Source organism: Schistocerca piceifrons, chromosome 3 (genome assembly GCF_021461385.2).
Source record: "Schistocerca piceifrons isolate TAMUIC-IGC-003096 chromosome 3, iqSchPice1.1, whole genome shotgun sequence".
NCBI lineage: Eukaryota > Metazoa > Arthropoda > Insecta > Orthoptera > Acrididae > Schistocerca > Schistocerca piceifrons.
Window position 1 is genome coordinate 894531874 of NC_060140.1, and position 144179 is coordinate 894676052.

General features: G+C 39.9%; 1 protein-coding gene across 1 annotated transcript; it reads left to right on the top strand.

The window, feature by feature from the left end:
* Nucleotides 1-54434: 54434 nt before the first annotated feature.
* LOC124789386 (ubiquitin domain-containing protein UBFD1-like) lies at nucleotides 54435-113635 on the top strand. The gene is made up of 6 exons (XM_047256718.1): nucleotides 54435-54734; nucleotides 55121-55333; nucleotides 78032-78183; nucleotides 95185-95307; nucleotides 105902-106090; nucleotides 110013-113635. Exons 1-6 carry the CDS (start codon nucleotides 54722-54724, stop codon nucleotides 110121-110123), a joined length of 801 nt encoding a protein of 266 aa, XP_047112674.1. The 5' UTR covers nucleotides 54435-54721; the 3' UTR covers nucleotides 110124-113635.
* The last annotated feature ends 30544 nt before the right edge of the window (nucleotides 113636-144179 follow it).

Here is a 144179-nt window from a genome sequence, read left to right on the forward strand (position 1 = left end):
TAAATATATATATACAAACAGTAAAACAATTACAATATATAAAGAGACAGAAATGTCATATCTTGAGGTAACAAAACAAGGAAAAAAAATAGTACAATAGATGGAAATATGAGGATATGCATTTCCGGCGTTACAAGTTCCCTAATTTCATTATATATTTACGAGAAAAAAGTATATTTTTGGGTTTTTTCGGACATTCGCAAAGGTTTTCGCAAGTTACAAGTTTTTTCATAACTTATTTCGTAGTAATTTGGCGTTTGTGATTTACATGTACTACACATAAATAACATCATATCACAATACTTTTCTCTCCTGACACGAGTATGTATTGTCTGTACTTGTCACAAGTTAATGCTTTTGTCGAACTTGTTAGTTTCAGAGAAACAGTAAAATTTGTACCATGTTTTCGGCTGTCATAATATACACCTGGTTTTTGGCTGTAATTCGCTTTAATTGTAAAAGGCTTCTGGTAATAAACTTGTAACATATCAGATTTATAGATTAAAAGATCTGCATACTTAGTTTCAAGCTATTTGTTTACTGTTTTGTAAAATATTCCACCCGACATAAGTTACCTGTTTACTGTTCAGTAAAATAGTGCACCATGCATAATTCAGCCCCATTGTGTTTGCTTTTCTTGGGCAAGATATGAAATCTTTGCTATTCATAAGAAGCTGATAATCGCCCTGACAACCAATACCGACAAGCGATTCCAAGCTGCTGCGGGTGGTTGTGCTAGGAAGGCTACTGAGGGTAATATACCAGAGATACCAAAAGTACCTTACGTACTATCCTCTACTGTGGATACTCAACTGAATGATGCAGTGGTAGTTGGCAATGTATAGAATCTGATGCTCACTGCACTCAGTATTTTCCTGCCTTGTCAAACTAGTTTCCAACTTCTAAAGCTAGCTGCAGTGCACAGTGGTATTTTTTGTGGTGTTTTACACCCTTGAGTGAACATTGACATTATGGACAGTGGACAGTACGATGGAGGCAGCCATTCAAAATTACGGCCGAACAGGGTCGAACTGTGAACACAGGAGCTGTGGTACACAGATGTACATGAAGCTGTGCATCTAATTAACCAGAATGAAAACAACTAGGCCTTGAACATGGATGTCGACGCCACAAACTGTGAGCTGAAAAGTAAACGTTTATCTGATGAGATAATTGGAAATAAAGATAGTCGGCAGGCAAAAACAAAGAAATTACTGAATAAAACAGGCGAAGTGACTCCACAAGAACAGCATTACAATAGCTTGGAACAGTCTGTAGAACCAGATACCGGTTATTATGCTTTGTGTAATGAAAATACTTCTAAAACCGAAGCACAAAAAACCTTAATACATTCTGTACTCAATAATGGTGATTCAGTTAGAATGACAGACGTAGAATCTGTGTACATGATATCAAAGAACAATTGATACAAAGTCAATTCATCCACTTGCTTTTGCATACACGTAGAGGGAAAGGTCGGAAATGTTGGTTACATACACCCAGTGGCATTGGGCCAAACCAAACTACCGAAGGAACATAACAAAAATCAGATCTGCAGGGAGAAACAGAATTAGAACAGACCTGTAAACAATTTAGTAGAATCGTCGCTATTTCATAGTAAACAGTTATTAGCCTATATACTAGCTCACAGATAAACCTGGCAGGGAGTAATCCATAATGTTGATCTGAATATTACTGATGAAGAATTACTCAAACCAAAGAAACAATAACAAAAGTTTTCAGCATCAGAAGGACGACTAAGCGTGACGTAAATGGAATTCTTTGCCATCTTTATCACACAAAACCTGTGTTTTGATCTTTGATTCCCAACCCTTATCAGAATACCTGTGCATGGGATGAGATGTAAAGTCCAACCACATGTAGCAACAGTCAGACAATGTTTCAATTGTCAAATATTCACCAATATTAATAGTCAGTGTCGTTCTCAGAAACATCATAAAATTGTGGTGATAATCATTCAGCAGATGGGTGCTCAAATGCAAATCACACATGTGTTCATTGTAAAGCCAATCATAGCTCACTGGATAAGAGATGTCCAGAGTATGAGAAGCAGAAACAAATAAACAGAACTTCTATGCTCAACATTCCATAATTTGAAGCTAAGACTCTAGTAACTCGCAGACCTTACACAGAAGTTGCAACAGCTCTCTGGCTGAGAGAAGATGAGCAAGCTTACCCTAGTTTACCTAACACACAATACAGGTTCACAACATGCAGGCAGCCCCAGAAACAAACAAAAAATTCAGTAACTTCTACTGTACTGAAATTCCCGGTAACTCATCGTCAAAGTGAACTACCGTTATTGAAAAACTTGTGAACCTTGTTCCTGAACTTATGAGACAAGTGCAACCACCGAACATGAAATCGACAAACTCATTAACTATACAACAGGTAATTGCTAACATTTTACCTTAAAAAAATTAAGAAAATTTTACAGTGTAATGCCCACTCAGCCATCTTAACCAAGAGCCCTTTGGGGCATGAATGTATTCTGAAAAATTTCAATATCGTGACGATTTGTGTAACGTGGTTGAAGCTGGAGTTACATACTAAGTTTAAACGGTACTATGTTCCCAAAGAAGACAGAAATGATGGGAAAGGAGGCATAGCTCTGTTAATAAAATATTCTGTTGCTTTTGCTATACAGAGATACATAGATACACAGAGTGTTACAAAAAGGTACAACCAAACTTTCAGGAAACATTCCTCACACACAAAGAAAGAAAATATGTTATGTGGACATGTATCCGGAAACGCTTACTTTCCAAATCACATTTATCATGGAATGGAAACACACAGCAACAGAACGTACCAGCGTGACTTCAAACACTTTGTTACAGGAAATGTTCAAACTGTCCTCCGTTTGCGAGGATACATGCATCCACCCTCCGTCCCATGGAATCCCTGATGCGCTGATGTAGCCCTGGAGAATGGTGTATTGTGTCATAGCCGTCCACAATATGAGCACGAAGAGTCTCTACATTTGGTACCGGGGTTGCGTAGACAAGAGCAATCAAATGCCCCCATAAATGAAAGACAAGAGGGTTGAGGTCAGGAGAGCGTGGAGGCCGTGGAATTGGTCCACCTCCACCAATCCATTGGTCACCGAATCTGTTGTTGAGAAGCGTATGAATACTTCGACTGAAATGTGCAGGAGCTCCATCGCGCATAAACCACATGTTGTGTCATATTTGTAAAGGCACATGTTCTGGCAGCACAGGTAGAGTATCCCGTATGAAATCGTGATAACATGCTCCATTGAGTGTAGGTGGATGAAACTAAAATGAGCTCTAACATGGAAATTAAGTGTTTCCGGACACATGTCCACATAACATCTTTTCTTTATTTGTGTGTGAGGAATGTTTCCTGAAAGTTTGGCCATACCTTTTTGTAACACCCTGTATATAGATTTCACCAATATACAAAATTTCCAAGTGGTAGTAGCAGAAGTACATATATCATCACAAATTTTAACTGTAGTCTTAGTGTATTGTCCGCCGAGGTCTAAATTAACAATAAGAGAATGGTACTCATTATTTAATCAGTTAAATCAGCCTCTTCTAATTAGCAGAGAATTTAATGCTCATAATTCGTCATGGGGCTGCGAGATCAGTGACATCAGCAGAGAAGCCATTCTGGAAGCAACTGATGAGTTTAATTTATTTATAGGTCTCTGACACTGCATACTAAGCCACCCTGGAGAAAATCGGCTGTTGATTTATCGGTTTGTTCAACATTGCTACCAGACACATTTGATTTCAAAGTTAACTCGTATCCAATAGGCTCCAATCACTTTCCAATAAGTGAAAATATCAGTATATAATTCCCCAACTATGAATCAAAATTGATATGAAATGTAAGGAAAGCTAACTTGACTAGATACAAAGTACATTTGATCTGTCAGAATGATGCCATAACATGTACAGTAAATTTTCAAATATGATTGATGCAACAGAGTCAGCATTACTCAGAACCAGGCGACAAGAAATCCTAAATTTCGAACAGTACCATGGTGGAATGATGGGTTTTCATGCATAATTGCTCAATGTAAATTACCAAATTTACAGTACAAGTGCAACAACACATGGGAAAATTTTTGCACTACAAGAAAAAGGATGCCAAAGCTAAATGTTTCCTTAAAGTCCAAAAAAACTTCCTGGAAAAAACACTGTGAAAGAATTGGGAGAAATACCCCTCTCTCTGATGTCTGGGCAATGATAAGGAGAATCAACAATAAACCTCTACTGCTAAAATCTGTAAACAGTTGGCTTGAAGATTTCACAGATATTATTGCACCGCCATCAGTAGAAAGAGAAACATAATAGTTTGAAAAAAGCATTCACAAAAAAGTACAGGCATCTAGAGAATTATTACAAAATACTTTACAATCCAAGAATCAGAAATAGTACTTAAATGTGCTACATCTTCAGCACTGAGAAATGATCAAATAAATTACCATATGATGTCAAACTTACCAACAGTTGCAAAAATATACTGTCACAGATCTGCAATGCAGTATGGGCAGAAACCTAAATTCCTTAAAAATGGACCACACAAATTATTGTAGCTACACTAAAGCCGATTAAAGATCCTTCAACAGCAGTTTCATTTTACCCAGCTGCACTGTCATCATTCTTATCAAAGGTTTTGAACACTTCCTCAAATTATGTTTCGAGTTGTGGTTATAACATCATAAAATTTTGCCAATGTATGGCTTTGGGAATAGGAAGAGCGCAATTGACTATTTAAGTACTCTCACGATGGACATTGATATAAGTGTTCAACGAGAAAGATTATCTTAGAACTTTATACTTGAGTCTATCAGGAGAATACGGTTTTGTTGGCTTTTATTTACTCTTGTGGAAGCTAGACCCAAACTTGTCTTGATTTTCTCCAAATTTATTTACACCATAGGTCTGTTTACATTACAAATTAAAAAAAAACAGTTTATATGGACCCTTCTCACTGTGGAAAGGCTTATCTCAAGGTGCTATTCTAAGTGACCTCTTATATGCCTTATTTGTATCAGATTTGGAAAACATATTTAGCCCCACAATTCATCTGCTACAATACGTGCATGGTGTCTGCATATATGCAGCATCCATCAGGCTGGAACTATGTTGCTCATGGATGAATAATGCTAATGATCTACTGTCTGAATGGTTGTTGAGGAATGGTCTCAATTTGTCACTATCAAAATCTTCTGTAGTTTTCTTTACATCAAACATAGACAATGAATACGATAAGTCTGGACCTTTCAGATTTAATGTAAGAACATCAGCAAAGGTAATGGGGCTTCTTCTGGAGAGCAGGGTAATCTCGATCGAACATGTTAATCATATTGCTACAAAAACAGAGAAGGCGCTGAAAGTCTTATGTGCTGTAAGCCATTTGTGGTGGGGAGCCCAACTAGACATACACTGTATCCTACATCGTGGACTAATAAGCGCTGTAATGGAATATGGAAGTTTACTATTTGGAAATGCCCCACCAAATGTCTAGACAAACTAAATACTTAAATACCAAGCTATTAGGCAGTGCCTAGGAGCACTGAAGTCATCACCAACTAATGTTCTTCTAATAGAAGCAAAAGAAATGCCTCTTGACATCCATAGAGAACTATGTGCTGAAATATTACTGAATCAAAGATCAACAGTAATTGATAATCCTGTCATAGTTACAGCTAAGCTGTTGGCAGAAAGAAGATACTCAGATAAACACAAAGGAATACCACTGTAAGTAACAGGCTTCTGATGTTCCCTTTGACGTGGAAGGACCGAATATTACCAGCATTCGGTACAGAATATGAAACAACAGTCTACCAACCTGAAGTTGTCTGTCTACCAGTCAGAATGCGTCAAGGGCTTACAGCTAATATGGAACTAATAAATCACCTGGAAAGCGGATGGTCATATTTTTTACATACGTTTGCCAACGGATCCAAAAATCATGAGGAAGTTGGCTCCACATATTATTGCCTAGGGTCCAGATAGCTAAGAAGTTTTTATTAGTTCCATTAAGTAGTATTTACACCGCAGATAAACAGCTGTTAAAGAAGCAATTAAGGTTTAGAACTGAAAAAGGGAAGAAAACACTAATTCTGTTTGACTTTAGAACTGCTTTGGAGCAATTACAGCATCGAAAGTGGAAAGCTGATAACAGTTGCATCTATGATATTGTGGAACTAATAACAAAATCTAACAATGAAAATAAATCTATATGTCTAATGTGGGTGAAGGAGCACTCAGATATTCAACATAACGAAGTAGTAAATGTTCTTACAAAAGGAAGCATTAAAGTTGGGGACCCGTTATTTACACGATTTCCATATTCTGACTTTCTCCATGTTAAAAAAAGGCCTACAATCAATGAGAAGAACAGTCGCAAACATCACAGCAGAGAAAAGGCTTTTCATTCGTTTGAATCCGTTGCAATATTTCAAAACACCATGGTACAGCCTGCAAAATCTACCAGATAGGTATGTAATATCAGTTATTAGAATGAGATAAGAACGTAACATTTTTCCCAGCATACCTCTACAGGATAGGAGTGACAGACTCTTCTACATGCAATGAGCATCCAGTAGACAAAAGAGATCATGACCATATCATTTCAGGATGTTCCAATTAAGCTTCATGACAAAATAAACTATTTAAAAACCTTGTAAAAATGAAGATTCCCTTACCAATAAATATTAAAACATAAATGAGTGAAAAGAATCTGAAAAATCAATAGTTTAATACACTCCTGGAAATTGAAATAAGAACACCGTGAATTCATTGTCCCAGGAAGGGGAAACTTTATTGACACATTCCTGGGGTCAGATACATCACATTATCACACTGACAGAACCACAGGCACATAGACACAGGCAACAGAGCATGCACAATGTCAGCACTAGTACAGTGTATATCCACCTTTCGCAGCAATGCAGGCTCCTATTCTCCCATGGAGACGATCGTAGAGATGCTGGATGTAGTCCTGCGGAACGGCTTGCCATGCCATTTCCACCTGGCGCCTCAGTTGGACCAGCGTTCGTGCTGGACGTGCAGACCGCGTGAGACGACGCTTCATCCAGTCCCAAACATGCTCAATGGGGGACAGATCCGGAGATCTTGCTGGCCAGGGTAGTTGACTTACACCTTCTAGAGCACGTTGGGTGGCACGGGATACATGCGGACGTGCGTTGTCCTGTTGGAACAGCAAGTTCCCTTGCCGGTCTAGGAATGGTAGAACGATGGGTTCGATGACGGTTTGGATGTACCGTGCACTATTCAGTGTCCCCTCGACGATCACCAGCGGTGTACGGCCAGTGTAGGAGATCGCTCCCCACACCATGATGCCGGGTGTTGGCCCTGTGTGCCTCGGTCGTATGCAGTCCTGATTGTGGCGCTCACCTGCACGGCGCCAAACACGCATACGACCATCATTGGCGCCAAGGCAGAAGCGACTCTCATCGCTGAAGACGACACGTCTCCATTCGTCCCTCCATTCACGCCTGTCGCGACACCACTGGAGGCGGGCTGCACGATGTTGGGGCGTGAGCGGAAGACGGCCTAACGGTGTGCGGGACCGTAGCCCAGCTTCATGGAGACGGTTGCGAATGGTCCTCGCCGATACCCCAGGAGCAACAGTGTCTCTAATTTGCTGGGAAGTGGCGGTGCGGTCCCCTACGGCACTGCGTAGGATCCTACGGTCTTGGCGTGCATCCGTGCGTCGCTGCGGTCCGGTCCCAGGTCGACGGGCACGTGCACCTTCCGCCGACCACTGGTGACAACATCGATGTACTGTGGAGACCTCACGCCCCACGTGTTGAGCAATTCGGCGGTACGTCCACCCGGCCTCCCGCATGCCCACTATACGCCCTCGCTCAAAGTCCGTCAGCTGCACATATGGTTCACGTCCACGCTGTCGCGGCATGCTACCAGTGTTAAAGACTGCGATGGAGCTCCGTATGCCACGGCAAACTGGCTGACACTGACGGCGGCGGTGCACAAATGCTGCGCAGCTAGCGCCATTCGACGGCTAACACCGCGGTTCCTGGTGTGTCCGCTGTGCCGTGCGTGTGATCATTGCTTGTACAGCCCTCTCGCAGTGTCCGGAGCAAGTATGGTGGGTCTGACACACCGGTGTCAATGTGTTCTTTTTTCAATTTCCAGGAGTGTAGTTCGTTACCTACAAAAGGCGGCACTGAAGCAGCAACCACATACCCACTCACAGGGTGAATGAGCAAGGCCACCTTCCATTGAGCCTCCGCCTTAAGCAATGCGAATGCGGTGGTACGGGATGAGGTGAATATAGAAGGAGATGCTAAGGTCAAATTCAATTTGCTTCAATATAAATGTGTTTCAGTATTTCAGAAATGCTTTCCTAAAAAATTATCTAAACTAAATGACAATGTTGTGACTGACGTTTCACAAGTTACAAGAACTTTTAACAATCACTTCCTAATTGCAGCGCCAAATACAGGTTTAAATACTTCAGTTGAAGAAGCAAGACGCTATATTAAAAAATTCATTCCACAAAACCTTAAGCACCTAGGAGTAACAGCAACGTCCTTCACTGAAATTAACACAGTTCTAAAAATTGTGAAAAACAAAAGCTCTTATGGGACTGATGGAAATTCAGATTGAATTTTGAAAAGTCATTCCAACTTAATAAGTAATGTCCTTAGTGATATATGCGATGCATCACTGGCACAGGAAATTTTTCCAGACAGCTTAAAATATGCAGTTATTAAACCACTGCATAAGAAAGGCGACAAGTCAGACTCAAGCAAATATCATCCAATCTCCTTACTGATATCTTTTTCCAGAATATTAAATAAAGTTGCATCGTTAATTTGGAACAATGCACTTAGCATGTCACAGTTCGGATTCCAGGAGGGTCGCTTGACTGAGAATGCTATTTACACATTCATTCATCAAACTGTACCAGCCTAAATAATAATTATCAGCAGTTGGTTAATTTTTTAATCTTTCCAAGTTGTTTGATTGTGAAGATCATGATACCCTCCCAGAAAAACTGAAGTTTTATGGAACTGATAGCTTCATGCACAGCTGGCCTGAATCAAACTTCACAAACGGAATGCAAAAGGTTGTGTTGAATAATTCAATATCACAGAAGCAAAAATTTGTGACTAGGAAGAAGATCACAAGGGGAGAAAGGGAGTCCCACAGGATTCAATTTTGGGTCCACTTCTGTTCCTTATATATGTGAATGACCTTCCATGTAACATTCAACAAGCAAAACTGGTACTGTACTTACTGCAGACAATGCTAGTGTTATAATAAACCCTATTAGAGATAAAGCAACAGAAGAGTTGGTAAATGAAAGTTTCCAAATAATTTTTAAGTGGTTACTTTGAAAATGGACTCCTTAATTTTGAAAACAAACACACTACAATCAGTTCTGTACAAAAAATAGAGTAATACCAACAATTGATGTGGCATATGAGTAGGAATCAGTAAGTAGCGAAGAATGTTCCAAATTTTTAGATGTACATATTGATGAAAATGTGAAATGGAAGAAGCAATATTACTAAGCTCTCAAACAATTAAGTTCAGCTACTATTGCTCTTCGTATAATGGCTAATCTTTGGAAGAAGTGTATCATCCTTCTGACATATTTTGCATATTTCCACTGAGTGATGTACGGCATAATTTTTGGGGTAACTCATCATTTAGAAAGAAAGTATTGATTGCCCAAAAGTGAGGAGATAGAATAATAAGCGGTGTTCACCTATGACATCATCTACATCTACATTTAGATTTATACTCCGCAAGCCACCCAACGGTGTGTGGTGGAGGGCACTTTACGTGCCACTGTCATTACCTGCCTTTTCTGTTCCAGTCGCGTATGGTTCGCGCGAAAAACGATTGCCGGGAAGCCTTTGTGCGCGATCGAATCTCTCTAATTTTACATTCGTGATCTCCTCGGTAGGTATAAGTAGGGGAAAGCAATATATTCGATACCTCAACCAGAAACGCACCCTCTCAAAACCTGGACAGCAAGCTATACCGCAATGCAGAGCGCCTCTCTTGCAGAGTCTGCCACTTGAGTTTGCTAAACATCTCCGTAACGCTATCACGCTTACCAAATAACCCTGTGACGAAACGCGCCGCTCTTCTTTGGATCTTCTCTATCTCCTCTGTCAAGCCAATCTGCTATGGATCCCACACTCATGAGCAATACTCAAGTATAGGTCGAACGAGTGTTTTGTAAGCCACCACCTTTGTTGATGGACTACATTTTATAAGGACTCTCCCAATGAATCTCAACCTGGCACCCGCCTTACCAACAATTAATTTTATATGATCATTCCATGTCAAACTGTTCCGTATGCATACTCCCAGATATTTTACAGAAGTAACTGCTACCAGTGTTTGTTCCGCTATCATATAATCATGCAATTAAGGATCCTTCTTTCTATGTATTCGCAATACATTACATTTGTCTATGTTAAGGGTCAGTTGCCACTCCCTGCACCAAGTGCCTATCTGCTGCAGATCATGTAGGTTCCTCTTCAAGGATCTAGGTATTTTAACTGCTCCATCACAATACATACATTCGATAATGAAATTCGTCATAAATAATCCGTCACAATTTGAGAAGAGCAGTGGTGTACATACCTAGAAAACTAGAGAGAAAAATGACCTATATTACCCACTATCAAGCCATCTGTGGCTAAGAGAGGAGTTCATTAGGCACCAAAAAGGTTTTTGATGATTTTCCCAATAACATAAAATGTATGAAAGGTAGCAAAACAAGTTTCAAATCTAATTTAAAGTCGTTTCTCCTGAACAACTCCTTCTATTGCACTGACGAATTTTCACTAAAAAACTGGTAGAAAAAAAGTTACATGAGTAGGACTAAATAACATGTTCATTAACACTGGCCCTGTATACCCATCATTTCGACAAAAGAATCGTTCAAATGATCTATGGAAGATGTAATTAACTAACTAACTAACTCGAGGTATTCCCCTCCTCTCGGGCTGAGTGCCTGGTATGCATGTGAATTTGTCCATGATATGCGATTTACTGACAGAGTTATGTGCTGAAACATTACCTTTTAAAAAGGAGTTAGTGGAAGTTTCATCTACATTACCCAGGATTCAACTTCCTTGTCTTTTCAGTAACCAAAAACCCATACTGTGTGTGATTCCAGCAGTCTCCACATATTCTTATAGATTGACTGAACATCAAGTCAGTTCCTGCTTATGTTTGGTATATGTGTTTTAATTTCAATTTTCATGTTTGAAAGTGATAATAAGTTTTAAGTCGACATAAAAGTTTTCTGAATATGGTACCGAGTCATATTGCAAAAACTACTGCTGGAGAAAGCCAACGTTTCGGGCACAGCTGCAGCGACCGTCTTCTGGGTCTACTGATGATCCAGACCCAGAAGACTCAGTAGACCCAGAAGAAGGCCCCTACAACTGTGGCCGAAACGTTGAGTTTCTCCAGCAGTAGTTTTATGCAGTATGACTCGGTACCATACCCAGAAAACTTTTATGTCGACTGACTCTGGCTGCAGAAGCCTACGCAATTATATACGTTTTGAGTTATTCCTTACCTACTACTTCAGATTCCCAGAATATCTTTCACTAAAATAAAAGACGCCAATCCACATATGATGATTCAAACATAAATTTTTCTGCATTTCATTGTGGGAGACTGCTTTTTTTTTCAGCCAATGTCAATAGATATTTTCAGTAGTATATTCAACTTTAAGGTATAAAAGAAACATACGCTGGGCTCTACAGCCAATTCACTGCTATTGCTCACGTCATCACAATCATATGTACAGTTGAAAATGAATAAGGTGATGAAATTTGTCGCTAAATCCGATAAACACAAAGCTGTGGTATCAATTGTTAATTTAAATGATGGTAACGATTTTACTCGTATGCTGCAAGATTTTAACACTGAAGCATCTTTCAGTACTTTGAACTCATCATTAAGTCGCTGCTAAAAGAGACTAATGAATGCAAGCTGCTGGTGTTTTCAAGAAATCTACTAAGCCTTATCGTCCTAAGTATTCTGGAGCAAATTATTCCTGAATATGTCATGAAGTAAAATTTAAGAGACCTTTGGAGATAAGAGAACGACTGGTATGAATATCAAGAGCTCAGATGGAAACCCAGTTCTAAACAAAGAAGGGAAAGCAGAAAGGTGGAGGGAGTATATAGAGGATCTATACAAGGGCGATGTAGTTGAGGACAATATTATGGAAATGGAAGAGGATGAAGATGAAATGGGAGATACGATACTGCGTGAAGAGTTTGACAGAGCACTGGAAGACCTGAGTCGAAACAAGGCCCCCGGAGTAGACAATATTCCTTGGAACTACTGACGGCCGTGGGAGAGCCAGTCCTGACAAAACTCCACCATCTGGTGAGCAAGATGTATGAAACAGGCGAAATACCCTCAGACTTCAAGAAGAATATAATAATTCCAATCCCAAAGAAAGCAGGTGTTGACAGATGTGAAAATTACCGAACTATCAGCTTAATAAGTCACAGCTGCAAAATACTAACACGAATTCTTTACAGACGAATGGAAAAACTAGTAGAAGCCAACCTCGGGGAAGATCAGTTTGGATTCCGTAGAAACACTGGAACACGTGAGGCAATACTGACCTTACGACTTATCTTAGAAGAAAGATTAAGGAAAGGCAAACCTACGTTTCTAGCATTTGTAGACTTAGAGAAAGCTTTTGACAATGTTGACTGGCATACTCTCTTTCAAATTCTGAAGGTGGCAGGGGTAAAATACAGGGAGCGAAAGGCTATTTACAATTTGTACAGAAAGCAGATGGCAGTTATAAGAGTCGAGGGACATGAAAGGGAAGCAGTGGTTGGGAAGGGAGTAAGACAGGGTTGTAGCCTCTCCCCGATGTTGTTCAATCTGTATATTGAGCAAGCAGTAAAGGAAACAAAAGAAAAATTCGGAGTAGGTATTAAAATTCATGGAGAAGAAATAAAAACTTTGAGGTTCGCCGATGACATTGTAATTCTGTCAGAGACAGCAAAGGACTTGGAAGAGCAGTTGAATGAAATGGACAGTGTCTTGAAAGGAGGATATAAGATGAACATCAACAAAAGCAAAACAAGGATAATGGAATGTAGTCTAATTAAGTCGGGTGATGCTGAGGTAATTAGATTAGGAAATGAGGCACTTAAAGTAGTAAAGGAGTTTTGCTATTTGGGGAGCAAAATAACTGATGATGGTCGAAGTAGAGAGGATATAAAATGTAGGCTGGCAATGGCAAGGGAAGCGTTTCTGAAGAAGAGAAATTTGTTAACATCCAGTATTGATTTAAGTGTCAGGAAATCATTTCTGAAAGTATTTGTATGGAGTGTAGCCATGTATGGAAGTGAAACATGCACGATGAATAGTTTGGACAAGAAGAGAATAGCTTTCAAACTGTGGTGCTACAGACGAATGCTGAAGATTAGATGGGTAGATCACATAACTAATGAGGAGGTATTGAATAGGATTGGGGAGAAGAGAAGTTTGTGGCACAACTTGACTAGAAGAAGGAATCAGTTGGTAGGACATGTTCTGAGGCATCAAGGGATCACCAATTTAGTATTGGAGGGCAGTGTGGAGGGTAAAAATCGTAGAGGGAGACCAAGAGATGAATACACTAAGCAGATTCAGAAGGATGTAGGTTGCAGTAGGTACTGGGAGATGAAGAGGCTTGCACAGGATAGAGTAGCATGGAGAGCTGCATCAAACCAGTCTCAGGACTGAAGACCACAACAACAACAACATGTCATGATGCTGTAACTGGAAGACTATGGATTTGACGTGAAGAAAGAGAGTGTTACAGCTTATATTAAATGTTTGTGTGGTTTAAAGCTAAAATCTTGTATAAGCTGGGCGTTTAGAAATTTGTAAAGAAATTACGGGAGAGTACAGTAAATTAAACGCAATTGCCCATCATTTGTTTCCTAAACAACTTATGCTCTTTTTTATGTGATACTTCATTCAGATTTCACGAGATACCTCAAGTGTTTCAGAATGATGCATTTACCTCTAAGTGTGATTATTGTAATAAGCATTTTAATTTGGACAGAGACTGTCAGACTCATTCAACCTCCTGCTACTAAACTACACCATGAGATTTGTAAATGCATTTTTTCACAGTGGATCATATATGTTTTTATTAAAGATATCCTTACCAAAAAATATATTGTCATTGTACCTTAGACAGTTTTGGGGGACAGTAACGAAACTAGCCTGTTTTTTTGTATAAATCTTTTCAATTTCATTACTAAGCTACTATGATGTGCATCTTTATAAACTCTTCAACCACATTAAATAATAGGATGGAAAGGGAAAATAAACAGTTTTGTTAAAAAGTATTATCATTTTCTTGTGTACAAAAGTCATGGGATAGCGATACGCACATATACAGATGGCGGTAGTATAACGTACACAAAATATAAAAGGGCAGTGCATTAGCAGAGTTGTCATTTGTAGCCAAGTGACTCGTGAAAAGTTTTTCGACTGATTATGACCAACGGCATAAATTAACAGACTTCGAACTCAAAGTGGTAGTTGGAGTGAGATGCATGGGACATTCCGTTTCGAAATTCAACTTTCTGAAAACCACAGTGTCAAGAGTGAGCCAAGAATACCAAATTTCAGGCATTACCTCTCACCGCAGACAAGGGAGTGGCCAAGGGCCTTCACTTAATGACCGTGAGCACTGGCGTTCGCGTAGAATTGTCAGTGCTAACAGACAAGCAAGACTACATGAAGTAACTGCAGAAATCAATTTAGGACGTACGACGAACGTATCCATTAGAAAAATGCGGCGAAGTTTGGCGCTAATGGGCTATTCCAGTAAACGACTGACATGAGTGCCTTTGCTAACAGCATGATGTCGTCTGCAGTGCCTCTCTGTGCTCATGACCATATTGGTTGGACCCTAGACGACTGAAAAAACATAGCCTTGTCAGATGAGTTCTGATTTCAGCTGGTAGAAGGTTAATGGTAGTGTTCGAGTGGCACGCAGACCCCACAAAGCCATGGACCCAAGTTGTCAACAAGACACTGTGCAAGCTGATGGTGACTCCTTTATGGTGTGGGCTGTATGTTGATGAAATGGACTGGGTTCGCTGACCCAACTGAACTACTTGGACACCATTCGCAGCCATTAATGTACTTTATGTTCCCAAAGAACAATGTCATGTCACCAGGCCACAATAGTTTGCCATGGATTTGAAGAGCATTACGGACAAGTTGAGCAAATGATTGGCCGTCAAGATCGCCCAACGTGAATTCCATCGAACTTTTATTGGACAGAATCGAGGAATCGAGAGGGCAGTTCATGTACAAAATCGTGCACTGGCCAGACGTTTTTAGTTATGAGTGGCTATAGATGCAGCATGGCTGAATATTTGCTCGAGAGGACTTCCAAGGACTTGTTGGGTCCATGCCACATCGAGTTGCTCCACTACACTGGGCAACAGGTGGTCGTACGTGATACTAGGTGGTATCCCATTGTACATTTCTATAGATTTTTGCCACACAAGTTCATAATGCTCGAATGATGTAAATAAATACAAGAGTCTGCAGGCGTTATCTTCACTGTTATATCTGTGTACAACTCGATGGTGGACACTTTCATGCCAAAGAAGCAGATGTCTTGAGGAGGATGAGATGGTTAAAACTCTCTTGTCATCTGAACATCAAAAAAATTCCATCACAATTCGTGCCACATCACACTCAGTCTATGTAAATTGTACTTACACCATCAGATTTAACATTCTTGATTTCAATTATTACACCACAATCACTATAATGTTCTATACCTATATTTACATGTTTTGATTTGATGACAGTCATATAATAAGTAGTGGTGAACGTTACCAAACTGGAACCACGTAGCTGAGGCTTGATGAGTAGTGGTGATGCTGCAGATGCTGGAAACTCAAACAGCTGTGTGTTGATTTATGCTTGATAAGAGATGGAGTAGACAACAGAAACGCAAACAATTGTGCCTCCTGATCCTATACATCAGACAGCATTGATTTCAGTTGCAATGCTGCGGGGAAAAAAACAGTTGTGTGTGTTTTAAAATACATATACACAGTGAACAGAAACAGTAAATAATGAGGAACAGGTTACTATTTACATTCAACTGTTTTGTATTTTGTCTGGAGGTAGAGTTGAAAGATCTCTGATGTCACTTAATGATGATCCTTCAACTATGACATACAGACTGAGTGACGAGCCCATCTCATGATGGGATTAAGTGGTGGGATTAAGCGACTACAGCGTCATGGAAATTAGAACAGCTATTTTGGGGTGAAAGGCAACTATTTTTGGGTCATAAATCACAGAGAGTGCATGACAGATCATAAACTAAAAAAATTATCGAATTATTTATAAAGGGGTTATGGCTGAAAGTGGCTTGTACTAACTTCCAGACAAATAGGATAACGCTCCTTTGAAATAATTGCCATTTATACATCACCCAACTGGCCTGACAGAGATGGAGGGAAGGGAGAGGGGTGAAGGGGAGGAGGGAGGTCGAGGGTATCTGTCACAATGGAGCTGTGCCAGCTCCCTTCCAATTCCATTACGTTACTGATGGATACTTCAACTTTTGGTATCGGTGGTAGTGATGGAACAATCGACTAGTCTTAACAACAAATTGGCCAGTCGAATGTTTTTTCGTTCAAGTGATTTTTTCAATAAAATGCAAATATCAGGAAGACATTAACAGTGACAAAAGATGATAACAGAGAGTAGTCACAATAATGATTTTACAACATCAAAAGAATCGAATATTTCTGCCCAGAAATGACTGATAGATGGAAAAATGATAAGAGACTATTACTAGCGTTCATTTCCTTTTTCTATTCACATCAGTTGTCAAACCACCCTCTCCAAAGCCAAATGACAGGGCACTCAAAAATTACATTGCAGTAAACCACCAAAAAATATACGATGACAATAAACAACGAACTTTTAGCCCCACTATTCAACGCAATCAGCACAGACATGAACTTTAGCAGTGACAAAATAGAAAAAGTTCTACAACTAGTCATAGATGAAGCAATCCCCATAAAACCAATATAAAACTGGAATCTGAAACTAATCTGCAACAGCCTCAATACCCTCATAAGACAAGTGGCATCAGAGTACCAACAGGACAAATGAGACAATACATGCTGACAACTAAATTACTAGTGAACCCTGACATTTTCAGGAACGAGTCTTCGTGTAATTTATGAAAGAATAAGTTTTTAATTTTAAAAAATTAATACCTAGATCGCAATTTTCCTTATACAATTAAAACATGATAACTAATTTTGGTTGCTTTCTACATTCATTTTCAGAGCTGTAAAGAAAAGGAGGAAAAGTAGCTTAAGAAAATTTTGTACATTGAAGAAGGATATAAAACAAAGTATAAAGTTGAGCAAAATATAAAGGGTGTACCACCTCACTCCACCACCTCATATATTTCCAAAACGAAACAAAAAGAGAAAAATGTAGCTAGCCAATGATGCACCTAAGTCAGGGGCTCACACACTGGGAAAGAATGCATAATCCATAAAGGTCAACGAACACCACTTTCAACACAAAGTTACATTGTTTTAAATGGCACTTGTATGTTTTTTCTACAGACATGAAAACTAGAGGTACAATCAGCGCTGACAGAATTAGTTTCACTGTTATAAACCTCATACATTCTGGTATATTAGACTTTAAAGGATGGCAACGACGCCGCGGTTTCTGCCATAATGTGAAGGACAAGGGTTGCCTGCACTGTCCTGCAGCCTGCTAGCGGGGGCTCACACAATGGGCACAAATAAACGAACCATAAACATAAACAAACATCACTTTGAACACAAAGTTATGTTTCTTCAATGGCACATGTATGATTTTTCTTCAGAAATGATTGCTAGAAGAACGATTTAATGATAAGACATGCTTTAAGTGACCACAGAAACGTCACGTTTGTGCATGACATCCAACAAGGAAAATGCACTCACAAATAGCCAGTAAAGTCATGTCTGAAGAACCTACATGACCTCAACAGATCTTTGAAGTGCCCACCATTTGCATCAATACACTTGTAGAGCCAGTGAACAAGTGGGCGTTGCACAGATTGTTGTATTGCTACAGATGTTGCCACACATGCTGTGGTAAGATGTTGTTGCATATCCTCTGGAGTCGTTGGGCGTTCGTGGTACACACATCCCAGAGAAAGAAGTCTCACAACGTCACACTGTGGGGCTGGTCTGGCCAGTTTACAAGACCTGTCTGTGCTATCAACCTATTTGGATAAGTTACATCCACAGCTTCCCTGGGAACTGGTGGTGGAGTGCAGGCTATACATCATGCTGGAACCACACTGATAGACCCATTTGCAATTCCACATCCCCCATGAGAAGGGACAGAATGTCTTGCAGAAATGACACACATTGCCATTGGGTTAGTGTTCCCTGATAAAAACAGGAACTTACAATATAGGTGTCAATGATGCTGCAGTAAACATTGACACCCCTTTGTTAATAAGCAACCCCATGGAGCCAGTGGGCTTTTGTGGGGACCAATAGTTCATGTTGTGCAGATTCACATGAACACGATTTGTGAATTAAGCTTCAGCCATAAATAACGTATAACATAGGATGTCCAGATGACGTTGTTGTCGCTGAAGTGCAAAATGACAGAGTTCAATGCATGATTCAAAGTCATCTTTGTAAAGGTCTTGGTGGAGTGAGAGATGAAACATACGCCTATGCGGAATTCTCCAGACACTGCTATGGCTTATTCCAGAAATGAAATGTGTCACATCGTATTTTCCTGTTTGACACTGACAGCAGTATAGCAGGAACAAGAGACACTAGTAGACTGAACAGTGTAGGAAGAACATGCATACTGATAGTAGTCTGTTTACAGCAGGCTGCAGGACAGTGCAGGTCATGCTTGCTCTGCATGTTGCAGCAGAGCTTGCTGAACTGTTGGCATCTTTTAAAGTCTAATATTTCAGAATGTGTGCAGTTTAGAAGAGTGAAACCATATCTGTCATCAGTAATTGTACCTCTGATTTTATTTTCTATAGAAAAAAAATTCATTTGACATTTGAAGTAACAAAACTTTGTATTGAGAGTGTAGTTCATTGACCTTTATGGATTATCAATTCATACCACTGTATGAGTCCCTAACACAGGTTGCGACCGAACCGCCGAATCTTTCCATCAGTAAATGGGGTATGTTCTCAACTGACTCGGTTGTTTTAACCCCTCCACTGACGGAATGACCCGCTTCCTACTTCCGTATGTATAAAGGCAATACGGACTTGTAGCTGTCACGCCTTTGCGCTTACTGCTACGTATTTTAACCGTAAATAGCTCAGCCCTAATGGTAAGAGGTAGTAGTGAATTCACGTTATTAATCTTTGAAGACAGCACAGCTGCCACAAGCGCAGCTCACTTTTACTCCACTCCTACCCTCGCCATTGCACCACATTAACTAGGTGCTACATGGACCTTGCTAATTTCACTTGCGTATACATTTTTGACCGTTACTCGCCAGTATTTACCTAATGATTAGTACACTCCTAACCGGACTATTTCCCAAAGAGCTGTGATGATTGAACGAGTTCGATCCACGGCCTACAGTGCCCTACAGTTCACACGGTAACACTGCCTACCTGACCCACTTAACTTGGTAGTGAGCTTATGTATCCAATCACCACTGCTAGCAGCAGTGGGTAATCCTATCAGCACGACGAGAGCAGCAGACTTACCGTCGAATCCTCCTGAAAATACTTATAACTACGGTCGCCAGCTCTGAAGGAGCAAAAGAATAAATCAGTTTTTTGGCTCGTTTCAAAGTGAAACGGCTTGAGTTGAATTTAAACTTAATTCTGAATATTACTATTTCTGATCATTCTAGGTGATTCTACAAAGCAAATACTCTCTCAATTTCTGTGAGTTGGCTTGGTAATTACCACCAAGACAACTTATGCAACTTAGGTTAACAAAATTCTATCCTTCAACTTATTTAATGATTTTGGATATTACTCTTTGGACAATTGATATAGAATTAGTTAAGTGACTTTGCTTGAAAGGTTACTCAGAAAAATTTAAGTAACTATAAATAGGCGACTCATTCTGGTGTGACCATTGCTCTTTTCAACATTCTTATACGCTAAAGTATTCTACACCCAAAAGAATTGTAAATGAAAGATGCGATGGTGGCCTCAGTCTGATTTCACTACACTATGTTTCAGGTTACTACACTTTACAATGAACAACATGCGTCTTAATTTTACTCATTACTATATTCTGTCTTCTGCACTTGCACAAAAGAAACTGGTATTCTCCTTTTACATGTATACAAAGTTCGACTTAACAAGTGCAAGCAGTCTTGCCTTGGGTAGACGTGTCGGTGCTGGTGGTGAGATGCATGTGGCTAACGCAGCTCTTCACGCCTCATGCCCTTAATGGCGGCTGGAACTACGAGCTGCAGCACTCGTATAAGCTACTGCACGTCCGCCATAAAATCTGGGCGCAGGAACTCTTACAATCAGCCCCAGTGGCATAGAGACGGCTTCGACAACCATTCGTCGAGTTCTACTCCACAAACGGCGACGATATTCTCCTCTTCGCTGCTGCACAATCACTTTTGCGTGAGCACAGTTACGCACGTCCGGTCACGTCAACACTCCCCAGGCCATCCCATTGTTCAGTCCCTGTGTCTCCAGCTACCTCTAGCTACGCTCGTATCACCAAGAGTGGGGGCGTTCCCCTACCACCTTTTCACCGAAATCATTTAGTATTTAAGAATATTTATATTTATTACCCTGGAGTTCATACCAGTCATAATAATTTACTACTAGCGCTTTATAACATTAAATCATACAGTAATAACTTATAATTACCAAGAAAAAGAATACATTTGACTCCAAGAGCTTAGTGCATTGTCTGAGAGGCAGCGCTAATTCCCAGTTTCGCCAATAGATGGCATCAGGGTGCACTCCCTGGCAGTCTCACACCAGCGCGCCCATTTCCGACTCGCGGGCTCCAAATTACTGTCAGCCCACCATCATTTCAGTTCCGTTACAAGGTGCATAGTATTTTTCACATTTTAATTCTTTTAGGGAATATATAAGGCAGTAGATTTAGGTACGACACCCTGTGTAAGGAGAGACAACGCCAATAGTAAAAGTGAACATGTAATGAGTCCACTTAACATTACTGTATAAGTCATATGTTACTGCTTTTAAGATGGCATACCATCCAAACCGTAAAAAATGGTGAAGATGCAAAAAAAACTATCATCATTAACTGTAGTCATACAGTTACTTGCATTAGTACTGTGGGCCAACAAGACTAAGACATTACATAGTTAGAAACTTCGTTATAAGAGAGGCAGCTAGCAAACATGCTGAAAGAATTTAAGACAAAAACCTTTTAAAAAGCTTATATTTAAATCCAAGTAAATTTTGAATTATCACAAGAGGATGACTTTAAAACTACAAGGTTGGGTAGCTATGTTACCTAACTCACTGGCAATATGCCATATGTAAGAGAACTTTCTACATAACTGTTAATGATTAAATAATATGAATAAACAGAAAGTCTTCAACCAGAATTATTTCTTCAGTATTTCCTATGAAATGTTATAGAGGAATCAGTTTTTACCAACCTACCGACACACATCCTCTGGTCTGGGCTATGGGTATGTCACGTGCCACTTAGATGTGCCTGCTGGTAATTTTATCTTTAATCGTAAAATTGCATGACAAATAACTTTATAATTCTTAGCATTTGTAGTCTTGACTATTGACAATTTATTTTTTAAATATATATCTCTATCTTATTAATGATGAATTGATCCCATGTAGTTTTCTTATAATTACTTCCTTGTAGTCTTGCATTGTGTATAAATTAAACATACTATATTTTTATTCTTCATTACTATGTTCTGTTGTACAATAAAATTTATTTTGTTAATCTTTATAAATGCAACTGCTCCCATGCCACCTATCAGTCTTGTTGGCTACTTCAGTTGGCCAGCAGGAGCCCTTACATGACTCAGTGCTGACTGGTTGTGCCACACTGCTTGTGCTTTGGGCATTTCACTTTTAGTCTTCAACATGTACAAATTTTGTAAATATGACTATTCTATATGCCAATCTAGGTCGTTTCTTTATAAGCCAGAGTGTGGTATTTCTCATTTTATGATCACTGACCATGTAAATTCATTTATAAAATTACTATGTACCATCTGGTTTGTATGCTTACAACTATGGGCCAGCTAACAATTCTTACAACAGTTACATATACTGTTCTCACTATAATAGGCCTATCTGCTGTACAATACAAATAATGGGCTTTTGATGCACTTTTTAATAATGCAGCTGACCATTCATCTTCTTTATTGCCACCATCTTGTAAGATTATGATATGTTATTCATATTTTTAGCGCAATGCTGCACTTTCAATGTTTTTTACTGTCATTGTACGATTTGTGTAACGTTTCTCAATAAAATAGTTAAATAAAAATAAAATAATTAATATTATTATTGATTAGATAGATATGAAGTAATTAATTGAAATGGAATGTTAATAGATTTTATCTCTGCTAGTAAACATGACTTTCTAAAAAGCATTGAATAATTGTTAAGTACTAGTTGAGAATGGTACATGAATGTTTCTTGCTTTTCTGGAGGCAATACTAACGAAATGATAAAACACAGCACAGAAAAATTTGACACCCTTTCCTAATTAAGCTGAACTCCATCTTCCAGCATAATCATTACATCAGTGTGGCTACTGCATTGATAGACGACATTGTCTGGAGGCCAATGACCTATCTAAATATTATGCAGTTAACATAATAACATTGCCCGGATTTCGAGAGAAAAAGATGGGTAGAAAAGATCTCACGATGTATGAATTGTAATATGATGGATTAAAAGGCGACTGACCACTAACAGTGTTTGGCTGTGACCAATAACCAATGTGCCAGCAACCTCTCTTCGATGCAGCCTAAAACTGAGCTAAAAATTGCGTAATAAAATCACATATAACATGAACAGCAAGGAAAGTGATTTTCAAATAAAAGTAGCTACTTAAAATCAACTTAACACAATTATTCAACAAGAACATACAAGCTACACAAGTGTACACCTACATAGCTTGTCTGGATAGTGGAGGACAAAAGAGAGAGTGAACAAGTCATGTTCCACATTTTTATATCTTTAGACAAATGACTGTACCTACTACATTTTGTTTCACAGTGTTCTCTTTACACGTTTTAACTCATAGATACTTCTTTGCAAAAGAATTCATGAATAATTAAAAATATATCATCTCATTAGTATAGACATCTTTCAATTAATACACAGATTTATATATATAAGATTGTTTATAATATTTTCGAGCGTTAACTAAAATTGGTGCTACTTTTTTATGCATTTATAAAGTAACATTTCATTTGTCTTTTATATATGGCATGTTGCCAAATACGTATATAAGTCAGCTTCCCTGGCTTTCAATTTTATCTTCATTACCCTGTTATTTTTATGGATTTGAAAATAAATTTCGCCTAGTTACAATTTTTTATCTTTAACTTGAATTATTAGCCGTTACATAGAAAACATCTCTTACATGCAGCATATCGCCACTCAACTATATAACACAATCTCTCAGCCTTGTAATTTTAACTTCATCCTGTTGTTCTTTAAATAATTTAAAATTTACGTGGATTTAGGTATAAGCTTTTAAAAATGTTTTTTGTATTAAAGACTTTCAGCATGTTCACAATCTGGCTCTCTCATAATGAAGTTTGTAACTACATAATGGCATAGAGTTGTTGACCCACAATACATGTAATTGTATGACTACAGCTAATGATGATAGTTTTTACAGTATAGTCTGTGCTTTTTATTTTTTAGATGATATGTCATCTTAACAGCAGTAACATAATAATGTTATGTGGACTTGTTACAAGTTCACTTTTACTATTGGAGTTGGCCCTTTTTCTATGTTTTGTTCTTCTGTTATACATAGTTTTACATCTTACTTTATTGTACAAAACTTTCTTAGGCTACCTTTTCTCTATTTCTTTACAGTTCTGAAGATGGTTATAGGAAGCAACCGAAATTAGTTATAATGCATTACTTTATAAGGAAAAAACTTACAGTATAGTCATTAAAAATTTTTGAAATTAAAAAAAATATCTTTCATAAACTAGATTACTGACAGAAGAAAATTGCAGACCAAATTTAATTTTCTGATGACAAAATACAAAACTAAACAACAAGCTAACCATTAACCACTCACCAACTACAAACTGCAATGGGATAGCTGAAGTACTTGTAGAAACCTGCAGCTTACCTCAAAACGATAAAGTCGATGAAAAGTTCTGAGAAACATTAAAAAAAGAACTGTTTCTCAGCATCCATTCAGCTTGCACAAATATGAACACAAACTGACTGTGGACATCCAAAGACAAAGAACAAGAAGCAATTGTATCAGACAAAAACTCTTCCTCCGGACAAAATGCTATCAAAAGACTCCATTTCCGAAAGACACCTGCCACTGCTGATCAACTACTGCCTTGAAAAATACACCATCTGATCGATGTGGAACCGAACGAAGACCATTACGATCCACAATGCAAACAAACCAAGGACAGGCTCAAACTACTTCTCACATATATCATTAACGGACATAACAGGAAATAGATTTGAAAGAATATTGACGGATAAACAAAATTCGTCAACCAGTGACATTTACTCCCAAACAACTAACCTAGATTCAGAAAACACCATTAAAAATGACTGACTAGCATGTTACGACTAACATCTGACATCACCAAAGCGATCAACACAAGGCACTGCATGCAGACTGCCGAACGATCATTTGGCAAAATATGGCGTGATGAACTCTTCCTCAAACTGAGGGCCATCGAACATCGGACTAGGCCTCCCTCCCCCCTCCCCTCCCTTCCGATGCAATAAAACTATTTTGAATCCTACAAGGTAAAAAAATAAGCAGATTACGTCGATGACCCAATACCCCAATTCTTCCCCCTTAAATTTGTGTGTAAGGAGGAACAATTTCACAATTTTTCTGTTAACTGTATATCATTGACGTCCCCAAAGCAAGCTGTAAAAACGAAAATATACAACTTTACACTGACAACACAGCCTACTGGAGCTCAGGAGCTACAACCAACACAATCACCTGACAGATGGAGAGATATTCAAATAGACCACAAACATGAATTAAGAAATGGGGTATTATACTAAATCCTGACAAAACACAAGCGGTCCTACACTGGCACCAAAACAAATTGCAAAACATAAACAAAGCCTTATTGACATCACACTTTTCTTTTGGAATGCACCATCCATTACCACACACAGACTAAATAAAATAACTTTGGGTGTGCCTCGACAAATGTCTAAACTACAGCACCCATGTTACAGCCAATTCACACTGCCTGTTATGGCACTATCATGTCATGACACTGTCAAGTGTGTTAGTCTGTTGGTCGGTTTTGGAATAACCGTTCTGGGAGGCAGCCCAGCAGCTAACGCAAAGAGTATGAATTCACATGAAATTTATGTAATGGGAGATAATTAATACTTGCATTACTGGAATTAAAGCATGGCTTCTTGTTGAAAATAAACTGGTGTCATGAACAGTCTTTCTCATAGCCTAAGAAAAATACAATGCAATGTAGAAATACTGAAATCACAAAAATGAATAATGTGTACAGGATAGTTTTTCATACTCTGTCCAACGGAAGATTTTTAGAAAGTCTGATTTTACAACAGACCTGGTGTTTAACAAAAAGTCAATTGTACGATTATTACATATATATATTTAATAGAACTCTCTGTTAGGTTAAACTGATATCATTAATTTACCTCTGATTTTCTGTGGTTACCAATCATACAGTCCATCCAATAAATCTTGATTACCACATATATATTTTAAGTTGTCTTGCAGGATGGAAGAACTTACTGCCTCTTCTTATGACTGCAGGCAAAAGTCACTTTGACATGACGAATAATACATATACATATATTGTAAAGAGAAAAATGGGTGTTGGGAGTTTCTGAAGAAGTGACTGTACCCTTTGTGAAAGTTGGCCACTTACTTGCTCTGTAACAACAAACCTATATCATTACGATGTCATTTACCAGACTGCTACTGTGTATACTTTGAATCATTATATACACACACACACACACACTCACACTCACTCACTCACACACACACACTATTTCTTACAACTAAATTTTATTCACTTGAGGTGCGGCCCATTAAACGTGTATGGTACCATGCCACTCTCGAAGCTTATCATTTCTTCTTTCACCCAAAGTCGATGCACTAGTCGCTGAAAAGGAAAAAACTTAAAACTAAATGTGTAGCAGCTCACTGGCCACTGATTAAGTCATTCTTTTACGTCTGTATATAGCCATTATATTCACCTGTTCTGCCCAGTACATCACCAGCTTAATTTACCTTTACCCTATAAAGAGAGGTATCTAGAAAATTCTATAAACTGTGAGATAATTATGCCCCTCATCTCTGTATCCTGCTTTCAACTTAGCCATCGTCGTACATATCCTTGAATGTATCTTACACGTCCTGTGGTTCACTTCCTATAAACACCTGCACATATCTGTTTATAGAAGGTTAACATTATTATTTTATGTAGATATTACCTATAGTCTCTTGTACGTTTCCTTAATTCAACAATGCATATATACATATTAAATGTAGTCAACCTTACGTTTATAATTATAAAATAGTTATTCCCCCTTTCTTCCTGAATGTATATAAATCTTATAAATGTGTGCATGGACGAGTTGCGTTTAATTGCGTTAGCTGGCGGTCGTTTATCATGTCAGCTGTCTAATAACTAAACCTCCTGCGGCCGTGTTTACATGTGCATGCTCGCGAATCGTTGCTTTCACCTCGTCTGCTGACGTAGCTCTCCACTGCGATTAAACCACAATTTGTGTTGCAAGTTCTGCTCTGCTTCGTCGCTCCTCGCATCACGCAAAGTGCTGTATCATTTAATATCTCTCCCAATTTTACTTAACCTACTACTTTATTTCTCAAAATACAAGTATACTCTCTTATATCTAAGCATGTTTCCTTAACAGTAGCATTCAGAAGAAAACAGAATTTAAATTACTATTATGTACTCTATGTACAGTAATTTTTAGTAATAATACTTGTGTCAAAAATGTTTATTCCACAATGCCTTTAAGTCCTTGTGGCAGCAGAGACCTTTGTCTTGACCTGTCCTCTTGTAGATCAATAGCTCAAGGGTATGAGATTTTGGAAACTATATGCAGTCTTGTGCACTTATAAAAAAAAGACTTGCATCACCTCGGTTCCGAGAGTTCCGGAACCTGTACAGAAAATTGGAATGGAGATCAACATAAACATCATTTCTGTCCTTTTTATTGCTCATGGAAACCAAACATTGCATGTTGTACCACCATACAGTGAGACCTTCATAGGTGGTGGTCCAGATTGCTGTGCACACCGGTACCTCTAATACCCAGTAGCACGTCCTCTTGCATTGATGAATGCCTGTATTGGTCGTGGTATACTATTCACAAGTTCATCAAGGTACTGTTGGTCCAGGTTGTCCCAGTCTTCACTGAATATCGTTGGAATTCTCTGTAAATGAGAAGCATATCGACTTGTTCTTCCAAGGAATACATCATTAACATTGAAACGTCCCCTTTTGAACAATTATACAGGACTGTGCTTAAACTGACACACAATGTTTTTAGCGCAACGCAATCTGACTTTCAAAAATCCCTACCAAAAAAAATGGCCGTGACTAACATTAACCTATGCGTTTCACAAATCGCTTACCTCACAAAAATCTTGGTTACTCGAACTACTGCAATACAGCAAGCGCCACTACTGCCAGCTAAATAAAAGATTCAAACTACGGAAGGCACTAACTACTGATAGGCATAGTTAGCAAATGAAAGATTTTGATAGAGAACAAATGATGTATTTACCTTAATAGTAATAATATATATAGCAGTTCATGACATCCAGTCTTACAAATTTCAAAACTCCGCCATCTCTCTCCCCACATCCACCACTGCTGGCGGCTCACCTCCAACTGCGCAACGCTATGCGCTGTTCACATCCAGCTGCCCAACACTACAATGGCAGACAACAATGCAAACTAGCCACAGACTGCACACAGCACAGACAGTGATTTTCATACAGAGCGCTACGTAGCGTTGCCAATAAGAAAACATAAACAGCCTACTTACAACATTCGCTTGATTCTGCGATACTAGGCTTACCATTCTTATTAGTGTTGTATTGCAAAACCATTGAATGGTGTTTACATGTCAATGGCACGTTCGATGGATACGCCGTATTCGGCGAATATTTACTATTTGTACGATATACGAGAGAAAATTGTCAGAGCATGTGCTTCAGTAAGTGCCAAAGTGATAAAGACTACCACTCAATCCATGATAAGAAGATTGCAGCACTGTATTGGTACCAATGGTCATCACTTAGAAAACCTTCTGTAAATGAACGTTCAAGAGACCTTTGTTGTTCTTCAAAGAGCTTACTGTTACACATCATTGGATTCGTCTCGATACCCGCTATCAGAAAATAAGTACCAAACTACAGCAACCCATTTAAGAAAACAAAGTTGACCTTCATATCCCTGACATGACTCCACCTAACAGCAAAAACCCAACGTCATATTATGGCCCCCATTGTTCCATAAATTTTTCAGCTACTATCATACTTTTGGAGTTATTTCAGGTGACTCGTCCTATATATATATATATATTTGAGTGCTGAATCCAAACTTCGTGTTTGCTGCTGCCTTGCAAGAGATGGGCTTTGCAACGAAAAAACTTCAATATTTTCCAATTTTTTGTCCTTAATTTTCGCTTATATCTCTAAAACTCTGCGGTTTTCTATGATTACCACTCTATGCAAAATTAAAGAAGAAACAATTTCCGGTTAAGCTCCCTGATCAGGTTTGATTTTATGATGAGCATTGTCGGCACTACAACACGCTGAAGAGCAGCTATCTTTTGACCCTTCTGCGAAAATGTCAGAAATACCCACGTCCACCCCCTACATCTAGTGAAATACATAATGTTATCAATTAAAATACCTATACCATCCGAAAGTACATTAAATTTTCTACAAGTAAAATGCCTTTTGTACCCAACACCAAAACGAACATTCCACCTGCCTGTTTCACATCGGTGCTATACCTTCGATGTATTACATTTAAAAGAGATTTTTTTGGATGAATGGAGGGGAATGCATGTTTGATGAAAACATTAACAAATTTCATTTACAACATATTGGCTACATGAGACTGAACAGATTAGGAATATGAATTCTCTATGTAGTGATGCTAAAGTTTAGATGGTTAGATCGTGTAATTAGCGATCAGGTACTGAATATAATTGGGGAGACATGGAATTTGTAGCACAAATTGAGTAAAAGAATGGATCAGTTGATAGGACACATTCTGAAACGTCAAGGGATCATCAATTTAGTACTGGAGGTAAGTGAGGGAGGCTATAATCGTAGATGGAGGCAAATCGATAAGTAAAATAAGCAGATACAGAAAGACATAGGTTGCAGCAGTTATTCGGAGATGAAGAACCTTGCAGAGGATAGAGTGACGTGAAGGCCTGCATTAAACCAATCTTAGTATTGAAGACCACAGGAATAATGCGTGGTAATGTACATGGGCCACAGAATGAGTGAATGTCAAGCCCAGAATTGGGTCATCACTTTGAAGGTTAACTACCTGGAAAAGAAAGAAGGTATTCACTGATTGAACATGGATACGAAAGACTGAGAAAAGGTGTAAGGAAATCAAGAAATACGTATATTAGAGAAGAAATTAACAACTCCAGCAATAATATCAAATCAATATGGAATGTTGTTTGGAGGGAGACAGGAAAAGTAACCACTGGGATAGGTACTATTACTATTAAAGGGAACAAGACCATCCTAACCAACAGTACACAAGTAGCTAATGTATTTAACAACTATTTCTTAAGTTTAGGAAAAAAATTGGTGAGAACAGTTCACAAGAAAAAGCCAGGCAGTACACAGAAGAGTCTGTTTTGAAAAAAATTAGTCACATTAACTTTTACCAAACAACCTCTTGTTAAATAAGTAAAATTATTAAATTTTTGAAAAATAAATGTTCTGTTGGAGTAGATGACATCTCTAATAAGATATTAAAACAATGTGGAGCAATTACAGCTGATGTTCTGAGTCACATATGTAATGCATCACTAACTCAAGGTCTTTTCCCAGGCAGCTTGAAATATGTCATTGTCAGGCCTCTCTATAAAAAGGGGGGGACACCACAGATGTCAATAATTATGGGCCAGTATCCTTGCTTACAGTATTTTTAAAAATCTTCGAGAAAGTAACGTACTCAAGAGTGGTTAGCCATCTCAACAGTAATTGGAAGCTTAGTAAATCACAGTTTGGATTTCAAAAATGCTGTTGCACTGAGACAGCAATATACAATTTCACTATCCACATAGAGACCATAAATAGAAAAATGTCACCAATAGGAATTTTCTGCGACTTGTCCAAATCATTTGATTGTGTGAACTGTGCCATTATGTTACAGAAATTACAATTCTATAGTATAAATGGAATAGCATATTAGTGGTTTAAGTCATACCTACAGAACAGGAAGCAAAAGTTTCCTTATATGGGTCAAGTTATTTAAATAAGTTTGCAACATCATCTAATTGGGGTGACATTAGGTGTTCCACAGGGTTCAATCATGAATCGCCTTCCGTTCTTCATAAATGTGATTGACTTCCCTTCCTATCTGAAATAGGAAACTGAACTGACACTATTTGGTGATGATAAAGAATCATTATTAATCTGGTAAAAGAAATCCAATTGAAAACGATACAAATAAGATCTTTGGAAAAGTCATTGATTGGTTTTCTGTAAATGGGTTTGCTCTAAACTTTGAAAACACACAGTACATCCAATTTTCTGCTGCAGGAAGTACAGTTCCTTCAATAAATATAACACATCAACAGAAGTCAGTAGACAGGGTAGAGCATACTAAGTTTTTGGGTGTACATATAGATGAGAATCTTAATTGGAAAATTCATATTTTGGATCTTCTAAAGCGACTAGGTTCAGCAACTTTTGCAATCAGAATAATTGCCAATTTTGAGGATATAGAAATTAATAAGCTAACATACTTTGCATACTTTCACTCTATGATGTCATATCCAATAATATTTTGGGGTAACTCAACATTTAGACAAAAAGTATTCACTGCTCAAAAGAAAGTGGTCAGAATAATGTGTGGGGTCATAGTCACACATCTTGCACGCATGTTTCTAAAAGATTGGGAATTCTTACAACCTCACAGTACATTTACTCAATAATGTAATTTGTTCTCAACAACATGGACCAGTTTAAAAACATGACTATAATAACAGCAAAAAAGAAAGACTTACACTATCCTTTACTTTATCTTTGGCACAGAAAGGGGTAAAATATGCTGCTATAAAAAATTTTCGTCAAATTACCAGATGAAGTAAAATGTCTGACAGACAGCAGTAATTGTTTAAAAAAATAAATTGAAATCATATCTCCTTGACAAATCCTTCTATACCATAGATGAATTCTTGCATAGGAAAAAAAATCTGTAAATATAGTATATGCATTTTGGGCCATTTAAGGAATGGGGTAAATAACAGAAATATTTATCTTTACTTCTATATTGTTATATATATATATATATATATATATATATATATATATATATATATATATTTTGAAAATCTTGTTTCATATGTGCATTGCTTGTGCACTTGACATGTCCCACATCATCGTACCGTGTGACTAATCAGTGGAACAACCAACCAACCAACAGATAAGTTTTATAGTGGACTATCTATGTATGAAGGAATATCTACACTGAGGCATGTGTGCAGTTTTCTGTTTATCTCCGTTTGGCTGCTGGTGGCCAAGTCCCCGTTTCTTGGCCACTAGAGGGTCCATGTGAAGGGTCTTGCACAATGGAAGGTCTTGACTGAGCAGTGACTTGTTGCTGCCATTCTACTGAAAAAGCGTAACCAAATGATTAATGCTGGAACAGAGAAAAAGTAAATAGCAAACATACATACTGCTGCAAACTGCTCATCCAGGTCGCCTTCGTCTTCTATAGCAAACTTGTTATCAATGTTGGAGCACTGTACTGCGTCAGAATGTTAGACCTGTGTTTTGGTTTACTTGGCACCTCCACATTTTCGCAAAGTTATGTAAATAATCGTAAATTACAAAGGACACTAATTCATAATTGTTTGCAGATAATTGTTTAAACATTTGTACAAAAATCTGTTATAAAAATCCAGGACGAGGATGGCTGCTTCTAAAGAAGAGATACAGGGAAGCGGAGAGGCGTGTGAGACACACCCAACGTGGAATTCAAAGATCATCTACTGACACTGCGAACTGACTGCTACAATATTTACTGATAATCATCCAGTACAATGAAGTGATTATTGTAAAATTACAATATCGACAATGTCCATCTGGATGTATCGCTTCTAACGTAATCAACATTTTTCTTGGGGACAATGTCCATCTGGATGTATCGTTTCTAACGTAATCAACATTTTTCTTGGGGACAATGTCCATCTGGATGTATCGTTTCTAACGTAATCAACATTTTTCTTGGGGAAAGGACTTGGGTCAAGAACTCCTAAGTTCAGGAGTGGTATAGAGGTTGCGGTTAGCATGCTGGACACGAGTTTACCTATAGCCATTTTTCTTTGATTTCAAGAGAACATGTTCCTTTTATTTACAATCAGGAATGTTCCTGTGTGATAGTTCATGCTATAACTAGGAAACTTTCTTTAAGCACTAATGCAAACAAGCAGATTAAGACAGAATGTTTAGTTTCTGCAGTTCTTACTAACTCCAAACTCTTTCAGGTAGTCTGACTACGGACAAATAAAGTAGATTCATCTTAAACTGGTGATTGTTACCATGATTTTTTCTTTGATTAATCACTCGTCAAATAGACATCATTCTTTAGGACTGACAATCATTCATGTAACTACGATACGTTTGATTCTGTAGTGACAATAGAGAAGCACAACAAATTCTGAATGTGCAATCCTAACAAAAGGAATAGCGAGAAACAATGGATTAAGAATCATCAACTAAATTCTTATCAGGAACTACAAATTGTTCTACTACGTACTGGAACCTGTGAAGTACGTCGGGTGCGCTTGCAAACATTATTTATGAATCTTTTTTTTCCGGTGTATGTGCTTTGTCTTGTTACAATTATCAGTGGAGTGTAGTTATTGTTCGATAATACCGTCACATCAAAGTACGATACAAAATTACATCATATTAAAAGAAAATCGAACTTATAAATTTCACTCTGTAGATAGGACAGATGGGCCCAGCACAGCATGAACCTTCACATTGCTGGCATAGTTTCGTGCGAACAGTTTTGCTCACCTACACCCACACTGACCTGGCAGCCTTTCTTGCAACTGCAAAATATAAGCCTCAAGACGCCTCTTTGGAGCTAAGTGATTCAATGAAGTATTCGGAGCCAGCCCAACTTCTACCCCCACAGCTTTGGATCCAAGTAGTATAGTTTATGTGATTGAAAGGATTCATATGGTCATGACAAAGATTCACATAGACTTACTTTCAAACAAGTTTGTGACTAGTATGTCTATTAAGTACACAGTAAGTACATAGAAAGTGCAGTAGTTGTGTTTGATGGGTGCTTGGACAAACGGAAGACTATCAAGTCCACGGTGCGCTAGGTGAGGTCGCCCAAAAAAGCCGTCTGTGGAGTTATAATTTAATAGCACCATGACACCAACAGTTTCACAAGTAGAATTTCTACCGAATGCGAAAAATAGGTATAGAATCATCATCATGCTGGTAACAAAATGCATTGAAAGCGGTTCCTCCAAGATGGTGCAGTGTTACGTGACTTTATGCTTAATTACAGACTTACTATTTTATCAGTTGATTTGTTTGCACCACGTAACGCCCGTTGTTTACGTCCTTCTTCGTTGCTGAGCGATGCATCACTTTTCATTCTGACGCCGCAACTCTTCCTTTCCTATATCTTTACTACTTTTTATCTATATAAATGATGAACTATTGGTTTTGCCGTTTAACAGCTTTTTAATAACTGTGGAAGTATTACAGGCATCAGGTCCCACCTAATGTGTCACCCGCCTATACGTTTTACATGAACCTTTCAAGACTCGATCGATCTGTTTACAAAGAGAAAGCAGCATATCTCTTCCTTTGATGCTGTCCGACAACGACCTAGGAAGCTCGACGCCCTCGTGGCTCTTCCATGGCTCGCGGTAGTTTGCAACATTCGTTTTATTCCTTGCCCACTTGCCGCTACGTCGAACTTTCGTGGTGATCGTTGGGCAACGTCTTCCACGTTATCTGAAACATAAATAATCTTTCTTCCCACAGTATTTCTGTAAACCCAAAAACAAACTTAAAGAACATAATAACAATAACTGTTCTTACAATTATTCGTATAAGTCTTGGTCGATTTAATGAGTGGTGGGACAGGCCTAAGCCTTGTGACACCACAATGGCAACTGATGATGCAGACCCACATAATTCAGGCGGCAGTTTGCCTGGCTTCAGCTCACTATGTCGCGTTTGTGGGCAAAGATGTTGAAGTCCTAGTCGTGATGATAGGTCTCCAAACTCCCCAGGGACATACATACTTCCTCAAGCAGAAGATAGGTACAGCTCCTTAGCTTGTCTACCATCTGGAAAGTGTAGTGGAGAAAAGTGTTGCCAACCATTTGCTCTTCCTCCATGCAGTGAATGGAGGAGACTTTACTTCCCCATTATTCAACCAAGGCAAGGTTAAATTTCTCAACACCCTTTCCAAAAGAATAAGGATTTCGAGTCATACACTAGCAAAGTCACCAATCGTTAAGCATATCCAATGGAAATAACAGCTGCTGGTGTGTACTTTCAGACTGCCATTTTTGGTGGTAATCACCCAACCACAAATCTCGCAAGGTTAGGCATAAGCAGTACATGACATTAGCCTAAAGGACATCAGCAAACACGGCTTTTTTATATGTCTTACTGAAGCTGCAGCTCAAGAACACATCTTCAGAGTTTTCCATTAGGTGGAGCAGAGGATCGGAAACTACTTGGATCGAGAGCAGTGGGGTGGAAGTTGACAAAAATGGGTACTCCCATTATTACACTGAATTCCTCTACTCTCAAGAGGCTTCTTCAGCTTATATCTTGCAAATGTATGACAGACTGCAAAGATCAATGTGGGTGTAGGACAGCAGGACTATTTTGCACGAAACTGTGAAACTGTACCAGCAATGTGAAGGGTCATGCTCCAACATCGACGACAATTGTAATGCAGGAGATGGAGACGAGGTGGATGAGCCCCTTGCAGTACCCATGTCTGAAGCAGCTGAGGCGACAGAAGGTGTTAATACACGTAATATTTTGCAGCGTTATGCATTCTTAACCATGGATATAACGTATTTTTCATTTATCGGACTTCTTCCTCAGGTACAGGCAGCACTCGTGACATGACGTTTGCGTATTGCGGGGAAGATAACTGAATAGCTTCTTGGTTTTGTTCCAATAATAATAATTATTATTCAGACAACACAAATGGCTGCCACACACATCTTACAAAAATACGTCTTCTCCACTCGAGAACTAAAGACAGAGTCTCTCTATTAATTGACAAAACACTTGAATGAGGTTTCCCTCATTGGTTACCGCTTTGCGTCACAGTAAAATACACTTTTGTTGACGCTTACAGCGATCGCACTAATGTTTTTTTAAGTGCTTTTTTTAAGTGGCAATACACTAGAATAACATTAATCACTAAATTACAATTTTTTCAGTTGAAAAACAGCGACAGCTCTGTTCTGGCTGAACCTTCCACAGCCCCTGACCCTTTTCCAGGATCTTGAAAACCCGAGACCCTTCACCTGGACCTTCTAGTTCCCAAGAAACATTGCCTTGGCCACTAACATCCAAACAAAAACGAGTAAAAAAACTACACACATGATGTATTGTCCAATTTCCTTACTGACGTCTTTTTCATAAATATTTGGAAAAGTAACTTATTCGGGAGTAGTCACACACTTGAGAGGAAACAGTTTACTTAGCATATCACACTTTGATTCCAGAAATGCTGCTCGACTGAGAATGCTGTTTATACAGTCACTCATCAAATAGTACATGCATTAAATAATAACATATCGCCAGTTCATGATACTCTCTTAGAAAAATTCAAGTTTTGTAGAATTGAGGGCTTCACACACAGATGGTCTGATTTATACTTAACAAACAGAATGTAAAGTTGTGCTGAATAATTCAGACAATATTAGAAAGGTAGAAAATTTTAATGACTGGGGTAAAAACCACAAAGGGAATCCCACAGAGTTTAATTTTGGTTCTATTCCTATTTCCTATAGATGTGAATGACCGTCCACTTAACATTCAAAAAACAAAATTGGTATTTTTTGTGAACAGTACTAGTGCCCCAATATAGACAGTAAATGATATTTTCCAAAGACTTATTAAGTGGTTTTCTGAAAATGGACTCTCCCAAAATTTCGAAGAAACACACTACATTCAGTTCTGCACAACAAATAGGATCATGAAAACAGCTGTTGTAGTACGTCAGTGCCCAACAACAAAACGGCTGCCATGTGGAGAAATAAGTCTTAAATCTAATTTAAAATCATTTCTCCTGGATAGCTCCCATTCCATTGACAAATTTCTACTTATAAACAGCAATTTAGAAAAAGCTAGTTTTAATTGTAGCGACACGAGTAGGAATAAAATGATAAGGTGTTGGTGTAATCTACATGTACATGTACATGTACATAAACTTGTACATGTACATGTATACTCTGCAAATAACACTTAAGTGCTTGCAGGGGTTTATCGAAACACCTCCACAATAATTCTCTATTATTCCACTCTCTAACAATTCGCAGGAAATACGAACAGCTACATCCATCTGTACGAGCTCTGATTACTCTCATTTTATTACGATAATCGTTTCTCCCCTGTAGGTTTGCGCTAGCAAAATATTTTTGCATTCGGAGGATAATGTTGGCGACTGAAATTTCGTGAGAAGTTCCCCACAATGAGAAACACCTTTTTTTTTTTTAAAAAAAAAAGGGTATGCAACCCAAATCCTGTGTTATGTCCATGACATACTCTCCTCTATTTCTCGATAATAGAAAACGCACTACCCTTCTTTGAACTTCCTCAATGTACTCTGTTAACCCTACCTGGTAAGAATCCCACACCTCGCAGCAGTACCCCAAAAGAAGATGTACAAGCATAGTGTAGGCAGTCTTCTAAGTTATCTGTCAATAAATCGCAGTCTTTATTTCGGCTTCTCCACATTGTTCTCTATGTGTTCTTACCAATATAAGTTGTTCATAATTGTAATTCCTACGATGAATTTGCGGCCTTTAGATTTGATGGATTTATCGTGCAACCGATGTTTTTTTACGGATTCTTCTTAGCGCTCACGTGGGTGACCTCACACTTCTTTATTTGGGGTCAATTACCAACATTCGCACCATCAAATATCTTTCTTAAATCGTTTCGCAATTTGATTTGATCTTCTGATGACTTTACTACACAATAAACTACAGCATCACCTGAAAACAACCGTAAGACGGCTGCTTATACTGTCTCCTAAATCGTTTATATAGATAAGACACTGCAGAGGGCCTATGATACAACCTTGGGGAATGTCAGAAATCACTTCTGTTTAACGCGATGACGTTCTGTCAATCATTACGAATTGTGACCTCTCTGATAGGAATTCACAAACCCATTTGCATAACAGACGTTATCTGTAAACACCCAATTTGATTACAAGCCACTTGTGAGGTACAAGTGTCAAAGCCTTCTGGAAATCGATAAATATGGGATTCATTAGAAATCCTTTGTCAATAGCACTCAACACTTTGTGTGAGTAAAAAGGCAGTTGTGTTTCACAAGAACAATGCTTTCTAATCCATATTGACTGTGTGTCAATAGACTGTTCTCTTCGAGGTAATTCAGTGTTCGAACATAATATATGTTCTAAAATCCTGCTGCATATCGACGTTAATGATTTGGGCCTGTCATTTAGTGGATTACTCCTGTTGCCTTTCTTGAATATTCGTGTGAACTGTGCACTTCCCAGTCTTTGGGCACGACTATCGTCGAGCGAGCGGTTGTATATAATTGTTAAGTACAGAGCTATTGCATCAGCATACTCTGAAAGCAACTCTTTGGACTTTCTGCCAGGTTTCAAGACAAATTTTAGATATGGAAACTATTATAATCATCTTGCTTTGAAGCCCACACTAAATTTCGAGCTTCTGTAAGAGATCGCCAATCTTGAGGATTTTGTGATCGTTTAAATCTGGCATGCCTGTTTCGATGTTTCTGCTACAGCGTTCTGACCTGTTTTGTGTACCATGGTGGATAAGCTCCGTCGTTTGTTAATTTATTTTGCATAAATCTCTCAGTTGTTGTCGATACTATTTCTTTGAATTAAAGCCACATCTGGTCTACACTAACGTTGTTAATTTGGAATGAGTGGAGATTGTCTCTCATGACGCCGTAAGGGACTTTTTGTCCGCTGTTCTAAATAGGTATATTTCTCCCCATCCCTCCCTTCCCAAATGTAAAATCTTGCAGGGGGGAGGGGGGAGTGTACAGTAGAGCGAATGAAGAACCTTGCCAGGGAGAAGGAGGAGATATGAATACACAGGGATTGCAGGAGCTAGATGAGAAGTGGGTAGAAGAATTATTGATGTCAGTAAATAGGGATTTAGAGGAAGCTATGGAAGCATTTCATGATGGTGATGACCAGAATGGGGGTCAGCCGAGTAAAAATAATGTAGAAGGAGAAGATGAGGTAGAAGAATTAATGGAGGAACTAATTACTGTAGAAAAGGGAGCTGCAGATTTGCAGAAGTGTTTTAATCTATCCATAGTGGATAGGCTAAAGAATGTAGGAAAGGAGAGTAGTGAAAGCAATCCTGTAGATATTTGTATAATCTCTGGGCCCAAGGAAGGTTTCGAAAGGCATAAAATTGTACACGACTTGCTTGAGGAGGATGAAGTCACTGTTAAGGAAGAAAAGAAAGTTCGACCAGTAATCAATCTGTTAGTGCAAGGGGAAGTAGTACAGTGCCTAGATGATAGTGGCAGTGATTTGTGTGCTGTTAGTCAGCAATGGTTAGATGCTTTGCCTAATAAAAGAGAGCTAGTAATTATGCCTGTCATGGGACTCCAGATAATTGTAGCCACAGGAAAATGAAGAAGAATGTAAAGTATGAAGTGATGTTGCCTATCAGTATAAATGGTAACCAGTTGTATCATAACTTTCTAGTTATTGAGGGCTTAAGAATAGATATGTTAGTAGGAATTGATTTCTTAATGAAGTACAAGGGGAGGCTGGACTTTGAAAATGACAGTATAAGCCTGGAAGTGAGTGGGAAAAACATTATAGTGCCTTTCTCTAAGAAAAAAGCTTAGAAAGAGAGAAGGAGTAGCAGGGGGTGTTGTTGTGATGAATAGTGGTAACAGTGTGAGTGAAGTATGTGTGGAAAAAAGGAGTTGAGAAAGTTAGAGTAATGAGACAGGCGGATATAATTTGAAAAATAAAATGATGCATTGTGGTGATTTTGCAGTAGTGAGGTGTTGTCATGTTGTATATGAAGGTATACGTTTTGAAGTAGTAGTGAGAGAAGTAACATAGATGACTAATTATAGAGTATAATAAAAGGGCTCAGAGTAATGAGGAGGAAGGGCACAACTTGTTGTAGAAGTGAGTGTTATCCTGTTGGAAAATGGTAAAGGAATTGTAGAGTGTTGTTACAAAAGTTGATGTTTGAAAAAAAGGGTGTTAGTTAGCATTTGATTACTAATGGAAAGCGAGTAAGATGATTTGCATGAAGATGCATGATCATAGTGGAAAATGAATCTATCCCAAAAATTACATGAAATTTACCGGAGGTGACTAGTAAAATAAACTGATAGAGATGACAACAAAAATATTACCAATACTAATGCTACCAGGTGGAAAGGTGAGAGTGAACTGGTGTAAATAGCTATATGAATTTGAATTTAATGTCTTATGTGATTTTGAAGTCATGCTCAAGTTTTGAATTTTGTGAATTATTTGCTATTGTAAAAGACTTCTTAAAAATTTTTGAAGAAGAAATCATAAAGTTAAGCGTATTTATGGAACATGGTAAAACCTGTCATAAAGACTTTGCCACAGTTGTCAATATTTGAGAAAAGATATAGTGGACAGGGAATAATCAGAATTTAGCTTAATTAAGTGATTTCAGTGTATGCCTTCAATAGCAATGCATAATTTTGCTGAAGTAGCTCTTAAACACTTAAAAAAAATGCAAATTTCCTTGCAGTTTAAGAGTTAAATGTTCTGTTAATTTGCTTTTAATAGTTAAAATATAATTAATTAAATATTATAGCATACGGAGAACAATTTTTTACTATGTGTTGAGACGGTTATGTATATTAGTAGTCTTAGACGAAATATGTTTTGTAGGTAAAAACCACTGTACAATAAGGACTGGCCTGAGAGTGGACCAATGTGCAATGTTATGGACGCCAACCAACTAAGGTGTTGTGACATGCTAAGAGAAAAATCGTGAGGTAGAGGACACTTATGCAGTGCAATGTGATTTCAAAACTACACCAGGACACCAATCAAAGTGTGGGGGGAGATTCAATGAAATATTGAGTCCATGTAAATAAGAGGAGGTAAAAGGCGAAAAAATTTAATTGTAATGGACAAGAACTATTTTATGTAAAGTCGCAATTTGTGGAAAGTTTGGTTTTGAAGGAAAAAATTAATTAGTTCAATTATAAAGTTTTGTAAAAAATTCCTAAAAAATTCCAGTATTGGCTAGTATGCCAAGTCCGAAGTAAGAATTCTGTAACTTAGATTAGTAATTTTCAAATTTCACATTTGTTTTGAGAGTAATGAGACAGTCGCGATTAGTAAAATTATAAAAAGTTGTTTTCAACAATTTTAATAATTACAGGGGGTGTGAGGCGTAGTGCCTTCGCATCGCTCCTGTCACTTGTTAGGACGATATCGTTATAGGCATGAGTCATCGACAGATGTCACCAGCTGACATGGACCTGAGTTACAGAGCTGTACATAGTTGTACTAGTAGGTGGCAGAGGTCAGCAGTTGACAGACAGTGCTATCAGTCATAGTCAAAACAATGTTGTAAAGTTATGTTTGATTAATATTTAATGTATTTGCTTAATTATAATTGTTTATATGTGTAGTAATTAGCAGTGTGAGTGTTGTATGAGTGAAGAAGAACAGAAGTAAATGAAGATTGTTTTATTTATTCACGAAGTACCAGTTAAACTATACAGGGCATTTACTATAATTAAATGTGCAGTCAGTTTATGGTACTAATAAATCGCGAGTAGAACACAAATTAATCGGTAATTGCAGAGTAATTTTATATTTGATACTTTTCCAAATTTATTTATTTAGCAATTGCCATAGAAAGAAATGTTTTACTATGATTGGTCATTGAAGTAAAGCGCGGGTTAGCGCGGGATAATACTGCAACCTGATTTGCTATTTGTGATATCAGCCAATAAGAAAAATGCAGGCTCGCGCCAATCTATGCTGGGAACAAAGCCTTTGGTGTGATCTAGGGGGGTCGGGGCTAAGGGTTCGAACTAGTAACATCTGATTGAAAGCAGCTCCGACGAAAGTACCGTAAAATCGCGGAAAAATGCTAATTACGAGTCCGCGAAGTAGTACAAAGTGTATTTAAGTGAACGGTATAGTGGAAGTACGTGTGAATTTCGGACGGAATATCAAAATTATTGCTTTTGACTGTTAGTTAAAACCACGTGGCGTGTTGTGCAATCTAAGACTGGAACAGGTATTAGTGTAGAGCAGAGTGCACAACATTTGAGCGTGCATTTTCATAACTAAACGATCCGGTGAACGCTGTTAACTTCAGTAACGGGTGTAAATACCATAAACTGGCTACGGGTGTGATTGTGGTGTGTGTGTGAACTTTACATTGTGTTACCACTTAGTGCGGACTTGGCAGTATTAACTGTGACCTTCATCAGGAAAATACACCTGAAAATTTACATTGCCAAGATAAAACTTTTATTTCAGTAGCTAGCCACATCCCGTTTACCGGAAAATTCTATGATGTTGCGACCTGCAATAGACAGTAGTGGTCTAGTATTTTCTGTTACAGATTTTAGCTAGACAAATGAACATTGCTGGACACTGGCAGGGCGGTAAAAATTAGCGTGCCGCGCCACAATCCTACCCCAAACAACTCCTCCCAATGGACTTCTTTCAATACCTCCACGTATTCCGGAAGGTAATCATAATGATGAACGCCAACGTTAGGCAAAGGAATTTAGGAGACACCAAGGAAAATAACAACGGGCAACTCCTTTTTGATCTGCTGACAACAGATCCGTGGAGCAGACTCCCAATCAATCAATCGACATATATAGGACATGCAGGCCACTCCACACAAGACCACATCATTTACAGTCCATGCTTACAAGAAGCCATGACACAACAAACAATAGACCCAACGATAACAAGCGACCACCTACTAAGACTGTTCACAACCACAGCAATCCCCCCTCCCCACCTCCCAGATCAGAAACATGGGCGATTAGAAACTGCAAAGCAGCAGAATGGGAGGGATACCAGCCAAAAATATGGGACGAATTAGCTGACCCAGTAACGACCTCAAACAACCAGGATCTAGTAATGGTCACCAACAAAATAGAATCGACAATTCAAACCGCAATCGAAGAAAATATCCCCAAAAAAGTAATACAAAACCGGAAACCCACCATTCCACAGGCAGCACTAGCGCTTATAAGAGAAAAAAGGGTGTACACGGAAATCAAAAGAACAAATGACCCCACACTAAAAGGAACAGGCTAAACGCGAGGATAAACCGAATATTCTCCGAATACAGACAAAACAAATGGACTGAAACATGCAAAGAACTAGACTACAGGGATGGAGGCAAATTTTGGAACAAGTTTAAAACACTCACAGGCCAAAAACAGTCCAACGTGCCATTCCTGTTAATCGACAACGAGCCGACCACTGATGCCAGGAAAATATTACAGGAATTCAAATGTGTGTGTGAATTCCTAAGGGACCAAACTGCTGAGGTCATCGGTCCCTAGACTTGCACACTACTTAAACTAACTTAACGCTAAGGACAACACTCACACCCATGCCCGAGGTTGGAATCGAATCTCCGGCAGGAGGGGCATGGCGCCTCTAACCGTGCGGCCACTCCGCAGGGCCAAAGGGGTTCAAAAACAGTCTAAAAGTAATATATTCATACCCACAAGACGCGAGATTCGACTTAAACCACAGACAAACGACAGAACAGGCCATAGACGAAATGCTAAACACATCCACTGTAGACAGGAAGGAAGAAGAAACGCTAACACCACAAATTGCCGAAAACGAAGTGACGGAAGCCATAATGACAGGCAGGGACTCGGCACCTGGAGAAGACGAAATTCGCAGATTACACCTCAGGAAAGCCCCCCTAGAAACAGTAGCGCCAATGCTAACGACACTATTTAACTACTGTTTAACCAGGGAAACGACACCAGAGACATGGAAAAAAGGAAAACTCATTATGCTACCAAAACCGAATAAACCAAAAACAAACCCCAGCTCGTACAGATCTGTCACACTGCTAAACGTAATAGGAGAGACATATGAGAGAATTATAACAGATCGGATCAGAAAATACGTGGAAAACAAGTTCATAATACCCACCACCATCCAGGTGGGATTCCGCTAAAACCACTCCACAAATGACCCGCTCATGAGATTATCCAATTATGTCATACACGGATTTAACAATAGTCAATGCACCCTGGCGATATTTTTAGATATTGAGCGAGCCTTCGATAAAATATCGCACAGCGGTCTGCTAACACAGCTAATCAATATAGGAATCCCCAAAAACTGGTGAGGATAATAACAGGACAAAGATACCGAGCGAGGTGGCGCAGTGGTTAGCACACTGGACTCGCATTCGGGAGGACGACGGTTCAATCCCGCGTCCGGCCATCCTAATTTAAGTTTTCCGTGATTTCCCTGAATCGCTATAGGCAAATGCCGGGATAGTTCCTTTGAAAGGGCGCTGCCGACCTCCTTCCCCGTCCTATCCTAATCCGATGACACCGATGACCTCGCTGTTTGATCTCTCCACCAAACAACCCAACCCAACAGGACAAATAAGGGAAGGCAATGCCGGGTACACGTAAGAAACGAAACATCAGACTACTTCACGCCACAGGCTGGCGTACTGCAGGGAGAAATCATCTCCCCATTGTTATATACACTTAACACGGAAAACTTTCTGACCACGGACGGCAATAAAGAAACATTAGCCTTGTATGCAGGTCATAAGGCATACTGGGTCACAGGCAGCCAATCACACACAATACAAAGAAAAGCAACTGCATATTTAATAAACTAGAAAAATGGATGGCAAAAAATAGGATCAAACCCATCCCCAACAAGACTCAAATGGTACTTTTTCGAGGGCATCGAGACTTAACCAAGAAAAGAAACGAAATTAAAGAGACGTAAGACTCACACTATGGGGTACGCCACTCCAACTATGGAACACAGCTGAATATATAGGGATCCAATACGACAAACTTAACACCTGAGTCCCCTAGACTTAGAACTACTTAAACCTAACTAACCTAAAGACATCACACACATCCATGCCCAAGGCAGGATTCGAACCTGCGACTGTAGCATCCACGTGGTTCCGGATTTAAGCGCCTAGGAATTGGCACACCCACCAACAAGAATTACTAAATAGAATCAGGAAAAGACAAAACTTCGTCAGAGAAGTACAAGGAAGGTTTGAAGGATGTAGCACAGCAGAACAGCAGCATACACATATAAAACCTTTATAAGACCAATGCAGCACTAGGAGGAATGGCATCCATAATAGCAAATAAAATGTACACAACAGAAAAACGACTCCTACGGAGTTTCCTTAAACTGCACAACACTACATCAAGCAATGAGGTATACAGGATCATCAAAATCACACCACTACAAACATGTCTAGCCAACCTAAGAGTCACCCTGACTTAGAGCACATAATAACTACCAGAATCAACAAAACAAGGAACCGAAATTCAAATACATTCACCCAAATAGGACAGTGACTCAAAACACAACCAAAGCATTCCCAGAACTAGCGCCAACGATGGCGCCCCACACTGAGGATGAAGAAACACCACCACATCTGGATGAAAAATAACAAGAGCAAGATTAGAAGAACCACAGACACAACCAACAACAAGATCACAGCAACCAACCACAGCAAACAGCAAGGGGAACTTCGCCCCACAAAAAAGAATAATAAAAATAAAAATAAAAGTAAATAAACAAGTAAAAAAGCCCGGTATCCATTCTCAGCGGTATTCATCAGCAGAAACAGCGTTCTTCTAAAGATGGAGAACAGTTCGATCGCCAAAATATTGAATTGAGTGATTTTAGGATCCAGCAGCAAACCTGAAGAGAGTTTCAAGACTTATTACTAGAGGAAAGTCTACGAAGTCAGATAAATGGGGTATGTTCTCTGATGATGCCAAGGTCTTGACTTGTTTCATAACAAAATACTGGGTGGTCATAGTGAAAGTGCAGCTACTCACGAAGGTCCAATGTGGGCTGTAATTATTGTATGGTAACAGAACTTGGAAGATATGGTAATGCGTTAATACAGAACCGATTTACGCTGAAAAACAAATTAGTTTCAGCTGTGGCCACCCGGTGCAAATCTGAAGCTATACATAATCTGTATGATGATATGATATTGACGTTGCCATTTGGCAAGCTATAATGTGAGTGGACAGCATGGCTATCGAGAAGAGAGATTGGGCACTCTTAATGAATGAGTTTTATGTGAATGGCAGCAATTACAATGCTGCATTGAGAGAGTTCACCAACTGAAGTGTCATTATATGATGTAAGGAAGATGATAATGAAATCCGAAAACATGGGTGAGTTTGGTGTGACATCTGGAAGGGGAAGACGTTCTATCCCAGTCAAAGTTATTGACAAGGTTGCTGTTCCTGTAACTGATCATGCAGTACATGCCCCGACTAGCGCTGGTGCTCATGCAGTGAAACGAGAATTGTCTATCCCATAGTCAATGATACAGAAAGTTTTGTGGTCTGTTTTATTCCAGTATTGGTAAAATATTCGCGGCGACGTTCTGAATTTGCTCTTCTGTTTCTGGCGTGGATCGAAGTTGATGACTTGTGGCCAGGCAATATTTTATAAAGAGACCAGACACATTTTACAATATACAGTGCAGTGAATAAACAGAAGTAGCGAATTTGATGTACTGCTAAACCGCATGTTGTGCATGAAGAGTCATTACACTCACCATATGTGACTGCTCGGTGTGGATTCACAAGCACCTTTATTCTCAGTCCATTCTTCTTTGAAGAGAATACACACAAAGGGCCTGTCAGGTGTATTGTGACATCTGCAGGTTAGGGAGTCAAGAAGAAACGTAATCGACGGAAACGAGAGAACACATGATAATTAATGGGAATAAGTGCGCGATGATCACCGCTCACTGACTTGCAAACAGATGCCGTGAAGGAGGTAGAATGACAGAAGAGTACATGGCCGAAATCACCATACACACACAGAATTGAATGAGACAGGATAGGCATGACCAAGGGGGCGCATCGTTGCCTGGCCGTTTTCAAAAACAGAAGTATTATGAAGTGGAAGAGGAGATGAAAGGAGAAGGTGATGAGGTCGACAATGATATTTGTACAGTGTGTGCTAGTATTATATATGTGTAGTGCTGGAAACAACATATACTGTCGTTTTAGTGAACAGAGGAATTTTCCTTCTTTTGGCATCTTGCAATTGCGAGACTTACAAGTGTAGGAACTGATAATATTAGAGCTTAAACTATTTCGGTTTTTTGTAGTAATTGTAAAAGCTGAGAGGCGCTATGTTTTTCATGTTTGCTTCATGATGGAGAGCTGCAGATTGGGGGTTCTGGTGACGCACGTCAGCACCACACTGCACCTTGTTCGTCGCTGATGAAAGCTGAGAAAGAGAGGTGGTGATTGCACAAAAAGTGCTGCATGCTTGTTCTGTTAACTCTTCGCTCGAGCAGCCAGAGGACATAGACCTTCATCCATACAGCTCGCAACACCCACTACCTACTTGCAACAGTTGGCACTCTGATGTGCTCACACAATGTTCCTAACGGAGGAAAACTGTCGAAATCAGCTGCTAACCACTACCTGTCAGTGAATGTGTGCATTGCTTAAGATGTTGTGTGGGAAAATAAAACGTCATTTATCTGTGTGTTTGCAAATTGTCTGTTCCAGGAAATTGATCTTCGACTTGTAGTAATTGTATTTCTGGTATTTGTAAGCCAAAAGTGCTAAATCTTCTTTACATTATGTGTTACATTACTGACACAAAAACAAAGAATGAACTTGTATGTGTAATATAGTTTAACTGATATACACAATATATTTACTGGTGTCATGTTATTGTTTACTCTTGAGGTATAACTATTTTCCATTTTGCTTGTGTTTCTACAGATATGGCAATGTACAGTAAATACTTCTTGTCGATTAGAAGTACTGAAGTGGACAGTAAATATTGCTGTACTTTGCTTTTTCTGTTTGCCCCATTGACTTAACCAGAGTAAATTAACCTGATTTTCATGTCAGTAATTACACTCTACTTCATGTAAAGTCCTGGGATGTTTTACCACATAAGGTGAATAGATGTTAAACAATTAGCTTCCATTTTAATGAATATTTAGATTTCATTTAATGGTTTCTATATATTAAGGTACATTCATATATAACTTGTTATAAAAGTGTAGATACGTTTTACTTAACCTGATCAATGTCTGGCTACACAGCTCACTTAAGGTATCATAATTCCTGGATTTATGGAGATATGTTTGGATGAAGTAGTAAGTTATACCTTGTTACAGTATCAGGCAATATTTTCAATGATGTTTAGCTGTGTAGAAAGAGAAGTATGCAATGTTTAGAGTTGTGTAAGAGGTCATCATTTTTTAATTTTTTGTGCAATCTGTGAACATTACAGCAGCTGATTATGTGAACTTGCCTCTAAAACTGCAACATATAGTCTTACTTATTGGAAAAATCAATAATTAGGATGAGCTGTGTGGTCTAGAGCTTTAACTGGAACACATTAAGTAGTTTTGGAATAGTATCCATGGTAACTGATTTCACATTGTGTTGTTGTATAATCTAATCACATAACAAATTGGATTTCCATGTATATTCTATGTCTTTTCAGGACATATATAGACCAAAATGTAAATATATTGTAAATTTTCATTGTAGGAACGAGAGAATGTGAAGCATGTTTGATATTTTTATTGTATTACGATATGATGACTCATTGTTCATTACTCTGAAGTTATTTCTTTCTCTGGGAATCTTGCTGGGTCAAAATTTCTTTGATATTTCTATATTCATTTTGGGTTTATGGAGAACTTTTTGTCGCATCTTTTGAAAAAATTCCTGTGGGGGCAGGGGTGTGTAAAGAGTACTGCTGTCTTTGATGTTATGACATAGTGATATCATGCTCCATATTCAACGCTGTATTCTGGTACCTTAGAAGTTGTGTGCACTTTTTCTTTGACTACAATATTTACCTGCTACTTTATCTCAATAATGCCCAAGCACTACTAGTCACACACAGAGATTGGAGTGTCAAATAATCAACACATTTAAGACCAAGCAATCAGCTGGCTGGGATGAGATATCTAGTGGCCTGGTTAAGAAGTGTCACAAAAAATTAGTTAAACCTATTATCTATCACATTAACTGCTGTATGAGGGAAACGCCTACTCATTAAAAATTTGCTTGGGTTAAGCTAATATATAATAAAGAATCCAGAAAACAGGTTGAAAACTTTAGGCCAATATCGTTAGTACCCATATTTAGTAAAATCTTTGAATAAGTTTTGCTTTCACAACTCAGTGAATATTTCACAAAAAATAATCTACTCACTGAAACACAATATGGTATCAGAAAAAACACAGCACTGCCACAGCAATCTCTGAATTTTTACATAGTGTATATAGTGTACTAGGTATACGAAATTTGTCAGCAGATATATTCCTTGATTTTACCAAAGCATTGGATTCAGTTAAACATGACCTATTAATAAAGAAACTTAAGTCACATAACTTTAAAGATTCAGCAATACACCTAGTAACCAGCTACCTGTCAAACCGGCAGCAGTGCACAAGGCTAAGCTATTAAATTAATGACTGAGTTGTAACCTGTCAGTCTTTTAGTGAAACAGTGAAATGAGGAGTCCCCCAGGGGTCAATTTTCAGCCCCTTTCCCTTCTTAGTAGACGTGCATGATGTCACCCAGCCACAAAACTCGAAAATAGTGAATTATGAGGATGACACATCTCTGCTGTTTTTTGGCAAAAATACCTGTGAACTTACATCTTCTACAACAGATGGAGTAATAAATATAATTTTTGCATGAACAAGTAAATGTATATGTTAATAAATCGCGATTATTATCATTTAAGACTGTTAACTCGACTCATACATCTATAAATCGTATATGTGAAGCAACAGATGCTAATAGCTGCAGATTCTTAGGACCATACATAGATGTAAACTTGTGGTGGTCAAATCATATTGACTTTGTATGTGGGAGGATTAGTAGTGGATGATATCCACTCAGTCACCTACCATAAATAGTTACAAACACTACTATCAAAACTTCTTTACTATGGAACAATATATCCCTTGCTAATGTATGATGTTAAATTATGGGGCTGTGTTGCAGATACACACCTCAATAGATTCATGTTGCTGCAAAAGAAGGCAGTTAGAATAATGAATGGTTTAGGTTTTCATGACTCTTATAGATTGGTTTTTGTACAATATAAATACCTACAGTATATTCCTTGTATTTATATAAGGTATATTATTTTTTGTAGATCATCAGAAAGATTCTAGAAAGTGCAATAATATATATGACCACAATACTTGAAATAAAAATAATTACTTTAGACAAAGAAGTAAACTAAAAATAACAGACCACAGCCCATACATCAGTGGTCTGTTTATAATCACTTTTTGAATTTTCAGTTGAAAACATGTGATCTAACAGTTTTCATTAGAAATTAGACATATTTTAATTATACACCTACTTTTGTGGCTTTAAATTCTCTTTTGTGGGCTTGTATTGTACGTAGTTTTGTTAATTTATGTCACCTATCTGTTTGCAAAAGTCATCTTCTTTGTTGACTCTATTCAAATAAATAAATAAAGAAATAAATAAATACGTTGTTGTAGGAGTTACATGTCAGATGGTTAGATGCAGTCATAACTCAGATAAAGTCGCAGAAGAATTTGGTAGAAAGTATGAGCATAAGTCGAAAACATTGTGTTGGTTCATGTGGTAAACATATTTAAGTGTTTTACTTTAGTCGCAGAAGGCGCACGAAATTATGTATGAAAATTGTGGTTGTTACAACATTGTGTTTCTTAATCAGTAGCTCCTGTGGTGGAACACATTACTACTATACATAATTGAAAAAGGCTTTTGTGATCAGTGATTACCTGTTAAATTAATGTGGAAATGCAATACAGCTATGCTTGTTTCTGCATGAATGTGAAATGAACTTAAATGTTGATACAGGAGTGGTGAGGTTAGGTAGTGTTAGGAAGTCTGTTACATGTCAAAAGGATAATAAAGTAAAGAGTCATTTCACAATGACATTTTGCAACTTTTAAGCGAGTGAGTTTCACATATGAATTGTGCAAGAGAAATGCCTTCACATTAGGCATATGGTAAACTTTAATTAGTAAGAAGGTGTATTCTCTTTGCAATGCTCCCATTGTCGAACTCCAATAGCTGCAAAATAAATAAATTATAAAGGGAGAGCTTTACAACCCTTCATGTCAATTTGCTGTGGAATTACTCTACATGTCTTATGCTCATATATTATGACGTGTTTGCAGAATAATACATTCTCTATAAAAATTATCATGGATTTTACAAACAGAGCTCTTGTGAAACTCTGCTCAATTTATTCCTTCATGAGATTCACAGCATTGTAGATAATGGCTTTCAGGTTGATGCTGTGTTCTTTGACTTCAGGAAAACATTAAACACCATGCTCCACTGTTGTTTACTGAATAAATACGAACTTACTAAATATCAGATCAGATTTGCAGCTGGATTCAAGATTTCTGTGAAGCTGGAACTCAATATGTCACTTTTAATGGAACACAATCGACAAATACAAAGATAATTTCAAGAGTTCCCCTAGGAAATGTAATAGGACTATAGCTGGTTGCAAATATATATAAACGATCTAGTAGAAAAGATCGAAACCTCCATAGGGCTGTTTGCACATGATGCAGCTGTCTATAAAAAGGTAGCAATGCCAGTATACTGTAGCGATTTTCAGGTGGAACTGAAGAGGATTGATTAATGGTTCAAGGACTGGCAGTTGGTTCTTAATGTAAATAAATATAACATATTGAGCATGTGTGGGAGAACAAATCTACTGCTGTAAAACTGCTCAAATGATGCCAAATTACTGGAACCAACATCTACCATACAATATCTGGGAGGAATTATCCAGAGCGACCTTAAGTGGTGTGTCCACATAAAACAAATAATAAGAAAAACAGATGCCAGACTGAGATTCATAGGAAGACTCTCAAAGAAATTTAATCTGTGTGTGAAAGAAGTTGTTTACAGAACACTTGTTCGACCCATTGTTGTGTACATTTCATCAGTATGAGACCCTTACCAGGTAGGATTAATGGGAGACGCAGATATGTTCTAATGAAGAGCGGCACGTTTCGTCATGGGAGCATTTAGTCAGTGAGCGAGTGTTAACAGAGATTTTCCATAAACTCCCGTGTAAGACACTACAAGAGATGCATTGTGCATCACAGAGACGTTCTTTGCTGAAATTCTGAGAGAGTAGTTCCGGGAAGAGTGGGAAAGCATATTACTTTCTCTCATATACGTCTTAAAAACTCTCCACAGAGGAAATTCGAGAAATTAGAGCTAATACGCAGCTTTAACGACAGTAGTTCTTAACATGTGCGATTCATGAATGGAACCGGGAAGGGGGGCAGGGGGAACCAGTTAGTGGTATTGGAAGTACACTCTGCCTCACACTGTCAAGTGTTTTGTGGAGTACTGATGTTTATGTAAATCTAATCCACCTGACCAGCGAAAACATACTTCAAAATCCGCAAAAGTCACAAGTTTGGATTGCATAGGAGTTACGTAACTGATAATACTATATACACATTCACCCATCAAATTTTACAAGCATTGAATAACGATACAGCACCGTTTGATATTTTCTGTTAACTGTGTGAATCACAATATTCTCCCAGATGAGCTGAAGATTTATGAAATTGATGCTGTAGGCAACCGAGGAATAATGCTATCTCCAACCAAAAGAATACAGAAAGTTGTACTTAATAAATAATTCAACCAGTGTAAGCAAGGGAGAATTTTCTGACTGAGGAAAAAAAAAAAAAATGTTTTGAGGTTCCACAAGGCTCTATCCTGGGTCCACCACTATTTCTCATAGATGTAAATGACCTTTTGTCTAATATACTATACAACAAACAGAATTAGTTCTTTTTGTGGATGACACTAGCATTGTAATCGATGGAAACATTTACACAGCAACTGAAGAAATGGTAAATAATGTTCTGAAAATTATTATTGAGTGGTTTTCTGCAAGTGGCGACTCCCTCAATTTCAAAATGACTCAGCATATTAAGTTCTGCACGCATAGAGGTTACTACACTAGAGATAAGTGTAACCCAGTAGTATGTTGTATCTTGCAATTACTCATTGAACAGTGTCACATGTAATAATATTCTAGGGTAACTCATCTTTAACGAAAAAATTCGTCATTGCTCAAAAAGATGCTGTAAGAATAATGAGTGGTGATTACACACAAACATTTGTTTAAGGGTGTAGGTATTTTGACTTCTGATTCAAAGTGTATTTATTCCCTCATGAAGTTTGTTGTAAATAATCCACTGCATTTTAAACGGAACAGTGATGTACAAAATTTTCAAAGCCAGAAGAGGAAATGATGTCATTACTCCACATTAAGGCTGTCTGCAGGACAGAAAGGTATGTACAGTGTTGCAATCAAATGTTTTGATCACTTTCCCAATGATATAAAATGTCTGACAGACAAGTTAAATCTGGAACAGACTGCAAAAGTTTCTCCTTGACAATTCCTTCTGTTCTGTACAATAATTTCTACTTTTGTAAGGTGTAAAAGCTGGTACATATAAATCAACTAGCTCACAACTACATCTAAAAAAATCTTAAATGGTCAGCATGTAGCCATATTAACACTGAATATCGTATGTAATGTGAATGTAAATGACTTTTTCCCTATCATTACGATTAATCTTACAAATAATCCATAGAAGATGAAACTAACCAACTAACTAACTAACTCTGCTCTCATAATTTGTATAGAGGCCTTTCATTATTCAGTGCCACAGCAGATAGTTTGGGTTTACTCTTTATAATTACTTCTTTTTGTTTTGGAAACAAGGAAAATAAACACATTTGGATCAGACTGAGAATAAAAATGTCCTTTGTTACAATGAGAAGCACATGCAGCGTTAACTGATATTACTTTCAGTTATTGCGCTGAAGAGGACTATCCGATTACGGAGAGGAAGATCGACGTTGTGCCATTGCTGCCTGCCCGACCAAACGTTTCACACTCCATTCCTCTTAATCTCAGAATGTTGTGATTACCGTTGAAGTTCTACTGTCTTTCTTTTTCTTCTATAGATAAAAATTTATTTTTGAACATGTGAACTGGATCAGGAGCACGCATTGGCTTGAGGTACGTGTTAAACATTATACCTCAAAATCCAGACTCTGTGATGACGATTTCGCTGAAGTTCAATGAACGTCTCTCTTTTGGGATGTTGTGCATCGAGGGGCTGAAGCGTTCAAGGCTTTAATGAGAATTATACTTGCAGCGAAAATAATTCCCAGCTGGTCTTATCTTTTTATAAGTGATTCATACTCCTCACGGTATGAATATTTACGGTATGGACTTCCATTGTCGTTTGAATTTTGCCGCCTAGTCAGACAAAGATGGAAATTTAATAGTCATTCATTTTTCTTACAGTCCAGCCAACGTGTCAATTGTCAGAATTTGACTATTTCTGCCGTAAAAGTGCATGTGTGTGTTGTGCATTAATGAAGTTGTAAATTCTAACTAATTTCTGCAGTAGCGAAAACATCTTCTGGGACTGTTAACCAGTAAGCGTCCAGGCACAATAGTTCAAATTTATGTTTAGTTTCCGGCACTAATCATCTGTTTCGGCATCTAGAAGAACTGCATCTCGGAAGAATAAACAACGAAGATACTGCATTTCGAAATTCAAGTTAATGATTGGTTGAGCTTCGTCAAACTATAAGTTAACCAATATGGAGTGTGTTGGTATGAATATATTTATTTGCATAGTGATCTATTGTAGCGTTTTCTCATACGATTGCTCGTCTGTTCGGCAGCGTAGTTTTAAAATGTAAACAAATTAGACCAATAGTTAATTCTTTTTATCTGCTGTTTCAATCCTTTGTCAGTCATGCAGCTTTTCAAATAGTGCATGTCATTTTAGAGTAATATCAGGACAAAAGCTAGACGATTTTTATTGTAAAATTAAAATTAATTTTAAGTTGTATCCGATTATAATTTCGTATTTACACGTTAAGGACGCTACGGCTGAAATATTACGCCATAGTTGATGGGCAGTTTTTTCCCAGTGTTTGTACGTTATAACGTATAGTAGGACTGAAGGGTTACTTTCATTTTATTTGCATTTTTAGGGGCAGAAAAGGGTGATTGTAGTAGTGAAAACTGTAGGCCTAATGCAGAATGTTTGCAAGAGACAGAAAAGGAAAGTGGTACTGTTCCTGATGGTGATGTGAATGTTGAAAAAGTGGACTTCAAAGTAATATACAACAAGACGAAATACGATATTAGTTTTGGTTTAGATAGCACTGTCGGGCAGCTGAAGGAACACCTGCAGGATGTCATAGGTAGGTTCTGTGTGTTTTATTACGCTTAAATCTTAGTACTATTTTTTGGCATGATACATGTAGTTTATTTTTCCCTGTTTAGTGTTTAGCACTATTTCCTCTCATATTCATAATATTTATAAGATCAATTTGTTTAGCCCATTGTGTTGCTGGCGAATGTTTAGAAACTTTCTCATTTGTGCCACCTGTAGTTTCTAACCCTTGATTTATCAATTTTGCAGAGTCATTGATCATACAATTAGTAGTTTTATAAGAATGTGATCCTTGCTTCACCACTCAAATATTTTGTCAATTGTAGCAGGAAAACTGACTGTAAAAATGAGGTTGGGTAGAGGCATAGATCTACTGTGGCACAATCTTGTGTGATTCGCGAAAAAATGACACATATTACATAAGTATGAAATTAGTATCTGTTTAAACCAACAAACTTGTGGGAACAAAATGTCAGCATCTGTATTTTTCTGACATTTAGCCTATTTGTGTACGCTTTCCACAGTGATATTTTGAACATTATTGTTGAAACAAGAACCATTTGTTTCATTTATATTGATTGCTCTTTCAAACAGAACACTTTTATTATCCACTTGTTGATATTTAGGCTAGAGTATGGCATGCTGTGTTTTTACTGAAATATTTGTAGATTGGCCATGATTTGATATTTTGTGTTAAAGGCCTATGCAATTAGCGCACATACCCTACTATTTTGAAAACTACATCATCATGTTGTGGTTTCAGTTATTAGAGAAATAATAAGTAACTGAACAAGTTTTGCAAATTTTTTTTTGTTATAATCAAATAAATAGAAATCATTGCTTGGTCATTTCAAGAAAGCCTTGTAGTGCACTACAAGCACAATTAATAATTAGTGTTAGGCCTTCCTCACATTTGACTGACTGTAAGCAGAGAGATACGTTAGACTGCTTTACCAGTTTTCTGTAATGAAATGATTTTGATCAGCTGATAAATTGCCGCACTTAATATTTAGTAATTTCTATTTTTGTTATGTTTAAATTATGTGTTTTCTTCTATTGATAAAATGGAAATAATTCTGTGTTGAAATGAGCATCTGATAAATTCTGATACATCGGGGCCGAAGCAATCGTGTAATATCAACACAGTTAATGGTGCAGAAAAGGTAATAATTGGGTTATGAATTTTCGAAGCCAGTGAATGTAAATGCCAAATACGTGTTGTGGTAATAATGAACTGAAGTGCTCTGGTATGTTTATGTTCTCTGTACACTTTTCATCATTAAAACAAAAACTGCAGAGTACTTTTCGAAAACATATGTTAGATAATGGACGAGTCTCGGTGTATTTCAGTGCTTGTTATGTGCATATATCGTACATAAACTACGACAAATACAAGGGCAGTACACTACCTAACTGTTTCCTAGTTCGGGCTTATAAGTTAATTGGAATGTTGTGGAGTTCAGTGTGTCTTTAAATAGGGTACAACTTGTTGTGGACTGTTTCAGTTTTGTTAACTTCTACTCTGTATTTTATTTCTGAACATGCAGTGAAGACATTTGAAAGGTAGGTAACTTTGGGTCGGGTTGAGTAATTCGTAAATGCCATATGAAATAATGCCACCAATTTAAACAGTAAGCCATGCTGGTATAAGTTCAAATAACACTTATGTGATATTGTTCAATTACAGTTAATGTTATGGGTAAGTCAAAACTACCATCTTAAAACTAACAACAGTATTGAGCATATATATCGATCAGTTGGATGGAATTCAACTTGTCATTCTGTGTGTATTTTCCACAGTAAAAACAAAGATTTAAAGATCAGCAAATACCAGACTTTAACATTTCTATGGAAGCATTTGTCGAAATTTTTGACATAAACGCCATACGAAGTGACAAGCCAAAAAATGTAATACCATATGGTAAATAATACAACAAATATTATATGAAAGTGATAAGGTTTAAAAATTACCATTTGTAGTGTCTTTGTTTATACTCTGTGGGGCCACTGGGGTGATTTTTAAATAATTTTTGAAAGGTTGCAATATTATTCAAATATTTTTTGACGTAGTCCCACTTTTTTATTCACAGCTTCAAATGCATAACAGAAAGCAGGGAAGCTTTTTGAGGGTCCCTTGTGTTCTGAATCACACCGAAATTCCATCTATTTGTCCACCTGCTCAACTGAGTGGTAATGTGCTTCCCTTTCCCTACCATGCAGCGGGCCCAGGTTAGATTCCCAGCCAAATTGGATATTTTCTCCAATCGTGGACTGGGTGTTGTGTTGTCCTCATCATTTCATCATCACTGGCACACATGTATTTATTGGTTGAAAGTATAACTTTGGGTTGGGCACCAACAACTTTTCTGTGTTTCCATGGCTGATAGACTTTTCTTTTAATGAGTTTTTGATAATTTCTTCATCCTCTTGTGACCGTGTTTCTTAAGTTTTATCTTTGTTGTTCGAAAATCTAAAGTCTTGATCATTGGTAAGAAGCAGATCGAGAAAATAATGTGTTATCTTGTTGAAATGCCAAAAGTCTGAGAGAGGGAAAATTGAATCATTGTGGTTACATTTGTGTCCAGAGCAGCCATCAGAAAAAAATATGTACTTAATGAACATGTTTCGAACTTCTGTTTCCTTTCTTTGCTTCAGTTTCACCAAACAGAAAGAACATATTTTTTATTTGTTGAATTTTTAAAATTATTGTTTTCCATTGTTTATATAAGTAGGTGACGTCTAGAGGGAGTATTTTTGGTCATGATAGATTCTACATGAAGTCAAAATTGTGCAGTGTCACCATGTTGTAAGCACAATTTAGTTCTGGGCTTCAGTTTCAGATGACAGTTCATATCAGTTCAAGGAGGAAAAAGGGAAAAAAATCTTTCTTTGAAGTGTCAGGTGTTACTGCGTTTAAGATGTATTAAATGAAGTACTAAACATATATTTTTACGTTCGACCCAGAAACATTCCTGTCCTGGGAGGCAGGCTGCAAACAGTGGCACCTCACCAAATTCAAAGAGATTTTTTCCCGATAAACTGCTTTTATTTTCCTTTTTCTCTTAATCAGTATTGTGCAGTATTACTTTCCATATAACGGTGAACTTCAGTTTTTCAGTGAAACGGATTTTATAAAAATGGAAAATAATTCCACACATTAAACCAGTTCCATTAACATATCTTCACATATTGAGAGTGTGAATAAAACTAGTTTTATTTGACATAGCATTTTAATTCTTGTTGCATACTGATAGACATGGTTGTCAAACATACAAAAACTTCAAAAACAGGTGTGCAAATTGTAACACATGCTGGTTCCAAACAATAGCACTTTTATGATTCCCACTTAGAACTGAAATTATCAGTTAAGTGAATTAAATGTAGGTTTGTCAGTTTCTTCCTTTGATAGTGTGTGATGCATAATCAGTCTTCAAAAAGTCTTACCAATCTGGCTATTTCCTCAGTTTCTCACATTAATTATATCCTTTACTTTTATCTGTTATCCTTTTTGCAATTTAAAGTCTACTGCTCACTTTCGTGTTTTTTGCTCACCTTTCTTTCTTTTGTCAAAATTTTCGATAGTAGAGCAGTTTGTTTGGGAAGGATTGCACCTTTTTCATGATGTGGTCACCTACACATTCTCAATACACGGAAAACTCCTCTGGCCCAGAAGCCAACACAGTAGCCAATGGACTCTGAGCAATGGACAGCACAGTGACTGGGTGATGCCCATGAGGAGAGCCCTCAATCAAAGTAGATGACATTGTGGTTCACACCTCACAAATTAAAAAATTAAACTTACACCAGATAATAGCTGTCGAGATGTGGCTGTCGCAGTGGCTGGAAGAAGAAAATTTATTGCCTTCAGTTCTATGGCCATGTCTTATATATACAGATTGCAGCTACACAGGGTGTTACTGTGGTTTGCACACTGTGGTAAAATGCAGGTGGAATGGGAATCAAATCCCTATTCATTTGCCCTGTTGTAAATTTTCAGTATTTTGACTAAATCACTGACACAAATGTCAGAATGGTTCCTTAGACAAAACTGCTAATTTTTTTTCCCCCTGGGCCAATTGTAGAGACACCATAGGGCCAGTCCATGCCAAGTGATGTAATTTTGGAAAAAGTTACTGCATGACCATCACAGATGTTGCTGAAGTTTTGTGTGAACATTCACACATATTCCCAATGAACATAGGTAAGATTTTACATTTGCCAATTTAATAGTTACAGAGATATAATCATTTGTTTGTCCCTGTAGCACAGTATTTAATAGTGCAGCCCCTGAGTTTTTTTTAACTTTGAGACATAATGTCTCTGGTAGTATTTTTGTGAAAGAAACAAAACTTGGCAAACTTTTACAGCCTTTTGCACTCTCGGAAAATAATAAAAACAAAATTCTTGAGCAATTTTTGTATAACTTACCAGTACAAGATCTTAGAATATAAAATTTCATTCTCCTGCTGCATTCTCATAGTTTACAAATTGAGGAGGGCAAAATTGGCTTTTTTTTTAAACACCAAAATGGTTATTGTTAAATAGTTTAAAAAATAATAATAAGATGGAGATGTATTGAAAATGTGTCCATATTTTGCTGAAACTCAAATTAAATCTGACATCTTTGATTATGTTCTAAAATTGTTTAGTAATCTCCGGGGAAGGCAATATAAAAATAAAAAAAAAAAATGTTGATGACTCGGAAGTGAGATAAAGCATGATTAACTAGAAAAGCTTCAAAGAAAGATGTCTTTTGTCATGACTCATCATGACATATTTCAGTCTGTTATTCTGCTATGATTACTGCGGCTTCAAGCTGATTATAAACTTCAAAATTTAACTGTGCATTACCAAGGTATTGGAGATCGTACCAGTAAAATTCTTGCGTAACAGTTGCAACATACATATTCCAAAGTGCTGAAAAGTTTCACATCATCATTACAGTATGTAAATTTATTTGAAGTTCTCACAGTGAAATGCGGTTCCAAGTTTGAGTCTTGGTCTGGCACACAGTTTTAATCTGCCAGGAAGTTTCTTATTTGAAGTCCATAACAAAGTGAGAAAAGCAGTATTCCCACTGCCATAGGGGCCATGCCCAACAGCTGCCAGTGGGTTTCTGTATCAAAGGTTCCCAAGCCCGACAAGGGTTTTGTTACACAGGATCACAAGCATGATGGTATATTTAAATGTTGGAGGCCAAAGTTAGAAAAAGTCTATTTTTGGATCCTAAGCTTAAGTTTACTTCAAGCCACTTTAATTTTTTTACAGGTTTCACTAACATGCCGTTGAATTTCGTGACGAAAACCATATTGCCAGCCAGATTATGTCACTGATGATGTTGGAATAAGTGTGATAATGTGCTGATGTGATGTGCTGTGCTGTTCCAGAACCCAGCACTTTTCACTCCTTGGTGGCCAATGAAATGAATTTGCTGGGCCATGTGGGTGTATAAAGCTTTTTAAAGCATACTTCTACTCAGTGGAAGCTCCACAGATATTTCCAATTCACCACTCTTCTTGTTAAATGCATGCAGCACCCCAATGGTAGGCCATGAAAAGCTGATAACTCCATTTTGTTAAATTTTACAGATGAAGCGAAAATTGTTCCTTAAAAAATAGTTTAAAGTGACCCAGAGAGTTGCTACATGTGTAATGGTATAGTAGAAGCCTAGCTATTGACAGATTAGACTAATCCACCCACTTTCAAATCTCTTTGTGGTTATGGAGTTACTGGGCACTGGACTTGCAAGTTTTCACAGGCAGATGAGTTAGGTTTTCGTTGCCTACCATCAATATTGCTGTGGCTAGAGGTCTGAGGTCACCTTCATCACTGTCACTAATTTTGGCCAGAAAAGATAATGAATTATTTGGAAACTTGCTGACCTGATTTGTTTTATCAGTTGGCAAAATGGCATTAAATTTGCTTTCATCAGCACAGCAGAAATTGAATGAAATCAAGGAGTGAAAATCTGTGACATGTGGCTTGCAGTGCGGTTTTCATCTTAACGTTCGACAGCAAATTAATGAAACCTGTAAAAAAAAAAAAGAGAGAGAGAGAGAGAGAGAGATATAGAGAGAATAGTGGTGTGAAGTAAACATAAGTGTAGGATTGTAAAAGAGACCTCTTCTAGCTTTAGACTCTTAACACTTAAATATATCATCAAGATCAGGATCCTGTATAAAGAAGCCCTTATTGGGCTTGGAACCCTTTTGGTAAATTAACCCACTGGCAGCTGCTGTTGCACAGCTGTTGAGTGTGGCCTCTATTGCAGTGAGAAAGCTGGTTTTCTCACTTTAAAAGAAACCTGCAGTGATTAAGCATCCATAGACCGCTGTAACTCATTTATACAATATTTTATCAGTACAGTAATGTTTCACATGAACTACAACCACGCAAACACAAATATGCTATATTTTAAACCAGTAGCAAATCAGTAGCATTGTACAATAAAAAAGATATATCCAGAATTCTTTACAGCATAAGCTTTATCAAAAAGAAAAAAAACTGGCAGACTGCTGTGAATTTTATCAAAATCACACAATGTGACAGTAGTGTAAAACATGAAGGCAGTTTATAGGGTGTATGTTGCAGCTGTTATGCAATAATTTTTCTGGTATTATCTGCAGTGCCTTGGTAATGTACAGAAGTTTTGAAATTATAACCAGTTTGTTTCTGTAGTTGTCGTAGCAGAAAAACAGGCTGAAGTATGTTGTGAGGAGTTATGACAAAAGACACACTTTCCTCCTCCCCCTCCTGAGTTGTTCTGACTCAATCTCACTTCGTAATCAACATCTTTTGATATTACCTTTCCTTGAGGGTACTAAACAATTATAGAACATAACAAAAGACATCAGATTTGAGTATCTGTGGAATATGGGCACACTTCTAATTCACATCCACCTTGTTATTGCTTTTTAGGGCCTTTATGCTTGCATTGCAAAACCAAATCTAATTTTTTGGTGGTTTAGAAATTGGCTTTCTAATGAAATTGGTTTAAAAGAGTTTTCGGAATACTCTTCTTGTAAAAGTGGGGCATTTTTTGCAAAAAATAAGAAATGTAAAGTTTTCCCTTACTTTGTAAACTGCTGGAAAGCAGTGGGAGAATGAAATTTTATTTTCTATGACCTTGTATTGGTAAGCTATTACACGCAAAGTTTCAGATTTATGTCACAATTGCTTCCAGAGATACTTTGCATTTTTTTCCAAGCTTCTGTTTTTTTGGCTGACTTTGCTTCAAATCATCTATATGAAAATTGCTAAAGAAATCTGTTATTATTTTGCTTAATAGTGCAAAAAGTTTTACAAGATGGCCAAGTTTTGTTTCTTTCAAGAAAACATTGCCAGATATATTGTGTCACAAAGTTGCCAAAAAAACTCAGGAATACATTTTGGGATCAAACAAATGAGTATGTTGCTGCAAGTATTACATTGGCAAAAGTAAAACTGTACCTATGTTCATTGGGAACATGTCTAAATGTTCACACAACATTTCAGCAAAATCTGTGATTGTCCTGCGGGGAGCTCTATACCACTTGGCATGGTATGACTGGTAAAGGTTGAATGAATCACATTTTCCAACAGTGGAAAATATCATAAAATAATTAATGTAACATGATCGCCACTTGGTAAGTTTCATGCGTCCATGTTTAATTCCAACAAATTTACTTTTGTGGAGAGGAACATCAACAGTATTTAAGAGGGTGTGGCAGGTACCCTTTAGAGGCTCATTGCTGAAGTATAGATCAAAATTTCTGTCATAGTTACTGCGAATAGCAATTGGTATACAGATTTCAGTGGTGCCACATTGAAAATTAGCTCAGGTAATTGTGACAGCAGTTTGATCAAAAGTGGTGCCTATAATTGCACTTTCCTGTTCAGTGTTTCTCGATTCAAATTCTTCCAAACTTGTGATCTGTCTCCAGGTCACAGTATGATCATTTACAGTATGGTGTGACACTTGATTTATAACTATGAAATAATGTTAAAAATGTCAGACAACAGTTTATGAAGTTGTGGTAATTTGACCGGAAACTCATGTTAGGTAATACCTGCTAGTGCTGTAATTGTAGTGTATTGAAGTGCTTTGTTGCAGATTGTCAGGTGCTACCTGTCTACTTTTAGACTTCAGGAAGCTCTTCAGTTGCTGTGAGTTTAGGATATATTCTTGCATCTGTGATAGCCAGGTCCACATGGATCCAGCAGTAATAATGATTGCATGTGGCTCAATGTGACTTGGGTGTCCCTAACATCCCCCAATTATCTGCCCCCTTGTGCAGCACCTACTTCCTTTCTGGTGCTGGAATCCCCCATCTCAGACTGTCCTTGTTTCTCCTGTATCCCTTCCCATGGTGACAGTGTTTGATGTTAACCCAGCTGTGTCTCTAGCTTCTGTTGTTTTACATCTTTATGCATTTCCTCTGCATCAGTTTTTCAGCAGAAGTAATTTCTGGTCCCTTTTTGCCTTTGACCTCCATTTTCAAAATTTTTCTATAGTGTTTATTGGATGGGAAAGAATAGCTTAAATAGCACAAACTTTTTACGCCGCTAAAGATCCCCTGCCCACAGTGACTACCTAGGCTCATTTATGCACTTAAATGCCAATGCAGTAGCCAGTCTAATTTGATAGGGATCATTAATGTACCACTTCGATAGGCTTGTGACAACACAGGGATCACACTTCTGATGCCTGAGCTGCTAGCTCCCCATGCATGTGTAGAAATACATACCCAATTTCTTGGGGCATTGGGACTCCTGTCAACAACCTTTAAGCTAGATGACCTTTGCTGTGGCTAGGTGGCATCTGTGTGGAGAGCCCTTTATCAGAATATGTGGAATCAGTGTTCATGTTTCACACATGAAACATTTCAAACTACATCAATGTAATAGCTCTATTGATATGGCTGTCTCAACTAATAGGTATTGCCATTTCATTGAGGACAGTTATGTAGGATATAACAAACATGGTAAAGCAGAACAAACACAGAACAAGCAGCCAGAGGTGTTCACACACTTCTCAGATTAAACACCTTCTATGAACAAATTCCTATAAACACTACACTCGAAACAATAGGTCATTCCATTTCAAATCAACCAATAAAAAAATTTTAACCTTTATGTTTGACAGTTTTGTGATTTTTTTTTTTTTTTTTGTCATACCATTCAACTTATCAAACTAACATCAAATAAAAAATTAGAGGATAATGAATAACAATCTGTTATCTGACAGTGGCTTAAGAAAGCTGAAAGCCGGTTCATAACGAACTAATAAATAGTGTGCACTACCAACATATGGTACAGTATTTTTTTGATTTACACAAGGTGTTTGATACAACATGGCATTTTCACATTTTGTCATATTTGCATGAATAGGGTTTACAAGGAAATTTACCAGTCATCATCTGTGTGTGTTTTTTTCCCCCCGACTATTTAGATACATGCAGGGCAGTAGAGTCGCATAAGGGTCAGTGCCACACTTTTTGCAATTACAGTAAACGGCATTGAAGATGTGATGGCACAGAGTCACACCAGAATTATATTTAGTTGATCTTTGTTGAAGTTATAGCTCCATATCACTATGTAAAGCAGAATGCCAACTTGTATGGAAAGCAAGAAAAAGGGCACAAAACCATGAATACCATTTCTCTCTGACTAAATCAAGAGCTGTGTGCATTTGTAGGATACGGCCTCCCCATCCTTGGTGAGAAGTACATGTTGAAACCCAATGGAAATAAAGGACCACTACCATTTTCTAAGACTTCTTTTTGATGATAAGTTTATATGGTTGCCTCATACGCAACAACTCAAGACTTCCAGCATGAAGGAACTCGGTACTCTCCGCTTCCTCACTAACAGTACCTGGGGTGCGAATCACAGTTTCATTAATATTTTGTAAAGAACTCATTCTATCCTATTTGGACTACGGAAGCAGCACTGACCATCCTAGAAATATTAGACCCTGCCCACCACAATGGGATCCATGTTGCAGCCGGAACTTTCCAAAAAAGTTCAGTTGATAGCCTTCTTGTAGAAGCAAGAATACCGTTACTGAAATACAATATCAACATAATTTATTTAACCACACAATCATGATTAATCAAATAACGAATCAGCCTTGGCATTCAATTTTATTCCACAATTCAAAGACAAGTTACTCATGAACCACATTGTAACAGGACATCTGGCTGCATAGGGCTGGGAGACATCAGACACGAACTTCAACGTCCTCCAATTATCAGTATGCAACACTTCACCACAAACACCTCCATGGTATGTTCCCCAACCAGAAGTAAAGATAGACCTAAGTTGTGGCACCAAAGACAATACAAGTTCCAGTTTTTATCACTGTGTGCTTTATTCAGTCATCAAGAGTATTCACATGTTAAATCTCCTTTAGGCCGTTTGCCCGTTGGTGCAACACACCTGCAAGGAAATGTATGAGCATTGGACAGCTGTCACTTCAGAGTCTGACCCATTGTGCTGCATTGTACCTTGTCCACAGGCGCAACTGCGGTCCATGTGCAATGCAACATGTATGTGCGTAACTCCCATACAACCACGTCCAATGCAACTGCTCTGGCAGTTGCGTCACAACTCTGGTGTGACTTCTCGCATGGTATGTTCTTTCTTGGTTATTAGTTATGTCAGATTGGGTCCAAGTAATTTGTGCTAAGCTGGCTGTAACAATGGAGAGTCATCCGTGTCTATATAGTCACAGTTTGCCAGTATATTCAAACAAAATTGCTGTGGAAAAAGCATGAGAAACTGTAGGAAAAGAAACTGATGCGAGTGGTAAGTACATTGGTTGTTATTTCAGTAGTATCAGCATTGAAGTGTTTCAGGTTGGCTTGAGCTGCGTGATGGTTTGTTCTACTTCACCTCGTGCACCTAGCACTTGATAAGTTGCCACTTCAACATAAATAAGTTGCCACTTGAACATTCCTATTATATACAATGAATGTTGCATACTGAATATTCGGTTGCTGTTAAGTATTATTAATCAAGGTCCAACTAGCCTGTGTCTTGAATCTGTGTGCCTTTGTCCCCAAATTTGGCTCAGACTTCGCCTCCTTACAGACTGCGGATAAAGCTGCAGAAAATTAACTTCTGATTTTTGCTCACCTCACCATCTAAATAAAAAGTGAGATTCAATTCACCTTCTTATATTATCTTCAAAATTAGAACTCAATACATGATAAATGAGGACAGCTACCAACCTGTATAATGCCTCTCTGTGCTATGTACATAACAAATCTGATATTCAGCCAGGTAGTTAACAAGTATAATACCTTTATTATCTTTGAGATTTCGTGTTCTTAGATTTCATAGAGCTCTTTCCTTCTGCACTGCCTGCTCTATGGAAATACTATCTCCACCTCAGCATGTACGATTGTCTGACTACTACCCACTTCCATACATTCGCTGGATCATTAGCTCTGGTATCATCATCTACAATTTAAAACACCTCCCAACAATAATGTGCTCACCACTTATCGATTACTCTCTGACATGTGTATTTAAGGATGTTATACCTCTTATTTAGGGAATGGGATGTATCACTACAGTGTACATAAGGTATCGTGGCGATGTACAGCAATTTAACTGTGTGTTGATAATGTATTGTTCAGTGTTATCTGTTTTTTAATTATTATTGTGAAGTATTTTTATTAGAGCAACAAAAAAATCATCATGTGTTTTCATAGCTGATAATTGTTTTTATTTTGATTTAATTATTATTAACATAATACTTCCATAGCCAAGGTAAAGCAATATTTGGTGTCAGGAAATATTGCGTTAAAAGATTTTGTAATTGTTGGGCATTTGAGGTGTCATCAATGTGAGTGATGCCAGCTACTTGTACTGGCTGTCCAATTTGGTCCTGGTCAAAGCCATATTTGCTTACTGAATATGTTTTCTCTTCTCTGTTTCTAGCGGGCACACACACACACACACACACACACAATTATGACGCTACTCACTGTTGAGATTTATTTGCAAGTTATTAAATTTTGCAAAATGCAGGCTCATCATACTCAATGCATGACCCTGACTTAATCTACAGTTGAATATCCATGTGAGGTGATTGTCTTTTTTATGAAATGGTTGCATGAGATATTTTTGCAAAGGAACTACTTCATCAACAACAAAATAAAATGAGATCTTTGGTCTTGTAATGTCATGAGGTAAGGTACAAGGTTCAAGCAAACCAAGAGTTCATTGTTGTAGCCTGTGGTTCAGGCTTGAAGCTTTTAGAATTCCACCATCACAGTTTCTTCTCAAGATATCCTGTTTCATTTGCAGTGACATTTGCCATTGGAATTGGCTGCAGCCATCAGCATGATTGAATGGTATGACTTATAGCTGAAATCTGTTAGTCCGCTTCTAAGAATTTTCTTAAAAGTGCATGTGGGTTCCATGTATCATGCCTATGCAGATAGGTAGTTCCAAAGAGACTGAAAATGCTGTTTGTTTCCAGAGAGTTTTGTCTGAGCTGGCATGCATTGCTTCTGCAGCGTGTTCCAAATAGCTTCGCAGAATTTCTTTGTTGTTCTTCCAATGGTACAATTCCCATGAATGAAATAAAATGATAGTGAGGGGAGACTGCATCCACTTCCCAAGTGCCTAAAACAAAACTATCTGTTATAAGAGGAGTTGTAAGCGAAATTGCACTGATAAATTTTATAATTTTTTCTTGAGCTGTTATCAAACTTAGTAAACTGAAACTTGGCAACTGAAAACACTGTGCTTAAAGTAATACTACTTAATATTTACAGTATTTTTAATGGTATTAAATTAAAATTGAAACACTGAAAAAAGTGATGTACCTGTTTCTCCAATACCATTGCTGATAGACACCTGAAATTTAGGGCAGCTTTTGTTGATGTAGGTACAAACAAATTGGTGGAAAGAATTTTTTTAAATAATGTACTTTTCTTTATATTTTAATTACCTTCTGTAAAGAAACATGGAGAAATGGGGACTGTATTTTCAAGGAGTCAAAACCAGGTTGTAGTGGCGGCAAATGAAAGAAAGAATATTATTTGTATAAGGAGCTGCAGTTTCTAGTTCCAGTCATGAAACCTTAAGCTAGCAGATGTTGCTGGAAGTTTGCCTCCAGTTCCCAAACAAGAAAGTGAGGCTCTCAGCAGTGCACATATCAGTGATGATGAAGAAGAAATTGATGATGATAATGAGTTATCAAATGAATATGCTTCCCCAGATAATAAAACTCCAATACAGGCATCGTAACTCAGCACTAAGTCTCAGCCTACCTCGGTATTTCTGAAATGAAGACCAAACATACTGTGAAGAAGGTAAAAGTCTAATCACTAACATCTGCAGCTGATAAAGCTTTTATAGACTTTTGTAATCAGCAGATTAATTTCACAGAAGACAGTCTGAGTAAACATGTTTCAGTAACAGATGTGAAAAACATGACACACAATTTCGTCTGTTCAGAAGTGAAGTGGTACTATTGACAGATGGTATTCTCGAGTCCTCCAACTCATCAGTCATCTCCGTGCCCACAGATGACTGCGTGAAACACCTCTTCCATATAAAACTCACGAACATGTATCCTCAGTTCTGTGTGCCACATCCCATGAACCATTTACTTCCCAGGATTCCCAGTACCCATCAGTCAATTGGTGGCAGTTTGGTGCAGGCAGCCCAAATGTTTAGTTCTATGAACTCACATTGTTATTTTTCATGTCTTTGTGTTAAATATTTTTTAAATACCATAGAATTATAACATTTGTAATGAGCTTAAATTTATAAATACATTTGCTTCACGGTAAATTTCTTTTATACTTTATAATGATTAATAAATGCACCTTACCTCAAAATAAGTGGTCTTTCTTCAACTGAAATACTTTTCCTCCATTTTATGTCCTGTTTTGTAATGATTGAGCAAAGATTTTCAGCCAGCTCCTAAGCTTCTTTGACATTCTATAAATTCCTTTGAATTTTACTTGCACTAATACAAAAGCTGAACATGTCTGATTATTGTGAATGAGAGGATGAAACCAGAATTTGTTTTCTTCGAAGCTTCCTCAACTACCAATATGCCACGAGAAAATTACAAACTGCATAGCTTGGCATTGTTTAGCAAACTGACAAAATTCAGCACTTTTGAGATGGTTGCCCATTGCAAAAAAGTTGCATCAATGGACAAAGAATGTGCGATATGCAATTCTCCTTCAACTGTAGCCAAAACGTTGTGTTGCATCAGTGGATGAACAGCCCTATACAGACTGCTCAGGAGATAATGAATAAGTTTTCTATGCATACATAAACAACTGCAGTTGTGAACAACATTCTCTGTCAAAAGAATGCAGCATACATTCTGCAGAGTTGATCGCCATACATAGAACATTGCAAAACATGATAATTTTTCCTTGACAGATTTTCATTGTTTTGCGAACAATAGGTAGGTGCTACCCAAAACATCCATTGGTCTCTTCTGCCACCCATGACAAACTGTCGAACTGTGTGCCCTCAGCATACAGTGCTTTTTCTTTTTTTTTCCCTTAACCATGTTGGCATTCCAGGTAATGAGCTGGCTGACAAACTAGCCAAAGAAGCAACAGGGATGGAAGCACTCAAATTCAGTGTCCCAACTGATGAACTGAGGACACACATTAGACCCTGCATCCTGAAGAAACGGGAAGACAAATGGCAATTAAGTACACGATACAATTAACTACGGACCATTGACGCACTGCTAAGGCAAACTTTGCTACAAAGCTCAAGGAGGAAGGTATTGCCTTATGCAGATTACGAATTGAACATACCAAAATAACTCTAACATCAACATAGTTGAGTCTCTTTACATTTACAATCATCTTGAACATCCCAATTATCCAATGGGGGAAAGGAGACCAAAAGCTTAACATTGAATCTGAACCATTTGTCAATCCTGGTAGCTTGTCACGTTGTTGAGAGGTGAAGGTTAGATTACAGACAGATTGAAAATTTCTGTGATCCAAACCTGATTCTGTCCTACAACCTCTGTTTCCAAACTCTTGCCTTAGCTTTAGATCACAAAGCCCAAAAATACATGCACTCTTTGACATGACTTAAAAAAGGTATGTAGTTTTCAATATTTTGTAGTCATTTGACACTACTTGGACATGTATCTTCGAACTGCCCTCTGAATAGCGCTTCTACACACATTTGCGCATTTTTATGCCATTTTCCCACTCGATGTTATTTCAGATATCTGTTTTGCCATTCAATCCATATTTGTTGTCAATTTTACCCTTTTATCCCATTGAGAGATCTGAAGTACTTACCTTACTGTGATATGTTGACCATTCAGCATCATAAAATATACCTTATCTGTTCTAGTTTGACAAATAATAAATTTCTTGTTTACTGTGAGTGCATAGTGTGTGGAGCTGAAACCTCAGTGTATTGTCGTTGAAAAATGAAGTGCTCACAGATGTGTTGTGGAAACTGCGTTGCGAATATGGTTTTACAGCATGTGAATGTCAGTATTCACAAAGTCTGGGGCCAATGGGCACCTGAGCTTGTGAAGAGTCTCGGATATATTTTAGATATTTTGCAGTACACTAGAGCAAACCCTCCTATCAGGATACATTTTTGGGTATGAATAGCTCCCATTGGTTGCAGGATCATTTTCAAAGTGTATATTAGGATTCAACTTACATACAAAATTTGCAGCTTTCAAGAGAGATATCAATGTACATCTAACAAAGAAGTTGTTGAAGGGAAAAATGCCCAAATCTGTTATAGTTCCCTGGATAGTTTTGAATAGTTGTTCCAGCAGAGAAAATTTCTCTTCTGTGTAAGAATAGAAGTTAGTTTATGCTTTGTTACATTGCTTGCAGACACCCACAGCAGCCCATTATGAAAAAGTAATATGCACCTCTTGCTACAAAAGTGTCGAGGTGTTGATGTATCAGTAAGCAGTTTAGGGGGCACACGAAAACAAGAAATATGATGTAACAGTCAAAGGGAGTACTCCGTGACTAAAACAACTTGTCGTTTGATATTTGTCACACTGCAGTACAGTATTATCAGCTGCACCTCTGTTAAAGCTCAAACAGCACATTGTGGCGGGTGAGCAGCACTGGCGCTCAACTTGCCCATCACTCAGCAGAAGGAGAACGGACTGCTGTCAGATTGTGTCTACACTGCATTACTTGAAAACTGCATGTGGTCTGACGTTTGGCAGTGGCTAGTCTGTGTCATGTTGTAAGGTTTGTTTAGATCAATTAAATTCCAAGGTTTTCAAAGCTGACAAATTATTTTAATCTGACTATTGTGATGTTGAAATGGACTAGGAAACAGTCAGTGATTAAAGGGTCACTGCAGGTGAGGGGAAAACAAACAGCCATTGTTTAGAGTCTTTATGTCAGTGTCTTAGGACAAGTTAACTTTGATGCACATGTTATAAAAAACAGTGTTGATGAATAACGAGTTTTATGGGTAACTTTTGTGATTGAGGACCTTTACTCTTCCACAGAATAACACTTTTACCCACACATTCCTTCCTCCTCCCACCCAGTGCTCAAGTGATTTCTGATTGTTAAAGATTTGTTTGTGTTTCTATATATGTTGATTACTTAAAGATCCCCAATGATCTCCCCTCAGTGGGCTCACAGCTATCTCATTAGTGAGTTGGTGGGTAAACAAGGGGCCCAAAGCTACTGCAGCACTTCATTCCTTTCTTGTGATGTGTAACATGCCACACTATTATTTATTAATTTATATTTAATTGTTGCTTGCTGTGGTCTAGCTGTTTGGAAAATAAGGTGTCGGACATTCATACATAGCCGGTTTTGGAGGATGACCTTACCCCAGACATACATGCGTCGATAAATAAAGTTCTGAACCTTTGCCCACAGCACATGCCTTGTCTATTCTCCCACACTGTTCTATAACTTGGTTCCTTCCATAATATTGTAATAATAATGAAGAGATTGTAATATGTCAACATTTTGGGCAACACAGTTAATTTATTTCGCTTTAATTTAAAGTATCACATCCATACTTGTTCTGATCGCTTTCACACTGTAATTACAGTCACTCATTTGCCTCAAGCTTATATGAGTTTATCATTACCAATTCCTTGCAGCATGGTCGCATTTTAATTACCTGTCAACTCCTCTGATAAGAAATGAAGCCATGCTTTAAAATTATGTTTTACCACAAACACTTTTCTCTCATACATATGTGTTCTATTCGTGTGAGGGCACTGGTGCAATTGACTCATTCCTTCATGCCATATAACTCCAGGTGCCAGCCTGTTCCTTTTAGAACTATGGGGCATCTCTGTCAGCGATGCTGCTGCACTGTAGCAAAGAAATGTAAGAATAGATTTGATCCATCAAGTACAGGATCAATATGTATCTCCCAACTAATTATTCTCAAAATCCAAGTGAGATTTTGAAAGTAAAAGAAAAATCCTCCCCAATACTGAAAAAGAAAATTCGCCACTGACTGAAAATAATTGAAGATGGCAGTGGTGCCCTCTTAGCTTGGCAACATTAATTCTCTCTCTCTCTCTCTCTCTCTCTCTCTCTCTCTCTCTCTCTCTCTACCACTGTAATGTGCTGCGAGCTCACTCTTCTTCCACGCCACTCAGGTTTATGTTACGTACACGATGACTAGGTGACCTATTGACAGCTGGCTCGCCCCTGTTGTTGTTGGCTGATAGGAACGATTTTTGTGCTTGCTGAAGACATCCAGCTGGCTGTTGAATTCTCTCCAGTCCATTGGCTGCTTCATTCACTGCCTGAAGTCTCACCACACTGTCAGGCTGCTCTCCGCAGTGCCATTCTGCAGTCAAATGCAGCACCTCGCTTCACTGGCTCTTAGCATGTAACAACCCATCACACTGTGTGAGCCCCAGCTTCTTCTAGTAATTTCTTTATGACTGCTTGCACCAGTTACACTGTCTAACAAGTGTTGTTAGTGCTGGGCCCACTCTTACTATCTCTTGAATTGCTCTGCTTTCAACACAACAGGCTAAATAAGAGGCTGTGTAACTGAATATGTTCAAAGCAGCCTGTCACTAAACTACATATATTCTTAATTTTTAGACATGTCCATTACAAGAGTCACAATAAACATTCATAAACTTAAATAGAAGGAAACATAGTCAAATTAATATACCAATACAGTATTGACATGTCCATTATTGGCAGTTAGATATATTACACTTAATTACTTCATCAGCACTGTTAATTTAACTTCCTATTTTCCTCTTCTTCTGGGGGGACAGATCTCTAGTAAAACATTTCTTTACATGTGCCATGTTGCATACCATATGCACTCCTGGAAATGGAAAAAAGAACACATTGACACCGGTGTGTCAGACCCACCATACTTGCTCCGGACACTGCGAGAGGGCTGTACAAGCAATGATCACACGCACGGCACAGCGGACACACCAGGAACCGCGGTGTTGGCCGTCGAATGGCGCTAGCTGCGCAGCATTTGTGCACCGCCGCCGTCAGTGTCAGCCAGTTTGCCGTGGCATACGGAGCTCCATCGCAGTCTTTAACACTGGTAGCATGCCGCGACAGTGTGGACGTGAACCGTATGTGCAGTTGACGGACTTTGAGCGAGGGCGTATAGTGGGCATGCGGGAGGCCGGGTGGACGTACCGCCGAATTGCTCAACACGTGGGGCGTGAGGTCTCCACAGTACATCGATGTTGTCGCCGGTGGTCGGCGGAAGGTGCACGTGCCCGTCGACCTGGGACCGGACCTCAGCGACGCACGGATGCACGCCAAGACCGTAGGATCCTACGCAGTGCCGTGGGGGACCGCACCGCCACTTCCCAACAAATTAGGGACACTGTTGCTCCTGGGGTATCGGCGAGGACCATTCGCAACCGTCTCCATGAAGCTGGGCTACGGTCCCGCACACCGTTAGGCCGTCTTCCGCTCACGCCCCAACATCGTGCAGCCCGCCTCCAGTGGTGTCGCGACAGGCGTGAATGGAGGGACGAATGGAGACGTGTCGTCTTCAGCGATGAGAGTCGCTTCTGCCTTGATGCCATTGATGGTTGTATGCGTGTTTGGCGCCGTGCAGGTGAGCGCCACAATCAGGACTGCATACGACCGAGGCACACAGGGCCAACACCCAGCATCGTGGTGTGGGGAGCGATCTCCTACACTGGCCGTACACCACTGGTGATCGTCGAGGGGACACTGAATAGTGCACGGTACATCCAAACCGTCATCGAACCCATCGTTCTACCATTCCTAGACCGGCAAGGGAACTTGCTGTTCCAACAGGACAATGCACGTCCGCATGTATCCCGTGCCACCCAACGTGCTCTAGAAGGTGTAAGTCAACTACCCTGGCTAGCAAGATCTCCGGATCTGTCCCCCATTGAGCATGTTTGGGACTGGATGAAGCGTCGTCTCACGCGGTCTGCACGTCCAGCACGAACGCTGGTCCAACTGAGGCGCCAGGTGGAAATGGCATGGCAAGCCGTTCCACAGGACTACATCCAGCATCTCTACGATCGTCTCCATGGGAGAATAGCAGCCTGCATTGCTGCGAAAGGTGGATATACACTGTACTAGTGCCGACATTGTGCATGCTCTGTTGCCTGTGTCTATGTGCCTGTGGTTCTGTCAGTGTGATCATGTGATGTATCTGACCCCAGGAATGTGTCAATAAAGTTTCCCCTTCCTGGGACAATGAATTCACGGTGTTCTTATTTCAATTTCCAGGAGTGTATGTATTAAAGTTCCAACGTGCTTGGGAGTTTCAGTGCTGTAACCTTATATTGTCCTTTATATGCATGATGGAACTTTTAACACCGAATCCATGACATTCTAAATTGTAGGATGCTCCAGTTTATCATATTGTTTTCACCTAGCATCAGGTCTTCAGTAACTGTTTGTTCCACTATTTTGACCTTTTCCTTCCATGTAACATATATATCGTAGAGATCAGTAGAGTCCTGAGCTGGCAGGGAATCAGACCAGTCTTCTGCCACCCAGGAAGATTAAGGAAATGTTGCGACCCATGAAAGATAATCTCGGCCTGAGAGTACCGGAAATTTACAGCATTCCTTGCGAGTGTAGCAAAATTATATGGGCCAGTCTATAAGAAGTGTTGCCGACCGCTGTGTGGAACATCGGCGTCACCTGAAATACAGGTATCTAGAAAAATCAGCGTTGGCTGAGCGCAGTTTGTTAAATAAACATATTCTATTCGATACAACAAGAATACTTGCTCACACTTCAAACTATTGGGACTCTGTCATCAGGGAAGCAGTTGAAATTAGACTATGTGAAAATAATTTCAACAGAGACTCCGGATATGCACTCACCAAAGCATGGAAGCGCGCAGCTGATAAAGAAAGAGCGCAAGGGAGATTTCTTACATTCCTCCCAGTTCTCCGCCTGTTGCGATGGATGGCGCTACAAGCAACACTGGATAAAGTACGGAAACAAAATCTACGGACATAGAGGCCACCACCTCCGTTTTCACCGTGACGTCATCCAGTCAATCAGAAGCCGTCCACTGCTTATAGAAGCGGAAGCCTCACTGGTCCACGACAGTCAGTTTTACCCCTGATGAAGATGACGGAGGTAGTCATCGAAAGCTCAGGATTTTATCCAAATTTGACGCGGCAAGTAAACAGAGAACTTTTTTGCAAGGACTCTGTCGTGAAAAACTTCGTAGTCATATATATGTGACTTCTAGATCAAATCTACAGTGAGGCCCTATTACACCATCAAGTTTCTTTGACAAAGACATTCGACAAAAAAATTTGATAGTGTAACACATCAAGTTTCTTTGACAAAGATATTCGACAAAAAAATTTGATAGTGTAACACGGGCCTAAGCAAAGAAGGGAAAGCAGAAAGGTGGAAGGAGTATATAGACACTCTACACAAGGGTGATGTACTTGAAGGCAATATTACAGAAGTGGAAGAGGGCGTAGATGAAAATGAAATGGGAGGTACGATACTGTGTGAAGAATTTGGCAGAGCACTGAAAGACTTGGGAGTACACAACATTCCATTAGAACTACTGATAGCCATGGGAGTGCCAGCCATGACAAAACTCTTCCATCTGGTGAGCAAGATGTATGAGACAGACAAAATACCTTCAGATTTCAAGAAGAATACAATAATTCCAATCCCAAAGAAAGCTGGTGTTGACAGGTGTTGAAGTTACTGAACTACACGTTTAATAAGTCACGGCTGCAAAATATTGACATGAATTCTATACTGATGAATGGAAAAACTGGTAGAAGCCAGCCTTGGAGATGATCAGTTCAGATTCCATAGAAATGCTGGAGCATGTGAGGTAATACTCACCATTACAACTTATCTTAGAAGATAGTTTAAGGAAAGGCAAGCCCACGTTTCTAGCATTTGTAGACTTAGAGAAAGCTTTTGACAATATTGACTGGCATACTCTTTCAAATTCTGAAGATGGCATTGGTCAAATACAGGGAGCAAAAGGCTATTTACAATTTGTACAGATACCAGATGGTAGTTATGAGGGTCAAGGGGCATGAAAGGGAAGCAGTGGTTGGGAAGGGAGTGAGACAGGATTGTAGCCTATCCCTGATGTTATTCAGTCTGTATATCGAGCAAGCAGTAAAGCAAGGAAAAGAAAACTTGAGAGTAGGAATTAAAATCCACGGAGAAGAAATAAAAACTTTGAAGTTTGCCAATGACATCTAGTTCTGTCAGAGACAGCAAAGGAATTGGAAGAGCAGTTGAACGGAATGGACATTGTCTTGATAGGAGGATATAAGAACATCATCAACAAAAGCACAGCAAGGATAATGGAATGTCGTCGAATGAAGTCATGTGATGCTGAGGGGATTAGATTAGGAAATAAGACACTTAAAGTAGTAGATGAGTTTTGCTATTTGGGGAGCAAAATAACTAATGATGGTTGAAGTAGAGAGGATATAAAATGTTGACTGGCAATGGCAGGAAAAGCGTTTATGAAGAAGAGAAATTTGTTAACATTGAGTATAGATTTAAGTGTCAGGAAGTCTTTTCTAAAAGTATTTCTATGGAGTGTAGCCATGTATGGATGTGAAACGTGGACAATAAATAGTTTAGACAAGAAGAGAATAGAATATTTCGAAATGCGGTGCTAGTGCTACAGTAGAATGCTGAAGATTAGATGGGTAGATCACGAAACTAATGAGGAGGTACTGAATCAAATTGGGGAGAAGAGGAATTTGTGATACAGCTTGACTAGAAGGAGGAATCAGTTGGTAAGACATATTTTGAGGAGGGATCACCAATTGTATTGGAGGGCAGCGCGGAGGGTAAAAATCGTAGAGGGAGACCAAGAGATGATTACACTAAGCAAATTCAGAAGGATGTAGGATGCAATAGTTATTAGGAGGTGTAGAAGCTTGCGCAGGATAGATTAGTGTGGACAGCTGCATCAAACCAGTCTCTGGACTGAAGAACACGACGACGACGACAGCAACAACCACCACCATGTAGTTAAGCCCCTTCAAAATTGTCATTGTCTTTTACTTTGGTATGTTGAACTTTCATGATGGTTATATTTCATGTGAAGATAAAGGTAGATATAAAAAACCAAGTGTACACTGTAGTAAAACTATCATAAATGTGCATTTGTATATTTACAGTTGAGAAAGTATGTATGTCTTGGCATCTCACATAATTTCTTGTATAGTTAATATCTACATAATCTGACTGGAACAGAAATAAGAGGATTATGGTTTATTTTGCAGGTGTTCCACAGGCCATGCAGAAAGTTATGATAAAAGGACTTGCAAAAGATGAAAGGACACTGAGGGAACTTGGTGTTGTTAAAGGTGCTAAAGTAATGGTTGTAGGCTCAAAATTGGACGATGTGCTGGCAGTGTCTACCCCCAGCAAGCAGGTATTGTGTTTGTAGTCACTGTTGCATTGTAGCTTATTTGTGTAAGTTTGTAAGAAAAAACAAATAATGGAGAAAGGAATTCAGGGAACTTGTTTACCTCCAGATTAATGTGGCTGGCACAATATTATCTTGTTCTAGTAAAAGTACAACTCATGCCCGCCCCCTCCTCCTTTGAACATTGTATGGCCTTATGCCAGCATTGCGTAAGATCACAAACATCCTGTTGGTAAAAGCTCTTGTCCTGTGTTCATTACTATGAATTACGTTCTCATTGTCTTCAAAGTGTGTTCCACATAGAGAATCCTTAAGTGGTCCAACATGTGGAAATTCAAGGATGAGAGGTCTTGGGCTGGGTTGGATATGTTCACATTCCTGAGGCTTGCGTGTAGTGGTGATAGAGCAATGTTTCTGTTGGGTTCTTGTCACACTATTTACTTTGGAAATGGATCTTGGGTTTTTGTCAGGGTCTTCACGTATGACTCTTAATTAAATGGTAGGCCTCTTGGAAAAACACACACGAGAATGGCACCACCTCTACACCAGAAGACTATCATGACTTTGCCAGCCAATTGAGCTACTTTGAATTTCTTCATTCCATTGATTGGCTTAAAATTGTTTCTAGCTTGAAGTGAGGCAACCAGGTTTTGTCACCTGTAACAGTCTTCTGAAAGGATTCTCCATTGGTCTGAAACTGAATCTTGTCATTTGTTGCTAACATTCATTGAAGCCATCTCGCTTTGAATGTCAGAAGAGGCTCACTCCCCCCGCCCCCACCCGCCCAAACACACACACACACACACACACACACACACACACACACACACACACATATTCTTCCAATGCCCACCAATAGCTGTAGAGCCAATTGTCAAATTACGATGTGCCGGTCTGCACGAATAATGGCAGCTGCACGATTCCCTATGTCAGAAGCTGTAGCTCTGATGGGGCTTCTCAAAGGTGGCTGCTCTTAGAGCTCAGTTTCTGCACTTCCTGTCACTAACTCTTTACACATCTCTCACTGCAGTTATTGTTGCTCAAAATGACATGCATTATTCAGCAGCAAAAATATTTGATCATTTGCCCAACAACATAAAGTGTCTAGCTGTTAGCAAATCAAGTTTTAAATCCAGCTTAAAATCATTTCTTTTGGACAACTCCTCCTGTTCCATGGATGAGTTTCTGTTTCAGGACTGGTAAAAAAAAATTGTACCTCTAAATGTAGTTGCATGTATAGAACTAAAAATTTCAGTAATATTAATATAAACACTATATATATATATATATAGTATATATATATATATATATATATTTATTTATTTTGTGACTTAGCAAATGAAAGCACTGGCAGGTCGATAGACACACAAAATTCTAGCTTTCGTAACCAACAGTTGCTTCATCAGGAAAGAGGGAAGGAGAGGGAAAGACGAAAGGATGTGGGTTTTAAGGGAGACGGTAAGGAGTCATTCCAATCCCGGGAGCGGAAAGACTTACCTTAGGGGGAAAAATGGACAGGTATACACTCGCATACACACACATATCCATTCGCACATACACAGACACAAGCAGACATTTGTAAAGGCAAAGAGTTTGGGCAGAGATGTCAGTCGAGGCGGAAGTACAGAGGCAAAGATGTTGTTGAATGACAGGTGAGGTATGAGTGGTGGCAACTTGAAATTAGCGGAGGTTGAGGCCTGGCGGGTAACGAGAAGAGAGGATATACTGAAGGGCAAGTTCCCATCCTCGGAGTTCTGACAGGTTGGTGTTAGTGGGAAGTATCCAGATAACCCGGACGGTGTAACACTGTGCCAATATGTGCTGGCCATGCACCAAGGCATGTTTAGCCACAGGGTGATCCTCATTACCAACAAACACTGTCTGCCTGTGTCCATTCATGCGAATGGACAGTTTGTTGCTGGTCATTCCCACATAGAAAGCTTCACAGTGTAGGCAGGTCAGTTGGTAAATCACATGGGTGCTTTCACACGTGGCTCTGCCTTTGATCGTGTACACCTTCCGGGTTACAGGACTGGAGTAGGTTGGTGGTGGGAGGGTGCATGGACAGGTTTTACACCGGGGGCGGTTACAAGGGTAGGAGCCAGAGGGTAGGGAAGGTGGTTTGGGGATTTCATAGGGATGAACTAAGAGGTTACGAACGTTAGGTGGACGGCGGATACACTCTCTTGGTGGAGTGGGGAGGATTTCATGAAGGATGGATCTCATTTCAGGGCAGGATTCTAGGAAGTCGTATCCCTGCTGGAGAGCCACATTCAGAATCGGATCCAGTCCCGGAAAGTATCCTGTCACAGGTGGGGCACTCTTGGGGTTCTTCTGTGGGAGGTTCTGGGTTTGAGGGGATGAGGAAGTGGCTCTGGTTATTTGCTTCTGTACCAGGTCGGGAGGGTAGTTGCGGGATGCGAAAGCTGTTTTCAGGTTGTTGGTGTAATGGTTCAGGGACTCCGGACTGGAGCAGTATCCTCCTACAGGCCAATCGCAAATTAGAACAGCATGTCACCCTCCACCTCAAAAAACTATCCAATCTCCTGGTTTCCCACCTCCGGAAAGGCAACTCACTCACCCTTCATAACCTTTCCAGCAAACCTCAACCTCCTCTCATTGCACACAGACGCAGTCTCTCCCATCTACTCAATCTCCCACTTCCAGCTCCACTCCCCCCAAAACCTCAAAATTCCAATCAACACAATCTGGAACCACAACACCCTAATTCAGTAGTTAACCTTTCCTCCAAACCTCTCTCCCAATCCGAAACCTCTGTCCTATCCAAAGGCCTCCCCTTCAGCCCCACTCCCAGATTCAACCAAACAGCCCCTGTCAAAGATTTACTGTCCTACACCCGTACTCTCTGCTGGAAATATCACTTTGCCACGAAGAAAAATGATCCTAATCCTACTCCTAATGGTCCAACTCCCCAAGACACTATCCAAATTGAACCCTGCCTGGAACAGTTCCGTCCTCCGTCACAGCGGGACCCACCTCCTCTTCCTCAAAATCGCCCTCTCCAAACTTTCCAGGAATTTCTGACTTCCAGCCTTGCCTCTCAATCCTTCTTGAAAAACCTTAATCCTGGTCCCAACATCACCACTGCTGAAGCCCAGGCTATCCGTGATCTGAAGGCTGACCGATCCATCGTCATTCTTCCGGCGGACAAGGGTTCCACAACCGTGGTACTTGATCGTCGGGAGTATGTGGCTGAGGGCTGCGTTAGCTTTCAGATGACACTACATACAAAGTTTGCCAAGGTAATCCCATTCCTGATGTCCAGGCGGAGCTTCAAGGAATCCTCAGAACCTTAGGCCCCCTACAAAACCTTTCACCTGATTCCATCAACCTCCTGACCCCACTAACACCCCGCACCCCTACCTTCTACCTTCTTCCTAAAATTCACAAACCCAATCATCCCGGCCGTCCCATTGTAGCTGGCTACCAAGCCCCCACAGAACGTATCTCTGCCTACATAGATCAACACCTTCAACCCATTACATGCAGTCTCCCATTCTTCATCAAAGACACCAACCACTTTCTCGAACGCCTGGAATCCTTACCCAGTCTGTTACCCCCGGAAACCATCCTTGTAACCATTGATGCCACTTCCTTATACACAAATATTCCGCACGTCCAGGGCCTCGCTGCGATGGAGCACTTCCTTTCACGCCGATCACCTGCCACCCTACCAAAAACCTCTTTCCTCATTACCTTAGCCAGCTTCATCCTGACCCACAACTTCTTCACTTTCGAAGGCCAGACATACCAACAATTAAAGGGAACAGCCATGGGCACCAGGATGGCGCCCCTCGTACGCCAGCCTATTCATGGAAGCCTTCTTGGTTACCCAGGCCTGCCAACCCAAAGTTTGGTACAGATTTATTGATGACGTCTTCATGATCTGGGCTCACAGTGAAGAAGAACTCCAGAATTTCCTCTCCAACCTCAACTCCTTTGGTTCCATCAGATTCACCTGGCCCTACTCCAAATCCCATGCCACTTTCCTTGACGTTGACCTCCACCTGTCAAATGGCCAGCTTCACACGTCCGTCCACATCAAACCCACCAACAAGCAACAGTACCTCCATTATGACAGCTGCCACCCATTCCACATCAAGCGGTCCCTTCCCTACAGCCTAGGTCTTCGTGGCAAACGAATCTGCTCCAGTCCGGAATCCCTGAACCATTACACCAATAACCTGAAAACAGCTTTCGCATCCCGCAACTACCCTCTCGACCTGGTACAGAAGCAAATAACCAGAGCCACTTCCTCATCTCCTCAAACCCAGAACCTCCCACAGAAGAACCCCAAAAGTGCCCCACTTGTGACAGGATACTTTCCGGGACTGGATCGGACTCTGAGTGTGGCTCTCCAGCAGGGATACGACTTCCTCAAATCCTGCCCTGAAATGAGATCCATCCTTCGTGAAATCCTCCCCACTCCACCAAGAGTGTCTTTCCGCCGTCCACCTAACCTTCGTAACCTCTTAGTTCATCCCTATGAAATCCCCAAACCACCTTCCCTACCCTCTGGCTCCTACCCTTGTAATCGCCCCCCCCCCCCCCCCCCCCTGCTGTAAAACCTGTCCCATGCACCTTCCCACCACCACCTACTCCAGTCCTGTAACCCGGAAGGTGTACACGATCAAAGGCAGAGCCACGTGTGAAAGCACCCACGTGATTTACCAACTGACCTGCCTACACTGTGAAGCTTTCTATGTGGGAATGACCAGCAACAAACTGTCCATTCGCATGAATGGACACATGCAGACAGTGTTTGTTGGTAATGAGGATCACCCTGTGGCTAAACATGCCTTGGTGCATGGCCAGCACATCTTGGCACAGTGTTACACCGTCCGGGTTATCTGGATACTTCCCACTAACACCAACTTGTCAGAACTCCGGAGGTGGGAACTTGCCCTTCAGTATATCTCTTCTCGTTACCCGCCAGGCCTCAACCTCCGCTAATTTCAATTTGCCGCCGCTCATACCTCACCTGTCTTTCAACAACATCTTTGCCTCTGTACTTCCGCCTCGACTGACATCTCTGCCCAAACTCTTTGGCTTTACAAATGTCTGCTTGTGTCTGTGTACGTGCGGATGGATATGTGTGTGTGTGCGCGAGTGTATACCCCTTTTTTCCGCTCCCGGGATTGGAATGACTCCTTACCCTCTCCCTTAAAACCCACATCCTTTCATCTTTCCCTCTCCTTCCCTCTTTCCTGATGGGGCAACAGTTTGTTGCAAAAGCTTGAATTTCATGTGTATGTTTGTGTTTGTTTGTGTGTCTATCGACCTGCCAGTACTTTCGTTCGGTAAGTCACATCATCTGTGACTTGTTCATCATATTGATAAAATAATTGTGAAAATTATCTACAGAACATGACATAACTAAACTAAACTTACAAGTGTATTGCATAGATGCCATCTTGATGGTCTGTTATGCCTTTGCAATCTATCAAAATTCTGTCAAAACTTCACACACACGGAGGGGAAATGTCATATTTGAAGCATATTGAAGGACAATGTTGAATGTGTATTAATTACTGTAAAAAAATGAGACATTATTTATTGAACAGTTCATTCATACACCTGTATGGCTACGTTTTATTGGCACAGGTTTGATAGGGGTTTGTGTCGGGTGTGAGAGGGAGAGGCAGCAGGTGCACAGGGTAGAAATGTGGCACAAGTGAGCTCATTCTGTTTGCAGGCATGGGAGTAGTGTGGGGCACACAATTGTGCTGGCCTCAAATTATGCTAGCCCCTGACCTGCACTAACCACCTCTTCTGATCCATAACCCTAACTTCTGTCATACCACAATCACACCCTATTTCCCACAGTATCTTTCGACCTCTGCAGTATTTCATTCTCCCAGTGAGCTTCTCTATATCGTTAGTGTCTTTTGCACAATTCCTCTTGCCTGCAGCCAGAATGAGTTCTTCAATGCAGTGTTGCCATACTGTGCATCTGCTGCTTCTTTCTCCCCTGCCCTTCCCCACATCCTTTCTTACCCCACACACTCTACTTGGTACAACCCCCATTCCAGTTGAGCTGCCGTGCTGGCACAATTTAATCAGCCAGAACAATGAACTCCTATACATGTATGAATGTGTAGACTATTGTTCTGAAGAGGGACTCATCCAAAACCAAACAAAGTTTTTAGTCTTGTTAATGCATATCAATGACTTAGCACGCAACTGTTCTCTGTGTTGTCAAATTTAATCCTTTAATTTAGAGTAGTTTTCCACACCACAGTAGTACTGGTGTTGACACCTATGATGAAATGTTGACACTGAATATCAAACATACATTTCTCATCCACAGCTCTGCAGGGCACAGTTCAACATTGTAAAGATAAATCTAGTACAGGCTGACAGGTCTGAATGGTTGTACTATGGTTGCTTTAGAAGGAAGGTACTATACAATACATGCGGGTTGTAGCATATTCCTAGAGTCATCATTTAAAAGTTTATGTTGAAACTTTGTTAATAGACTTTCTTGGAATAGTTACGTCAATCTTAAAGAGTCTTCCAGTTCAGTTCCTTTGTTATCTGTGTGACACTCTCCCATGGATCAAACAAACCTGTGACCATTTGTGCAACCTTTCTCTGTATTCGTTCGATATCCCCAGTTAGTCTGCTTATTACGGGTCCCACACTGTTGGATCACACGAGTGATTTGTAAGCAATCTCCTTTGTAGACTGATTGCACTTCCCCAGTATTCTACCAATCAACCAAAGTCTACCACCTGTTTTATGCACAACTGAGCATATGTGATCATTCTATTTCATATCCTTGCAAAGTTTTATACCGGGTATTTCTATGAATTGGCAGATTCTAACAGTGACTCGTTGATATTATACTCACAGGATACTAAGTTTTTTTCATTTTGTGAAGTGCAAAATTTTACATTTCTTAACATTTAGAGCAAGCTGCCAATCTCTGCACCACACTGAAATCTTATCAAGATTGCGTCATCTGCAAAAAGTCTGCAAGGTCGTTAATATACACTATGTGATCAAAAGTATTCGGATATCAGCAAAAAATACATTTTTCATATTAGGTGCTTTGTGCTACCACCTACTGCCAGGTACTCCATAACAGCAACCTCAGTAGTCATTAGACAGCATGAGAGAGCAGAATGGGGCACTCTGTGGAACCCATGGACTTCGAACGTGATCAGGTGATTGGGTGTCACTTCTGTCATACATCTGTATTTGAGATTTCCACAATCCCAGTGCTAGTGAAATGGAAACATGAAGGGACACATACAGCACAAAAGTGTACAGCTCGACCTCGTCTGTTGACTTACAGACACCACTGACAGTTGAAGAGCATTGTAATGGGTAATAGGCAGACATGTATCCAGATCATCACACAGGAATTCCAGACTGCATCAGGATCCACTACAGGTACTATGACAGTTAGGTGGGAGGTGAGAAAACTTGGATTTCATGGGTCGAGCGGCTGCTCATAAGCCACACATCATGCCAGAAATGCCAAATGACGCCCTACTTGTTGTAAGGAGCATAAACATTGGACGATGGAACAGTGGAAAAACATTGCGTGGAGTGACGAATCACGGTACACAATGTGGTGATCCGATGGCAGGGTGTAGGTATGGCGAATGCCCGGTGAACGTCATCTGCCAGCATGTGTAATGCCCACAGTAAAATTCGGAAGCGGTGGTGTTATGGTGTGGTTGTGTTTTCCTGGAAGGGGGCTTGCACCCCTTGTTGTTGTGCGTGGCAGTATCACAGCACAGGCCTACATTGATGTTTCGAGCATCTTTTTGCTTCCCATTGTAGAAGAGCAATTCAGGGATGGCGATTGCATCTTTCAACACGATGTTCATAATGCATGGCCTGTGGCGGAGTGTTTACACAACAATAACATCCCTGTAATGGACTGGCCTGCACAGATTCCTGACCTGAACCTTTGGGATGTTTTGGAATGCCGACTTTGTGCCAGGCCTCACTGACTATCACCAATACCTCTCCTCAGTGCAGCTCTCCGTGACAATTGGGCTGCCATTCCCCAAGAAACTTTCCAGCACCTGATTGAATGTATGCCTGCACGAGTGGAAGCTGTCATAAAGGCTAAGGGTGGGCCAACACCATTATGAATACCAGTATTACCGAAGGAGGGTGCCACAAACGTGTAGGTCATTTTTAGCCAGGTGTCCAGATACTTTCGATCACATAGTGTCTGTGCAAGATGAACAGCAAGGGTCCCAACACACTTCCCTGGGACACAGCTGAAGTTCCTTGAACATCTGACAGTGACTCTCCATCCGAGATAACATGTTGCATCCTCCGTACCAAAAAGTCCCCAATCCAGTCACAAATTTCACTTGTTACCTGATGTGATCATGCTTTTAACAATAAGCATAGGTGTGGTACTGAGTCAGATGCTTTTTGGAAATCAGGAAATACTGCATCTACCTGATTGCCTGAATCCAAAGCTTTCAGTACGTCTTGAGAAAAGTGTGAGTGGGGTTTCATATGATCGATGCTTTTCGAATCCATGTTGGTTGGTATTGAGGTCATTCTGTCCAAGATACCTCATTATGTTTTAGCTCAGAATATGTTCTAAGATTCTACAACAAATTTATGTCAAGGATATTGAACAGTAGGTTTGTGAATCACTTCTACTACTGTTCTTGTAGAGGGGTGTGACCTGTGCTCTTTTTTTTCCCCAAGAACTGGCTTCTTTTTTTTGGGGGGTGGGATTCTGTGATAGATCACACTTAGAAGAGGGTTAACTCAGCTGCAAATACAGTATACAATCTGACCGGGATTCTGTTGGGGGCTGGAGTTTTGTTTAGTTTTAACGATTTTGACTGTTTCTCAACACCACTGACTGACACTAATTTTCGTTGTGCTCATCTTTTCAGTAGGACGAGGATTAAATTTGGATCATTCTCATAGGTTTTCCTTTGTAAAGGAAAATTGAAAACGAAGTTAAGCATTTCAGCTTTCGCATTGCCACCCTCAATTGCAGCTCGTGTCTCACTCACTAGGAACTGGACACTAATTTTTGTGCCACTAACAGACTTTATGTATGACCAGAATGTCTTTGGGTCTGTGAAAGATCACTGGACAATACTATGCTACAGTAGTAATTGAAGGTCTCACACATTGTGCTGTTGACAGCCAAACGTTTTTCATTCAGCATCTGTCTGTCTTCAGCCCTATGCTTTGTTTTACACCTATTATGCTGTGGTCTCTGTTTCTGTAGAAGTTTCTTTACAGTGACTGTATACCACGGAGGTTCCCTCCCATTATGAACTGTTCTAATATCTATCCAATGCATGGTCAACTATCTTTTTAAACTTCAGCCATAGTTCCTCTACATGTGCCTGTGCTGAAAGTTTCAGGTTCCTTATTGAGATATGACACTACTGACTTTTTATCTAGTGTACTGAATTTATAAATCTACATCTATATCTACACCGATGCTTCCAATTGCTTGGGACTTTGTGTTGGGCTTATTACAATGTCACCGATATGGGAGTCTCTCCGATGATCAGAGGATGTTATATTCGTAGGATTCTCCTGTACAAACAATTTCTTGAATGCAAAATTTAAGACTTTGGCTTTTATTTTGCAATTTTCAACTGCCACACAGACTGGTCAACACAGGTCTAAATGGAAGCCTTAGGTGCATGAAAGAAGGTTGTATACGTGGAAGTAGACTGGAGATACTAGAAGGTATTAGATAGATTATATAATGGTAAGACAGAGATTTAGGAAAGAGGTTTTAAATTGTAAGACATTTCCAGGGGCAGATGTGGACTCTGACCACAATCTGTTGGTTATGAACTATAGATTAAAACTGAAGACACTGCAGAAAGGTGGGAATTTAAGGAGATGGGACCTGGATAAAGTGACTAAACCGGAGGTTGTACAGAATTTCAGGGAGAGCATAAGGGAAATATGGACAGAAATGGGGGGGAAAGAAATACAGTAGAAGAAGAACGGGTAGCTTTGAGGGATGAAGTAGTGAAGGCGGCAGAGGATCAAGTAGGTAAAAAGAAGAGGGCTAGTAGAAATCCTTGATTAACAGAAGAAATATTGAATTTAGTTGATGAAAGGAGAAAATATAAAAATGCAGTAAATGAAGCAGGCAAAAAGGAATACAAACGTCTCAAAAATGAGATTGACAGGAAGTGCAAAATGGCTAAGCAGGGATGGTTAGAGGACAAATGTAAGGATGTAGAGGCTTGTCTCACTAGGGGTAAGATAGATACTGCCTACAGGAAAATCAAAGAGACCCTCGGAGGAAAGAGAACCACTGTATGAGTTTCAAGAGCTCAGATGGAAACCCAGTTCGAAGCAAGGAAGTGAAAGCAGAAAGGTGGAAGGAGTATATAGAGGGCCTGTACAAGGGCGATGTACTTGAGGACAATATTATGGAAATGGAAGAGGATGTAGATGAAGATGAAATGGGAGATATGATACTGCTTGAAGAGTTTGACAGAGCACTGAAAGACCTAAGTGGAAACAAGGCCCCGGGAGTAGACAACATTCCATTAGAGCTATTGACAGCCTTGGGAGAGCCAGTCCTGAGAAAACTCTTACCATCTGCTGAGAAAGATGTATGAGACAGGCGAAATACCCTCACTTCAAGAGGAATATAATAATTCCAATCCCAAAGGAAGCAGGTTCTGACAGATGTGAAAATTACTGAACTATCAGTTTAATAAGCCACAGCTGAAAAATACTAACATGAATTCTTTACAGACGAATGGAAAAACTAGTAGAAGCCGACCTCGGGGAAGATCAGTTTGGATTCCGTAGAAATGTTGGAACACTTGAGGCAATACTGACCCTAAGACTTATCTTAGAAGATAGATTAAGCAAAGGCAAACCTATGTTTCTAGCATTTGTAGACTCACAGAAAGCTATTGACAATGTTAACTGGAATCCTTTCTTTCCAATTCTGAAGGTGGCAGGGGTAAAATACAGGGATCGAAAGGCTATTTACAATTTTTACAGAAACCGGATGGCAGTTACGAGAGTCGAGGGACATGAAAGGGAAGCAGTGGTTGGGAATGGAGTGAGACAGGATTGTAGCCTATCCCTGATGTTATTCCGTCTGTATATTGAGCAAGCAGTAAAGCAAGGAAAAGAAAACTTTGGAGTAGGAATTAAAATCCATGGAGAAGAAATAAAAACTTTGAAGTTTGCTGATGACATTGTAATTCTGTCAGAGACAGAAAAGGACCTGGAAGAGCAGCTGAACGGAATGCACAGTGTCTTGAAAGGAGGATATAAGATGAACATCAACAAAAGCACAACAAGGATAATGGAATGTAGTGGAATTAAATTGGGTGATGCTGAGGGAATTAGATTAGGAAATGAGACACTTAAAGCAGTAGATGAGTTTTGCTGTTTAGGGAGCAAAATAAATGATGATGGTCAAAGTAGAGAGGATATAAAATGTAGACTGGCAATGTCAAGGAAAGCGTTTCTAAAGATTAGATTAGATTAATTATTCAGAGATGCTTATGCGTGTACACAGTTAAGTCGCATATGAGCAGTACCTTCTCCCGCTTCTAGCTATTTGAAGTGCGGCTGTTAGCTGCATCCAAGGTAACTGGACACGAGCTGTTCCAGCAGTAGCAACAAGCAGCCAGGTGCTACCCGGAAACATTTTCTTTGTGCGCCCAAGTTGCCAGATTCGCACATATGCAGAGCAGTTTGATTTGTAGTGAGGTGAGGGGTAGTCTCCACGTGAACCGTGTTTACATTTAGTGATTTTGTTGTTTCCTCTTGGTTGACAGCTGTCGAGTCAAATGAAAACAAAACCGATTTCTGTGGCCCATAGCTATAAAGTGAATTAAATACGTTCACGTAATTATGGAAGGGTATAATATGGTATTAGTTTCAGTTTTCTGATTTGATTTTATTTCCAGGTTTTTGGCAGTTGGGCATTAATTGCCTTGCAGAACACTGAAGTTATTTTTGTTGATTTCATAATAAAAAAGAATAAAAGAGGCTTTAATTAATCCTTTCTTCAGAGGCAGTCAGTTTATTGGAAACACTATTGGCTGTAGTTCAATTCTTTTATCTTGGCGGCTCGCACATGCTTGCTCAGATGCGGGAGTTGCTGCGTTGCCAGTTGCAAACGACGCACACACCATGAGAAGCAGCGCCATAGTATAGCATAGTATAGTTCACAAACTTACGTTTAGGGGGGAGCGCGAAGTTTATGAAGTAAAGCCGCGACGGCCACGTTATCCCTTTCGCTGCTGCAGAGACGTGCTCCCCGCATTTTGTCATCACTGCACTGCTCGCCTGTGCAGACGCATGGTGTTCCAACTGCTTTGACACACTTCTCATTCAATTTCACAAGAAGTATTTGTCCCAAAAATTTGATTTTTACACTTCTTCTTGACTGATACCTCCCCCCATAAATTACTTAATTTTGTTGTGATGTTCAATGCAGTTATTTTGCAGCATTAACTGTAGTAAACCATTGCACGAAATTTTGAAAAGTTTGCAGAGGTAAAAGTCCGTAGAGTATATTTTCCGTATGGTCGATTTTAGTTGCTACAATGTTGAGAATGAAATGTGGACAAGATACCTAAATTTCATATAAAATTTACTGTTTAACAATATCTCATTTAATTTAAGTACCAGATAGGTGTCGTATTTAATATTGAGAAATATTCCGTCTTTCTCTACTGTAATAAAAGTTTTATTTACACTGGGCACATTTGGCTTTATTTTAAAGCACTTCAGTCAATCAAAAGGAAGTAGGCAAAATACATTAAACAAAACTGTGGACTTAGAAAAACAGGACTTGAATATACTGTGTATCCGTGAAGTGCTCTGAGCTATGTCAAACATAGTTTTTGTGTGTGGCACACACAAACAGCATTTATTTGCTAAAACACTGATCAGCCGACACAAACGTTGAATATTGTGTTACCGCAGTACAAAACTACCAAAGGTGACTTGGCAATTGAGGAGACAAAATACTGTCCACTGAAGATGCTTCAAAAGAGAAAAACACGTCTGGTCTAAATAAGACGCTTATTACAGTTGCAGAAGAGGAATGTGTTTCAAATTATGCTCTAAATAATACTTTTAATACTGTCGCAAAAGAATATATCTCAATATGAATAGTAAAACAGCGACTGCGGAAGAGAAGATATACAAACAAAACAGATAACATGACTATTGTATGTGTGCCTTTTCATTGTTTTTAATTTCTGTGAAAAGAAATATTGGAGGACAAAATTAGAAGAACCGAAAATTTATTATGGTTATAATGAAGAGACAAAGTACTAGAAATTTCAAAAAAATTATATTCAAACGAATAAAATTCATGAAGTAAGACACTTCGATGTTGATTTTAAATAAAGAAAATATTAATCACCGAACAAGGCTTGAACTCAGAACCTTTCGCTTAGCAGTCAAACACCTTAACCATTACGCTAAGGCAGCTCGTTTACCTGAGCTTCTGGAGGACTCTAAGATATCACGCTAAATACCGATAAACACTGTTGGTATGACTATGAATTACTCATGTTTCGTCGAAGTACAATAGGAAATAAAAGATTACCGCTGCTCTTTATTGCGAAAAAGCATTTCGTGAGAATGATACAAACACCTTTCCTTGCTATCACCTGAATTAGGAGGCTTATTGCTTTTTGGTTAATTGATTAATAGAATATGAAGCAATTGGTATAAAGAATGCTTTTTCCAAACTTTCTATAAAAGAAAGTCTGCTATCAAGACATTGCTTTTGGTCAGTTATTTTATTTATGACTGAATGTTTCTAAAACTGAAGACACTCGTCCGTGCTCTGCACTGCAGTTGAGCTCTGGCAACGTCGTTGTCTGTTCATTGGCTGACTGTGTTTTGTGACTTCAGATGTGCAGAACGAACCTAAACTCGGCCACCATCGTAAATGACGCGCACTATAGTGTCAAATGTTTGCAGAATTTCAAATGCACATTGTTATCTTTTGGGACGTATGGCATTATGCCATAATAAAGAACTAAACATGAGATAATATGGTACTGGTACTCAAAGAAAATTTGCATCCCGAAAACCACACTGAAAAGATTAATATCAGCTTGTGGCGTACATCTTTGTGAATCTGGACATACGAATGTGCTATTTAAGTCTAATCATCGTGTACGAAATTCTGATGCTCATGGCGTATTCTCTGATGTCCTGTTTTGTTTGTTACGTAATGTAAGGTCTCTTAATGCTATATACGTATGAACATATGGACTACCTACATCATCGTAGCTGCACAGGCACAATAATGCTGTTTTCTGGTCTAATAGGTCGCGGGAAAACATTGTGATTGGTGGTTTTAAAAGCGTTACTTTCAGAGTACATTTCATTTTACGCAATACGAGTTATGTTACATATACGAATGTGCTTTGAGTTTCTTAAATCGTGGAGCGTTTGATTCTCATTTAAAACTTAACACTTTGAGGGCCAGCCACTTAGAAGAATTTAGAGACCAGACATTTGCGGCATTACTTAACATTTTACTGGCACATTTGTGTGATGTATTGAAGTGTAACACATGCAAAAAAGACAAATATTATACCGGTATGTGAAAGTTTAGCTTTTCTTGTAGCTACACTATGTGTGCTAGTTTATACCATTAACTTTTTCTATTTGTCTGTTCACGCTGCTTAAGAGTGTTGTTGCTATAGGCTGACTACATCACATATCCTATGCTCTGAATCACTACATTTACATGCGACACATCTTCTGAAATACAAAAACTGAATTTCTGAAACCGTTTTTTGTTGTCTGAAGTGGGTTTGCTAGAACAGTTAACTACGGCGCCTGGAAAACAGCAGACATAGTTGATGATTTAGTCAGCACAATCACTATTTCTCTTCAATTAGACGAGGTATAAACAGCTTCAGTCTAATATTTCCACTTATCTTTCACTATACAAAGAGCCACTCTGTCAATATTTGCCAAAATTTTGAAAAAACAAGACAAAACCTTACACTCCAATCACGTTTCAATACCGACTGCGTTTACTTGGGAGCGAAAATCAGTTGTGGAATTGGAAAACTGGCAACCAGAAGCGGATTTCCAGAATAGATTTTGAAATGTTTACTTGACCACCCTCAAGCAGTATTGGGAGATCACTTTACAAAATCCAGTTTTGGGTGCCCCATGTAAACGTGATGAATATCTGCTACCATTGGCTGGCGAGATCACATGACATGAGCTATGATTGGCTTACAAAAGCACATCGTGATCTCCCAATTTCAATGCTTTGGGAACAAACATTCTGTGTTTGGTGGAATTTGTTTATATACATTCGTAATACGAAAATATGCAGCGTACTTGTTGCTGCAAATCAAGTGTCTCTCAAAAACACATTTTTTTCTGGGGTTTGTTTCTTAAAGGGGCGGAAGGTTCTACACTAGTGTACAAAACCTTGATCATTCAAAGGATTGATAAGTTTTCCGATTCTGAAGGAAAGTATACTGTCACTTAACATGAAAAAATGTATTTTTTAACCGGCAAAATTCCAGATTATTATTATTATTTTTTTTTTTTTTTTTTTTTTTTTTCCCCCCCCCCCCCCCCCCCCCTTGTCCACGTATACACCCTGTAATCATAGGTGGTGAACGAAAAACACATCATATTTCCACAGAAAACTACCAATGCTGTAGGAAGTATATTCTGTGCAGGCAAAAGGACAGTAGACGTTGGTGCCACATCATTATTAACATCACTCGCCGAATTCACAATTGATGGTTGGTACAACTGGTCATTCATTCAATATGCCGTTCATAGTAAGCCAACACGCACTGGTTAGTATATACAGGCTGATAGTTAAGCCAGTACGCATTAATTTGTATCCATAGGCTGACAGTTGTCACAATTTGCTTTAGCATGAAGGGGTTCTTTGTACCTTGGTTTGTAAGGCCCACATCATCTCGAAGCCGACCTTCCATCAGAATGGCTACAGCGAAAGACAAGAGTAGTCGCACTTTGCACCAGTGACCAACAGTGAATCTTGTGAGAGGTGATAATATCAATGTTACACCGTAGACTATGGCCTCTTTGTTTTACACAGGAAGCATTTCCAACAAGGTTGGTCATGTTCTGCAGAAAAATGATGTGAAATGTGTTTTTTGACCAAAATCTAAGATTATAGCCTTTTTAGGAAATTAAAGGATGATTTTGCTGTGTGTATCTATTGCATTCATTGCAATTGTAATACGTTGTGTATTGGTCAAACTAGTATGACTGTGGAGGAATGGTGTACTGAGCATAAGTATCGCACATTTAAAACAGCTGAACAAATCTGTTGTTGCAGAATGCTTGTCTTGGAACAAGTCATCCTATGGAATATCACGATAGTGAGATTCAGGCATGCTCTTCCAGCTATTGGGATAGTATTCATAAGGAAGCAGCTCAAATCAAATTAACATGTAACCTTGTAAATAGAGATGGAGATTTTGCTTAAATTCTACTTGAAATCCTGCTCTATCTCGGGTCAAACAACAGAGCAACAGAAGTTTATTAATATTCATTATCAGTAACTTCTGACATTGGTCATCTCTAGTTTTGTGATGGCAGTAGTGTTTAAAGTGTGTGTGTGTGTGTGTGTGTGTGTGTGTGTGTGTGTGTTTTTGTACATTTCTGCATGTGATCTGCATACCAAGGTTTTAAATTTTCCTGCACAACATTTTCTCAATGCATTTGTATATTGAAAATGGCTGAGTGTGCGCCTATCAAGAAAGTGGTTATTGTCAAAGATGTTACTCAGATGCATTCTTGTAAGTTATTTGAATATTTCACCATTGTTCTTTTTATTTTTATATACACAGCTTGACAGCTTTGTGAGGGTATGTGTGCGCGCAATCTCTTTAGCTGTCTGTCTATACATAATTCCCACTGCCTTTCTGTCCATAGATTTTTAAGCAAGCATCATTTGTATTTGTCAGCACATCCATTAGTCATCATAAGAAGTAACACCATTCTTGTTAATAGGAATTGCTAGAGGAGAAAGCTGTATCCACAAGCAAGGAGCCGTTTTGCAAACAGAAACAACATCGGAAGGTGTTGGATAAAGGTGTTCCAGAAGATGCAATGCCTGGAATAAAAAATGCAAAGGTGAGATCTAATTGGGTAATGTTTTGAGATCCCTGATATCACTATTAATAAACATAATTTTCATTTTCCTGTTCTGACATTTTGCTCCAGTATGTAATAACTAAACTCCATCTGAACAGGCCTCAAAAGGTCCTACGGTGCCAATCGACCGGTCACTGGATTTGTCCATTGTGCAAGACTGCTTTAAAATTCCTCACAGTTGCTTGATCTAAAACTTCTTAATAGCTGTTGATTTACGTCTCTGTTTACTATTGGCGTCAGTGCTGGGGGTGGTAGTGAAGAACAAAAGAAATGTGGCCTATTTCTCTGTGAATTCCATGTACTTGGTTCGTAAAACTTCAGCTATGTAGTGTATGTTTCCTTTGAATATTTCATACAGGTTCCAAATTGATTTCAGGTTTCGTTCGCCTCTGCTTATGATTTTTCAGCTGTGTGTCTTTGATTTAGCACTAGCCCACATTATTTTTATGCGTATGTTTGTTTAGTAAGGTGTTGAACATTTATGTTAAAGTTGATGCCCTTCAAATAATATGTAATTACCATTTATTAAGAATGCTGTAAGTGGAGTAATTTTTGTAGCAATAAAAGGCTGTATTTTGTATTTAATGAAAAAACACTGCAAGATGCCATGTTTTAACATCTGAAAATAACTGATCCTTCTCACTTTTAATACTGCACAAAGTTACAGAAACAGGAATGAGGGTTACATTTTTATGACTGCGTGCCTAAACCCTATGTATATGGTTTCCCCATGGTGTCAGATCTCTTGCTTGTCTCACAGCCAGCTAAAGATTTGTTCCTGTAACATTAATTAGTCGTGGCGGATTGGGGACACACAGTGAGGTCCATTGTTATTTGGCAAGATCCCAATAGATTCTGATATTCAAACACTTCACATTTTGGGCCTTCCTATTTACAACTAAAACCTTACATTATGAGTGTAATTACTCATTGTCATTTCAACTACGTAGTCCGTTGGAATGGATTGTCAAACAATCACTCGGTTCAAATGCCAGGACCACACACACTAAAAATCCACTATTCAAACAACAAAATTTAGATGAGCGACACAGTTCTTGACCCCCCCCCCCCCACCCACCCTCCGCCCTTCTCTCCCCATGAGGCTCGCCGCTCTTTGGCGGGTTCGGGCTTGGCTACCACAGAGCCCCTGCCTTTGCAGCATCTTTTCCCTTCCGTGCTGCATGTCTAATAAGATGTTTCTCTCTCTCTCTCTCTCTCTCTCTCTCTCTCTCTCTCCCTCCCTCCCTCCCTCTCTCTCTCTCCCTCTCTCCCCCCCCCTTTTTTTTTAATCACACTGTTAACAACAGATTTTCGAGTGATTCTCCAATTTGCTGGTGCTCAGAAACGGCACATATACGTATAGGCTTGAAATGAATGCCAATATGGTATCTCACAACTCTGTTCTGAAGGGAGATGGCGTGTATATGACATAGGTGCCGTTGTGCCATCTCTTTGGTCAATGCTCAGACGCACACTCAGAATATGTGACCTGCTAGACATTGCCTTGCATGTTCGGGAAGACTCCCGAACGTGCTATTCCACACTATGACATCAGAAACTCGGCACGCTCAACGTTCAGATGCACGGTCCGTGTGCCGACGGCTTAAAACCAGTGCATTCCCTTTTGGGGGGGGGGGGGGGGGGGGGGCAGAAGGAGCGAAGGAGCGCGGCATCGGAGATGCTGGCAGTCGTGGGGAATGTTCTCGCTGTGAGCCAATCATCTTCTTCACAGTCATTGTCTACTAAATGTAAACGGAATGAGGCTAATGATTCAAAGATTCTCCCAGCTGCACCTTATTTCCTCATGGTTTCCTGTGCTGAAGGCAGTGAGTCCCTTGCTACAGTAAATATGTTTGTCACTCAGAAAGATGATAGAATTGCTGGCCCTGTGAAATCCTGCTCTCATTTATGCAATGGCACTTTGGTTTTAGAGACTACTTGTGATTCTCAAGCACAGCAACTGCTTGCAGCTTTGCTCCTCCATGGCTATCCTGTTTGTGTTGAGACCCATCGAACCCTGAATTCTTGCCATGGAGTTATTCACACTAGGCTGCTCGATGGTGTGACCGAGGCAGAAATCCAAACATACCTCTCCGATCGGGGTGTCGTTGCAGTCCATTGGGTGATGAAAAAGGTGGATGCATCCCTAGTGCCCACACGCATTCTTTTTCTCATTTTTGATGGAGTGGTGCTTCCGTCCAAGATCAAAGCAAGATATGAAGCTATCACAGTTCGACCACACATTCCGAACCTGATGCACTGCTACATTGTTACAACCACACTCGAATGTCTTGTAGACACCGGCCCAAATGTGTAATCTGTGGTAGGGATGCTCACGAGGGCGATTGTCCCTCCCCTCCTCCCTGCTGTATCATTTGCAATGGCAACCAGGCCACCTCTTCCTGAGATTGTCCCTTGTATCTCGATGAACGGTCATCCAGGAGGTCCGGGTGAAGGAAAAAGTGCCTGACCCGGTCGCTTGCAAGTTCTTGGTGAGTCGGATATCCTAGGATATCCTACGTTCTACCATATGGCACTTAAAGTACTGCTCTTGCTACATCTCATTCCACGAAGGACGTGGCAAGGTGGTCATGTGACCTCTAATTCAGCATTGCAGTTGTAAAATTGCCCAGTGTCATGGTAGCATCCCCAGCTCCCCCAGCTGTGCAACAACCCATTAAACTATCACCTCACGGGGCAAAGTCACCTGCTACACAACTGGCAAGCTGGAAACGACAGAAGGAATACTCCCGTGAAGACTTCTTACATCCCTCGAGCCAACCGGAAGTGCTCCATCAAAACAAAGGCAAGTGGTCTTCTCCTTTGCCGACTTGAAGGTCCTCTTCAACGGTGTTGCCACGTGATACCATTGCCTGGCCGACCTCTCTATTGCTGGTGCGCACCTCCAACCATTTTCCGCACTGGACTCCACAGACCGACAGAAGGAAAATGCCGACGCCTTTGTAGATCTCATGGAGCAGGATCCCCCAGCCTCTACATCTACATCTACATCCATACTCCGCAAGCCACCTGACGGTGTGTGGCGGAGGGTACATTGAGTACCTCTATCGGTTCTCCCTTCTATTCCAGGCTCATGTTGTTTGTGCAAAGAAAGATTGTCGGTATGCCTCTGTGTGGGCTCTAATCTCTGATTTTATCCTCATGTCTCTTCACGAGATATACGTAGGAGGGAGCAATATACTGCTTGACTCCTCACTGAAGGTATGTTTTCGAAACTTCAACAAAAGCCTGTACCGAGCTACTGAGCGTCTCTCTTGCAGAGTCTTCCACTTGAGTTTGTCTATCATCTCCGTAACGCTTTTGCGATTACTAAATGATCCTGTAACGAAGCGCGCTGCTCTCTGTTGGATCTTCTCTCTCTCTTCCATCAACCCTATCTGGTACGGATCCCACACCGGTGAGCAGTATTCAAGCAATAGGCGAGCAAGTGAACTGTAACCTCCTTCCTTTGTTTTCGGAGTGCATTTCCGTAGGATTCTTCCAATGAATCTCAGTCTGGCATCTGATTTACCGACTATCAGCTTTATATGATCTTTCTATTTTAAATCTCTCCTAATGCGTACTCCCAGATAATTTATGGAATTAACTGCTTCCGGTTGCTGACTTGCTATACTGTAGCTAAATCATAAAGGTTCTTTCTATGTCTACATTGAGATTAAATTGCCATTCCCTGCACCATGCGTCAATTCGTTGCCGATCCTCCTGCATATCAGTACAATTTTCCATTGTTACAACCTCTCGATATACTACAGCATCATCTGCAAAAAGCCTCAGTGAACTTCCGATATTATCCACAAGGTCATTTATGTATATTGTGAATAGCAACGGTCCTACGACACACCCCTGCGGCACACCTGAAATCACTCTTACTTCGGAAGACTTCTCTCTATTGAGAATGACATGCTGTGTTCTGTTATCTAGGAACTGTTCAATCCAATCACACAATTGGTCTGATAGTCCATATGCTCTTACTTTGTTCATTAAACGACTGTGGGGAACTGTATCAAACACCTTGCGGAAGTCAAGAAACATGGCATCTACGTGGGAACCCGTGTCTATGGCTCTCTGAGTCTCGTGGACGAATAGCGCGAGCTGGGTTTCACACGATCGTCTTTTTCGAAACCCGTGCTGATTGCTACAGTGTAGATTTCTAGTGCCCAGAAAAGTCATTATACTAGAACATAATACGTGTTCCAAAATTCTACAACTGATTGACGTTAGAGACATAGGTGTATAGTTCTGCACATCTGTTCGACATTTCTTGAAAACGAGGATGACCTGTGCCCTTTTCCAATTCTTTGGAGCACTACACTTTTCTAGAGACCTACAGTATACCGCTGCAAGAAGGGGGGCAAGTTCCTTCACGTACTCTGTGTAAAATCGAACTGGTATCCCATCAGGTCCAGCAGCATTTCCTCTTTTGAGTGATTTTAATTGTTTTTCTATCCCTCTGTCATCTATTTCGATGTCTACCATTTTGTCATCTGTGCGACAATCTGTAGCAGAGAGTCTTCAAGAGCTGGCAGTTGCCAAAGTGGTACCCCTTCATTTTTCCCCTTGTCCACTTTCCTCGTCATGACTCTCCTCCAGTGGAACGTTTGCAGCATCCACTTGTTCTCTGCCTCTAGGAAACAAAATTGCATCCTCATGACTGCTTTGAGCTCTCTCATTTCACCTCAATCCACTTTGATCTTGCCCCTGAGGAAAGCATTCCGTCTCATGGGGGAGTCATGCTGCTCATCCGGGATGACATTCGTAGTCAACCCATGTCCCTGACAACCGCTTCAAACTGTTGCACTCCACATTTTTCTTCCTAACTTGACCTTTTCCCTTTGTACTGTTTACATTTCTTCGTCATTCGGTGTCACCAGGGCAGACTTGCTCCAGCTTATTGGGCATCTCCCTCTCCCCTTTTCTGTTGCTCAGTGACACACACACACACACACACACACACACACACACACACACACTTTTAATATTTACATGGATAATTGTTCAGTGCATTGTTACTGGTCCCATAACTGTCTGATGCTGTGTATTGTTGTTCTTATGTCAAGTCACATGATTTTGGTATTATCGTTCTGAAATAAATCGCCAGTACTAAGCCGTCAACGCCGATATGAAATACCCAACTTCTGTGGCAAGAATCTTAATTACTTTGACAGATTTACTCTAAATTGCGTCCCGCAACTGCGGCATCAACACTGCATGATAAATGCACTACAGGAGCCAAGCCATGACTCCTCTGCATTCACACTATGAACTCGCCAGAGTTTCAACCATATATATTCGCATGCATGGTAGGCTGCAGTACTAAAATATGTTCACACCACCTTGCTGCCAGCAGTAATTCTGCAGTTTGTAAGACTACCTCTACCAAAACTGGAGAAGGAATTAACATTGGATGGAGGAGTGTATTGCTTTTCCACACAGTTGTTAAACTTGATGTCAGTGTTGAGACAATGACCAGTAGTGCATAAATCGGGTTAGCTGTCATATCCAAGAAAAGTCCAGTGGCAGAGTTTGTCAGATAATTTATAATGTTGTTGAAGCACAACTTTTTAGAAATACAATCAATGGATCAGTTGCACTTATATAAATCTCCAAAACAAAATACGGAGTGTGGCACAGAACACAGCTCGCATTTACATCATGTGTCACAGTGATCAGTGTCTTGCAGTAATTCATCAAAAGAAAATTACCCAGAGATAGTTCATATGATCCAGTCCTTAACGGATGCCGTAACTTAAAATAATCAGTTGTGCCAATGACAATGATGTCCCAAATTCGCTAATATATTCTTAGGAATCAACATTACTAAGTTTTTTCAATACTTGTTCTTTTATGGAAATGTTGACATGTTTACATTAGAGTGTAGACCTCTTTTACTCACAAGAGTAACGCGGAGATGTTACCATAAGGTAAGTCTCCCCTGACCTGTGGTTCTGGATGAATTTCCCAAAGTCTTCCCCTTCTTCCTTCTCCTTCAACCCTTCTGCCTGAAGGAGGAGCCACTGGCTCCAAAAGCTTGCCAATTACAACAGTCATTTATATATGTGTACTGCCATCGTTTGGTGAGTAGATTTTTTGTCTATCCCAATAAATAACTTGTAAATCTTGACATTTAGCTTTCTAATCCTGTCCACAAAATTCTTGATGGCTTCTCTTTTGTATTCGAGACAAATTGTTCAGGTGTTCCCAATATTTACAGCTGTTTCTGCTTCTATATTGCTGCAGCAAGCCTACCTTCAGAATTTCAAATCTCTGCACGTTCCTTACCTCTTCGTGATACACTGCCTTTGCCTTAGTGTCTCCCACCAAACATAAGTTAGCCAAATGTAAAGCTGTTCCCATGACTCACATCCCAGGTTTATGTATGTTAACAGGTTGTTTATAACTGCTAATATGATCTCTCCTGCTGGGTACTTGAAAAGAGAGAGACTAGGATAGCGATACTAGTGTGGAGGATGGCTACTGATATTTCCAGTATGTCAGTATTGATCCTTTTTGTCTTCTCTGTGAGGAGGACATAAAGTTAACTCATACGTATGTAAGATTATCACATAATAAAGATGTGGTGCCTCTTCATCCAAAGTACATTGCTCACAAAATATACATAAGATTCGTTGCGAACAAAGCAAATGAGGGTAGTAACTTGAAAACACCGTACCTTCTCTAGGGTTGGCCAGTAGTGCTACTTGATGAATGACACAGGGCAAGTGGGACGTATATTTCCTTCTAAATGAACTTTGTGTGTGCTGCTTCCAACATCTGAGCATGGATACCCATTCCAGCCAAAGGCAGTTTCTGGAGGTCATGCCTATAAACAAACACCATTAATCATTGGCCAAACAAACAAATTGAAGAGGAATTTTCGTATGAAAATTGTTAATATTTTCTGCAGGTGACATCGAAAGTCAACCAGCATGCACCTGTGAACTCAGTTTTGCTTCAACTGTTATGCCAGCATATGAATCTGGTGGGCAAAGCAAATTCCCCATTATGAGTACTAGCCTGCTATTGACCATATGTCTTTCTCCAAAAATTCCTCGTACAGAGAAAATTTATTATTTTTAGTTGTCATTTTCCATATTCATAAAAAACAACTTAAATTTCCAATAAAGTAATCTTACTTAACTTACATAAAGTTGCTACAATTTTGTTAGTAATGATTCCAGATTCAGCTTTCTACTGAAAACAGGATGAGCAGACATAATTTCCTGTTGCAGGAAAATGTTTGTGTTTGATAAATGTAAAGCATGTTGCAATTATTTGGAACTAAATTTGCATTGATGAAGGAAATGGGCTGATTTTAAATAACAGCTTCTTGGTCAGCACATAGAACTTGTCCAACTGTAAAACATTGATGTAGCAGGTTGGAGATTTGTCAAATGCACAGAAAGCACTTGGTGTGCTGATTTCACGTGATTGGCATGACCAAAAATATCAGTAACTCCCAAAGTGAGGACAGTGTTTCCTATAGCAAATTTCCTATGATTCAACCACTTGTGCCCATTTAGTTCCCCTTCTTAATCCTGTCTTGTTTTTTAGTTTTTGTTTCCCAGTTCCTGTCTGTCTGCTCCTAGCTTTTGTTGTAATCCCCTCCCTTGCAGTAGGTATGCTTGACAGGTAGCCTACACAAGCTGCAGCTGCCTTAGAGAGAACGGAGGCGCACCTGCACCCTGTGAGTACAGCATTAGAAGAGTTGGCTCCAAACACACAAATTTTTCATTTGTCTATTTTTCAGTTACTATTCTTTTTTAAAAATGTTTTAAACAAAAGAACACACACATCCGTTTCTGGGGGTGTGACTTTCTTCCATGGACGTTTCCTATTGATAACTTTGTTTCTGCTGTTGAAAATGCACGTGTTTGCTTTAAATAGAATTGTATTATATGAAAACAACTCTTATCACTGAACTTTCCACAGTAATGCATTTACTCGATTATAAGAAAAGTTTTTTTTTCCCCCCAGTTTGTTGCTCAAAAAGTAAAGAATCGTTTTATATTAGCAAATTAAACTACTGCTGCTCAGGTTGACATTTTTACATTGTTTAATAGAGTATATTGGAGTCTTCTTACATTAACAGATGAAGTTATGGCTTTTATTTTGAAGAATTCAGAAAGGCAGGCCTGTGCAAATGATACTCACCTTCGAACAGGCTCAGGATTTCCCGATATGCCGAAACGCTCAATGCAGTATTGACATTGCATGAACAGTCGTGTGACATTTGACTGGCTCAGCACTGAGACTCTATGATCTAGCCATTACAACAATCTATTGGTGTGCTTAAAATTTTGTGAAATGCAGGAGGAAACATCACAAAATTTTATCATCTTACAAACTCTTGTTCTATTTGAGCAGGTTTGCAATAAAAGTTCTCATACATGTATGAGTACAAACATTATGCTGCTTTTTAAGTAAACATTCAAAAGCAGAAATGCTGTCCTTTGGTTCTGAACGTGGATCAATATTTTATTTGATTACAAGAGACTGTAATGATTTACTAAGTGGGTTGCAAACGAGAAAGTCGGTCACTGTTCATTATTAGAATACCAGGTAAAAATGTTTCCAGCTTTTAATCAGCTATAGAACATGACGCTGACATTCAGATGAAACAAGAAGGAAAATTTATTGAGAACGAAACAAAAGAAATCATATTAAAATGACTGTAATTGTTGTCACAAGAAAAAAGTACAGCGACTAAATCTGTTGTGTGGAGATGGTACCAACAGACATCAGTAAAAAGTGGGACGAGCACAAGTTTGAGAATTGGGCTGAATCGTGATTGATCTTTACCTATGTACTAGTTGCTGTTATTACATATGACTTGCACTCTAAAAGATATTGCAGTCCGTGTTCAGTTGCTAAAGCATAATACCACAAAAGGGTCAAGGGGGAGTAGTGAGCAGGTATCAAATTACGTTGTGTTGCCAACCGTGGGAATCTATACTGCATAGTTTAACATTTCTGGAACATCTACCATGTTTAAACTGCAGTATCCCTAAATCTGTTTAAACTGCAGTTTACCTGAATACATTTGTAGCCAGTATTGAATTGAATTTAAATTTGGTCAAATGCTCAACAAGAGTACTAATTTCTGCAGGAGACGATAAAAGCCTAGATGGGGGCCAGTGGTGGTCTTATTTGTTTCATGCTGCAGTGTCATCTATGCTCATCGTGACGTATGTCAGGAATGAAAGGGGGTGTGTCAGCTGTTGGCTCTACACAGCCAATGAGAGAGAGTGTGCAGCAGGCAGATGATATATTTGGAAGCAAGAGACATTGTAACATTCCCATGTCAGTATAGAAGTGAAATCGAACATGTAATTGGAATAAACAGCTGTGTTCCCAGGTCCCACAGTAACCACAATCTCAGAAATTGCCACATATTCGGAAGAAATAGCCAAATATTTGTGACAACAAAAATATAAATTTCACAGCTGTGCTTTGAGTATGACGAAGATTAAAAATAGTGATACCACTGGTGACAAGGTTAGTAAGTGAAAAATTTAGAAAAGGAAACACCTTACAAATTCATGTAAATAATTTCTTTTTCATTTTATTTCTCATAATATTATCTAAATGTAGATAATAAATGGCAAAAATGTAGAATATGTATAATATTAACTTTTTAGACCCAAAATATGTTAAAAATTAATTTTTCTCAATAAGCCTCATGGAAAAAAAGAGGGTTGTCTTATAATAAGGGTCGTTTTATACTTAGGTAAATATGGTAATTACCACTCTTCCTATTTATAAGTAGCTCTGCTCCTGTTACACCATTTTGTGCTGCTGTTGAAACTACACCTTCTTCATCTGACTGGATATCCTTATGCCTTACCTTCTTTCTGATTCGCTTCAAATGGTCTCCCCCTCCCCCCCCCCCCCCCCCCCCCCCTTCCACCCCACCCCACACCGAAGTGATGTTCTTTTAATTATTGTGTATTTCATTACGTGTTACTTCATTTAAAGGTTCATTTTACACCTGCCAAAATATCTCATTAGTGCAGGAAATTTGAACTACATTTGAATTCTTTCTGTTCCATGACACAGACCTTATTTGTTTCACCTGCCAGCTGATAGAAATAGTGACAGTGAAGGCTAGTATGGTGTAGGAAGTTCATTTCTTGTGCTAGACTATCTGTGTTCATTCACATTTGCATCAGTGAATGAGTGGAAGTTGTTTGTATTGAAAAGAGCAACCATTTGTTGGTGATAGATATCAAATCGTAATCTAGATGTTCGTTGGGAATGTTCATATTAGTTTGATTCACAAATAAATACGAAAAAATCTTAAATTGTTTTCGAAGGAGTATGGCATACATGTATACATTGTGTTATCATTTGATGAGAGATGTAGTTACAGGTAACTGCTGATTGTGATGATGTAGTAATTAATCTATAAAATGAAGAAAGTTGCATAATATTAGGAAATTGCTATTCTAAATCTGTTCTGTGTTTTTCATACTTTCAGGTAAATGCAGTTTTCATTAAGATCACCTTCATGATCTGTTTTGTATTTAAAAGGGTGGTTTTTTTTTTTCTTTAGGATCCATTGCCACCATTTCCTCTGTCAGGAATGTTAAATAAATCTGGTGGAAAGGTACGTCTCACTTTCAAAATGGAGCAAGATCAGGTGTGGATTGGCACTAAAGAACGCACTGACAAGATACCCATGACATCAATTAAGGCAGTTGTTAGTGAGCCGATTGATGGCCATGATGAGTATCACATAATGGTAATAGCCTCATTTCATTCATTATATCTTCATATTTGTAGCCTATTTGTTTTGTTACTACATGCAGGAATTTCGAAAATTCTTAGGTTACCTCTTAAAATATATCACTCCAATGTTTAATGATTTTATTTCACAGTCACAGAAAGACACAAAAATTATAGAAGATACTAGTTCATAATGTTGATATGGTACATATTTTCTAAATAGATTGAGATTTTTGTTTCAAGTAGCAAATATTTTTTTGTTCACATTCACTAAGATTTTATCTGTCAAGGTACTGAATGAAGAAAGTGTGCTGTTATAAATGGAAGCTGTATAATTTTGTAATGACTTTTGCTGACTCCTGAAAATACTTTACAGTGATAAAATCTATATTATTTGCTAAAAGGTAACCTGTCAACATTATCTGTATGAGGCTGCACTCACTTGGCCACTTGCTCTCCCTCAGTCAACGCCTTGTCGTACAAGTTGTTGATCAAGACATAACTCCCTTGCAGCATGAAACAATCTTGACACTCTTTGTATCAGTTTGTGTTCCTTGCTTGTTAAATCCCAAATTTATTTATTTACACACAATTTCTGCTTGCTGCTAAATGCCACAGTTACAGTCCTTGGGAATTAAAACTGCATATTTGTACTCCATATTGGACATCTCATATAAAATCAAAGATGCTGTAACTTACCAAACGAGAAAGCGTTGCTTGTTGATAGGCACAATAAAAGACACACACACAAATTTCAAGCTTTCGCAACCCAAGGTTGCTTCATCAGGAAAGAGGGAAGGAGAGGGAAAGATGAAAGGATGTGGGTTTTAAGTGAGCGGAAAGACTTAACCTTTCCTGGGATTGGAGTGACTCCTTACCCTCTCCCTTAAAACCCACATCCTTTTGTCTTTCCCTCTCCTTCCCTCTTTCCTGATGAAGCAACCTTGGGTTTACACACACACACACACACACACACACACACACACACACACACACACACAGATATACAGGGTGAAGCGAAATTCGCGCACGCAGGCTTCGCAGTGCGACTCCTCACATGCCAGCGATAAAAAAACTGTTTGTCACAAAATTTCGTCCAGCGAGTACCTCCGGCAGAAAAAGGACGTTAAAGAGTGGCAGTCTGGCAACACATTGTATTTGTGTTGTACTGTTGGTGCGCAGTGGATAGAGTTTTGGGTTAGAATGCAGGAGGTCGAGGGTTCGATTCTGGGTTCAAGCGTATGTTTTTTATTAGGTAAATGTAGTCCAAGTGGTACGGTATCTGACATCTTAATCGTCAACAGCGATTGCAGCAGGTCCTCTGGAAAACATTTGCACTTACATACGGCAATCATAGAAATGAAACATTAGTCAGCTTTGAAAGATGCCCTTTCCACATCATGGGATCAAATTTATTTGCACCACTTCCTGTACTAGAAGCAAAACCTGTTTTCTTTGTACCTTGCTCTAATGGTCACATAGATTAGTACCAACTATTATTCTTGCTTCGTTCAGGTCCATTACATTTCGTTAGGGCCTTACATTACCAGTAGGACTAGCAACGTGCTTTGCAAATAATGTCCAAACTCAGTTACTACACCACTGGCCATTAAAATTGCTACACACGAAGATGACGTGCTACAGATGCGAAATTTAACCAACAGGGAGAAGATGCTGTGATATGCCAATGATTAGCTCTTCAGAGCATTCACACAAGGTTGGCGCCAGTGGTGACACTTACAACATGCTGACATAAGGAAAGTTTCCAACCGATTTCTCATACACAAACAGCAGTTGACTGGCATTGCCTGGTGAAACATTGTTGTGGTGCCTCGTTTAAGGAGGAGAAATGCGTACCATCACATTTCTGACTTTGATAAAGGTTGGATTGTAGCCTATCGCGATTGCAATTTATCGTATCGCGACATTGCTGCTCGCATTGGTCGAGATCCAATGACTGTTGGCAGAATATGGAATCGGTGGGTACAGGAGGGTAATACGGAACGCAGTGCTGGATCCCAATGGTCTCGTGTCACTAGCAGTCAAGTTGACAGGCATCTTATCTGCATGGCTGTAAAGGATCGTGCAGCCACGTCTCGATCCCTGAATCAACAGATGGGGACTTTCACAAGACAACCATCTGCACTAACAGTTCGACGACGTTTGCAGCAGCATGGACTATCAGCTCGGAGACTGTGGCTGCGGTTACCCTTGACACTGCATCGCAGACGGGAGCACCTGCGATGGTGTACTCAACGATGAACCTGGGTGCACGAATGGCAAAACGCCATATTTTCGGATGAATCCAGGTTCTGTTTACAGCATCGTGATAGTCGCTTCCGTGTGTGGCGACATCGTGGTGAACGCACTTTGGAAGCGTGTATTTGTCATCGCCATACTGGAGTATCACCCGGCGTGATGGTATGGGGTGCCATTGGTTACATGTCTCGGTCACCTCTTGTTCGCATTGACGGCACGTTGAACAGTGGACGTTACATTTCAGATGTGTTACGACCCATGGCTCTACTCTTCATTCGATCCCTGCGAAACCCTACATTTCAGCAGGATAATGCACAACCGCATGTTGCAGGTCCTGTACGGGCCTTTCTGGATACAGAAAATGTTCGACTGCTGCCCTGGCCAGCACATTCTCCACATCTCTCACCAATTGGAAACGTCTGGTCAGTGATGGCCGAGCAACTGGCTCATCACGATATGCCAGTCACTACTCTTGATGAACTGTGGTATTGTGTTGAAGCTGCATGGGCAACTGTTCCTGTACACACCATCCAAGCTCTGTTCGACTCAATGCCCAGGCGTATCAAGGCCGTTATTATGGCCAGAGGTGGTTGTTCTGGGTACTGATTTCTCAGGATCTACGCACCCAAATTGCGTGAAAATGTAATCACATGTCAGTTCTAGTATAATATATTTGTCCAATGAATACCCATTTATCATCTGCATTTCTCTTGGTATAGCAATTTTAATGGCCAGTAGAGTATTTGTATGTGTTATCACCATGGTCCCGTTAATTGTTTCAACTGTCTATTTCTTATTTGTCTAACCACGTATTTGTTGTGTTCAGCATTACAAAATGTTATAAACTTAGGGTACATATGACAAAAGAAATGGTGTATTTTACAGTATGAAATGTCAGAATGAAATTAATGAATAAAAAAAAAAATGCACCCCAACTCGGGATAGAACCCTCAGCCTTCTGCCTGGTAACCCAGAGCTCTAACCATTGTGTCAACTGTGCAGCAGGATTAAACTGTCCTCTCAGATGTAGCTACAATACGTGTTGTTACAGTGTTGCCAGAGTGCCACTCTTTAACGTCCTTTTTCTGCCAGATATACTCGCCAGACGAAATTCTGGGAGAGACGTTTTATTATCGCTGGCGTGTGATGGGTTATAGTTCAATCAAACACAAAAATCCCATAATTTATGTGAACAATATTACGGACAAAGATAGATTGCTACTCACAGTAGAGCTGACATGTTGAATGGCAGATACACACAACAAGAAGACAGTTACATTGTTCAGAAGAGAAAATGTATCCCCCTACAAAAACACACACACACACACACACACACACACACACACACACACACACACCAGGAATCCGTCACTCTATCGCAGAGGAATTTTGGAAAGTAAGCAAGAGATACCAGCAGATTTAACCATTAATCAGACTGTTAAATGTGTCAGTAGAATAGTTAAATTGGTTAGATCATTGTATGAAGGTTCTGGGTTTAATTTCTAGACCAATAACTAGTTTTAAAGGATTTGGAAGTTCTTTTACAGTGTACAAGTTGCCAGACAGTGGAGTATTCATTTAGCAATTTAACCGAATATATTTAGCCATAGCCTTCAAATTATCTCTGAACCAGAACAGTTTTAAAATGTGCTTGTGACATTCAAAAACTATTCTTGCAGGGAATTCAGCTTGGGCCAACAGAGGCCTCAAGATACTGGGTGTACTGGGTGCCAGCTCAGTATGTAGATGCCATCAAGGATGCCATTCTTGGAAAGTGGCAGTACTTCTGATTCTATTCTGTGGTGACTAAAAATTCAGAGTCCATTGTGGGTGCTTCTGCCCTTTCAAGTAAAACAGTTTTGTGATGTGACTGTAATAAGACATGATATGTATTTTTCAGCACGATTTTTCATTCAATTCGATTGAAGTGGAGGCGTGCATCTGCAGTGAGAAAGTTACCAGACACTGATGTGAATATGTGATTTATCTGTATTGAGACTTTTAGGTCTTTTTTATGTAAAGCAAAATATAATACTCTTACTGTTGCTAGCACAACAGATTGGACTGATGTATGTATTTATGAGTTATCAACCTCGCCTTTGCTTTCGATAGCTGGACTTTATGGTATGTCAGTTTATGAGATTGTTTAATTATGTTTTGTTGATTGTAACAATGATTGCTGTTAAATTTTTATGTTTTGATTATATATATATATATAATAAATGCACAAATGAGAAACAGTTTTTCTTTTAGTATGAACTGAGACTTGTTAATGGAATTACCAGGGCAGCTCAATCAAAATAGGCACTGTTTGATCTATATACTCTTCCCAGTGTGGTGTACTAGTTAAATACCTCCTTACTAGTGTTTGATGAGTGCTTCTTTAACTCTTTCACTACTGTGAGCATGTGTATACATCTTGCTACACCATTCCCCAGCTGTTGTGGACGTCTATATGTGCGCCTCTTAGATTTTCCTACAGTGCTATGGGTGTTCCATATCTCAGCGAATAAAATAGTTTATAGCATTTATCATACAACATATGTGCCTCATTGACTGCTATCATTTACTGAAAGAAAGGCGAAAAACCCATTTCAGTATCTTGAATCATTTAGGAGATATGATGATTTTTATGACTGTGGTTCATGATGCACAAGAGCATAAATAGGCACGTCATGAATGACTGTTCTAGTATGACTTTTCCAAGTTTTGTCTCCTGTTACAGTGTTGTATACAGATTTTAACTTTCCTCACTCAAATTTTCTGAGCATTTCATTACGCCAGCTGACAAGCCTGTTTTTTGAGCTTTGGTCAAATTGTGCTGAAATCATCATGAACAGATCTTCAGAGTTAAATATTCATTCAAAATCAAATCTACTGCTAGTTTCAATTTGTCTATGATGTCTCCATTTCACAGCAAGTCACATGCCAACCATCTTCAATTGTGTTGGACTAAATTCATCACTGGAAGCCTGACTCGCAACAAAAATCTGCAAACCACAATACTAAACAGTCTTTGCTGAAGGTAGTTGACTGCCAAATATAGAATGAAGTGATTTCAGACATTGTTGTTGAGTTAGGCATTTACGAAAATTATGAAAAATCCTCGGAAAACTTTTACATCAGATTTCCATATTTTTGCAACATTGTTTATTTGAACATTAATTGTAATCAAACTACCCAGCCATTTTCTGAGATGCCACATATACTTATATATTATTTTATCGGGTAGTCAGTAAAAGTCTCCAAAGCTTGTAAGGATGTTCCAGGGTAGGTTGTTCTGAGAAATAACTTTTAAGAAAAAAATTGGTACATTGTGCCGTTTCTAAGGGAATTTGTATTGAAGTTAAGTCAGTCAGGCTGTTGTGTACATAAATTCAAGCAGCTCATCAGAGATGGTGTCGCCAAATATGTTCTTCATCAGTTTCCTAAAACTGAGCAAGAGAGCGGTACAAAAATTGGAAATAGGATCAGACCCGAGCCAAAGGCTGAGCAGTCTCGTGTGCAACATCTATGCTATGGTAACAACTGACACTAATTTCGTCTGATGGGCTGCTCAAATTTACAAATGCTACAGCCTGATTGGCTAACTTAAGCGCTAATTAACTCAGAAGTCAGATATTTTTGGCTGAGTATGTTAGGCTAAATGACGGATAGCATTTTCTACTGTGGTATTTATGAATGTTACTGTTGATTTGAACTGCAGTAAATTTTTGACAACTTTGTGAGGGAATAAATGTACTGTGCCTATTATCCAAATACCCAATCGATAAAGAAGTGAATCTGATAGACTAAAAATGTGTACCACACAGACAGAGTGAAAGACTGATTGTGGAAACAGTTTTCTAGGCTATGGCTAAGTCATTTTTCCACAGTACCCTTTATTCCGAGAGTTCTAGTGCCACAAGACACAGAACAACTTCTGTGAGGTTGTAAAGTGAGAGGTATGTGCTGACAAAAGGCAGGTTAAGAGGTGGACCTAATATTGATTATTCTCCATTTTTAAATATGCTTCACTGTGTGCACTCCCTGGGTTTCTTAATACAACAGTTTGCACTCCCTCAGATAGTACAGGATGTTTAAAAAACTATATACATATTAGAAAGTATTTATAGCTTTACCATGGCTAGGTTATTGGAGGAATGAATACATAGTTTATATACATTCCTGCTAGGCATTGTCTTCTGTTTGCTTGGTTACCTGTTGTAAAACGGCTATTCCACAGCAGAAATCATTTGTGTTCTGTAATTTGCGAAGTGTCACTCCGTGAGGACAGTGCAAAGACGTTTCTGGTTGGCGTGCCAAACCGATCCTCCAAATGGGTGGAATAAGTACAGCTGGTGTCAACAGTTTGTAGACACAGGATGTGTATGTAAAGGAAAGAGTCCTGGCTGCCCTCATGTTTCCGACAAAAATGTCACATGGATTCAAACGGCTTCCCAACATAGTCCTACAATATCAGCTCTTGTGATTCGGGACTTTTAACTGCCTACAACAATAATTTGGCGTATCTTATGATGTCAGTTGGTTATTAAGCTGTACAAGTTACAGCTGTTTCAGGCTCTACATCACGATGACAAAGGCAAACTTGGCATTTTCTGATGGGTTTCAGAATTATATTGTCAATGTTCACACTTTTACACAGCAAGTCATCTTCAGCGATGAAGTGACTTTCCATCTTAGTGGGAAAGTAATCAAACACAATGTTTGAATCTGAGGCGTACAGAACCCACATGGTCACACTGATTCTCCCAAATCAATTCATTTTGTGCAATATCCCACTTGTCTGTTTACTGCCCATTCTTCTTTGATGGAAACTTGGTTAACAGTCAGTAGGATTTTACGATGTTATAAAAGTGGCTGGTTCTGAGGCTGAACAAGGACAACTTCATTTTTCACTGCAGTCACAAAGTGCATGAGTATATGAATGAAACTCTATCAAACTGTTGGTTTAGTTTTCAGACAGCTGCCAAATTAGCACTTCTCAGTTGGCCTCCATGGTCAGTGGACTTGATTCCCTGTGGTTTTTTCTTGTGGGGTTTTGTTAAGGATAACGTTGATGTGCCAATAGTACCACTGAACCTGGAGGAGTTGAAGAACTGGATCTATACTGGCTTAACATCAGTGACAATATACATGCTTACCTGAGTATGGGAGGAATTGGAGTTCTGATGTAATATTGTTTATGTTGCTGGTGGAGGACATATTGATCATTCATAATCTAAACGCGAGAGATATGTAAATGTGTCCCAAGTTTCGCAGTTGTATGTCTTAACATTTTAATAAATGTATACATTTGAAAGATGTATATTCTTTTTGAAACACCAGCAAATTTGTTTCAGCCAATCAAGATCAAAAATTAAATGTCTAAGTATTTTGACTAATCTATTTCATTGATTCCTGTGTCATTGTGTATTATTTCTGATATCATGGTCAGGCCTTGTGCAGTACTGAATTGCATGTATTGTGTTTTATCAAAATTAAGTGACAGTCCATATGCAGATAATCAGTTATTAATTTTCAAGAAAATAATTTGTATTTTTTCAGATGTTGAGATTTCTGCATTAGCCATGTCCATGATACTACTTCTGTCATCATCAAATTGAACTATTTCTGCTGCTTGGATATATGACAGTGTATCATTTGCATATTGAGAGAACAAGAATAGACCGAATTCTGATACCTGTGCCGATAAGTCTCCATTTTAAAGACTGTTTTCTTGTGGACACTCCCTGGGTTTTTAAAGCAACAGTTTGCTCTCTCTTAGTAGTATTAAAATCAGTTATGAACAAGTACTTGAATAATGATGATTGAAACAAACAGCTGTATTGTAATCCAACGCCAGTCTGCCATCAACATACGAACCACAATGACAAAGACCAATGAAGACTTCAAATGGAAACATTACAACTTATTAAGCATGTTACGCCAGCATGTGGGATCAACAAAGTTGAGTGCAATGGGGCCAAAATCAACTGGATTCCATAACTCCCAGTAAAATCCCTCCAATGGTCAGGTGACACTGCATTTTGGAGTCTCTGATGGAGTGGCAATGTTCAATGAAGGAAATCTTGCAAAGTATGAAGTCCTGAAAAGACTTCTACAAACCGTTTATTCTTTCACAGTTAAATTTAATGGAAATGATAGTTGCTACGTACCATATATTGTAGATGCTGAGTTGCAGATAGGCTTCACCACTATGTTGTGAGTAACAATTGTCCTTTCGAACATTGTCATTATTCCATCGTGGATTTTCCATTATTTAAGTGTTAAATTTAGATGAAAGAGTTAGAGCATCAGACAGAGCTGTTAGAAACCTTGAAAACAGGTCAAGACAGTGTGGACAAGCAGGAAAAAGGAATTTGCAAGATGAGATGGAAGAGGATGCAGACAAGCCATCATACAGAGCTGGGATGCATTGAGGACTTTAATGGCCATTTCCGAGAACTTCTGTTTTTTAGGAGTAAAGTGTACTTTTTCTCAGCTTCTAATTTGTTAATTTCTCGGCTTCTAATTTGTTCAAAATCGTAGGGTATACTTATTCGAGTGTCGTCCATATTTTAACATGGGGGATTTCTTATTTTGTAAAAATCAAAGAAGTTAGGGCCTGACATAAATCAAAAAGTGTAGGCAGTTTTTGTTTTAATGTTTTACTGAAATAACTGTTAACTCAAAACTAATAAAAGTAATTTTAGAGATCCCTCTGTTAAAGTAGTTACAAATGCATAACCTACAAGTCTCTTCTTCTTTTTAAATTTTATTCCTAATAGTTTTTGAGAGAAGATACCTTTTATATGAATAAATTTTACATTGTTTAAGATTTCCCAGCCTGTCCCTCCCGTTAAGTCTATGTAACTTCGTATCAGGGTACAACTTAACGTGATATATACATAGAATTGTCAAAACATACTGTAGTATAACATTTCCAGCATTGAGATGACTGTATGGGCAAGCCAATAAACTAAAAGAAATGACGAAACGTATTCTTAGATGTCTTCTCGTTATGAAAACAACAAACATGCTGTGAAAGCTATCATTAAGGTGCAGCATGATCTACAGGGTGTGTCTTAATTTTGTAACAATACACTGGATTTTTAGTTCTGTGACTCATTACAGTTGAAACCATATATAACATCTATGATCAAGACACTTGTAAATAAAATGACATATTTTTCTAATTACTAAATTTAGAACATGATAAGCTGAGGCTGAAATAAAGCTGCAAATATTTTCCCTGCTGCTCAGTAATAATTTGGCAATAAACAGTGTTTTAAAAAACAGTGTATGTAAATCAAACATATGCAACAAAATCTGCAATAAATGGAAACTTTTGTACCCTACAAACAACGGAAAATGAAGCCAAATGTTTGAAAAGTGTTTCAGCATTCGTTTTCACTCATTTGTGTCGGACAGATTTACTATAAATAAAAAGAAAAGCATCAACATTTTCCAGTGTAAAAGTGACAATCTTGTGTTGAGAATAAAACCGGCAGAACTAAAATTTCTTTCAGAACCAGAGCTAGATGCTTGTATACACAATATTTTTTGTCAATCTTCTGAAGAGTCGAAAAAATTTTGCCCACTTGTTTTCCAGTAAGAAGCCATGTTTCCTTCCATTTTGCAGTTTTGATTTAAATATCCCCCCCAACTCATTTATTGGAATATGACTATCACTGACATCTGCAAACAAATCAAAGTTCTATATTTTTTACTAGTAGTGGAGTTCTTGTGGAATTTTATGAAAGAAATGCCTCTTCGGAGCTTGCACATGCCTTTTTCATGATAATGCTTTGTACTTTTATTGAAAAAGTATAAACTCTTTAATACATCATTTTGCAAATCCACACCTATGTGAACCCTACTCCGAATCAGAAAGTTAATTGAAAATAAAACCAAAGGTTTTGTTGTTGAAGGTATTTGAATTAATTCACTCAATTTCAGAGCTCTTCCAAGTTCGCTAACAAATTTGATCGGGCAATCTGATAAAGTTTTCTTATATAAAAGGTCTGCTCAAAAATTTTTTGTAACTTTGTCCACAAAAGTTTTCTATGATCCCCTTTTACATATTGTGCATAGTCTCTTCAAAATATCCTTCTCCACAGTTGATACACTGCTCCTAGCGCTGTTTCCACTTCCGGAGTCAGTCTCGGTACACCTCTTTGTGGATCGCATGAAGCACTGTATGCAGATTTTCTTTTGTCTCATCTATCTTGCAAATCTTTGTCCTTTCAGCAGGGTTTTCAGCTATGGAGAAGATAAAGGTCCACTGGGATCAGGTGTGGAGAGTATGGAGGATGAGGTTGCACAGTGATTTCGTTTCTTGTCCAATAGTAACGCACCAACAGGGATGAATGTGCGGGTGTGTTATCGTGCTGCAAGAGGCGTAAGTTGTGTCGCTACATTTCAGGCCATTTCCTTCTCACAGGCATCATAACACATCCCAATAGTACCATCAATTAACAGTTTGTCCCTGTGGCACGAATTCATGATGAACTAATCCTTCCAAGCCGAAGAAAATACCACCATAGTTTTGACATTTGACCTGACCTGATGAGCTTTTTTTGGTCTTGGAGAACTGTTCCCTCTCTTAAGGAATATCTGATTCTCATTTGTGTGGCCCAAAAGCTCTTCAGATTGCGAGGCGGAAGACCTCTTGACTCATGAGCTGTGGGGCGAACTTGAAGATGATGTCAGGATTTTGTGACATGATCCAACTGAAATGTTACATTCTTCTGCCATCTCTGTCAGTGAGTCAGTCAGTCTTCAATTGGCTTGGACAGTTTCATTGACATTCCTGTATGAGCATCATCGGTAGACGCCGAAGAGTATCCTGAACGAGGGTTATCTTTAACTTGCGCCCGGCCATTTTAAACCATTTGAACCATTCACAACACTGAGAACGGCTTAAGCACTCATCACCGTAGGCTTCCTGCATCATTTGTTGTGTCTCTGTAAAAGTTTTCTTGAGTTTCACACACAATTTAACGCAGACGTGTTGCTCTTGTAACTCTGCCATCTAGAAATTTGCAAACTGTACGACATAGCATTCTTCTCAATACTGCCCCAAACAATAACAGCTCAATACTGCCCCAAACAATAACTAACAGATGTACAACAATGAAACTTCCGACAGTTACACATTAAACACAGGCGTGTGCATGGATGCCAACCTCATTTGTGCAAAATTAAGAACGTTCTGGAATTTTTTGAACAGATCTCGTGTTCGGCTGTTCTTTAAGCGAGGGAACACAACTCTGAACCTATGATGCCTATACTTGATTCTGTGACAGACCTCGGTTTTGACAGAGAGGTATCAGTTCCCTTTGGAACTGGCCACTGAGGGCCTACTAACATAGCCATAAATGGATTGTACATCATACCTCTGCCATGACTTCGCAGCTCTTACCTTCAGAGCTGATTTTTAAATGACGAAATGGTGGCCAAAGAGAAGTTGCTACCTCATGCCACCTCTGGATAATTAACTTTTCCTTTAATTATAATTTGAAGGGTCCTTGTAACAGTCCTATTTCAGAGGCTTCTCCGTCCTGTGGCACCTGACTCAAATGCTGTAATAGTATCAGCTTCCATTCTTTGAAGGACTGCAAAGATTCTCATCTTTTAAATGCTATAAAATAAACTACAGTGTATAAAAATTCAGTAATAGTGTAGCATACATGTCATAAGCAGAGAAATTAGTTCGTTCATCACCGTGATATCAGTTCCTTCCATTTGGGCCATTTCTCCCTTCTCAGACAGCTTTTCGCACAAAGCTGAATATTGGCTTCCTACCAATTCTAATAATGTCAACCGTTTATTCTATTGAGTATCACTGGACAGTTCTAGGGGTCTGTCAAGAGCATAAAGGAGGCAACTTTTCTTTGCGTGATTGACAAGTTCTTTCGCCGCAGTCTAAAGACCATGAACTAATGGACGATTGATGCACATACAGAGTGTCTTAAACCTTTTGGGTCAAAATGAAAGAGGTGATAGTGGGTCGACAACAGATTATACTGAGATAGGGGACCAATGATCAGAAATGCATATTTATTCTGTTTACAGACATACAAACAGTACACTGCATGACGATGATGTAGGTCATTGTAATTACTCAAAGTGATGACTGCCAGTTTCAAGTCACACATGGCAACGGTGCATGAAGTTCTGCCGCACTCTCTTGAAGATCCCTGGTGTCTGTTGTACCAGGAGACAGGTAGCTTGGACCCCAGCAAGCAGGTCTTCATCCATTTCTATGCGGGTTTCTCACATACACATCTTGATGTAACCCCAGAGGAGAAAGTATAGAGGTGTGAAGGCCCCCGTAAATGATCAAAGATTTTGTCAAACTTGTCTATGCTTGCCAAATATTTGATCGAGTAGGGTGCTGTTTGACCTGCTTGTCAAGTATAGTGAGTTTGCGAGAAATTTTGACTGACAGAAAGTTTGACAAGATGGTGGACGTTGTTTATGTTGATGATTTGCCACATATGTTTAGTGAAAAATTGTTTTGTTACAATTTATCTCACTGTATCATGAGTTTCCACAACTATAGAAATAGCAGTCACTGATAAAAAAAAAGCATTGATAGCTGCCAAAATTGTAGAGGTATCACATCTTTCCCAGCTACATATTATGCCAGAAGAGGTTATGAACAAGATCACTATTTTATGCATAAGATAAAAGCAGGAGTGCAGAAATAAAAGAAATCGAAATTCTGCAGTTTTTCCACGGATGATGGGGTCTCTATGTTCCTGTGTTACGGTATTTTAATGAACTGTCAATAGAGGAGCAAGTAGAAGAGAATAAACTTTCACATGCATATGTATTCTTTTTCAGTTGAGGGTGAAGTAACTCTAAACTACCCATTTAATGTTTCACTGTCCAACTGCAGAAAGTAATTGTAACTATCAGGTTCTGAGTGCAACATTTCCATTTACAGGTTTTCATGTGTATATTTCTCCCTTATTTTAAACCTTCTCTCGACCAGCGTATTCTTCTTCTTCTTCTTTAAACACAGTGCCAGAGTCAATGATAGAAATGCTTTATCTGCATTTGTAACCATTCCCACTAGTGCCAAAATACAGTATGCATGAGAAGCGTCTGCAACTTTGACAGACAATTTTCCTTTTTTTCAACGAGGTCTTTAACAAGTTTTTAGAAGTTTCATTGTCGTTTGAAGAAAGTTGATATAATCTTCTGGTTATGAGAGTAATATTTCCTTTAGCAGACTTTCATGGGTTAAATCCCTCTCTCACTTTAAGCCATTCCCTGGACCAGTGTCCTGTTTTCTTCTTCTTCTTCTTCAAACACGGTATCAAAGTCAATGACAGGACTGCCGTGTTGACATTTGCAACCATTGTCACTACTGTCAAAATACTCACGAACATGAACAGCATCTGTTCAAAGTGAGGTTAAACGGAGAAACTTCGTTTGTACGCATACGGGCTTGTTTCAGAAATCCGTAGCTGGACAAGGACTCATTTGACAAACAGGTTTGATCGTTTGCGGGGGACTTCAGATCCGATGATCACGCTGGCCATAGCACAGGACCTCTACTTTCCATCCAATGATGAGGGTATGTGTTGGTCTGGTGCTTGTGAACATTAACATCAAAGTGAACTGGTGCACCAACGAGTTGAAACCACATCCTTTCACAGACAACAAGGGGTACAGTCTGCAAGAACTGTGGCAGTACATCTTGCAGGAACAACAGATAACATGGACCAGTGAAATGGGGAGGCAGCAAATAAGGTGATCTTGGACAATGCCGGCCCATATGTTGACAGAGAATTGTTGCTGGCGGCCACTAATGTGGGTGGCATAGGGACTGCCCTCACACCAGACGTGGCTGTTGAAACTTGAAATGAGCATCACAGGTGAATGAGGCTTCATCTATGAACAATACAAACTATAGGAAGTTTGGCATTGCAGCACTGAGGTGGATAATCCATTAACAGAAGTGAACACGACACTCAAAATCCGTTAGTCCCATGCCACGTGGCATGAATGACCCTGTCTCTTGGAAGTTGGTATCCACGAAGATAAACGTTTTCCAGTTATGATGCTGCCTGTTGGGAAAGCATTCTTTGCACATTTGTGCTGCTTTGTGGTCACTACATCTTGCTGTACCTTATGTTAAATGAATGTCTGCCAACTCTCGTGACGAATTACTTCCCATTTCTGACTACATGTCATGCACTGTACGCAGTAATGCACATTACGTGGACACATCACAAGCTGTCTGATGTAATGGATGACTGACACCAAGGATAGCAGTGTTCGTGCGGCACAGGTTAATGGGTTGGTTTTGATGCATGCAGTCACCACATAGCACACATGCTGTGAGCTAAGGTGTGTACAATATGTATGATGCACAGGGGTATGCACTGTTTATCAACTGCTGCCTGTTCCAATCTACAACAGATTCCCAGGATCTTTGTGAGAATGCAGCAGAATTGCACGCACCATTACAATACATGAATTTATGACATTTGCCTGCTTTATTTCTTCATTGATAGTCCTCTGTGTCGATGTACTGCGTTGTTATACTGGTTGAAAAATGAGGAGGTTGAAGTTCAACACTGACTACTGTAAATGATGTAGCCAGCAGTTGTGTTTCACAGTTCTTTAGTTTCATTGTTAACCCCCCCCCAATATTACACAGTTATATGGCCAGTTCATTATTGGTTACTGATAAACCTTATTAGTACATTGCAGGCAAACATCAGCATACCGCTACAATAGTTTGCTGTAGAACATCTATAAGCAACAAAAACCTAACCACACAATTCTTGAAGAATAATATGGTACGTTTGACACTATTTCCCAAATAAATTGAACACACACTGTCATTGTTTTAACACATGGCCTATTAGTGTTACACCAATTCCACTGTTAAGTTAATGCATTATCATTACTCTACCTGATACAGACTCCTCATCTGAAAATCGACCATGGACTGACCGTGTCGGGACCTAAAATCGGGCCTTTATATATCCTCACAATAGCAGGCAGTGAAACTATAAATTGTTTTATGTTTAATTTACAGAAATTACAATTAAAACGTACCTCATTCAATTAACTGAATACACGGAAAAATTCTCTCTTTTTAACAGTTTATTCTGCCACAAATGTTAGGACAAATTATTTGTTTAAATAATGAAATTAACAGACATATTTATGCAAACAATGCTTTTGACAAATCTGGTAATTATTTTGGAATTAATTAGGGGCTAGCTTTGCTAATTGTTTTCGAATAGAGCCAAATAAATACTTTAAGAATCCTAGTAGTTCTTCATCCAATTTATACTTCTTTATTAGTCAACAATGGAATTTAAGTCACGAAACACTGATTTCACCCTATAACATAAGTATTAGCTAGGAATGGTCAAAATGAATTAGGACATTAATTACAAGCACAAAGTTAGACCTGGTGGTATATTTCTTAAGACTTAGGACCAACCTTTCTCTCTTATGGAAATACAGATTATACTCAAGTAAATTAATGGTAATTAGTCAAAAATGAAAATAAAATTGATTTAAGGAGGCAGATGGCAAAATAAGAAAGGAAGTATATAGATCATAGCTTGCTTCGTCACATTACCGCCTCATTGTGTTGACCAGATAGATATTGCAAATAGCTAACTGGGCAATACAATGACACAGGTGACACCAGAATGTGGGTTTAACAATCTACACACAAAAGAATATTACATAAGAAATCTTATCAAAAACTACAGTACATATGTTTTTCAAATTTCTACTTTTATGAACTGACCATATGAAAATCCCCATACAAAATATTTGCATATTCTGTGTTGTTGGAGGGTTGTTTGAAATGTTATCAGAATAACCACAAGATGTCAGCACTAGCACAATGAGTTGTTCACGTGATATTCATGGGCCTGTTGCCACATCAGTGCTTTTGGAAGAGAGCTGTGGTGGTGACGTGGCTCTGTTGTTCCCGCGTAGTGATTTGCAAAGATCGAAAAAATCAAGATTTGATCAGTGATTAAGTACTTCGTAAAGAAAGGTATGAAAGCAAAGGACATTCATGCCGATATCCAGAATACACTGGGGGACTCTGCTCCCTCATTTTCAACTGTTGCCAAGTGGACAAATGAATTTAAATTTGATTGGGAGAGCTTAGAGGATGATCCAGACAGTGGTTGGCCAAGATGTGTCACTACTCCAGAAATCATTGCACAAAATGGTCATGGGGGACAGACATCATTTGAAAGGGTATATCACATTTTAGTTGAAGAACTAGAAATGAAAAAATTATCTGCAAGATGGGTGCCGAACTGTTGACATAAGCCGTTGCTATGGCAACATTACACGAACTAAAGTAAGAACTGTTGCCACACACACCTTATTCACCTGATATGGCTCCGACAGACTTCCATCTCTTCCCAAACCTGAAAATTTTCCTTGGTGGATGAACATTCACTTCAAATGAAGAATTGATAGCTGGAGTTGACAACTATTTTGCTGGCCTGTGGGGAAACTCATTTTCGAGATGGGATCAAGGCACTAGAACATCCCTGGACCAAGTGCATTAATCTACAAGAGACTACATTGAAAAATAAAAAAAGTTTCAGGGATGTAAGCACTTTTTTTTCTATTCTGTTCTGAGAACTTTTCAAACCACCTTAGTACAATGGCACAAAATATCCACAAATTATATTTTTAATGAAATTAAGCATCTTCATCATATGTGATTTCCTTTTTTGATAAACAAAGATTGCATTATAAGATACATATCACTTTATACAAGTCCTGTCTCGCTTCAAAAAATAAATGATCTTGGGTTGCAGAAAGCTAAATTGCACTGCACATTGCAGTTCATTTTTAGACAGAAATTTACACTTGCTCAATATTTAGTACTTTTCACAAGCATTTTCTCTCTTTTAATGAGCTTTAACACATTTCCTCACCAAGTTGTCCACACCTTCAGCAGGTCCAAGTGGCAGTTAGTTAGGAAACACACTGCCATCAGTTCCTTTGGAGGTGGTTCTCCTCTGCTGCAGTACATGAAAAAATTAGCCAAAATACCTTACTTCAGTACACTCACTTTTACTTCTAACTAAGTATAAGGAAAAAATGTTTCACAATAATGGAAAATAATCATTACCTCATAAACATATAAATTACACAGTTCTCATTACATCTCAATAATCAACATTAAATTTGACTATAGTACAAAAGGTGGAGACAAGTGAAAATTTAAAATCAACTACACATTACACTACAAAACATAACACTATGTCATAATTCTGTCTCAAACTGGTTAAACTCGAAAGATTTGGGTTTCTTCCCCATTTGCAAAATCACTAAAATGCGAAGTCCTGGTTTGAAATTCACACCGTTTATGGACTCATATCACCTTAATATCCAAAATAAGTACATTAACTCTAGCAAAAACTTAAGATGTGCAGTAGTAGAGATTTACTAATCATTACATCATGAAAAAAGAAGAGTGTCACCATCACAAGTTTACTATTCTAATCAAAATTAAGGGGATGAAAGTTGTACCAAATCATTGCCCTACTTCTTCACTCAACTCTGAGCACTACTCTCATTAAACAAGAACATTAAATCCTCGCAAAATCACAAAATGTTACCAAATAGTTAACCTGTCAAATTATTCAGATAAATTTAGCACCACAGTTATCAATTAATCAGCAAAATTAGTTTTCTTCATTCCAGTGTTACCACTTTAAGCTCACTATTCGTCAGAACACATATATAAGTTTTCAGATAATCTATAGATCCAATAATGCGGCATTATATGACTTGTACCTCACTAAAATATTGCACAGTATACACAGTACCCAATATTGCCTAGTTCAAAAATAGATCCTCCATATAGTTACACCACATTTGTTTGTATACAGTTATCTTTTTCATTACTCAATCATGTCTGTCAGCTCCATTATTTTACTTACATTTTTTATCCCTTTAGTTAGTGGAGTGATTTCTCAAAAAAATATCCCTACTGCAGCTAATAAATAAACACCTGATCTGCTTATCCAATGCAAAATTGATTCTACTGAAAAACACTCCACAGTAACAGATCCTTATGCTAAGGCAAACTTAACTCTCATCACCGATCAGACAAAATTATCACTTAAGAAAAACTATTATTTCACTGTATTCCATACAATTGCTTGAGACTCTAGCCTGAAGGCTGATATACATACATATCTTGCATATTCTTTCCATACATTACTTCAGGCAACTATGTTTAAAGTTTTGTTTCCGTGATGTTAGAAGAGGCTGTACCATGACACACTTCTATAGGTAAATAGTTATCGCCATATACTGATTGCACTGAACACAAACACTTGTATTATATCACAATAAATATTAGGATGTAATATTCAAGATGATTTTTACTGTGTTTTGTCTCTGCTGCTGTACCAAATTATACTAATTTCACACAAGAGCTGATTACTTTAGATGTTAATTATAGTTTTCAGGTAATCTGCACCTTCTCCTCCACATATGCTAACAATTTTTATTTTCTGTTTATCTTACCTTTTTGTTTGACAGAAATTCCTTAACTGTGACACCAATTTACTTTCATCATATTTCATAAAACCAGAATAAACACAGTATCTCATACATTTTTATCAAATACCTGCCTTTTCTTCCATCCTCTTATGATTCCATTACATATCACTAACAAAACATAATATATATATATAGATAACATTAGAGAAACATTTTCTAAAATATTCGTATGCTTAAGTATCCTGCTGTACAAAATCTCATGAAAGTCAAAGATAGAATGTTTGTGATTCACTTATAAACTACAGATAGGATACGAGAAGAGTCTCTGACTGTCTCAGGAAACACGAAAAATGAGACAGACAGCTGGGGTAAGCATTATCGCCACATATGGAATCCAACAAAGAATGTTGAACCCCCTACTTGCTAACCACACAAAAAATTCGTCTCAAATATTACATCAATGCTGAGATTTTGAATCACCAGGAAATTGCACTCCAACAACTGTCTTGCCAATTTCATTGTTAATAGTATCTCTTGTTTCACACTCTTTGATAGCTTACCAGTAGCACCAACAATTTTTAATCCAGTCACATGTATCACTAGTATACCCTCTGTGTTCTTAATAGATTCAAAAAATGCCTGTGAAGTGCCATTCAAATCACTACAGCTGTCCAGTAAGCACTTAACGTGGATACCTTGTACATTTGCAGTTATTACTGGGTGTCACACTTCCTTTTTGCTTTCCATGTGGTCTTCATACAACAAATCCACATTAATCCTTTCCCTGGAAAAACTATCATCCTGTTTAACAAAATAAATATCAGACACAATCAAATGACCACTCTCTAACTCTAGCTCTTCATTAGGCCTAATATTTTCCTCCTTTATTCTTTCTTTACTTAACATATTATCATCATTATCGATTATAAGTTCAAATTCCCCATGCTCATCACTACTGGATTCACCACTGCTATCATCATTACAACTACTGTCAGAATAAGACCCATTGTCACTGTCATTGTCCTCAAATACTTGGCTAATTAGTTGATCCATGTTTCCAGTGTTAGATCACAAAGCAAAACACCTGAATTCCTTAGTTCTCTTAAAAAATTTACCATCCATTTTGATAATTTGGTCATCCTGAGCAACAGCAACACACACACTGTTTCATCACTTAATTTTAATATAGTAACTTCCTCCTCTCCTTTACAGGATAAACAATGCTGCATGCACTATCGTTCAACATCTCACAAGAATTGGAATTTACACTTGTCTGATAATTGTCATTTACATTACCCTTACCTTTGATTACAGCACATTTATATACATGTTGCTCTTCATCACTACCTGCTTTAGTGCGAGCTAAAACTGAAGCATTATAGAGTTTAAATGTTTTGATCCAAAATTACCATCTTCTCCATTTCTGTTACTTGAATTTTTCCTACGATTTCCGTGCCCGTTCTGGCTATCCTCCACCCAACCATTGCTTGAATTCCTACTATAATTAGTTCTGTTCATTCTATTTACCTGAAATTCTCTCCCTGATTGATTATTGTCATCAAAATTCCTCCTACAATTTTCCAAAAGGGCTTCACCCTCTCCACTTTATCAACATAATTAAAAAAATCGCTAATATTACCCCCAGGGGCAGGTACAAGCAATTCTCTAACTTTCTGAGGCAACTTGGTTTCTAAACTCATAATTATTGATTCACTACCTAGCTCTTTGTCCAAATATTTCAGTTTGTTTATTGAAAGCTGAGAGAAATCTTTCACAGTACCCTTCATAGACTCAAATTTCTCTCCTCCCCAAAATTCTCTTATGCTTCTCTTCCAACCAATATTCACCTAAAATTGCTTTCTTAAAGCTATGTCATGAAGTACAACTGTCAGCTACCTGAGCTGACCATCCATAAGAGGTTTTCAAAAAACCTCTCACAAATGACATTTTCTCTTTGTCATTCCATTTTTCAGGCAAATCATTAAATTCCCTAATGAAATCCGGTGGATGCACTTCCCCATATGGTTAAAGATTATTGAATTTCTTACAACTAACAAATGAAGGACCCTTTGGGTCACTACAAACTCTATGCTTTAGATTTTGTATCTTTTTCTCTATTTCAGCCAATTTTGAATCTACAATTTTTATTTACTTGTACCAGTTTTTCCTCTACCACTACTGCACACATGATTTCTACCTCCATTTCTAAATCATTTTTAATCTAATCAATGTGGTTCTCAAGTTTAACCCTATTTCCAGCACAAAATTTGCTGGCTGCTTTGACTTCATCTTTACACTGTTTCTCGAAAGCCTCCACTCTCCTACTATAGTGATAACAAAGCCTCTTTCTCTCTTCTACATATTTACTGCTCATTTATGTTAATTTCTCATTAGTTTTATATACTACTTTCTTTATCTTTTCAACACAATCTTTAACTACTGCCTCATCCTTCTTATTTAATTCTGAAACATTAGAGCTGACTACCTTAATCTCCTTTTTAATTGCTTTCTTCAGTTCATCCTTTAAGCTAACCATGTCATTTCTAAAGCTATCAGTTTTCTTTTCCACGCCATTAATGTCTTCTTTCATACTATTTTCCACCCTACTAATGTCTTCTTTTGTACACATACCACTCATAATTTGCATTAATGTCACATCCAATTTTCCATCTGCCATAAACTGTTGCCCTCATGCTGACTTTCACTACTAGATTCCTCCCCCTTAGCCTTAATGACTTCATCCACTTCAGTACTGTTTTTGTCCATTTCACTCACATTGCCACACAATGTAGATGACACTTTTACCATTTTGTCTGCAATAGGACTTTCGTCCCCATCATTCAAAGTTACATTCATGTCCGATTTATAGCCACTATCATCTACAGAACCAGTCGTTCTGGTTATTTATAAACTTAACCTCCACAGCCGTGTTATCAGTTGCATCACTCACTTGTTGTCCATTCTCCCCCAACACACTGTCTTGTTTGTTAAGGCCACTGATTTTGTATCACTTAATATAAAATAGCTTTTCCTACGAATTACCTTGTTTTTATTCATTACTCTGCTGTGGTTGTCATCTTGATTTGTCATCTTCACGGCCGGTAGAAGTTGTAATTTTCTCAGTGATGTGTGTTGTTTATCCCGGTCGGCTGCATCCACCTGTGTGGTGGTTGGTTGCTCTTGTACTCAATGGCTGCTTCCATAGAACCCACTCGCTGATAGGCTGCTGTCATACTGTGGCCATGAAACCCATGCACTGATTGGCTGTTGCACTTCCCTCTTTAATAGTAGTTACATCAATTCTGATATTTCAACAATATTTGAATTTCACACTCCCAAAATATTGTCTGTTCACTGCCCTTGACAAAATTCTGATGCCACATGTACCACACACTTACTTCATTAAAATCACTTTATTGCAAACCGTTCTTGAGTTCACTGTTCAAAGTACGTGAGTCCTTGCTTATCGTATCCAAATACAATAGTCCTCACCCGAAAGGCCACCATATGTGACGTTCGCTTGCTTTATTTCTTCGTTGATAATCCTCGGTGTTGATGTTCTGCATTGTTATACTGGCTGAAAAATGGGGGATGGAAGTTCAACACTGACTACTGTAAATGATGTAGCCGACTTGTGTTTCACAGTTCTTTACCTTCACTGTTCACAACCCCCCCCCCCCCCCCCCCAATATGGTTAATGATAAGCCTCATTAGTATGTTGCAGGCAAACATCAGCATACTGCTACAATAGTTTGCTGTTGAACACCTATGAGCAGTAAAAACTTTACCATACAATCCTTGAAGAATGATAAGGTATTTTTTGTAACATTCACTAGGCTGATGTATCACCTTGTAAAATCCGCTCTGGAGAATGACAAACACTAACTTATAACGTACTGGACCCCTTGGTCTGACTGGTATGATAAGCAGTAGATTTACAGGGGTGCGTGGCATGTAATCTTTGTGACTTACACTATGTGATCAAAAGTATCCAGACACTTGGCTGGAAATGACTTATAAGTTCGTGGCGCCCTCCATTGGTAATGCTGGAATTCAATATGGTGTTGACCCACCCTTAGCCTTGATGACAGCTTCCACTCTCGCAGACATACATTCAAATATGTTCTGGAATGGGGAACTGGGGAGTGGCAGCCCATTCTTCATGGAGTGCTGCACTGAGGAGAGGCGTCGATGCCATTTGGTGAGATGTGGCATGAAGTCGGTGTTCCAAAATGTCCCAAAGGTGTTCTATAGGATTCGGGTCACGACTCTGTGCAAGCCAGTCCATTACTTGGATGTTATTGACGTGTAACCACTCCACCACAGGCCGTGCATTATGAATAGGTGCTCAATCGTGTTGAAAGATGCAATCACCATCCCTGAATTGCTTTTCAACAGTGGGAAGCAACAAGGAGCTTAAAACATCAATGTAGGCCTGTGCTGTGATAGTGTCATGCCAAACAACAAGGGATGCAAGCACCCTCCTTGAGAAACACAACCACACCATAACAACATCACTTCTGAATTTTACTGCTGGCACTACACACTCTTGACAGATAACATTTACCGGGCATTCGCCATATCCACACCCTGCCATCAGATTGCCACATTGTGTACCATGATTTGTCACTCCACGCCACGTTTTTGCACTGTTCAATTGTCCAATGTTTATGCTCCTTACACCAAGCGGGGCGTCGTTTGGCATTTACTGGCATGATGTGTGGCTTATGAGTAGCCGCTCAACCATGAAATCCAAGTTTCTCACCTCCTGCCTAACTGTCATAGTACTTGCAGTGGATCCGTATGCAGTTTGGAATTCCTGTGTGATGGTGTAGGTAGATGTCTCCTATTACACATTAAAACCCTCTTCAACTGTCAGCGGTCTCTTGTCAGTCAACAGATGAGGTCAGCCTGTATGCTTTTGTGCTGTGCATGTCCCTTCACTTTTTCACTTCACTATCACATTGGAAACAGTGGACCTAGGGATGTTCAGGAATCTGGAAATCTCACGTACAGATGTATGACACAAGTGACACCCAATCAACTGACCACATTCGAAATCTGTGAGATCCATGGAGTGCCCCATTCTGCTCTCTCACGATGGCTAATGTCTACTGAGATCGCTGATATGGAGTATGTGACAGTAAGTGGCAGCACAATGCACCTAATATGAAAAACGTATGTTTCTGGGGGCGTCCGGATACTTTTGATCACATAGTGTACCTGCGTGGTGGCAGCATAGTCGGCCTCTGCATTTTCTCGACCTGTAATCTTACCAGCAGTTCAGCTGCTCATATGTTATTCGGCACCCTGTGGATTCTAGACTTAGCAAATACGTAGAATTAATGTTTTTGGGAGGGACTCCGGTGCTACTAAATAATGCAAGGCAGCTCTGATAAAAACAGTTATATACTATCCAGGCCAGATAGTGGTCAGACAGATATGCCCCTCTAAGTGGCTGTCGGAAATTGATTGCATTTGGTTGTCTCAGTCAGACTAATCCCAATTGTGATTGTATTAATATAATTCACTCAGCTGCCCTGCAGGTCTTTTAGTGCACAAGGCCAAGATCTTGTATTACTGGGTGCCATGGAACTCAGTCTTTACTTACACTTGATACCCCACATAAAAATAAGCCTGATCATAAACAATTGGTCATAATGATCATTAGCAGAAAACAAAAGCAGAACTGCAACACCAGGAGCAAGCACAGCGGCTGATTACCGTGTGCAATGACTGTTGTGTTGTTGCACATAATAAGCTTTGCTCAGCTAACTACTTGTGTTTCTGTGCCTCAGTAATTGTCACATATTAAGATAAACATTAATTCACAGTCAAAATAACTTTACCACCTACACGAATGTTCCTTTGTCACCGTCTTATTCGGATTTAGCCAAAAAGCAAAGCTTAGTTAGTAATCTTGCAGGAGCGCAACTGGTCGCCCTCTGTAGTGGTCCCCGGTCGAACTGCTAGCATCTGGTTGGACCAGTCCACCTTCTCCATTCCCAAGGGGTGTCTGGCTGTGGATGCTGCATCATGTTTCTAAGCTACCCCTGGCTTTTCTGTGTCCTTCCACCTTCGCGTTCTTGCAAGTCACCATGCTTGCCTACCGCACCCTGACTCTGCTCTCATCGTAACCCTTCGGCATGCTACCTCCGCTCTGGCTGTCTGCTATATCACAGCATTCTAATCGGTGCTTGCTTAATTAAAAAGGCTATAACTTTAGCTTCATGGCCCGTACAACAACCAGGTTTCTTTCTGAAGCCACCTCATATTATTAGCTATTGAACAAAGTTCTTAAAACTATTGCTTATCTGAAGCATGGTCATTTGTGCACAGCACTTTGCCACGTTTTACCCCGTCACCATTGTTCGTGTAAAATAAGCTTGCCTTTTTCAGAAGCAGTGTTCATAGATATGTTACCTCTGTAGTGCTTTAAAATTATATCTTTATGTGTACCCAATTTCAATTTTTCACTTCTTTGTTTCTCTTTTGGTGCACCTTCAGTCTTCCTTTTCAATGATTAAGCTTAATACTACTGATTCTCATTTCTCTGCCCAGCACACCAATTTCCATCCCACTTACTACTATTGTCACTTAAGTACTGGACACCAATAACTTTCTTATTAGATATATACAGACAGTAACTTTGCACTATGACTACTATCATTTTACTACTCCAGTTTCCAATTACTGTCTTTGGTTGCCTATCACACCAACTGTGAACTTACCAACCTACGGATTTGAGGCCTCAGCATCATTCATGCCACCTCTTACACTTCTTTTTCTGTTTGCTTAAATTTGTTACTTTATCTTGTATAATACCCCTTTATTGCCAACCTTCACACTGGCATATTACTTTTGTATGTCTGCGAGAAATGCACTTTCAGCTACTCTCTTGTGCTCTTAAATTTTTGAATCACTTTAATATACATAATACACTCCTGGAAATTGAAATAAGAACACCGTGAATTCATTGTCCCAGGAAGGGGAAACTTTATTGACACATTCCTGGGGGTCAGATACATCACATGATCACACTGACAGAACCACAGGCACATAGACACAGGCAACAGAGCATGCACAATGTCGGCACTAGTACAGTGTATATCCACCTTTCGCAGCAATGCAGGCTGCTATTCTCCCATGGAGACGATCGTAGTGATGCTGGATGTAGTCCTGTGGAACGGCTTGCCATGCCATTTCCACCTGGCGCCTCAGTTGGACCAGCGTTCGTGCTGGACGTGCAGACCGCGTAAGACGACGCTTCATCCAGTCCCAAACATGCTCATAGGGGGACAGATCCGGAGATCTTGCTGGCCAGGGTAGTTGACTTACACCTTCTAGAGCACGTTGGGTGGCACGGGATACATGCGGACGTGCATTGTCCTGTTGGAACAGCAAGTTCCCTTGCCGGTCTAGGAATGGTAGAACGATGGGTTCGATGACGGTTTGGATGTACCGTGCACTATTCAGTGTCCCCTCGACGATCACCAGTGGTGTACGGCCAGTGTAGGAGATCGCTCCCCACACCATGATGCCGGGTGTTGGCCCTGTGTGCCTCGGTCGTATGCAGTCCTGATTGTGGCGCTCACCTGCACGGCGCCAAACACGCATACGACCATCATTGGCACCAAGGCAGAAGCGACTCTCATCGCTGAAGACGACACGTCTCCATTCGTCCCTCCATTCACGCCTGTCGCGACACCACTGGAGGCGGGCTGCACGATGTTGGGGCGTGAGCGGAAGACGGCCTAACGGTGTGCGGGACCGTAGCCCAGCTTCATGGAGACGGTTGCGAATGGTCCTCGCCGATACCTCAGGAGCAACAGTGTCCCTAATTTGCTGGGAAGTGGCGGTGCGGTCCCCTACGGCACTGCGTAGGATCCTATGGTCTTGGCGTGCATCTGTGCGTCGCTGCGGTCCGGTCCCAGGTCGACGGGCACGTGCACCTTCCGCCGACCACTGTCGACAACATCGATGTACTGTGAGACCTCACGCCCCACGTGTTGAGCAATTCGGCGGTACGTCCACCCGGCCTCCCGCATGCCCACTATACGCCCTCGCTCAAAGTCCGTCAACTGCACATACGGTTCACGTCCACGCTGTCGCGGCATGCTACCAGTGTTAAAGACTGCGATGGAGCTCCATATGCCACGGCAAACTGGCCGACACTGACGGCGGCGGTGCACAAATGCTGCGCAGCTAGCGCCATTCGACGGCTAACACCGCGGTTCCTGGTGTGTCCGCTGTGCCGTGCGTGTGATCATTGCTTGTACAGCCCTCTCGCAGTGTCCGGAGCAAGTATGGTGGGTCTGATACACCGGTGTCAATGTGTTCTTTTTTCCATTTCCAGGAGTGTATATGTACAGGACTATTCTAATCTGTGTCTGGTGCTCATGGCTGCTTAGTCCATTCCACACATCTTACAGGACTCTACTTTCACATCTTACAACTACGTAATAGAGTATTGCTACCTTAACTACTGCTACAGAAAAACAAACATAACACTTCTTTAATAGTTAGTGCTTTCTGTGGTCTCTGATCATTATTCCTCATCTTTGCTCTCTACTCTCAATTAATCTCACATTCCAGCAGTGCTTTGCGTGTAGTACTAGCGTCCATCTTCCTTCATCCTAAAATTTAACCCTTTTCTTTAACTTTAAATACCCCTTTATTGCACGTAAGTTCTGTTACTCTGCATTTCCACAACTACTTCTCTCCACTCAGAGTCTTGTCCTCCCTCCATTTACACTCCTGTGAAGAATCTTTGATACACAAATGGTTAGTACAAGAGACTGAAGCACAGGAAGAAAGAATTGCTTCAGACTGCTGACGTGCACACAATTGCAAATTGTGAAGTCTCTCCTAGACTGAGAGACTCCCTACGCTTAATTATTGCTCTCTCCCTCACATACCTCTTCAATTCTATTACATTTGTTAGTCCAAAATCTCATTTGGAACCAGGATAGACGAGTCAACAGGCGTTAATATGTGGTGAACTCTCCACCAAAAATGGGCCGTGATACACTAGCAGAAATTTCTTTGTCTATTGGGACACCATTTTCGATCGATCTTTGGTCTTGACTAGTACGAAATCCCCTGGTTTAAACACAGTTGCTTGAGCCATAACATCATGTCTTTTCTTTCTTTCAGCTGCCCGTTGACACATTCTTTCTCTGGCCAACTTTTCTATTTCATTTTTAGCTAGAACTCTGCTCACTGGAAAAACTACTTCACCCCCAATAACATTTGTTGGTTTATGTCCAAACATTAATTCACATAGCGCAAAACCTGTTGCTTCATGCCATACATTATTGATTATCTCTTCAAAATTTACAATAAAGTTTGCCCAAGTGGTGTTTCTCCTGTGACAATAAGTCCTACATAACCAGTTCAACTCCTTCATGACCTGCTCACGGGCATTCCCATGAGGAAAATATGGCGAAATTCTGACATGACTCAGTCAACGTCACCAACATTTCTGTAAACTTGTGGGATGTAAACTGAAGGATATTGTCTGACAATAAAGCAGCTGGCTTCCCCATTTGCACAAAATAATCTTTCTCCAGTTTTTCAGTAAATATCCTGGCATTCGTCCTGATTGGGTACAACTTTACGTGTTTTGCAAACACATATAACACTACAAAAATATAGGTACAACCACCCCTGGATACTGGGAGAGGTCCAAACAAGTCTGCTGCAATCAATTCTCGAGGTGCTTCTACTCGCACATTCTGTCGCAAACCTTGAATGGGAACCATAACTGCTCTCATCTTTTGACATTGATCACAAGCTTAGTCTCCTCTCTGCACCCTTCGCCACATGTTCTCAAATATTACCCCTTCTTGTAACTTTGCAATGCACTTTCGTGCCCCATAATGTCCATAACTTTCATGCACTAGGTCTATTAATTCATCTACATATTGCTGCAGAAAACAGATTTCCACTCCTCCTGATCCTCTATCCTCCTCCTAAACAATAAGCCTTGATGAATTTTATAAAATATTTGCACTTTGTGATGTTGCTTTGATCCTAAAATTTGCTTGACATATCTTAAATGTTCATCCTGATTCTGCTGTCTTCTTATATGCTTACATACTCGCCTAATTACGGCCTCATGGTTCAATCCTCTCATCATCAGCACTCGCAAACCATCCAAGTTTTCCTTTTTCTCAAGCTCTCTCCCCCTTATCAGCATTCTGGATAATGCACCTTTAATAATGTTATCCCATCCTTTAATGTATCTAATTTCCATGTCAAGTTGCTGTAGATACATCGCCCAACGTCCCAGTCTAGTACTACGCAAACAACATCACTTCATAGAGCTTAACGACCTCCTGCAGGTCCGGGAGTTAGAATAGGCCCGAGGTATTCCTGCCTGTCATATGAGGCGACTAAAAGGAGTTTCACATGTTTCGGTCTTTATGTTATGGTCCTCTGTGGGGTTTGACCTCCATTCTTCAAAATTTTCCCGAAGAGTGAGCCAATTGGGGAAGGGCACCTTACAAGGTGCATCATGTCTCTTGGGCAAGGACACCTTCCTGGGTGCATTTTCCACCATGCACTATGCAGTGTTAATTTCTGCGTCGACGATGACCATGGACTTCTTTGCACCTTATATCCAACACAGTAGCCAGTCCGTTGTTGTGGGGCCGCCATGTACCCTGTTGGTTGTAGCCCTCTGACCACGCAGGGATCGCTCTGCTGATGCCTGTGCCATTAACTCCCCACGTATGCCAAGGGGTGGATGCCCATCCGCCTGGAGCATCGGACTCCCAGCAATGGACATCCTTCCAGGTGGCCTTTGCTGCGGCTGGGTGGCGCCCGTGGGGAGGGCCCTTGGTCGGAGTGGGTGGCATCAGGGCGGATGTCACGCGATGAAGCATAGTCCATCATCTCTTGCTGGTGGTGCAACACCAGCAGTCTCTAAGTGATCACGAGCCCAATTAAACGCATAGAAGTACAACCCCAAATCGGTCTCCTCCCTGGCCACACCATGGGAGGAACGTCAGGCTAAGGGTAGCAGCAGATCATATTTGCCCCAGTACCTTGTATGTACGAAAGCTGATGGGGAATCTTTCACGATGATGAAGCCTCAATTTTTTGTTGAACATTTAGAGGACAAGTTCGGGGAGATGGAGGGCTTGTCCAAAATGAGATCTGGGTCAGTCTTGATCAAAACAGCATCCTCTGCCCAGTCACGGGAGTTAATCACTTGTGACATGCTGGGGATGTTTCTGTAACCATCACACCCCATAAGAGTTTAAATATGGTCCAGGGTATCATATTTCACAGAGACCTTCTTTTGCAGTCCGACGATGAGCTGCAGGCTAATTTAGAGTGGCGAGGTGTACATTTCATCCGGCATGTCCACCAGGGTCCAAAGAACAATCAGGTTGCCACCGGTGCCTTCATCTTGGACTTTGAGAGTGATACATTACCCGAGAAGGTCAAGGTGATAGTCTACCAATGTGACGTAAAGCCCTATATCCCTCCCCCGATGGGGTGCTTTAAGTGCTGGAAGTTTGGCCATATGTCTTCCCGCTGTACTTCCAGCGTCACATGCTGAGATAGCAGACGCCCATCACATCCCAATACTCCACGTGCCCCGCCTCCCATCTGTGTCAACTGCAGAGAACACCATTTGCCTTGCTCACCTGACTCCATGATTCACCAGAAAGAAAGGAAAATCAAGGAGTACAAGACCCTGGACAGACTGACCTACACTGAAGCTAAGAGAAAATTTGAACGCCTGCATCCTGTGCATATGACATCATCTTACGCCGCCGCTACAACAGTTCTGGCACCATCAACTCTGCCAACCCAGCTCACCTCTTAGAGCCGGAAGACTACACATGCCCCCTTGATGGGGGGGCATTTCCCTCCCTGTTGCTCCTGCACCACATTCTTCGGGAGCAACACCCCCACAACCATTGGGGATGTCCGTCCCCACTTCTAAGCTGGAGAAGCATAAGTCTTCTTCAGCTTCTCTCGCTAGGAAGGGGTCCCTTGGGTAACTCCCTTCCCAGGTTTCTTCTGGTGGGAAAGACGACACACACCAGTGGCTGAAGAGCCCAAAAGCAGCTGGTCTTACGGCTTATCCTCAGTCCCAAAGACTGAGCCAGTGAAGCCCTCCCAGCCATGGAAACCCATGGAGCATCGAGAGAAATCCAAAAAGAAAACCCATAAGACCAAGGAAATTGTGGTGGTTCCCACACCAACGCTACCTACAAGCTCTGTGGCTGAGGATGGGGTGGAGATTTTGGCGTCTGCTGAGGACCTAGATCTCGCCAGACCCTCAGACACAATGGATATAGACTGCTCCGGGAATAAATCGGTGGCAGCAGGTGACTCTGAGGCGTAAACTGCTTCATTGAATGTTCCATGCCTTCCCAGTCTCACGATGTCATCCTCCAGTGGAATTCGAGCGGTTTTTTTCCGCCGCCTGGCTGAGCTATGGTAACTGTTAAGTTTTACACCTGCTATCTGCATTGCCCTTCAGGAAATCTGGTTCCCAGCAGTGTGGACCTCTCCTCCCCACGGCTATAAGGGATATTACAGTAACTTTAGCGATTATAATCGAGTGTCAGGTGGAGTTTGCGTTTATGTCCAAAACTTGGTCCTTAGTGAACATGTGCCCCTTCAAACCCCTCTTGAAGCTGTGGCTGTCAGCAAAAGGACGACACAGGAAATAACTGTCTGCAATGTACATCTTCCTCCAGATGGTGCAGTACCCCTGAATGTATTAGCTTCATTGATTGATCAACTCCTTAAACCTTTCCTACTTCTGGGATTATAATCGAGTGTCAGGTGGAGTTTGCGTTTGTGTCCTAAACTTGGTCCTTAGTGAACATGTGCCCCTTCAAACCCCTCTTGAAGCTGTGGCTGTCAGCAAAAGGACGACGCAGGAAATAACTGTCTGCAATGTACATCTTCCTCCAGATGGTGCAGTACCCCTGAATGAATTAGCTTCACTGATTGATCAACTCCTTAAACCTTTCCTACTTCTGGGAGATTTTAATCCCCGTAACCCCTTGTGGGGTGGTGCCATGCTAACTGGCCGAGGCAGAGATGTCGAAACTTTACTGTTGCAATTTGACCTCTGCCTCTGAAATACTGGGGCTGCCACGCATTTCAGTGTGGCTCATGATATTCACTCTGCCATTGATTTATCAATTTGCAGCCCAGGACTTCTCCCATCTATCCACTGGAGAGCACATGACGACCTGTGTGGTAGTGACCACTTCCCCATCTCCCTGTCACTGCCCCAGCATCAGGCACACGGACGCCTGCCCAGATGGGCTTTAAACAAGGCGGACTGGGGAACTTTCACCTCTGCTGTCACTGCTGAATCTCCCCCACACGGTAACATCGATGTGTTGGTTGAGCAGGTGACTATCACAATTGTTTCTGCGGCAGAAAACGCTCTTTAGGGTGCCCGAGGCGTAAGGCAGTCCCTTGGTGGTAGCCAGAAGTCGCTGAAGCAATTAAGCAGCATCGGAGAGCTCTACAGCGGCGTAAGCGGCACCCTTCCCTGGAGCTCCTCATAGCCTTTAAACGCCTCCATGCCCGTGTTCACTACCTTATCAAACAACGGAAGAAGGAGTGTTGGGAGAGATACGTCTTCACCATTGGGCACTACACGGCACCTTCCCACGTCTGAGCGAAGATCAAACTTCTTTTCGGGTATCAGGCCCCAACAGCTGTCCCCAATGTTACCATGAATGGCGAGTTACGTACCGACGCAAACACGATTGCCAAGCACTTTGCTGAGCACTTTGGTTGAGCCTCGGTGTCCGAGAACTACTCCCCAGCCTTTTGCACACTCAAACGGCGGTTGGAAGGGAACATCCTCCTATTTACTACACGACGCAGTGAATCCTATAACGCCCCATTTGCAGAGTGGGAGCTCCTCAGTGCACATTGCCCCGACACAGTTCCTGGGCCTGATCACATCCACAGCCAGATGATTAAACATCTCTCATCTGACTACAAGGCGACATCTTCCCATCATCTTCAACTGGATCTGGTGCGATGGCGTCTTCCCATCGCAATGGCGGGAGAGCACCATCATTCCGGTGCTCAAACCCAGTAAAAACCCGCTTGATGTGGACAACTATTGGCCCATAAGCCTCACCAACGTTCTTTGTAAGCTGCTGGAATGTATGGTATGTCAGCGGTTGGGTTGGGTCCTGGAGTCGCGTGGCTTGCTGGCTCCATGTCAGGGCGGCTTCTGCCAGGGTTGCTCTACCACTGATAATCTTGTATCCATCAAGTCTGCCATCCGAACAGCCTTTCCCAGATGGCAATACCTGATTGTCGTCTTTTTTGACGTATGTAAAGTATACGACACGACTTGGCGACATCGTATCCTTGCCATATTGTGTGACTTCCTGTTGCTCCATACTTTCCGTGTCCAAGTTGTTGACTCCCATAGTTCCATGCATATCCAGGAGAATGGAGTCCCACAGGGATCTGTATTGAGTGTGTCTCAATTTTTGTGGCCATTAATGGTCTAGCAGCAGCTGTCGGGCCCTCCGCCTCACCTTTCTGTATGCAGATGACTTCTGCATTTCGTACTGCTACTCCAGTATTGTTGCTGAGCGGCGCATCCAGGGAGCCATCCACAAAGTGCAGTCATGGGCTCTAGCCCATGGCTTCCAGTTTTCAGCTGCAAAGTCGTGTGTCGTGCACTTCTGTCGACGTCATACCGTTCATCCAAAACCCGCACTTTACCGTAATGACGATCCACTCCCTGTAGTTGAGACATATCAATTCCTAGGACTGGTTTTCGATGCTTGATTGACTTGGCTCCCTCATCTTCGTCAGCTTAAGCAGAAGTGCTGGCAGCAGCTCAATGCCCTCCATTGCCTGAGCAACACCAATTGGGGTGCAGATCGCTGTATGCTGCTGCAGCTCTACAGAGCCCTTGTCCAATCCCGAATTGACTATGGGAGTGTGGTTTATGGTTCGGCAGCACCTTCAGCATTGCATTTACTCGACCCTGTGCACCACTGTGGGGTTCGATTAGTGACAGGAGCTTTTAGGATGAGTCCAGTGACCAGCATCCTGGTGGACGTTGGTGTCCCTCCACTGCAGATCAGACGTGCGCAACTGCTCGCCAGTTATGCAGCACACATTCATAGTTCCCCTGAGCATCCGAATTACCGTCTCCTTTTCCCGCCCGCGGCAGTCCATCTCCCATATTGGCGGCCCAGATCGGGGCTAACGATTGTGGTTCGCGTGCGGTCCCTTCTCTCCGAACTGGTGTCCTTCCCTTTACCACCACTACTTGCAGTCCATTCACGTACGCCTCCACATGCGCCTCTGCCGCAGCTTCGTCTGGATCTTTTGCATGGCCCTAAGGACTCCGTTAACCCCACTGCTCTCTGCTGTCACTCCCTCTCGACTCTTGACGTGTTCCAGGGCTCTGAAGTGGTTTACACCGACGGCTCAATGGCTGATGTTCATAAAGGCTTTGCACATGTTCATGGAGGATATGTTGAGCAGTACTCCTTGCCAGTTGGCTGCAGTGTTTTCACTGCAGAGTTGGTGGCCATATCTCGTGCTCTTGACTACATCAGCTCATGCCCTGGCGTGTCATTTCCCCTGTGTACTGACTCATTGAGCAGCCTACATGCTATCGACCAGTGCTACCCTCGCCACCCTCTGGTAGCGTCCATTCAGGAGTCCTGCCATTCCATGGTGTTTGTGTGGACTCCAGGACACATCGGAATCCCCGGAAACGAACTTGCCGACAGGCTGGCAAACAGGCAACACGGAAACCGCTTCTGGAGATAGGCATCTCCAAAGCTGACGTGCGTTCTGTCTTACACTGCAGGGTTTTCTGGCTGTGGGAGACGGAATGGCATAACAGCATGCATAACAAACTGCGTGTCATTAAGGAGACTATGAATGTGCAGAAGTCTTTCATGCGGGCCTCTCGCAGGGAATCAGTTGTCCTCTGCTGGCTCCGCATTGGCCATACGTGGCTAACGCATGGTTATGTACTCAGTCGCGAGGACCCACCTCAGTGTCGCTGTGGCTCCCAAACGACAGTCGTCCACCTCTTGGTGGACTGCCCACTTTTAGCCGCTCTGCGGCAGACTTTTAACTTTCCCAGCACCCTGCCTTCGGTGTTGGCTGACAATGCCTCCACAGCTGCTTTAGTTTTAAGTTTTATCCATGAGAGTGGGTTTTATACTTCTATGTAGGTTTTAGCGTATGTCCTTCGTCCCTCTATGTCCTCCACCCTAGTGCTTTTAGGGTGGAGGTTTTAATGTGTTACAGAGTGGCTGGCTTTCCCTTTTTATTCTCGTGGTTGGCCAGCCACTGTAATCTGCTTTCACGTTTTACTCTCTTCTGTTTCTATCGTCTCTCTGTTGTTTTCTTGTCCTCTTTTGTTCCTTTCAGTGTTCGTTGCCTTCCCTTCGTTCTTGTGGCTTTTCCTTTCTTTCCGTTTTGTGTTATATGTTTCGTCTGTTTTATTCTCACACTTGTGGCATTGTTTTATTAGGACCAAGGGACCGATGACCTCGTAGTTTGATCCCTTCTCCCGCCTCTAAATCAACCAACCAACCATTCATAAAGCTTAACAACCAATGCTCAGTAAGCACTATTGTGTGATGACCCAACAAATAACCCTCAGACTTCTGAAACCCATGCAATATAGCCAGGGCTTCCTGTTCTGGAACACAGTAGTTCCTTTCAGCTGCCATAAGCTTTCTGATAGAGAATGCGATGGTTTGATGGCAGAGTTCTCCCTCCTGAAATATTTCTACCACAGTGCTGTAGCGACAAGAATCTGAAAACATGTAGAAAGGTCTACTAAAATCTGCATGATACAGAATTTTGCTGCTTAATAGTTGAGTCTTCAGTTCCTGAAAACTACCTCACATTCCTCTGACCACTTCCAGGGCACATTCTTTTTCAATAACTGATTCAGTGCTGGGTTATTAAATGCTTTTGATGACACAAAACGCTGATAGAACCCATAAAGGCCATACACAGCCCTCAAATCATTCTTATTCTTTGGCCGAGGATACTTCTCAATGGCCCTAAGTTTTCCACCATTTGGTTGCATTCCTGTTTGATCAGTGATATGACCCAGAAATTTAATCTTTTCCTTCAGCCAGTCTGTCTTACCAAACTTAAGTTTCATACCCCCTTTCTGCATGGCCACCAACACTTTTTCCAATAATGCACCATGCTGCTCCCATGTCTATGCGGCTATTAATAAATCGTCGACATACACAGTAAGCTGGTCCATTAGCTCAAGTCCCAACACCTGTTACATAGCTCTTACAAAGACACAGACAGAAATGTTAAGACCAAATGACAAGAGGCAAAATTGATAACAGATTCCTTTATGCAGGAACACTGTAAATTTCTTAGATTGTTGTTCTACCTTCATATTCCAACATCCAGAGGTCACATCCATGGACGATAAAAATTTTACTACGTGGAACTTCTGCAAAAGTTCATCTATCGATATGGGCCTATTGGTGTTTCGTTCCACAATTGCATTCAACCTCCTCGCATCCAAGACAAGTCGTACACTTCCATCCTTCTTAGGTACTACAAAGAACGGATTGATATATTCACTACTTGCTCTTTCAATTACGCCCCCCCCCCCCCCCCCATGATATTATGCGATCTATCTCTTCTTGTATTGCTTTTCTCTGGGCAAATGGTATTACGAAAGTCTTCGGGGCATAGACTCATGTGGCTTAATAGTTAAACTGCGCATGGTGCATCAGAAAAGACTCCACAACCCCGTTTTAAAATTTCACTCTGTTCCCTTTTCTGTTGTTCAGAAAACTCCCCAATTCTGACACCGTCTATTGTATTTTCTCTTGAATAGTCTCCACCACATCCTTGTCCGCCCCCGGTAGCTGAGCAGTCAGTGCGACAGAATGTTAATCCTAAGGGCCCGGGTTCGATTCCCGGCTGGGTCGGAGATTTTCTCCGCCCAGGGACTGGGTGTTATGTTGTCCTAATCATCAATTCATCCCCATCGACGCGCAAGTCGCCGAAGTGGCGTCAAATCGAAAGGCTTGCACCCAGCGAATGGTCTACCCGACGGGAAGCCCTGGTCACACGACATTTATTATTTACCACATCCTTACCCCAACTCAAGCTAGTATCGTTACTAATTTCACCTCTGCTGCAACGCCTCCCTCTCGTACGTACTTCCATATGCTGATTATGGACCTCTTGATGTTTCTCAAATGAGTCGCACATTGTTCGACTAGCGACCAATGCCTGAATGGTATCCCTAACATGCAACTTAAAACTTCAGATCTTATCTTACCACTTATATTACCCACTTCAGTATTTATTTTTGTTTCAAAATCCTTCTGTTTACCTTCCCACTCAGTTGCGGAGTTGTGATATGCAGTAGCATGCTCATCCAATGCTTTGGTTATTTTATCTAACCACTCCTTGTGCCCTAGAGCACATTCCTTCTTCACTTGGTCTCGATCAGTACCCACTTTATTACTACTTGTTGCAGTTTAATGTCTACTTGCTGCTCCAATTGCAACTTACACTGCGTGAACTGCTCAGCGTTGTCTTTCTTCACCTCCTCGCGCAAATTCGACACTTCCAATGCAGTACTGGAGCTTACTTGTTCATTACCTTGCTTAACATCTTTACTGATTTCTTCCTGAAATTGCATCAAAGTTCAAAGAAGTGACACCAAGAACACATTTTTCTCTTCCCCTAGTACTTCTGAAATCATCTGGTCTACTATTGATTCTGACCTGCCTTAAGTAGCCTCAACCCCTTCAGAGACTGAATCACTCAAGTTCAGTGGCACCTCTTTTGTCTGTTCAGTCTCTGCTTTGCTGTCAACCGCCAATAAAATTCTCGTTGAATGCAGATGTGGGCTAAACACCTCTGTACTGTTTAATTCCCTCGTTATAGTATGTATTTTAACGCCCTCCTCAGCATCACCCTTGGCGTCTTCAGCTGTGCTACTTTTATCCTTCTCAGCTAGTCTATTTTCTAAAGTTAGAACGCTGGTCAACAGTTGGGACAGAATTCGGCTTCTTGGCTTTCGACGACTTCTCTGACGTACTGCCTGGTTGCTGCACACCCCGCGTTGGTCTGCTATCGACGACCTCTTTGTGCGGTTCTTCTTCACCGGCTCCTCCTCACATGGTCTGCTGTTCACTGGTCTTCTACGTCCATCGCGCGCTGTCACCGTTCCTCTTTGTGTGGCCGTTCGGCGCGCCCAGCACAGCTTCCCAGACTGCGGCGCCCACTTTCTTGTTACGCTTCGAGCCCCCGATTCACAGCTACTACGCAGCCCCTTTCAACCGGTACTG

What these genes read in the sequence shown, in the direction of transcription:
- LOC124789386 (XM_047256718.1), top strand. An exon ending in ACACCTGCAGGATGTCATAG is followed by an intron (nt 55,334 to 78,031) that starts GTAGGTTCTGTG and finishes TTTATTTTGCAG; the next exon opens with GTGTTCCACAGGCCATGCAG. An exon ending in TGTCTACCCCCAGCAAGCAG is followed by an intron (nt 78,184 to 95,184) that starts GTATTGTGTTTG and finishes TCTTGTTAATAG; the next exon opens with GAATTGCTAGAGGAGAAAGC.